The sequence below is a fragment of the Xiphophorus maculatus genome, chromosome 4 (genome assembly GCF_002775205.1).
Source record: "Xiphophorus maculatus strain JP 163 A chromosome 4, X_maculatus-5.0-male, whole genome shotgun sequence".
Lineage (NCBI taxonomy): Eukaryota > Metazoa > Chordata > Actinopteri > Cyprinodontiformes > Poeciliidae > Xiphophorus > Xiphophorus maculatus.
In genome coordinates this window covers 33,370,508-33,497,340 of record NC_036446.1, presented here as the reverse complement: position 1 = coordinate 33,497,340, position 126,833 = coordinate 33,370,508, and the positions used below count along the sequence as shown (strand labels likewise).

Here is a 126,833-nt window from a genome sequence, read left to right as displayed (position 1 = left end):
CTGCTGCTCAGCCAGAAAACACATTTTCATTCCAAATGTGGGACAGGCTTTCAAAGAAGTAACCCCCCAAACACAAGTTTTCTGACTTTTTGTGTGAAATGTAGTCACATAAAGGAATTAACTGTTTTGGTTTTTTTTACATCTGAGACATTTGTGTTAATTGTAAAAGATTGAATAACTTTTGCTTGGAAAAACTTCATGTTGTGCTTAGTCTGTTTGTGTCCTTCATACATCTAAGGAGTCATCCAGGTTCCAAGTAGCCTTGATCCCAAGACTGGCTTCAACAAAGATGCTGGATGTGGTCCTTTTGATTGTCACTCCGAAGGCAACAAGTGGCAGAGACACCCTGCAGCAAACACATATGATCCGGGATGAGCCACAGAGCAGAGGCTAAAAACTGAGGAAACATTCTGAGGCAAAATAATTCAACATTAGGCATAAGCAACATCAGTCAGCAAACATGTTCAGTAAACTCTTCAATTTTGACTTCAAGATCTTTTAATTGGAGAACTGTTACTGTGCAGGTGCAGCAGACAGAAAGTGAGCATCTGAAAACAACTCTGTTACTTTCTCCATCTTTGTTTCAAAGGGATCCTGCATTTTTAACTGGCTGAGAATTTTTTCACCTTCTAAACTTAAAAACAAAAATCAAATTAACAACAGTAATGCCATCGGTAGATCAGAGGTGTTGGTATGAGGCGTATGTGAGCAGTGAGGCTGTAGGACAGAAGCAAACATAGAGGCAATGTGCAAAGAGCTGGCTTAGAGAAAAAAAATCTGGATTTCATGTCAGATATTCCAGCTCTAAGTTAACTCAGTTCTCTATTGGCTTAAACCAGAGGTGTCCAAACTGTTTGTGCTGTAGGCCAAAATCACCCAGTTGAAAGCATTTAGGGGCCATATTTTTTCAAAATTATTTTATTGTAAATATTTCATTTTGGGGATATAAACATAAAGTCGTTGAAATTTTCTCAAACATTTTCCTTACAAAAAAAGAAAGGAGTTTAGGTTTTTAGTCGAAGTTTGATGACTGAGTGTTTAGAGTCTGTTGAGTAAAGATGAGCTGGATGTTTGTGGCCTGAATTTAATGATATTAAAATTAAAATTACTTTGTGTTGTACCAAACATTTTCCATTCAAGAAAAAAACACCTCTGGCTTAAACTAAACCTTAAACTCGGATCTGAAAAGCTAAGCTGTTTAATAACTTTGACACACGTTTATGATTAAACTCTTAATATATATATCAAACAACGAGAACGATGAACAGCAATGAATGTAAATATGCAGTTGCAACTTAACCGTAGCTGTAACTATTCCTGCAGCGATTCAGCCTGTGGCAAACACCACATGAACCAGAGACCAGATCTGGGCTGAACTCACATCTGGCCGTTGAAGATGACGGAGCTGTTGGAGAGCTCCACCACTGAGCCATCCAGCTTCATGGCGATGCTGCTGATGCTGTCGACCAGACCCCGCCTCATCTGGATGATGAAGCTCTCATAGCTTCCCCCGCAGTGGGAGACCAGCACATGGTTACAGGTGGAGGCCAACTGGAAGAAATGCCCATCGAAGGTCTTGAAGTGATAGTTTCCCCAAGTTGTGCAGACTCGGTCAAGGTGAGACATGTTGGCTGTGGAATGAGAACGTTAGCAAGAAAAAAATGAACAAACAAGTTGATAAATACTGGTAGCAGTGGTTGAACCCCAAACTGTTGGTCATTGCATGGTTACCTGAAGTCAGATCCAGTGTTTGAAGAGAAGGGACGATCATTACTGTGGTGAAAACAAGAAATTATAACTGATTAGTTGAGCACATTATTATATATTTTGAATATCAGATATTTATGCTTCATCATCAGAGCTCAGTAAATGAAACCTGGGTATCTGTGAGGTCTCCAAATCAGTTTGACAAGACTTTAATTTCCATTTTTCAGTTTAAAATATTTTTCCTTTCTATAAAAACATGCAAATTAGACACAAAAGTACTAAAAGTAGAAGAAAATTCTCAGGATAAAACATTTAACTTCATACACCCAAAGCATTTTTCTGTAGAATTAATTGAGCTGTTAGTTAGTGAAGCTGTGAAATGTGTTACCAGTCTGAGACAGAGAGCCGACCAGCAGAGTCAGGAAGACGAGCCATGATGTCGGCTGCAGCCGTTGGGAGCCCATGTCGGTCCTACGGGTTGATTCAATGACAGAACTCAAAGGGAGAACAAGTCCTTTTATAATATTCCAGCAAAGGTGGAGCTGGACGCACACAAGATTACAAACTGTTTACTCAGGAAGCATGTTTCTGCTCCCAGCTCCTTCTACACCCTGAGTAACATCTGAGTAACAGCTGATGATCTTTACCTTTAATAAAAAATAAAATAAAATAAAAAGTTAAGAAACCAGAACTGATGCTGTCTGGGCCTGTTTTTGTTTGTTTGTTTTGTTTTGTTACCAAAATAAAATTCACCATATCTAAGCGCTTGGACAGTTAAATTTTCAAAAACAGGGAATGAAACAAAATCAAAGATACTGCACAGCTTCTGTCTTTTAGGTCTATGATCTGACATAAATTTGTTTTCCTCATAAGTGCGTAGAAATTAAGGAATAAATAGGATGCACAATATTTCAGCAGTAACATCAACATTGTCCATGTTGTCTGTGGTGGACTGCTGACGTGGACATGGTGTACCTTTCCTTCTGCTTATGTCATTAATCCATGTTCAACCATTGTGAGGGAACAACGATTATTTCTGTTTTGAAGCTATTCCTTGATTCAGAAACTATGGTGGGATGCAAGCCTTCATCAGTGTTTGCACTGCTCCATTGCTTGTTCTCTCTGATGGTCCTCTCTGGGTACTCTGGCTTCCAGTCCAGAGATATACCTGCAGAGTATGAGTGTGTGTCTGCATGGCTGACCTTCTGTGTTGTCCTAACCCCAACCCCTAACCTCTAACCTTTAACCTCTCCAGGGTGAACACTGACTCTTACCCGATGACCTCTGGAACCCTGCAGGTATAACCAGGTACAGATAATAGTTTTAAGTTATTTGCTAGAATTTCCCAGATATTGTATCATGGTCTACACTTGTCATGTTGGAAACTCAACTTGGCCTATGGGAGCCTGCATCAGTGAGTGACTCAGCTCCCTCAGTGCAGGATATTCATCCTGTGGCGCACATTTAATCACCTAGCCTTGTTAACCTGTAGGGATTACATGTATCAATATGTAATATTTGACTTATATTGTTTCTAACATTTTGACTTCTCTCTTTTAATGCATGGTGAAGTTGGACTTAGCCCTAGAAGTTCTCATTTAAGAGTAATTATTTGTGAATATGCTTTCTAGCTGATTTTACAAAGTACATTAGGTGCATTCAATGTGTCTGTGGCCGTTTCGATCCATTAGAAAGGTTCTGTACTCCTATCTGCATCATCAGTCTTGAATATATCATATCATGCGTTAAGCTGTCAGGTCACATCCTTTTCTCTCCTTTGGGGTTTCATATAAATGATATAAATAAAGCATCAACTTTAATGTTTTACAGCTGTACCTCATAACTTACTGTCTCCACACAGCAGTCATTCTTCTGCTGAGGGAAAAGCTCCAACATTAACTAATCTTTGAGACGAGCAGTTAGGAGATGGCTTTGGACTGTTTTAGAGTCTCTAATTCTCCTCATTTCAATAAATATTAATAATATAGGCACTTTATTAAGGACTTTTTCTCTTTCTATTTCTTTCTGAGAGACGTAGATCACAAAACTTTTCCTAACAATACAGACTGGATTAAATCTGAATTGTAAACATCCTTGTTTAACAGGGATTTCATGGATCCCTTTTCTCTCCACCCTTTAGTGATTATGAAAGATCTGACTTGGGGATGTTTGCTGTGTGGTACCGCCTTGCCCAAAGGTACTGTGTTCTGTTCAGCGCCATGTTGTGTTTGGTTTCTTAGCAGTGCCCTGCTGTTTCTTTGAGAGCTTTATCTCTAAAGTCTTGGGCAAATACTGAGGGTTAGGAGATCAACTGAGAGCAGGATGTGGCTGGAGCCACTGAGTAAAGACGCAGCAGGTGTCCAGGGGAAATGCTTGACTGATGGGATTCAGCTTGATGTCAAGAACCTCCTCAAACCAAGCTGAGAGAATCGGACACAGAAACAGACTCCTGTACAAAAGTCTCATACTTTGGATGGTTGGCATTTGAACAACATTCCCTTTACTAAAAGAAACTTGTTGGAGACACTTTGACAGTTTGCTTATGATTTTAATGTGATCTCACATTCTGGAAACAACATAAAATTCTGACAACCATTCTGTTCCACTGCTTGCGATTTTCAAATATCCAGAAAAAGGAGTTTTGATCAGATGGAGATTTAAAGAGGAACAGTAAAAGCAAATGAGGTGGATTAGCAGAGTTGCAAACAAATGACTGTGTCATCAGGACATGTTACTGTGGATGGTACAAGGGATTGAACTAGACTCTTTTGTTGTCTGTCATTTTAACCGATCATGATAATAATGACATATTCAATTGTGTAATTTTTGTTCAAACAAGCTTTGTGGACCAAAGTGAAACTTTTGGCTGAAAACACTTTACATCTCACTGATCATACTGAACATCCCCACTATCATGGTGGTGGCAGCATGGTGCTGCAGGGATGCTTTCCTTCAGCAGTGATGGAAGACTAGAAGAAGCACAAGATGAGATGATGAAGGCTCACCCTCCAGGAGGACCACAGCCCTGTACATTCAGCCTCAGGATGGGTCAGATCAGAGGAGATGGTCCAGTCAAAGTCCAGATGTAAATCCAGTTGAGCATCTCTAGTAGGACTTGAAGATTTCTGATTTCAGATACTTTTCGTCTAACCCGATTGAGTTTCAGTCATTATGATCTAAAGAGTGCGTAAAGCTGGTAAACAACTCAAAATACTTGGAGTACAAACACGTGGTTCTGAAGTACTGAGGAATAGAAATGGGTGCTAAACCATTCTGAAGCCAGAAGGTGGCATCTATCAGAGCCTCACATTCAGGGAACAGCCTAGCAGCATCAGAGGAAATGGAAGCTACAGAAACTCAAGCTTTGGTCGACAGTTAAGCAGTGAATCTCATTCCTGTCTTCCGCTGCTCATAGTGGAGGGTTTGTATCCGGTTTTTATAATGTTTCTGTTGATTTTCTGGTGTAAATCTTTTAATGTTTCTGCTCTTTATAAAACAACTGCATGTTCTGTCCTGTGAATTGTTTAGTGAGGTGTTTTGTTTTGTGTTTACTTGTCTTATTACATTGTTCTAATTCCTGCATATTTACACTGCCAAAAATTGTGACAAAGTTGATTAATGTGAACGATCCCAGTCAAATAAATTAAATGCAAAGAAATATACAAATAAATAAGCACAAACTTCAGTACTTTACTCCTGATTCCGAATGCCACTTCATACTGATCAATCGTGTACAAATCAAGCACAGCTTGTGGTGGTAAAGTGAAAAAGTTCATAGGTTTTGATTACTTTCACACTGTATTTCAGAAAAAAAAGAACAAAATATATAAAAACCAAGCCCTATGATCTATTCCTCCACTGTCTGAACCAACTGGAGCTCTGCCTGGTAGCCAAACCACTAAGCTGCTCTGCTTCAGCTTCTGAACCCTCCTGTCAGGAGGCTGGACCTCAACTACTTGAAAAGTTCTGATGTCGCAGAAATGCGACAGAATGCAGCAAAGGTTGCAGAAAAAAAACAAAGTGAGATTTTATTTGACAAAAGAATGTGATCACAGAGAGTAGAAGAAATCTCTTTAATGAGTCAATATACAAAATGAAAACAGCACACTGCAGTGCGACACCAGAAATCTGAGAAAGAAAAAAAAATAAATCTAGCAGGTTCAGGAGCCGTTTTCATGCGGCTCATCCTCCATGTCTTCGTCCTCTGCTTGGTCCCCGTTGTTTATGCCGTCTCCATAACCTTCCTCCATATGCGCCTCTGCACCATTATAGTCTTCCTCTTCTTCTTCCTCCTCCATCCCACTGGGATCTGGTTCAACAAATGAAGAGACATGAGTTTCTGTCTCATCATCACTAACAGACTTTATGTCAAACTGCTGTGATGTTGAGACCTCGTTGGGTTCATTGTGATGGAGAAATGTGAAACTTCAGGTCTTTAGTCCAGTGACAACAGAATGCAGCTCCACATTCTGTCATTGATGGGTTGTGTAAACAGCTGAGTTCTTTATATTATATCATATTTGGAATAATTTGGCAGTAAATGGAAACCTTAATGTAAAAAAAAAAACAGAAGAAAACCTTTCCTAGCAGGTTTACTCATCAGACCGTTAACTCCTTCTAAGACTTCAGCGGTGTGTTAAGCAACAAAACCTCATTTTGAAAAGAAAAAATAATTCCATGTTGTTTGAGGGAAAGAGTCCTGGAGACCAAAGCTACTAAACCAGGACAGACTTGGTTTGTTGTCTTTGGAAGCAGATTATTTGCTCAAATTGACCTTTCAGTCACAGTGCAGGGAACAATCCTGCCTCTCCAGAACCTCCACACATCCTCCTGACCCGACCTGTCAGTAGAAGCACACAGGACAGCAGCAGGTTGGAACCCACCTTGTCTGAGATCTCGTCCGGGGATCTGTCCGGCCTGCAGCATGCCTTTCAACCTCTCCACCTCTGCCAGCGACGTAGCGTTGGAGATGGCATTCTGAAACACACATTTACACAACCTCAGCACCATCCAACTGACAGTTCCTGGCAGAGTCAGTATTGCAGTATTTGCAAGTGGATCCAGGGCGATGATCAGCATGTTTTGGTTTGGCTCTTGGAATGCAGAGTAGGTTTAATTCAAATCATGTTATTGTCTTCATAGCAGATGAAGATCAGGACTGTAGTCTGGGCTTTTACTACTAAGTGGTTTGTTAACAGATTTTAAAACTCTATTCTGTGAGCAATAGGCAGAAAGTGTGAAGACCTCAAAACTGGACTGAAATGCTGATCCTTCTGTGCTGCAATTATTGAGTCTGCTAAAACCAAAAGTATGAACTCATTTTTCAGAGTCCTGTTGGAACACGAGTCATCTAATTTTGGAAATATGTTTTAGGTGGTCATACATCTAATTTCTGTCTTTTTCTGTCAAAGCTTTTTAAACCAACAGACAGAAGGAGGGGGCTGGTTTTTGGTCGATGCTTGTTTGGTTCAAAGACTAAAGCTTCAGATGAATCTTTTTTTAGCTGAAGAACATTTTGACACATTAAACTGTTTTAATCTGTTCACTTTATTTAGTGAGTATTTACACCAGACTTTAATGTGCTGGTGAAAGTCTAAAGTACAATTGTGTGTCATCACCATACTTGTGATACTCTGTCTTATTGTTGCACAGAATTTCAATGAAGCTTGTACATGTTGAAGAGGAGAGGATGAGGATGGATCCTTGGGAAACTCCACAGATAATTTCATTCACGTTGGAAGGTAGCTGAGCACTATGCCAGAAATACCAACCCAATTTTCTAATGAGGACATTAAACTGTCATGATCAATTGTGTCTGATGCTGCACTGGGATCTGATAAAACTACTGTTGAAATGTCATTACAATCTGGGCTGGAGTCGAGGCAGATTATTAACAACACATTGAAAGGAAGCCAAAGCACAACCTGTGTTCGTCTCAAATGAATCAGAATCTCATGCTGGCTGTACAGTTGCAGTATATTTTTAAAAAAGTGAACACAAACTATGACCCTGATTACAGATATGTCTGCAGTGCTCCAAATGGAGCCTACTATAGCTAGATAATGACCCACAGTCTGTCAGTCTAGATAGTCATTACTGATAGATAATGTAGTCCTTATCAGTCCATTTATAAAAGGATGAAGGGGAAAAGTGAGAAAAACATTATCTTTGTGTGACTGGAAGGGGTCAGAGATCCCACTTGACAAACTGACCTTGATGGCCTCCACATCAGCTTGAGACGGCCCCGTCCTTCTCTTCTCTGGCTGAACAACCCCAGGAGTAAACCTGGAAGGGACACGGCTCATTTAGACAACTTTCTCCTCATCTGTGAGACTGGAACGAAATCAACTGCTGTCCTCTTCACTACATGTATTTAAATGTATAATGGTAGTTCAGGTTTGCTGAAAGGAAGCAGCTCATCAGGGATCCTGAGACGTTGCTGTCGAAGCAGACTCACGTTTTTGTTCGCCTGCCCATGTCCTTGGCGAGCTGAACGCCTCGTTTGCCTCGGAACATTTTCTCTGCCTCCTGTCGTTCCTGGAACAACACAGTCAGAGGAACATGTTCATCTTTATTAACATACAAGTTATATTGTGGGTTTGCCAGACCTTACCTTGAGCTTCACTTTCTGAAAATCGAGCACACGGATCTGTGGGATTTTGTTGATGACGTAAAGCCTGTAGTGCTTCTTGTTTGTCACAGGATTCTTCAACAAGCTGCAAGCAGAGAGGACAGTGCTGCATGTCTGGAGGTGATGACCAAGAAGGGTCCAACACTCAGCCCCATTAGAGCTGAACATGTGTGTGAGAGCTTTACCTGAGGAGGGTTAACGTCTTCACCGTGGCCAGCGGATCCAAGTCTCCCTGAGACGAAAAGAGAGCAGAAAGAGATCTAAGTTCTGATAGAGATGAATATGGACAAGTTTTAACTTTACTTAAATTAGGCCCCAACTTGCCCAGATGTGTGAGCAGCATCAGATCAGACTTTTAACAGGCTGTACTTCTAAACAGTAAGGAGAAGGGTAAAGGCCGCTCTGACTTCAATCTCATACAGCTACCTGACCAGCTCTGAGTCCAAGTAGCATTTCCTAATAGCTGCCTGAATGTGGCCTTTGAAGGCAGGATGGAAACAAAATAAGCATCGACTTTTTAACTTGACGCTTCCATAATGCTGGAAGAAAAGAAACCAGAACAATCAGACAACGACAATGTATTAATGAGCTCAAACTGTGATGTTCCTGAATGATCTTTCAGGAACGTTACAACTCAGGAGATCAGACCTGAAGGTTCAGTAACTGATTAGAATTGAAGGGCTCGGTTTAAATCAGTCCTGGACCACTGAGCAGCAGTTCAGTTCTGAAAATAACAAAGGCTTGAAATATTTCACTTTGTATGTTATGATTATGTATAATATGAGTTTCATTTTCTGGAATGACGGATAGGAAAATACTGTATTTTTTCAGGATGTTTTAATTTCCTGAGTACAGAATCCAAAGTGATCCTTGGATCCAAGGATCTGTCCTCTGCTCCCTCCCAGCTGAACTCCCTACGCTGCAAATGACCCAAACAGCAACGACCTTTGATCCTCCAATTTAGCCTGATAAGCTGCTGATCTACTGAGGTCTCATCTGTCTGTTCTGATGCACCAGTAAATAGGCCTTGATATCCTTTCCTAATTTTGGGAGATCGGTGATCGGCTGACACTTACATGTGAAGCTGATCTTGTCCACTGATTTTATCTTTCTCAGCAAAGTTCTAAAAATCAGCCACTGTCCTCTATTGTTCTGCTGTGAGAGGTTTGACTGACCCTCCAGGTCATGTCTGCAATGTTTGCAATTAACAATAGTGATCCCACTGTTGCTAACTCAGAAACATTTCAGACAAAGAAGAAAAAAAAACAGTCGGTATCAGCTAGAAATGGAACCAGCAGATTAGGCCTTTAAAGATCATAATCTGTGATCGGCTAGAAACTGCAGCTCTAGTTCTGGTCATAATATTCATTCAACAGTCTCTCGTGTTTGCTCTGATTTTATACGCTTCATGTATTCAAAACAGCAGGAACTGGGGCTCCATGGTAACGTTACTCACCAGCTCCTGGATGTTGTTGTTGGTGAGCACCAGCTCTCTGAGATCTGGCAGAGACTGCTCCAGGTTCTCCCCGATCCGACTGGAGGAACAGCAGCAACATGAGAGACAACAGCCACATTAACACCTCACATGATGGAGGCCTGTCACAATAGCAACTTACACTGGACAGCAAGTTGTCTCACTAATTATTATGATGACAATAATGTTTTTTGAGACTATTTTCAAGTAATTCATAGATGATGACATAATAATGCACCCTGTCAAAAAACAGGAAACTTTAACTTTGTAAAGAACATTTATCACTGGAACTGGAAGACGTTTTAAATATCCAGAATTAAAACACAACAATAAATAAAACCCATCTAGTCATATGAGATTTGAACTTTTTTTTGGTCAGGATTTTCATTGCGTTTTGGCTGGAAACCTTGACCACAGCCTCGGATCACTGGCACCACCTGTCGGGTCTAACACTGACCAGGCAGGATCCAGTTTCTTCCAATCAGCATCTGATCACTTCAATCTGAGATCTTACCAGATTCTGTTGTTGTTCATCAGCAACGTTTTAAGTCTTTTGAGCAAAGGGAAGCCGTCCAGTTTCCTCACTTCATTATCAGAGAAATCAATGGTATCAAACTGGTCCAGAGTCGCTCCCAGGTTCTCCAGAACCGGGATCTTATAACCTTTAGGGTAAAATACAGGAAAGGTTCAAGTTAAGTATTTGAATAGTTTCTATGCAAACACGCCGGGTCCTCAGCTGCTTTTTCAATTAGCATTCAGAGCCGTTTAGGAAACTCCAGAAAGTCTCCAGCTTGTAGCTTGACTCTAACTTCCTACCATGCTAGCAGTTAGCAGCCTAGCTTCTCCGGGTCAGCCAGCAGAATTAAAAAGGAAACAAGTGAAGCAGCTGTTCTGAACGCCTTACAAAGCCTGGTACTGCAGTCCGCAGACACAGCTACTTCCTACCCTGGTGTTCTCCGACTGAATGAAGTCAAAAGCAACGAGGCCTGATGCCGCCGTGAGGGAGGCGCTCAGACTTACCTCGTAGGTCCAACTCTCGGTCTCTCACCGGGTTGGTGTACTGAGCAGCCTGCTCTATGAGCTCCGCAGATAACTTCACCATGTCGACAACAGAACCAGGCTTTAGGCGGAACGACTTTTCTTCACCAAACTAATCAAAACGTGTCACACACTGCCGCCAGAACAAAGATTTCTTCTTCGTGTTTTTATTGTCTTCTTCGGAGGTAAGTAAGTGGGGGTTGGCAAACAGTCCTAAAGCGCTATTACCGCCACCTACTGGTCTGAGGTGTGTCTATATTCAGGGGCGGAGCTAGAGAGGGTCAGTGGAGCTCTGCTTAAGATGGTGTCTGGGCTTATATTCACGGGGCTCGGCCGGGCTCAGCTCAAAGAGGAAACATGGGTCCCCTTCCCATGGGCTCTCCACTTGGAGGAGGGGCCAAAAGTGTCGGGTGCCAAAGTCAGAAGCTCTGTCATCTGGGAGGGAGTCAAAGTAGAGCTGCTGCTCCTCCACATTAGTAGCAGGTGTCAGCTGAAGTGACTCTGGCATTTTGTTAGGATGGAGAGAAGAAAAATATAAACAGCATTCATACATCAACAGAAATGTGCAGCTGAGTGAGTTATTAAAAATGTGCAGAATTTGCATTTTGCACGTGTACATAAAAAACAACTGACTATTTAGAAGAAATTAAAAAAGGTAAATAACATCTGTACTCTGAAGATCTAGAGAACAGAGCAGATAGTGAAAAATCACAGAAGCTCTGCTCCAGAGGTTCCTTCTTTTGAAAGAAAATCTGACTATAGATTATATCCAACCTTTCTCTCACATAAAACATTTTAAAGCATATGTATTAATTTTACATATGAGTCATATTCTATGAATAATAGAGTTAAAGACTGATTTAGCCTCCATCTTACTGAAATATATACTTGGAGTGTTTGCTTGGCCTGACAGCATCAGCTGGAGTTATCATGTAAAACAGATTATACTATACAACTATAAGCAAACTTGACATGAACTGAACCTGTTAAAATCTATTCCTGCACGCTAGAGTTTGCACTACTGCCATCTTGTGGAGCAACTCAACACCTACACTGTCCAATCAGTCAGATTGTGTTGAGCAGGCAGGTTCTATGAAGCCAGATCACGGGAAACCTTCCACTTCCATTTTGTAATTTCAGCTCAACAGCATTTGTTCCTTCTGACAAAATAGGATTAAAAATTGTCCACTTTGATTTTAAAAATCATATTTCTTTGCTAAATTGAAACTGGTTTGTGGTATCATTTGAAGAGTTTGATAAACTTATAAAGACAAATAAAGAAAATCTACCAGAACTGGGTTTCATTGTATCTGATTCTTAGAACATTACAGAAACTGGCTATTTTTGTAATAGTATGAATTATATCAGGGGGATCTGTGAAGTTGCTAGTGGATATAATAAATATTGATTAAATCAAGATATATTTGTGTTTGTATCAAAAATACAAGTGTGAATCTTGTTCTGTGCATTTGTAACTATTGCTTTGTGCACAAACAAAGTATCCTGTGCAGGTGTGAATCGTTATGTGTATTTATAAATCGCGTCCAGTGCATTTGTGAATAATGAGACTGTTTTAGCTCCATACCAAGCAGTCTCTGTTTTCAATTTAAACCAAGCGTCATCATTGAGCCTCCGCGCCAGGAGGCGGCGCCGGTACAGAAGTAACTCTCCAAATGAAGAAGAGATTGCTGCGAAGATAAACACGTCATCGTGAATGTCCTGGATTAAGAGTAGCTAGTTTTTGGTTTTGTGTCAGTTAGTTAGGATTCCGCTAAAATGGAGCTGATATAAGGAAGTTTGCGCCGCAGCAGCAGGAAGCTTAAAACAGACTCGCTGTGTGATTTGTGCCTTTAAGAACACGGTGGGGGTGCGTGTGTGTGTGTGTGTGTGTGTGTGTGTGTACCGGTGGGTAAAATGGATGATGATGTGGAAATATTAGACGTCGACGATGACAACTCTCCCCGTCAGGTTCCTCTGAAGAACCAGGATCTGAGTCAGCTGAGCTTCACAGGTAACTAGCAACAACACTTCCGGTCTCGACTTCATGACGTGTAAAGTATGAAAGCGGCTAAGAAGGGCTGTTTAACAGTGTTGAGTTTTTCTACTTGAAACACACGTCAGGAAATCAGACACTAATAAGTTGAGTGGATTGTTGTTGGGAAGCACACGGCATAGTTGAAGCACTTCCTCCATGTTCCCCCGGCAGTAGGGGAGTTCCTGTCCCTGTACGGGTGGTACCTGCTGGCTGTCACCGTCACAGTGCTGCTGCTCATCCAGCATCTGAGGAAGAGGAGGACCGGCCAGAGCCGTCAGGACTCCGTCCCACACAACCTGCAAGGTCAGCATCAGCACCGTAACAACGTTCAAGTGGAGCCACTTTTCTAACAGCATTTCTTCTTCCAATTTCTTAGAATTTAACAACAAAAAATAATAATAACGGAGCCATTCTGGCTGTAAGTCACGGTGATCAACCTCAGTAATTACTATGTAATTATGTCACTAATTGCTATGTTTTTGTTTGCTAATATAGAAACAAAGGGGTATTTGAAAATTCACACCTGCACAGGATACTTTGTTTGTGCACAAAGCAATAGTTACAAATGCACAGAACAAGATTCACACTTGTATTTTTGATACAAACACAAATATATCTTGATTTAATCAATCCCATCCAAAGTGGGATTGCTACTCCCATCCCACTTTGGATGGGAGTAGCTTATCAACAAATAAGTTATTTTCCCATGGATAAATAAAGTACATTCTAATTCTTAACATTTTCACAATAAAACCGCATTTTATATTAATATTGCGAAGAACTCTAACAGATATTAGCTCATTTAGCATGTATCCATGCTCTGTATGCTAAATATTTGGTGATATTTTGGTTCCATGCAGCATAAATGTTGAGGGAGGACCAGCATGTTATTGTCAGATGCTGTCCTGATTTTGTTGAGATGGAAATGAGGAGTTTCATTTTCTTCCTGTAGCTGATGTAATTGGACCTGTAGAACGGCAGCATGTGGGAACAATTCTGTATAGTTGCTTTGGTTTTAATGCACAAAGACAGAAACTATGTCTGTTTAATGTCAGCCATAGTTTCCTTTAAGCAGCTGTTGTACAAGATATTCCTCCCTTAGCTGTTTTGCTCTTTATGGAATTATGAAAGTATAAAAAGCTAATGTTAGCTGCTACTCCTTTGAATTTCACTAAAGGTTACTTCAATTTCTCTCTACTAAAAATACTTTTTAAAGCTAAATTTGGCCAACTTTCAGCCAGCTGGCCATCAGTGCACAGCAACAGGTGGAGGGGCTGGGGGAAGTACAACATTGCTGTGATTCCAGCTCTTTATCTGGCTTGTCAGTGAAAAATATAAAGTGAATTTGTCGCAAACATAATTTTCCTTTTTTTATTCCTGAAGATGTATCTCTAGTAACAAAGAGACAGGAGGCCATGGAGGCAGCTCGGCGGAGGATGCAGGCGGAGCTGGACGCCAAAGCTGCTGCCTTTAAGGAGAAGCAGAGAGAGGTGTAGTGGGGGCTGCATGGTGGGCCACCTGAACCGGGGTAGACTTTTACTCACAGTTTTTTATCAACAGCAAGAAGAAGAGAAGAGAAGACAGAAGATCGAGGAATGGGAGAGCATGAAGCAGGGGAAGAGCTCCAAAGGACACAAGCTATCTGAGGTGAGCTGACCTTGTCTCCTCTCAGGACAGAATATTAGGCTAACGATTGAGGTCAGGAACCCTGCTTTCTGCTGTGAGAGAACAAGTGAGCAGTAAATGCTGGAATAGAACCAGCTGCATTCATGTCGCTGTGGTTTCACTGTGTGTCTGATTCCTGCAGAACACAGAGGAGGCGAGTGCAGCAGCAGCTGGGGTCAAACCAAAGACGGATAAGAAGCCGCTGCGCTCCAACGGTAAGAACCTCACCGCCTGCAGGATTCACCATCAGGCTGTGTGTGCTGCAACAACAGCACAGCATGGATTATTAGGTTTAGAATATGTAAGCAAATGATGTTTAAACTGCCAAGGATTGCATTGCTACAGTATTTTGTGTTTGTGTGTGTATTTGTATGTGTGAGCCAGTTTCTTCCCAAGCAGGAAGGAAAATGATCCATGGTAATAAAATTAATTAACAAATCATAGTTTAAAAGTGCGCCCCCTTTACTCAAATACCCTCAAAACAAGTTAGCTCAATTAAATGCAGTCAGAAGGCAGCTAATAGTAAACCATTAAATTTAATCTCAGTATGAATCCAGATGTTTTGGTTCTCTGACCTCAGAGGTTCCTTAGAGAACAGCCATCGCCATGGAGACCAAGGAGCCCAGCAGCAGGTCAGGGAGGAGGTTCTGGTTCGGTTTAAAGCTGGGTTAGGTTCTACAGAAATATCCTAACAATACAATAACAATCTTTATTGTCATTATAGAACCATGCAATAATGACAATAAAGATTGTTATTGTTAACAACAATAATAATAAGCTTTAACGTCTCCCAGAGCTCAGACATATTAAGACGTGACGGTCCATCTGAACCCAGTCCAGAATCCACGCCTGAACCCGATTGAGTAGCTAGACTTTGGTGCCGAGTCTCTAGAAGCACTAAGTGTGTAGAGACAGAAGCTGCAGCTGAAGTGCAGTGAACGTTGGTTCTACTTGATAGATAAAAATACACATTTCACTCTTCTGTATCTGTAAAATAAACTCAGAATAATTTTTTTTTGTCTCTGTGTTTCAGACTACAATCCCCTGATGGGACAAGGAGGCTCCTGCACCTGGAGGCCAGGGAGGAGGGGGCCCTCAGCGGGTGGATGAGGTTAAAGGGTGGAGGTGCTCTGACCGCCTCCAGACTAACCTGCACCCTGAGTGCTGGGACCAAGCTGGCAATGAAACAGAGCTCCTGCTTTCAGATCACTGCTTAAACATCAGTACTGGAGAAGTTGGTACACCCATTTAGAAAATCACACTAGAGACTGTTGAGAAACATAACCATCAACATGATTTCACTGCACGATCAAAAATACAAATAATATTTTTGTCTTGCAGTAAAAATGTTCCAATTATCACAATTCCTTCTTCCTTTGGGTCCAAATTTTTAACATAGTACATAAGCTTTACAGCTGCAGTATATAACTTTTATAAAAAATATGTTTTTACAAATTTGCTAAAACTATCTTAGTGTTGTGTAGTTTGTGACAGATTGTGTAAAGCTTGATCTCCTTCATCTCCTCCCTGAGCTATTATTACCATCTGAAGAAATGCATCACTCCAAACTAAAGACAACCAAGGAGGGTCTCAGTGCTGTCAGTCATCCTTCATGTTCTTGCTGCTAAATGTTCTTTTGGCGGAGAAACGACTTAACTGTTACAGGAAAACCCTTTATCTGCCGTCATCTGTGACCATGCTAACTAGCATGAGCATTTACAACATGCTATGCTAGCTGCAGCATAACAGAAAGCAAGGAGGGGAAAAGGAGGGTGGGTAGTTCCACACAAAATTGTGATTGACAGCACGAATATTGTTCCTGGCTCTGATTGGTTGTTTCTAGTTTGCACTGGGAGATCAGAATAGCTCCTTTTTTCATCTGTCTCATATCATACTGTCATGAAATAGTGACAGTTTCAAACATTTTTTTGTAAAAGTTACATACTGCAGCTTTAATTATTTCAGAAGGAACATTATAAAAGTGCATTTTAATGGGTGTACTAGACTTTTCCTTTCCTCAGTAGCTCTTTTGCTAAGATGACAGCAGATCATGGACTCAGCTCTTGGTGTCATTGGAAGCTTGACATGAAGCCGTTCCTTGAAATGGTCTCGAACCAGAAGGTCTGGCTGATCTGTCCCAGTCAGGGTGCTTTTTCATGGTTGTTGTGTATTTCTGGAAGATTTGAGAAAAAATCATAGCAGCAGTTGTATCTAGTAGATATTATTTACATTCTGTCTGACTGTGTGATTCTAAACAAATTAAAGTGTAAGAAATCTTTGTCCAACTCCATTGATTGAAGACAGTTGCTGGGAGAGCTGGGTTTGACCAGCCGGTAAACTGTTCATCTTTATCTTAACTAACATGGGGAATTGTATTTATTTTGAACTCTGATGTTAAGTTGTGTATTTGTATTCCTTTCCTTCTTTAGAATGGCCCAGTCAAAGTCATGTATAAAAGAATGCACCACTTTCCCCCTGCATGTTGGCAGTGACAAATTTGGTAAAATACAGCAACCCGCCCCCCCCCAAAAGAAAAATCAGATGCTTTTGAACTTTTTATTACAAAGAACTTTATTGACTAAAGGGGTTTAGTTTATGTAGAACAAAAACACTTTGTCTTTTTTTGACCCAGACTTCTTTTGTGTCACATCAGCACAGATGAAACTCTTAAACAAAAAATTACCCATTACTTTAACCAGAAGACCGATTATGATGAAATGGGCAAATGTGCTTGAAGTGTTTGTCTGTTTCATATTATGAATATAAAATATGGTTAAAATTTAATATTGAGGTTTGGAGCTGTGGCCCCAGTTTGAACCACATTTAAAACTTGTGGTGAGTTTTTAAGAAGCAGAAGGAAAATCAGAAGGAGGAATGGGTCACAGTCAGGATTTGATGCAAATGTTAGTTTCCACAAAAACCGGTAGAAGTTAAGAACTTAAATAAGAAGTTAAATAATGAAAAACATCTGAAATATTTACATTTTTATTCCGTGTCATCATTGAGACATGGACTATTATCTAAAAATACAGAAGACGCGAAACAAGATTGTTTCAGTTCCCTCAATGCAAAACCAAAGCGTGATTCACAAATTTAGCCGCTAGGTGGCGCACGAGATAAGCTATGCTACTCTTTATTCTTTTTAGTTTTATGTCCCGACTTAAACGACGACGTAAAAATAAAAATAGATATATAAATTTTAACCTACCAATCACATTTTAATAAAAGGGTTGGCACTAAATATTAAAGCGGTAGTTTTCGGTCTTAGTTGGAACCCGCAGCACATTAACCACAGATTTAAGCAATCCTGTGGGGTTCTGCTCACATTTTAATAATCATCGACACAGTTAAAACCCCACATTAGATGTACTGCACATAACTCCGGTGGTTAAGAAGGGATTTCCGGTAAAACGTGGTACGCTGCGTCGGAACATTTCTACGGAAACGCACTTGGGTCAAACCAGTGTTAAATCCTTCGCGATCAGCGATCTGGATTGTCAGACATTCCAGCTACCGTGCGGGGGACAAACCAGACAGGATCCGCTGCTCTGAGCTGCAATGCAAGCCGCTACCTGCGTCGCTCGGCGGTGATTCCCCTGCGGTGGACGGTGGAGGGCTGCTGGCTGGTCGGGGCGGGCAGGGCAGCGGCGGGGCTCGGAGCTTCAGGTAGCGGCTTCGAGGAGTCTGCTGCGATGCTACGTGGGCATCTGGAAGAAAAGCGCTTTTCTGCTCCTAGACTGTGTGTGTGAGCCACTGGAACCCCACCGAGCCGCTTTTAGCTGCCGTCTTTTACTGCCTGGGTTTTATTTCCTAGACATTTTTCTTCGAGAACCGCTGTTTTAGAACCAGACAGCATTTTCCGACGAGCTGGTTAAGTTTTTGGGGGAATGGCAGGTCGAAGCCGAAGAGCATGGTTTAGTGTTCTGCTAGGACTGGTGGTCGGCTTCACGCTGGCTTCCAGGCTCATCTTACCCAAGGCGACCGAGCTGAAAAGAGCCGGGCAGAAGCGCAAAGTCAATACCGCCGCCTGCGGGCTCCACGCGGGGCTCAGGAACGAACACGGAGGAGTCCTGTGGGCACCGCAGGCGGACGGCTCCCCCACGACCGTGAAGCCGGATTCCAGCTCCAAGAGTTTCCTATTCGTGGGTGTGATGACGGCTCAGAAGTACCTGAACAGCCGGGCCGTGGCAGCACACAGGTACAGAGAGGGCTGATGAGCCAGCACTCTGGCTGGCTGACAGGCTTAAACAGAGGATGACGATGGTTCACATGCTGGTCATTCTTATTCTTAAGCTTACATGGAATATTTACACTTTTTCCAAACAGGAGCGACCCTAGGTTGTAGGGACCCCAAACCATTAGACTTAGTGGACCCCCTCTGGTTAAACACACCACTTAAAGCACCATCATGTTCGCTATATTTTAGTTATTTATTTTGGTCATTTGTCATAAAAAAGAATAAATCCAAGCATTGAAATCAAACTCAAAAGTTGTTAAACCAGCAATTTCTCACCAGAATCTAAACACTTACAGAATAAAGAAAATCAAAATTATTATTATTTTTCTTTTTCCCAATTTGTAGAGCAGTGGTCTCACACTCCAGTCCTTCAGGGTCGGTATCTGGAGTTCTGTCTGCTCACACCTGGCTCCAATATCAGCTCATTAGCAGAGCTCTGTAGCTCCTGACATCGTGCTGGTGAGGCAGTTTTACCATTTAATTCCAGTGTGTTGAACAAGAGACAGTCTAAAAGTTGTATTCTGGTTCTCCAGGAAAGCAGTTTGAGATCACTCCACTGGTGGAGTCTCCATCTCTAGCGAGGTTCATGACTGCTGAGGCACTGACTCCTCCTGTCTGGAGTTGGACGTTCAAATGTGTAATCTAAAATAGATGCTTATATATTTTGATTTTAACCAAATTAAATAAGAACTCTGAATTATACTGAATTATGCTTTAATCAATTCTCAATATGGAACATTTTCTGTTGTTTAATTGGTCATCCAAGAAACTACTAATCCTGAAGCCTTCCAGCTGATTTCACGAGTTGTTACTGGAACACAATGCTCTGTTTTCTTAATCATTTTTATTCCTCTTTTTACATAAAGTAAATTAGATGGGATTGTTTTGTATCTGTTAACTCAAACTCCTGATTCTATGGAACATATTGAACTACAGGCATTTGACACAATGTGCAGAAGGAACTTATATTTCTGATGATTTCATGTCATATTGCAACATAAACTCAACAGCATTTTTGCTGTTGCATAATTTGCATATGGTTTCTTGTGCAATTTCAACTCAGTTATCAGCGGCTGATTGGCAGTTAGTGTTACTGGGTTGTACTAGAATAAAGCAGCTGATAAACTCCACAGCATCACTGTAGAAAAGAATGTGAAGGACTTGATGATCTCAGCTGACAGAATTCTCTGCAACATTCTCAAAAGCAAGTGGTGCTTTTTATTTGCTAAAAACTAGTTTTATTGTCGAGATGAAATATTTAGCTTTTTGAAACAGAGGTGCACAGATGGCTGAACAGAGGAGGGGATGATTAAATAAGATGGGTAATAATAAAATGGATCCACCATTTGCTGGCTTGCAGAACATTTCAAATCATTCATGGGTTATTAATAATGTTTGGTCCACTGTTATGCTTCCTTGAACAAGCTGGAATAGATCAGTGGACTGTAGAAAACATGTTCATTACATTTAATACACAGAATTATTCTCAGATATTGAGAATGCGCTGGTTTAGCACTACCTCACGATTATGCAAATGAGCTGCTGCTGGCCACGCCCTCCCAACTCATCGTTTACGTCATCGCCTCAGGCCCAAAAGCTCAAAAATTCAGCACAAAAAACTTTCTTTTTCCCACAATTACAACCTATATCAGTATACTTTTGCGAGGTTAGAGGACAAGCACTTCTCTCAACATTTGAAAAACAATGTTAGCTTATGCTAACTGACAAATAATGTTCATGCTGAACAACAATACAAAACACACAACACATCAATATATACTTCCATCACCAAGTCTTTTGGTAAATCCTGTCATGTTCTGTTGGTAGTTTTGATAAGACTCCTGCTAGGTAACAAATTGTGACACAACAGTCTAGAGGTTTTTGAAACTGGCTGTTTTGCAAACAACAGCAGGACATTTACTTATTCCCGTCTATGGGGTGTTTATTTAATTTTTATTTTTTTCTGCTCTTGGACTGTTTCTAGAAGCAGGAGATACCAAAATGGAAGTACAGAAACATGCAAAAAGTGATTTTTTTGCATAATAGTGGCCCCTTAAGACCTTAACTGTTTTTCCAATGTCTTCTTGCACAAAGCATTATGGCCCAGAACACATCGACTCACTCTCTCTACCAGCTCACATGCCGGGCTCCATTTAAACTCGAATGTTGGAATTTTTAAGATCTGAGTTGGAAATTCTTCCTAAAAATGGGATGATATTTATAGGAAGGCTGGGAGTTGACAAGAAAGCAACAATGAGCTTAGAACCAGGTCTGTAACTAAATGATATTAAATTATTCTGTTGATTTATCTGGTGATCAATCAATAAATCAGATTTTAAAAAATTGGCACATTCTGCAGCTTTTTCATTTAACCACTTAAGACTTTTCAATACACTGTTATAAATACATTAAAAGATGCAAATAGACAAATTTAGACCCTTTTTAAATGGAGCAAACCTTTTTTTTCCTAAAAAGCAGCAACAGCATTCCTTTAGTGAACATCTGATCATTTGTAGGGAGCATCTTCAGCTAAAAACATCCTTCTAACTTCAACATCAGGCCTTGCTGCTGGACTGAACATCAGTATAGTGTGGCTGATCTGCTGAGTGTTTTTTGGATTAACAGATTAATAATTGGATATCAAAATATGCTTTTTTTAGCAGAATGTGAACCAAGTGAAGCTTAAACTCCAACTTGAGGTGTTCTGCTCTGGGTGAAACATATTTTTCAACTTAAATACAAAAAGTATATTTTGTACAGTTTTGGATTAATTACTGCTGTTCTTTTAGCAAATGCCCCTTTATTGAGTCTGTGTGCACCAGTTGATGATTAATCGATTTACTAAATACTAAATTAGTTGATGATTTTTTTCAATAACTGACTTATCGAGATAAATTGTTTCAACCCTACTCAGGTCCAGAGATGAAGCTTTTACTTGAACTTCTAATGGTTTGTAGTGTGTGTAATGAAACATACAGCACTGTACATCTGTTATGACCATGTTTATTGTTTGTTACATGTGTTTATTAGAAGTGAACTGAATTCCCAGTCATTGTTCAGTTTGCATATTTAATGCAGTGAGGTTGTTGGAGGACCATGGAAGCCCTCATTGGTAAAATGTGAATGAGGATGAGTCGTCTTTGTTGGTCTCCTTTGTGTTGCTGGTGGGAGTTTGGTCTCTGCCATTCAGATGGATGTGAGTTTTCTTTGCTGCAGAGTCACCAGAACTAGACTGATCTACTGTTGTGGACAAACCAGAGTTATAGAAAGTGAAGAGTGTGAGCTACAGTTTGTCTCACAGGAACAAAAGCAGTTCCTGATTCCAGCTTCTGAACTCTATCTGATATGTGAATGCCTGCAGCACCTGGCTTCTTGATAAAAAATTAATAGGCTAATTAAAGTTTGATTAAAAAGGAGGACAGTCGGTCACCACATCTCAACTGAATGAACCTGCTGGTGAAATGTGGATAGCATGAGCCTGTAGATGAACTCTTTCTCTCCTGGAGAGGCAAGACTTTAGAATAGGGGTCTCCAGCTCTGGCCTTCAGAGGCTCGTCCTGCTCATTTTTGCCCACCCTTTGAAAAACCTCTGTTTATTCCATTCTAACTGAAACAGGAGGAGTTTGGAGTGATTGAACTTCAGATGGTGAGAAAAAAGGAGGATGTGTTTTTTCATGGAACTTATTATCTTTGGACATACAGAGGGACGATCCAGAGTCATCGCAGAGTAGAGTTCAACTAGTTTCCACAGTTGAAACTACTTTAAACTAGCTTGTAGTTGAAACTAGAGATCAGGCCTGAAATCTGACCTGAACATTTAGAGCCACATAAATATTGTTACAAAATCGGCCTTCTATCACCTGAAGAACATTTCTAGGATTAAAGGACTAATGTCCCAGCAAGCTCTAGAGAAACTCATCCATGTATTTATCTTTAGTCACATTGATTACTGAAACAATGTCTTCATATGTCTGTCTAAAAAAACACTAAAACCAGAAAGATGGAAAACATCACCCAGTTCTACAAGTCCTTCACTGAGAGAATAGATTTTAAAATACGGTTAGTTTATAAATCACAGAACGGTTTATCACCACAATACAATAAAGATCTGCTGTTGTATCAACCTTCCAGACCTTCCTGGTCTGGTCTTTTATGATGAAGACTTTATGATGTTTTTATGACGTAAAGGAATTTAAATTGCCTTGTTGCTGAAATGTGCTATGCAACTGAACTTGAAGGTTCTAGGTAACCATTGAAGTTTACATATAACCTTCATTTGTAATGTGTAAACTTCTAGTTTCAGCTGTAGACTCTGTCACCCCCACATGAAGCCAAACATCTTAATGTTAGCTCTTGCTCTCTGAGCTCTGTCTCACTTTGTGTCTGTGTTTGTCATTGTTTCCAGAACTTGGGCCCAGACCATCCCAGGTAGGGTGGAGTTCTTCTCCAGCGAGGGCTCTGACACTTCTATCCCCATCCCGATTGTGGCTTTGAGGAATGTGGACGATTCCTACCCACCTCAGAAGAAGTCCTTTATGATGCTAAAGTACATGCACGACCACTACCTGGACAAGTACGAGTGGTTCATGAGGGCCGACGACGACGTGTACATCAAGAGCGAGCGGCTGGAGAGCTTTCTGCGGAGCCTCAACAGCAGTGAGGCCATCTTTCTGGGCCAGACCGGGATGGGAGCCCGGGATGAGCTCGGAAAGCTGGCTCTAGAACCTGGAGAGAACTTCTGCATGGGAGGTCCAGGTGTCATCATGAGCCGTGAGGTTTTGAGGAGGATGGTGCCACACATCCGTGAATGCTTGCAGGAGATGTACACCACCCATGAGGATGTGGAGGTGGGCCGGTGTGTGAGGAGGTTCGCCAAAGTCCAGTGTGTTTGGTCCTATGAGGTAGGAATACTTTTACTTCCCTTACTTCCAGTAGGGTTTTTTTTTATAGAGCCTTTTCTCCTGTTACTCATCTTTTGCTTTTGGACGGTTCTTCTGTTAGTCCAGCTCAGCCCTACTCTGTACTGAAAGGTTTGAGCTTTTCACATGATGATGTTAGGATTGTGTAGCTGCAGATTCATCCTTTGCTACTAATGATCAAGTGTTCAACGAAAGGAATTCTTCACTGAGTTTCAGGCAAAAATGTTAATTTTGTTAGTTAAAAATGGGATTAAATTATTTGTTTATTTGCATCTTTTAATACATTTCTAATGTTGCAGAAATAGATGTAAGTGGTTAAATAAAAAATCTTCTGAATGTGTCCATATTTTATCTGAGTAATCATCAGAATAATGGATTATTAATATAATTGTTCATCTTTCTTATAGACCTTGGTTGGTTTGGAGACCTTTTTTTACTTGAATAAAATCATCATTTTAAGACGTAACCTGGCTTCTCTTTGTCTGAAATTAAAACTGAATTGATCTCAAACATTTAGGAGTGATGATAGAAAAAGTGAAGGAGGTGAATACTTCTTCCTAGGGCTGTAACTCTGTCCTGGAGGATCTGGAGGTTTTGTATCTCGGATGTTGGACCTTTTAACTCAACTGCTCATCCCTCACTGTTCACTCTCTCCATCCTTATCTTCTAAGCTAATATTTACAGTTGTTCATTTCCAGTGAAGTAGTTTAGTTTGCAAAAACTATTAATGGCCTGACACATGAGCTAATGACTGGGGAACAGAGCTGCAGTGTGTGAGTGATGACTGCTCTCCAGGAAAAACTCAGTTTCTGCCACGCTGCAGCACCACTGCTTAGCCCCCGCTGCTTTCACATCATTAACAGTATTTACCATTTTGTTTCCATGGAGATAATGCTGACATTACAACACAGGGTCTTGGAGCTCTGCCATAAGTACTCAGTTGAGGCTCAGCACACGTCATCTGCCTGACGTCAGAAATTGTTGTGGAAACTTGACTCCCTGCTGAACATCACCAGAGCATCCAGAGAGGAAGTTCACACCAGAGGCTGGGGACGCTCTGCTGGGAACCAATCAAAACCTTTCACTCACATTTCTGGGCTAAAGCTGCAGGAAGCCTCTTTTATACATAATATGTTTTAAAAATGTTTATTTTATTTTTTTACATATTTGTTAAAATATGTAAAAAATACATATTTTTGCTCTCATTTCATAAAACAAATAATTTATGATAAAAATCCACTTCCTCTGCCTTCTCCCAGTTCTCCTATTGCAGTCTGCAGAAATGCACCGCTCGCTCAGAAACAACTAATCAGAGGCAGGAGGTGGGGCTTAGCGCTCCTCACGTCCTCCACCTTTCTCTCTGATAAGCTGCAGCTGTTTTACAACAACACAGGCAGGCTAGTTAGCATAGCCACCGACATGGCGGACACACTGATGAGCGATGCCTCGACACGCTCTTATCTCTGGGTTCATCCTGCTGATGCCATCCCTTGCTCTCCTCGCCTCTGTCTCCGTGGGAGACCAAAGTCTCAGCTTTCATTTCTCATATTGATGATGAATTTTCTCATGAACTGAGTCTAAAAATCCTGACTAACTTTTTCTCCTTGGTTAAGCACCCAGGCACTTTGTAAATAATTACTGTCGTGTATCAGAGGAGTGGGCTGCAGATGAGACTGTTAGCTCTAGTTACCTCAAAAGAGAAATTAAATGTCACAATCCATATCATACATGTATCTTCAAAGGCTTCTGAATGGTGATGCTGTGGGGATGAGGTTCCAGTACCAGTCAGTGTAGCAGTGAATCTGAAGCCTATGCTGAAAAGTGTAGCTGTAGAGAGAGACTTTGCTGGCAGGAAGAGAGGAGCTCCTCTCATCTCTGTGGTTTTCACATGCTTGTCTAAGTGAGATTTTCTTAGGTTTGTTGTTACAAATATAATGAAGGGAAGATGCAGTTTAATTTCTATAGGTTTTTAGCATACACTACTAGGGCTGCAGCTAACGATCATTTTAGTAAACAATTATTCTGAAGATTAATTGGGTAAAAAAATGTAGCAGTTTCTGCAGATTCTGTATTATAGAGTGTTAGAAATACATTTAAAAATGCAAATAAATATTTACTTCCTAGAAGTCACTAACAGCATTTCTTTAGTGAACTCTTTATCATTTGTAGCAAAGCATCTGCAGCTGAACAATCCTTCTAACACCAACATGAAAAGCTCAGGCCTTTCTGCTGGACTGAACATCAGTACAGAGCAGGGATGATCTGGTGACTACCTTGGTATTCCATTTAATAATGGAATAAATAGCAATAGGTGCTCAGTAAAACTTTCTTTTACAGAATCTGAACCAGATGATACTAAAAAAGCCATTTGAATTCTGGGTAGAACATATTTACAGACATTGAAGATTCTTTTCATGTTAAATGCAAGATGTAAATATTTTTGTACAGTTTTGGCTTAATTGCCTTGATGTGTTGATCTTTCAGCAAATTACCTTTTTTTGAGTTAGCATACTGTAGTTGGCGATTAATAAATTAGTTGACAATTATTTCAACAATCAATCAATCAATCATAATTAATCAAATTAATTGACTAGAAGTTCCATGCTTGTTTTTTGTATGTGAATTATATCCTCACTCTGCTCTGCCTTCAGCACGTCATTTAGATGGTACCTATGATCAAATATCAGGATATGAGTTATTAAAGGTCTAAATTATTGAGATAGAAGGTTTTAGAGTTTAGCATCATTTCCTCCCATTGGTGTGGGAGGATCAGGGTTAGACCGACGTCTCTCTCCACATTCCTGCTGGGAGAGCTCATTCCTATCAGGAAATCTCCAGCTATGAAGCTTATTGTCTGGGAATCAGTGACTGAAGCGTCCGCAGCAGATCATCAGCACACCCTCCTCATCGTCTCCAGTGTTCATGTGTGGAAATGACTTCAGGGATTTCAGCAGGCAGTGCAGGAACTGTTTCCACCCAAGATGTTGAAGGCCGGTGTGTGTTTGCTCCCCTAAAATCCCAACTGGTGACAGTTTCTGCGATTGTCGGAGAACAGCTGTGCTACTTCGCTGCGGCTGGGAAAACATGCTGCCATGGCCGCTGAATCCACCCCAGACTTTCCAGGAAGACCAAAGCCTGAAGGTTGAGCAGCAGTGGAGGTTGTAGAGGCCTTTCAGAGAGCTCAGTATGTGGTCAGCCTCGGCTATTTTCAGACATCCTGTGGCAACCACGTCCAAAACCCGTGTCCTGTCACTTTACGGCTGTGAAACGGCTCGCCAATGAATGTTTCTGCTCACAGTTCAAGAATAAACAGAAAGTGGAGGCGAGAGTGGTGAATTAGTGGGAATTATAGCTCTGCAGCATGAAGAACAGACAGCTTGTGTCTCTGCTAGCAGGTCACTTGGATACAGAATGTGCAGAATGCTCATTTTTTCCTCCTTCTTGACTTGAACTGGAAAAGGAAATGTTGGTTTGCCTCCCGACTCTGTCTGGGATGATTCAGCAGAGAGACCTGAGGGCTTGGAGCAGCAACTGATACATGCACATCTCAATACTTTGGGATATCACTGAAAAAGTACCCATGTAGATGGCATCTACGATCAAATATCAAAATATGAGTTATTAAAGGTCTGAATTATTGAGATAGAAGGTTTTAGAATTTAGCATCATTTCCTCCCATTGGTGTGGGAGGATCAGGGTTAGATACAAACTTCATAAGTATACAAACTTATGAAGTTTGTATACTATACAGATCCAGGACACAGGGCTGTATATGTCAAGATTTTATTTCTGTTCATGTAGGGTGCCTTCACACCAGTCCTTCTGTATATGGTCCGCTTTAATCAAACGGTCTAGAAAGTCTGGTTTGGGGAGGAGTGAATGTGAGTCAAACTCTGATGCCGATCATAAAAGCTAACTCAGGTTCACCTACAAACTCCAGTCTGGGTTTGGTTGAAGTGAACTCTGGTTTGGTTCAAATGCAGTGTGAATGAAAGCAGACCAGACACTGCTCTAAAAGCAGAAATCAGATTTGAGTGCAGGGCATTCTGGGTAAATATAACCAAAAAGAAACACACAAGTGTAATGATAGCAGGAGAAATGGATCATGGTCTTTTACCAAAGATAAAAGCGAAATTCTACAACTGCTACGATCTGACGTCACTACAATTGGTTTTGTGAAGAAAGTTGTGTTCAGTGTCTTCTTCAGAGGTTGTTTCTTTCAGTGGTTCTTGTTGCAGCGCCACCACAGGCAAAAGGGGGAACAGGTTGCTCAAAAGGTTTGGTTGATTTGACTCTGTGCAATGTGAAAGAGAACCACAGCAGCTGGAAAATACTTTTACCCCAATCGAACCAAGTTTACCAAACTGTCAGGTGTTAAAACACCTTTAGATATAAATAGGATTTATAACAAGAAATGTTTTTTCCTACACAATGTTGGCTTACTGACGAGCTTTTCCATCTACTGTAGAGTATCTGAACTTGGTCTGGGATCCTTTGACAAAGCTTCTCTTTTAAAATGCTTGGATACACCAGTCTATAACCAGAACCATCTTGTTTTATCAGTGACCTCTATTGCTCATCCTCCTTGTTGAGGGTGTCAGTGATCGTTCACTGGAGAACTGTAGACCATCACAGTCAGCTGGCTTCCCCGTCAGTGGTATAGATCATAAATGAGTCAAACTTTATTCTATTACCTATCATTTTTATTGGCTCTCTATGATCATGGCACACATGACATTAACAGTGCTTTAATGTGGCCTCCACACTCTTTGCACTTTAATATCCAGAGGGGTGGAGGGTAAGGGAGGGTTAACAATAGCCTTTTATTTTAAGGATCACTGAAAGAGTGCCAGCTCCAATCTGCAGCTCTAACTCGGTTAATGGGAATCACAAGGCTGCATTGCTGAGTCAACATCCTAATCCTGAAGTCTCCTCAGTGGCGTGCAGAGTAGCTGGAGCAGCCAGAGCAGCCGGGCCTTTCAGAGCTCTCTAAGCTTTCCTGCGCCTGGCAACCGCTCTCTGCTTCATTTGCATTCTGTTTTAGGACCTCTGATTCTGAGCAGTCCACCACTGAGAAACTGCTTTTTGAATAATTCTGTTGAATGGTCTATTTTATTAGAAGTGTGATTCTGAATACTGGTTTGAAACGGACCAGTGTGCTGTGTGCTGCTCCATGTGGAACCTGCCACAAACCAGACTGCTTCAGAGCAGCTGTTTAACTCAGCTGGCTGGGGCGACACGGAGTGTTTCTGGATTCTTTTTACAGCTAAAAACGCTTTGACTTCACCATTTGATTTGCTGGAGGGTAACCACAGGTATAGCAGTGACTGGAAGTGTCGTTGGTTTCAGTTGATGTGCAATAAAGGGTCAGAGGAATGACTTGGTGTTCAGCAGACCGGACAGGGCCTCCTGGACCTGCTGCTAGCTTACATTTAGTAATAGTGGTAGGAAATGTGTTAGCAGCTATTAGCAGCTATGTAGTGTAAGGAGACACGAAGAGAACATTTGATGAACCATAACCTTTCAGGGTCTAACATGAAGAATTACGGTACCTGAGCCCAGTCTTTAGAAACCCGTCTGACCAAAGGATTACTCCTGCTAACCTGTCTCTGACGTCAGCAGTCAGGGTTTGTGCTGCTCAGGGGTGTCTGTGTGAGGCAGCAGCAGAAATAGGATGACTTGCATGTCAAACTTCTGCTGCCTCCAGTCTGCCTCCATGTTTGTTTGAATCTAGAAACAAACATGTGGACGACCCAGAGTGTACCATGTGGAGTCATGCTGAGCCTGTGTGTTTTCCCTGTCATTAACTCCCAGTAGGCCTGTTACAGTGGCTAATTTTACTGAGCAATAAATTATCCCAGAAGTTATTGCAATAAATTACAATATTTTCAACTAATATGATGGTAATAGTATAATAATGTAAGAACACAATCTCAAAGATCAAGAAACTTTAAATTCTAACCAACATTTAACACTGGAACTGGAAGTCATTTTAAATATCCAAAATAAATAAAACAGAAACAACAAATAAAATGAAAAATTAATCTCTGGGAACAATTATCCTGAAAAAAAAAGGCTAGATGAGACCAAAGCACCAGACTGAAGACTTTTGTCATCTGGTTTTGGTAGAAAGAGAGAGAGAAAAAGAGAAAATGAAATGTTGATAATTTCACTGAACTTCGATCCAGAAATGCACAGCATTCTGGGTCTGGATTGAATTGAGCCGTTTTCATAAAATGATGATTTATATATTGTATATGATTAAACTGAACTGAATCTTCTTGCCAAAGGTGTACAATGTGTTTCTATTCAGTAATGTAGTCATACCAGACTGTTTGTCCATGATTTGTATGTGGGATAAGAAAAGTAGTGAGGTCCTCAGGCAGCGCCATTTACTGTGCACTATAATGATGCTCATCACAATCAGTCACAGCACCGATTCTAAGCCTTCACTATCCAATTAAAGGAGATTAGTTTCTAAGAGTCTTACAATGACCATACAGGTTGCCACCATGTGTTTCCTCTTTATAGATGAAGCCCTGAGGAGCCGTCATTGATTTATTTGAACACTTCTTATGTCTGCTAAATAATTTGTTCATTCTGGTGGATTGAAACTCTGATATGGTGCAGAATTCAGTGGTTCAGTCCAGTTGAACATCTTAACCCAACTACTTTTATGTAAGACTACATGTTCTCATGTTGGAGGAATCCTCAGGCATTTGTTTCCCATCACATCTACAGCTGCTCTTATAAGGGAAATATCTAGTACACCTAACAGCAATCCTATTCAGGTGTACTTTATTGATCCTAAAGGAAAATTAAATGTCATAACTCACATCATCCAAATATGTTCAGAGTCATTGTGGATGGTGATGATGTAGTCAGGAAGGATCTCATGTCTAATGACTGTCATGCCATGATCATTATCTTGGCAGCAGAGATGATGTTCCACAATATTATGTCCTGGATATAATATTGTTGTTGGCGGCTCGGCTAATCCATGTCTTTTGCTTTTGCTGCTGCTCTGTAAATCTCTGTCTGATTGTATGGTTAGAAAGTGGGAGAGAGAGTCTGGGAAATTATCCTTGATCGTTCCGATAAATGGAAGAGGGTACAGGCTTTTCTGTATCCACAAAGCCCCCATTTGACCTCCTGGGATTTGGGGTCATAGTTCAGGTAAGATTTGAGCTGCTCCCGGTGGTAAAAACAATACCTTGTTGCCATGGTTATGTATCATAACAACTGGCCAAAAGTAAAAGAGTAACAGCAAAAGGTCCTAATAGCAATGATTCAAGCAAGAAATTCTGAATAAAAGTTTAGAAAAAAGAACCAATCAGAACCAACAAAACAGAGCCACTTCAACATGCTGTCACCAGGAGGGGCGCTGTTCTAAAATCATCATCATCATCATCCAGTGCCCTTATAATCTGGGATATGATGATCAGCAGAATCGGATGCAGTCAGTCACTTGCTGACGTTGCAACTCAACAACTTTACTTGTATTTAAAGCTCTGAATACATTAGGACATCCAGTCTGTATAAGAAACTAGACAGAGCTCTGCTCTATGCCTGTTTGGTTCTACAACCACAGCTTCATGTTCTGAAAGCTCACATAGCCAATGATCTCAGTGGATTCACTTGTATGATGTGACTCTGGTGCATAATGGGGGGTTTGTGGTTTATTTACTGTGGACACTTGACCTTTAAGAGGTTTGAGGCTGGTATCCAACCACACTCACCAGGACCTTCCACACTAAACTCATTGGTATTATTAGTGGCATGAAATGCAAAGAATGTTGTTATGGTTGTTTCATTACACACGTGTTGTAAATGTGGTTTACATCTAGAAAGTGAAGTGTAAAGGTTTCATACCATCAGAATCTCATAGCTGCCCTTGGCTAATAGAGATTACATAACTAGTTTCCTCACTTTGTGGGGCTTAATAACTGCACACAAAATCTAAGAAACTTTATTTTTTCATGGACAGAATTTCATATGCTGTAATGTTGGATTGAGGTTCCTGGAAGTAGACTAAAATAAAACCTACTTGGCTCCAGTCTTCCATAAAATGGAATCTATTTCAGCTGAAGCTCTTACACTTAAGAGACATGGATGCTGAGTGAGGGACTGTACATTATTCATATGCAGATAGAATAACATCTTAATACATTTAAACCTTTTCTCATTGTCATTCTGTTCTGGTAGTCAATTTTTGAAATCCCAATATAAAGACCTACTTCTCAGTCCAGCTCATTAGTCAGAAGGTGTGGAGCAGCACTTTGAACAGCTTTCATTCCTCTGAACTGAGGATTTATTGAGTTCAACATACAGAGTCCAGTAATCCAACCAAGATGCAGTTAAAACATGAGTTACTTTATAAAAGGCCTTTGGTGAAACAATCTGCTAAAAAAAACTTACGTGATGTTCACAAATGATCCCATTGTTTTGAATGGCTCTTTACCTTGAACAATATGGTCTGTTGGTGAGAACTGTTTGTTTTTTACAACTTTGCTTGCTAATAATGCACTGCAACAGACATTTTTATTAGATTCAAAAATATATTTAATTTGTGAATAAATGTAATACAAGAAAGGAGTGGAGGTAAAGGCACACAGAGTACATGCTCATTGCTCATAGTTTGTTTTCATCACGTGTCATGTGTGCAGCACAGTGTGTGACCTGGCTGCGACGCTGATACAGGCCTCATGCAGCAGGAGAAAGGAGAAGTCATGGTGTGGTTAATGTTTAGAGTTAAGTGTTGTTTAGTCCGTTGTATTAATTGTTATATTTAATGGTGCAGAAGAGGATTTTCCTGGTCAGTCACAAATGTTTTCATTTTTATCAAGACTCTGCACCGCCCTGTGTGTGTATTATTTCTAGGTAAAGGAAGTCTGTGTTGCAAAAGCCTGTCCAGTTGCTCTGTCACCATGACTGTTGGTAGAAAAAAACTCAACTGTCAGAAGCCCTAAACATGAAGCTGAGTCGTCTAAAAATGTGTCCCTGAATTTATGCACAGGCTTTAATCTTGTAGGACAATAAAAAGTAGCTCTTAAGTTGTTTTAAGCAGGTGGAGTTGATTAATAAGAATTGGTAGGAAAACTGATTCACTCCACTGGACTTAAAAAAAGCATTAAACAGTAGACTGGGGCAGTTGGTAACAAGGAAATGTTGGCTTAAGTAAGAAATTGATTTCGATGATTTTTATCCACTGGGACACAATAAAACATTCATATGCACTGGAGCTTCCTCTTGGTGCTAAAGTAAAGGGGTGTTTCAAGGTTCTAAATCTAAAATACCTTGAAGTATAAGATTGTATTGTTTACAGCATCTTTAAAATCCAGTTGGAATGGTGCATCATTTACACTCATGGTGGCAGCATCTTAGTGTGGCTCTGTTGTGTTGCTTCTTATTTCTAATTTTTGTAGACTTTTGAGCACAAAGAGCAAGTTCCAATCAACTCTTCCACCCATTATGATGATCAAGGATCATAGCTTCTACTCCAACATCTCTCTGCTCGGTCTTTTTACTATACAGACAGACAGAGGTTTATAGGACTCTAAATCTTTTGGTTGCTCTGCTAACCCAGAGAGACATTTGGTGTCACCCAGGACACCAACAGTGTGTCCTCAGGGATATCATCTCTGCTGCCCAGAAATTGATAAGTTAGCATGTTATGACCATCATAAGACTGTCATACAGGAAGAGGCTTCAGTCACAAGATTTATTACAAGACCGACTGCCAGTAGAAACCCTTCCTGCCCACAGCATCACCGTCCACAATAACTCTTTGAAGATGATCTGAATTAAAACATTTATTTATTTTATATTATTATTATGACCTAAATATCTTGAATCATCTTGTCTCATGACCTGAATATGTGTTGCTGCCCACTCTGTGCTTTTCTCTATGATAAACACACCAAGGAATGCAGAACGGGGAAACATGATTTTCTCTGGATCAGCCTCCTGACAAACAGTTCCTCTGTTTCCTCTTCCACACCTGAAGCTCCCTGCTTAGAAGGAAAGCAAGGACATTCTGATGGTTCATGTGGAGCTCGCTCTGAAACAGTTGCTCAAATGGCTAAATAAGCTTGAGATTTTGTTGATGGCCACCTACTGACATACTTCTACACAAAATCAGCTGCGAGAAAAATGCAAAACATACAAAGCCTTTATATTATCAATTTATAAAGAATACTGTTTTTTATCATTTACATCTGAATATTGTTCTGAAGCTAAATGTATAATATTCTTTATGTCTCACAAAAACTGCAGCAAATATTACAATTAGTTTGGGTTAATTTTTGATTCATTCAGTGTTTTCATCTTTAAGGGACAGTTATGAGGGGCTTCACAGCTGTCTTTGAGTTTTCTGTATAAATGCCCATAATAGAGTTGAGTGACAGAAGCATAATGATCCTGTATGTCCAGAAACACTCCTTGGTCTTTGTGTGTCCTCACTTCTTAAATATGAGCGAGAAGCTGAACGCGCAGGATGAACAGGATGAAGAAGGAATCCTTTGTGTGTGGTAGAGGGTTCTGAGTGTGGATTTGGGCTGTAGAAAGCAGCCTTTGTTAGAGAGCCTTAGCAGGTTCCACCGTCGTGTTGGGCTCATGTTGCTGAGCAGAGGCTAGAGGAGACATAGCAGTCACTAAGGTTTACTTTATACTTGCTGGTGATCACTGAATCACAAAAATGCAGACACCAAGTAAATTGTTTACAGTGTGAGATCTCTTCCTGTGAAGTCATCAGCCATAAGCTGAACTTCAAAAACATTCTGTACTCTGGAAAAAGTCAACGAGTCAGCCTCTGTGGAGGAAACGTGTCAATAACACTGAGGCACTTCCTCCTTCTCACGATCCAATCTGATTGGCTCAGGGGGAATTAGCCTGCAAGGCCAGGTCAGAACTGGAGACTCACCCTTCATATTGGCACAGAGTGGTATGCAAAATATATATAAAATATATTGGATATTCTCAATATCAAATCTATCGATCGACAGTAGATAGCCACTGGTGGGCCGATCACAGTAGGGTCGATTGATAGATAGATAGATAGATAGATAGATAGATAGATAGATAGATAGATAGTCCCTTAGGAAGATGACACTCCTATTCTGTGTTACAGTCGCAGCAAATACTGGACAACCATTACACACAATCCACATCCCTGATTGGTATGAAACATGTGAGTGAACCAGAACCAGAACCAAACATGGAGAAGCAGCATTCAGTTTCTATACACAACAAATCTGGGGCAAACTTCCAGAAAACTGCAAAACTACTGAAACACTGAGTTCCTTTAAATCAAGACTAAAACCCAGCTGTTTAGAGTTGCTTTTGATTCCATGTAACTGATCAACATATTTGATGTATATTGGTGATTTTAACAATGGCACTTGGTTTAAAGCCCCTGGATGGAAATTGTACGTTGCGGTTCAAGGAGGAGGCTTTCTGCTGAAAAGTGTGGCCTTAGCTCTGGAACCGTCTCATAAATGCAAAACTGAGGATGCAGGGAGGGAGAACCCCGGTGGGCAGTGGCGTGATGTGTACTGAGGTGGGAGGGATGCTCCATCCTATGAAAGGTGTGGGTGAATACAAATGTCTGGCAACCACATGACTGGGTCTTGACTGTTCAGCTTCCGATAAAGTATGTTGGAGCTCTGAGACTTTGCTGTTTGCTAGCATGGAGTCTGCTGTAAGATCCGTAGTGGCAGTAGAAAGAGTTTTGATTACCCTGAACATTAGAAGCACCTGCTGAGATTTAGGACCATGCAGGACTTGACTTGCTGCACCAGGATGGGTTGGGTTTATGTCGGGAAGCTTGTTGTAGCATTTCCTACAGATTCTGTCCAGAATCTGTCCAGCCTGCAGGCTGTGGGGGGCCTTATTGCTGTCTTTGTGCTGTTACTTAGCAAGTTTCACAGAGTGGCAGAGTACATTGTCCTGGTGAGAGAGACGACGGCTGTTGGAGAGTGTGGTTGCCATAGTGAGATGTGCTTTGTCTGCAGCAATGTTTAGGTGGGTGGTACATGTCGAGGTATTGTAGGATTCATGGCTTCCCAACAGAATTGGGCTCTTAACAAGGGAATCACTGTTTTTCACTTCAGATTGTGCAAACACTAACAGATCAAACTATATGTTGTCATTAGTAGGGTTATTAATGCTAATAATGATACTCAATAATAAATAGTTGCCAATAGTTGCCTGATTATTTCAGCTGAACTGTTGTCTGTTTGAGGTTCCTCCACTGTAATTTCATCAGACCTTACAGGAAATAGCCATGTTGCCAGTTGCTGGGAATTACACTGAAATATTTGGTGGTTTTTAAGTGTATTCATACTTATATGAATATAGATTTGCATCAGTAACTAATTGAAAACATATAGGCTTCCATCCAATCAGGAAAGGTTAAAGTTTTTTCAGTCAGCCTTTCTTGCTTTTAGTGTTAAACCTTGACCTCCATTAACTCTCAGCTCGTTGTTCCTCATCCACCTCCTTATTACATATAAAACGTTGTTGACCCACTACGGCTGCCTCACCAGGACAAACTTTGTTTAATGGGTGATTGAGTATTAGCTGCTGCTTTCTGAAGGTTCTGGGATGCAGTTTTGGAGAACTGTTTGCTCACTGAGGTTTAAATCAATTAACCCGTAATTTTTTCTGTTGGTTTGTGTTCTCTTTACCGAGAGAAAACTCCAAGCGAAACCAAAACCTCTCACTTTTTACAGACTCTCTCACCAATAAACAGACTGTGTGACAACGTTCAGTCTGTTTATTGGTCAGATATGTCCAGGGCAGGAGTACCAACTTCTGGGTTCTAAAGAAGTAGAAAACACAGTTTAATCAAATCATTAGTGGGATTCTGGGGCCTATTTCAAGCAAAAGAACAGAATACCAAAAGAATTTGAGAGTATGTTTTGAAAGTTTCTCTACTCTACCGCATCCCATAAAACAAACTTTTCTATAGGAAGAACTGTGGAGTGTTACTGAGAGCATTTGGAGGTGGTCTCTGTAGACTTTGGTCTCAGCTTGGTGTGATTTCTGTGTTCATATCTACACCATCCAGTAGAATCTGTTTTCTGCATTGTGTGTAAACTGTTGAAGTTCTGCTTGGCAATAAAAGGCAGGGAAGGTTTATTTGTGTAGCACAACAAGTCAATTCAAGTACTTTACATACACCACATAAAAGGTTATGGAAATGCCTTATTGACCTCAGGACAGCTTGTTTCTGAACAGGCTACTCCAGCTCCGTCTTACCTTTGAAACATTAGATTTGAGTAATCGGCCAGTCAGTCCCTCCAGGAGGTGATGATGTTTTTTGTGATAATTGCAGCTTTTTCAGAGCAATGTGGTCAAAGTCGCAAATTTTTTACATCTTTTTTTGTTGTTGTTGCTGCCATAGCATGATCTTACAAAAAAGTTGGAATTGCTGCACAGAACCTTCCCAATATAGACAGGATTTTAACATCGTTAGTATTTAAAATCCAAATAACATTTTAGTACCTTGTTGAAATGGCAGCCTCAATGCAAATAGAATCATGTCCAGAGGAGTTGTCAAAGTGCAAAGGAAGAATTCCATATTGGTCATTCAAGTTAACGTGAACTGTTTACACTGGGGGGAAAAAAGACAAATGGAAGAGTGTAGTGTCACAAGCTTTTATCTTTCATAAAACACAAAGTTAAATAAGAAGGAGCTTGTGACTGGTCAAAGTTCAGTGTTGAACGAATGAAATATATAAAGCATTCAGGTGATTAGTCAGAGTTGCAGAACAGTTGCGATGATTGGTGAAAATTGTAAGTCTATGCAAAATTTGCGAATTATGAGTGAATTTGCATGAGTAGTTGTGATTGCAGCATTGCAACTTCCTGGAAGGATTCATTTGTGTGCAAACAAGGATACTTTATAAAATCAAGAAGACTGCAGACGACCCTGAGCTTCTGCTTCCTCACACTGATACAACAGTGGCTTCAGTCAGTGGCTGCTTCAGATCTGCTGTAACTCAGACTGCTACTGGAGGTCCTTTCTGCTCACAGCCATCATCATCCACAACAACTCATTGAAGAACTTTGGATGATATGAGTTACAACAACGTTCAAATTCCCTTTGGATCAATAAAGTATTCTTGAATTGAATTGTTAGCCAGTGATCACATCCTGACTGTCTGAATGTGGTTTTCCATCACTAAGGTTGTTTGGTCCTGCTGGGTTTATTCTGGGCACAAACCATAACACAAAGTTTATAGACTGATGGAGAACAGAAGGAGTGTTGTTCACCCAGCAGTTCCAGCTGCATTAGACAGAGGGAAGCAGCTGACGTTTTCTGCGGTACCATGTGGGTTTGTGTGTGTGTAGGTATTGGACTCTCTTTCTGGACGGCGCCGTCAAGATAGTACAAAGCTGTGTAAATCCAGTTAGCACCCTCCGCCTCTCCCCCCACTCCAGCCTAGTTGAACTTCAGGACACCTGCTGCCCGTCACTAGGCCCTGACGTAAAGCTCCGCCCAGGGTTCCTTTAAAGCCTGTCAGAACCAGAAGACTCAGTAGATGGCTTTGGTTCTGGAGGAAGACTTCCAGAACTTTGCTGGATGGACCTTCAACTGGCATCATCTATCCCCTCCCCCAGTTTAGATGCTATCTGCTGTCCATCAACACCGTCCCCCTCCACCTAAACCAGCCATGACAGGAACAGTTTGATCAGATGAAGATGTTTGCAGAAGCAGCTGTGCTCCAGCTCTCCACCAAACAAGACGATGAGATCTTTCATCTTTTTGGGGTTAGAAGATATTTCTTTCCAATCGGTGGCTGTCACATGGCTGCTGGAAGGAGGCTGCAGATAATTCCCCAGGCCAGCTGCAGGTCACATCTGGAGCAGTAGCTTTAACCCCAGCACACAGCTGGAGCTGTACTAACCTGGGGCCTGGGTGGATGTGAGGTCGGTGGGATCAAACGGGGACAGGGTTGTAATTAGAGTCCCACACCCAACATGTCCTCTGGCAGGCTGCTGCTGCTGCTGCTGCTTTAGGCGTGGAACTGATTACTACATGCACCAGCTCTGAGGTTCAGCATTCAGTTTGCGTGCTGCACCAACAAAAAGCTGATAGCTGCAGAAATGGTTTGAGATTTAATAAATCAGAGGCACAAAACTTGTCAATGCCTCTTAGGCTTGTCGTGATAATACATTTTGCTAGATGATCAATTGTCCCAGAAATTATTGCAATAATATTGTCATTTTGAGACCATTTTCAGCTAACTTAATAATAATAATGCCATATTAATGTAAGTACACTATCTCAAAGATAAAAAAGCATTACCTTCTAAAGACCATTTAACAGAGACCAGAAAACAATTTAAATGTCCAAAATGTATAAACAAAACAACATTAATTAAAATGAATTATGAAGTCTCTGAAACCAAAATTGTGTTTAATAAAATATTCATCATTCAGCTTAGAAAGGTAAGGCAGGAGTTAATAATAATAATGAAACAAGTGTCTGTCTCATAACAAACTGTCTCAGCATGGTGGCAGTTTTAACAAATATGTAAAAAACTTTTTTTTAAATAAAAGTTACATGCTATGGCTTTAAAGGGGAGCATCTGTTTAACAAATGCTGTCCAAATGGAAATTGTCAACCTTATTTTAATTTATTATGCAATTATAAATTAATTGCATAATAAATGCAATTAAGCTTTAATTAAGCTACAGTAAGCTTTAATTAATTAAAGCTGGCAGGCTTACTGGGTGGTTAGTGGAAAACTAGCTTACATGGTGAAGTGGTCCACTTGTATTGCTATTATTAGCTGGTCTGATAAGCAAGAACAACACAGAGCAAACCTGCTGGTCTCATGGCCTTATAAAGCAAAGGCCTCGCTAAACACACCTCTCTGCATCCTTCAACACACTCACACACTGAACAGACGAGTCTCATCGGTGTGTCCTCCCTGACAGACAGGCAGATAAAATGTTGCTGTTGGATCAATACAATTATAGCAGGGATCATTTTCCTGAACTCGGCTCAAGCTGAGTGAAGAACAGGTTTACACCTACTGACCCTTTCTGAAGGAGTACTACAACATTCTTCTCAACCAGAGCAAAACACTAGACCACCCATCAATAAAACACATATTTTAAATAAAACCAGTTTGTTGAAGAGCGTGGAGGCCCCAGATCCACAGCAGAGGGCCGAGTGTGTACCAGAGCCTGGGGGCTACCACTGCAAAATCAAGCCCCTGATGGAGACATGTGGATGCCTGACTAACGTTTAATAAGAAAATCAGTTTTTCTCCAGTGGAACGCTACTGTTTGCTGTGTTTTGGAATAAAGAAGTGAGGGTGATAATGTTGTGAAATGTTCACAGTAAAATGTAAAAAGGGAAATTCAATGCCATATCATATCATCTAAGTATCTTAAAGAATCATTGCAGTCAGGGAGGGTCTCTGGTAGCAGTCAGTCTTGCAGATAATCTGAAGAAGCCTCTGACTGAAGTCTGTTGCTGTATGGCAGACATGACCTTCATGTCATGTTAACAGATCATCATCTGGACACCAGAAACCATGTTTCACAGAAACATGTTCTGGATGACATCAATTGTAGATTTTTGTCTGATATTTCTTAAGATCTGTTTTTATATTGAAACGTTTTATGAAGCCGACTTTTTGGCATTACAACAACAGCAGTCTGACAGAGGTGGGGCTGTCATGCACCAACCACCACCAGCAGGCAACATGGGTGGAGTGTCTTGCCCAAGGACACTATGTCAGAGGCGGACAGAGCGGGAATTGAACCAATTGATAAACCTCCACCGTCTCCACCATCGGCGGGTTCTGGAACAGTCGGATCGGTAACATCTGAACCAGGCTTCTACATACCAGTGAAGTTGTGAGGGCTGGAGGCTGTGTTTTACCTGCTTCACACACCCTGCACCTGTTTACACACACTCTGGCTCCAGCTCTGTAACTGCATGCTGAAATGAAAGAGTGGACCTCAGAAAGAGCTGATTTTTAATTATTTTTTTTGCAGTGGAGGGGTAATGCTGGGCGGGGCCTCGGCTCCAGATTGTAGGCTTTGACTCATTGATCTTTGTGTACATGTGTGGAAAGTGTTGTCACCAAATGTTGCTACACCATGTATTTACCTCCCTTGGCAACTCTCACTATCTGGTTGCTCTCTTGGCTGCAGCAGCTCCACAAACCTGGTGCAAACTGCTGCTGCAGCTGCTGTTGCTGCAGTTACGCAGCAGTTGCACCAGGCTTGACTAATTCACAAACTTGAGGTTTCCCCCCTTTTTTTTTTTGAACATTTTTCTGGAATATTTTAATTGGATAATGAAAGAACATGCTCTGACATGTTACTTCATTATTTTGGACGATATCACAATATAAGGGGTTTCATATCAGTCAATATCAATAAGAAGTTTTTTTTTTTTCTTTTAAATATCCAAAATTCTGCCAAACTTGTGACAGGGCATTTCCTGTTTCATCCTCAGCTTCCTCTCCAGCTGCTGTTTTCATTTTCTCCTTTCACTCCATGCTGTTCTTTTTTTTTTTTAAGCAATTTTGAGCCACAGCATCAAAACCTTTAACTGCTGCTGCACAAGTTATTCAACGGTAACAGTCAGGTTGTTGCTAGGTAACCAAAGAGAGAGTGAGTTAGTTGATGCCATCTACTCTTTTTGGCTAGCTGTGAGAGGCTGACCAGCTACAGTCTTTCCTCTGCCTACATCCCCCAAGAGGCTTTGTGGTTCTGGATTGGAGATCAGTAAAATTATTGAAAATTCTATCAGATTATGATGATGTCTGTTATTATTGATTTATTGCCCATCTCTATGCATGCTGCAGCAGTGAGGCCTCTGCTCTGTCCAGCCTGATCTCAGTCCTGCAGACTTTGCCAGAGTTTTGGGTGGTAACGTGAGAGAGGCTTTTATTCTTGCAGGCGTTGCTCTCTTTGGTTCTTGAGTCCATTAGTGGAGCTTATCTCCCATTTCTCCCTGGGAACATGAGCAGATAAAACCAGGTGGCTTTAAGGAACAAAGGCTCTTTTCTGCCATCAAGACTATTTTAATATTTACACAACACACAAACCCAAAGAGCCTGCTTTTATTAATCCTGGGGTAATAAGATATCCAGTGCAACACTGAGTAATAATGACATAAATCAAGATAATGAGCCTTGTATTGTGGGATGAAACAGATGAATGGAGAGCTTCTTCCTCTATGGTTTAGGTTTCAGCTATGATGGGAACTATGACAAACACGATTCTGTTACTTTACTGGTGTGTTTTTCTTTAAAAGGTTTTATTGGCTCTTGTAGCCTTTATTTGAAAGGGAATTGACAGGAAAATGAGAGAAGGGGGAAGACATGTGGCAAAGGTTGTCAGGTCGGGAATCGAACCTGCGACAGCAGTGTAGAGGACTAAGGCCTCCATATGTGGGTTGTGCTTAACCCCTGCGCCACCTCAGAAGCCCACTGTTGTGTTTTTCATTGAGTTGTTCAGATTTGTTTTGAATAAACTATGAACTAAGCAAAGCATTATGTTTGCTTAGTTCATAGCAAACTGAGCTATAATCTGTCTTTCCAGGACTGGTTTGTTGAGTTAGATGGTTCTGATCAGAGAACACGTTTCTAACTTCCTGTCTTCTTCTCTGTTCTACCTGGAGTTGGTCAAAATCTGAATCCCAGTAAATCATTAATGGGCCAAACCTGTCCTCCATTGGTCTCTGGTTTGTAAAGGTACCAGGCAGATCTCTCCTGCTGAACCCACTATAACAAGCTGTTTTCCCACAATAACACATTTTGCTGGATGATAAATTGTCCCAGAAGTTATTGCTATGAATGATAATATTGTCATTTTGAGACAATTTTCAAGTAATATAATGACAAAGACATAACAATGCAACAACGCATTCTCAAAGATCAATAAACTTTAAATTCTAATGAACATTTAACACTGGAACTGGAATATATGCTAAATATCATAAATACATAAACAAAGCAACAAATAAAATGAATTATGTAGTGAAGTCTCTGTTAACAAAATTGTCCTTTAACAAAAGAACTGATTGAGACCAAAGCACCAGACTGAAGACTTTTATCATCCAGTGTTTAGTAGAAAGAGAGAAAGAAACACAATAACTCATAAATAGAAATGATTGAGGTTGTTTAAATTTGTCGTGTGATGAATTGATTTATTGATTTATTGCTACATGCCTGACAGGAACATGTTGGGACCTGTGGAATATTTCTTCCTGAGGACGTGAAGCTTTGCTTCCTCAGTTTGTCCTTTGGGGAACATTCACCAACTGCTTTTTTACTTGTTTTTTTCAGCTTACTAAAAGTAAAATATAAGAAAATGTTCAAACACTTAATGCCTTTTCATTTCTGACCTCTTCACATGACACTGCTGATGCTGATCTCTGGCCTTGTGGCCAGATTGTCATGCTGATGTGAACCTGTGTGGCAGCCGTAGCTCCTCCACCTGCCACTGCAGCATCGCCTGGATTTAGTCTCATTCTTTCTATAAAAACATCTTTTATCATTTGAACTTGTTCAGCTTTTCTCTCTGAGCTGTTGACACCTGCAGCCTCTAAAAGCTGCAGATATGCACTTGGAATTGTATTGCGATATTTTGTGATGCTATTGCAATAATAAAAATTAGGATTAAAAAAATAATTTATTACTACATTTTCAGGTAACTGTCAGGCTGTGGCTGTATGGCACAGCATTCATGTCGCCACAAACACAAATTGTTCCCTGGAGAAGCGTTCCCGTTTGAAACAGGCTTCTTCAGGACGCCTCTTATTTAAAGATTTATATCACTAAACTGCATATAGAGACTTCATTTATTCATATTTTAAAGTTTATTGATATTTATTGGTGCTCTTGTGGAACAGTGGAAAAAATAGTAAAACCAACTTTTCCGAAAATACTGTTTAGTTTTTTTATTCAGTGTCATTAATCAAATTTTTATCACAATAAGAACTTTTTTTATAATAAATAATAAATTATATGAAAAATGCCCACCTGTGTTTTTTGCTGTGTTGACATAGTAACTGTTGATAGGTGGCAACTGTGGAAGCTGCCACCTAATGAGCTCAGTGGGAAAAGTTGTTTTTCAATCCAGGTTGGGGGTTTGAGTCCAGATCTCTCCTGCCACATGTCCATGTGCCCCTGGGCAAGGCACTTTACCCAGGTTGTCTACTGCTCTGTGTGTGTATGTGTGGTTCTGGTGTGAGGTGCTCAGAGTGGTCAGTATGCACATCTATTTCTCATCAGCAGACTTATCTACTTCCTGTTTTCTGTAGCTGTGGATGTAGATGAGCTGCTGCTTTTGTGGAATGAAATGATGCATCTATGTGTTATGAATCATTTGACCCTATAAGCCTTTTATAAGGCAATCAAAGATCCCATCTGTCCTGTTGGTCCGCTGGGTGTCACAGTCACAGGGTGTCTGTCTGAATTAGCTCTAGTCACATGCTGTCCTGCTGCCCGCCAAGCGGATCAATCCCAGTCCCACTGTGGAGCTGTCCTGCTGGGAGAAACTTTTCCTGGAGCGGAAAATGAATTTGGACACATCACCAGCGTTTACTAGACGGCCAGTCTCCAATTAGGTTTGGATGGTGGAGGGGTGTTTGGGGGGGGGGGGGGGGGGGGGGGTGCTTTTTGTCCTGCAGATTAAACCCCGCCATAGAGTGTGTGAGGCCTCTGACCCAGCTGGTGGAGCTGCAACCCCAGAGTTAGTTTATTTTTACTTTTAGCACCAAAATATTATTCAACTCACACCTAGAACACAGAATTGGCGTTTTCCCACAATATAGTGGACCCCTCAGTTAAACTGGGACCAAAGCTTCATCATTTCCAGCTGCTGTGGGGTTTTTTCGCAATAAAAGGGTTTGGTTGGTCAAAACCAACCAAACCCTTTGAACAAAATGTGCCACTCCTCACCTGTAGTGGTGCTACACCAAGAACTACTGAAGGAAACACTGAACACAACTTCCTTTTTCATGAGACGTAAACAGTGAAGTGGCGTCAGATTTTAGCGGTTGGAGGATTTCTTTTTTGTCTTTGATAAAAGTCCCAAAGCCACTTCTCCCACTAGTGCCAGACTTGTGTGTTTGTTTTGGTTGTATTTACCCAGAATGCCCTGCAGAATTGTCCACTTTCTACTTTTGGAGTGGTTTCGGTGTTGACATGTGCATTCAAACCGCACTAGATTTCACTTCTCTAGTGCACACCAAGGTGTCGAACCCACACCAAGGTTTGTTGGTGGACCAGAGTCACTTTTTTGGTCCACATCAGAGTTTGATTTCACATTCACATCTCCCCAAACCAACTAGAGTTGGATTAAAGCGGACCAAACAGGTCTGGTGTGAAGGCACCCTTAAATCTGATTAGGGTTCCATGACCCCAATCAGGAGGTTTGTGCTTGAAAACCCTCCAGTGCATCTGAATTAAACCAAAGCAGTGATGTAAAGAGCTTTCTCAGTCCGGGGAACCTGGGAGGAATTTTCATTTGGGGGGTGGGGACGTGTTAGCACCCGCTGCTCAGAAGCCTATTTCTCAACATTGGCCTAATAAACAGAAATCTTCAAACATTATAAACGACTCACACTGAATGACCTGAGGCTTTATTTCTGTTTCCTCACTGAAGTGTCTTTGTTTTTGCACTAGCCGTGTCTGCTTAGGTCGTGTTGAGTCTGCTGGCTTCTATATATATATATGTGTATATATATATAAGATATTTTCTACTATCATCTACTCCACACAAGCCCACATAAAATAAACAAGCTAAGCCTTTAAGGCATTCCTCTTTAATATCTGGAATAAAAAGTTCAACCTTCAGCTTCCTGGAACAGTTTTTCCTCAGATTAGGAAAGCTCGTTGGTAGGAAGAAATGACGGGAGATTAATGAGTGTGAAGAAATGAAACTAATGACTGCAGCAGTGAAGAGTCAGCCTTATGACTAAAGCTATGGGGGGTTGTGACCAGCTGGCTGCCAGCTGATGACCCTGCTGGGTGCCGTCTGGGCTTTCATCCAGCATCACTATCAACTCAGATTTATCAGGAAAAACATGGCATTGTAAAAATTTCATGCAAACATTGGCAACATGGAGCTTGTGCCTAGTCTGTGAGTCTACAGTGTTGTCCCTGGACAAGGTCACGGCTGTGACCTCAGCCTGGACCACAGCTGGAAGCTGCTTGGAGCTTTCATGCAACCATGGCAACATGTCTAGAGGAGAGCTTCTCTCTGCGGAGGCTGTGATTGGCCAATCTGCTGCTGTGGCCGTCTGTAACCATCCATCATCTCTGACTTGTTGTTGACGACGGCGTTTAGAGTGCAGCTTCTACTGTCACCTGCACATTTGTCAGCTCACTGCAAGAAACCACACAGAGCTGGAGCACCAATGGTCTGGTTTCAACATCAGATCCTTGCATTTTCTTCCACACAAATTAACAATTTTCAGTTTATTGCAAATTTTCCCCAAAAGTGGTCAGAAACATTGGGTTTGAGTGATGCGAACTCTCACCTGCAGTGTTTCTCACTTCTACTGCACTGCTGCATCGGCCTGTCTTGTTAAGTTACATTCTGTGATCAATTCGATAAATGTAACAAAGTCATACCAGCGCAAATATTACAAAATTCCTTTAAAATGTAGATTTTGGTTGCAAAAATTCACAAAAACAATCATGAAATCCTGGAGGAGTAATCAACATGAAAAGAAGAATTTATTTAATGAAGAGGCAGCTATTTAACGGTTGAATAGGTTTTGTTGATACATTTTGGATCTGGATTTGGTGCAAAATTCCAAAAGTATTGACACCCCTTATTTAAGCAGTTAAATCTGTTTTCAACACTTTAGTCCTTGCTGGTGTTGGGACTAAACACCAGCAGGTTCTCCTATTGAAGTGTATTTCCAGTGTGTGTTTGTACTTGCCCTGGTTTCCTTAGGTTCATTTTTCATGTTCCACTGCCAGCTGCATTATTCATGTCTGAATAATGCAGACATGAGTACTGGTCTGGAGACAGTAAGGAGAGAATTGGTTCTCTATCTCCTCATGTTCAGTCGTCTTATGTGGACAGATGGATGCAATGTGACCTGAATTTGAACCTGAAGTGTTCTGACAGCAAACTGTCTCCTGTCTTTACAGATGCAGCAACTCTTCTATGAGAACTATGAACCAAATAAGAAAGGCTACATACGAGATCTCCACAACAGCAAGATCCATCGAGCCATCACTCTGCACCCCAACAAGAACCCGCCCTACCAGTACCGCCTGCACAGCTACCTGCTCAGCCGCAAGATCGCAGACCTGCGCCACAGAACCATTCAATTGCACCGAGAGATTGTCCAGATGGGGCGCTATGGAGCAGCCGAGCCCAGCCGAGAGGACCTCCAGCTGGGCATTCCTCCATCCTTCATGCGCTTTCATCCCCATCAACGAGAGGAAGTCCTAGAATGGGAGTTCCTAACGGGAAAGTACCTGTTCTCCTCCTCGGACAGTCAGCCACCTCGCCGTGGGATGGACTCCTCTCAGAGGCAGGCTCTGGACGACATCATCATGCAGGTGATGGAGATGATCAATGCCAACGCCAAAACGCGAGGTCGGGTCATCGATTTCAAAGAAATCCAGTATGGCTACCGACGGGTCAACCCGCTGTACGGGGCGGAATATGTGCTGGATCTGCTTTTGCTGTACAAGAAGCACAAAGGGAAGACCATGACGGTTCCCGTGAGGAGACATGCTTACCTTCAGCAGACCTTCAGCCAGATCCAGTTCAGGGAAGAGGACGAGATGGATGCCAGGGCTCTCGCTAGCCACATCAACCAGGAGTCTGACTCCCTGTCCTTCCTGTCCAACTCTCTGAAAATGCTGGTGCCTTTCAAGCTCACTAGTTCAGGACAGGACCAGAGGGAGCCCAAAGAAAGCAAAGTTAACATCCTGGTGCCGTTGTCGGGCCGCTACGACATCTTTGTGCGCTTCATGGCTAACTTTGAGAAAGTTTGCTTGATCCCCAACCTGAATGTAAAGCTGCTGATTCTGCTGTTCAGCACGGACAATAACACCGAGCGGGTCAAGCAGGTGGAGCTGATGAGGGAGTACCACCTGAAGTACCCCAGAGCTGACATGGAGATAAAGCCCGTCGCTGGCTCCTTCTCCAGGGCTCTGGCTCTGGAAGTGGGCTCCCTGCATTTCTCCAACGATTCCTTGCTCTTCTACTGTGACGTAGATCTGCTCTTCTCCAGCGACTTCCTGAAGCGCTGCCGGACCAACACCGCCTTGGGGGAGCAGGCCTACTTTCCCATCATCTTCAGCCAGTATGACCCCAAAGTGGTGTACTCTGGGAAGGTCCCCAGTAACAACCACTACGTCTTCACCTCCAAGACGGGGCTATGGAGGACCTACGGCTTTGGGATCGTCTGCGTCTATAAGGGGGACTTGGTCCGAGCCGGGGGCTTCGACACCTCCATACAGGGGTGGGGGCTAGAGGACGTCGACCTTTATAATAAATTTGTCCAGTCGGGGATCAAGCTGTTCAGAAGTATGGACACGGGGATTGTGCACGTCCACCACCCGGTCATATGTGACCCCAACCTGGAGGCGAAGCAGTACAAGATGTGCCTGGGCTCCAAGGCCTCGTCGTACGGCTCCACCCAACAGCTGTCTGAACTCTGGCTGGAGAAGAACGACCACGGCTTCAGGAGGCTGGCCAGCAGCAACGCCTCGGTCAGGACAGCATGATGAAAACACACCATGGCCGTTCACTTCCGCTTTATAACTCACTTTTCATCTATTTATTTTTACTACAGTGAAAGACTTTCCGTCCGGCGTTGTTTGACTGTTTTTCACGTAGGCAGCCTGGACTCATGTTGTTGATCATAGGAGGAACGTTGGTGGGTGCTAACCAGAACCTGAGGCTCTTCTCCACTGACAGGTTCCATCAGTGCTGAGGACGCAGCAGTTGGTTGTGTGTACCTCAAGAAGTACACAGTCATACTTGTAACGCATTGTGTTTGTCTGGTGTGTGTACTTTACCAACCAAGAGTACTCGGAGCAGAATTCCCCTCCTGATTGGGAATGTTTACACAAGGCCGAGCCTGAACATGATCCCAGCCAAACGTCCAATCAGAGCTGTTCTGTTAGACTTCCAGTGTCTTTTTTACCTTGTTTTTTTTGGTTAGATGTTGTTACACTGTTACCATTTTTCCTTTTTTTATATAAATATTTCAGTTTTTTATGATTTTTTAAAACTCTACTGCTGGATTTGATATCTGCAATTCACTTTGTTTTCTAATTTATTGAATTTGCAGGCTCTATTTTCTACCTTCTGATTTTTGAACAATGTGTATTGAAAAGATTGTATAACCGCATCAGTAGTCATGACATAGCCCTTTGTTTCTTCTTTTTTTGCAAACCTATTTTTAAACTTCTCACCAAAGATAGATCTGCAGTCTGCTTTAGATGTTCCCCTTGTTCTGTGTGTGCGAGAGAGAGAAGAGTGTGTGTGTGTGTGGGTGTGGGTTGCGTTCTTCAGGTGTGTGATGGTGTAAAGGCGGTGTGTTTCAGGCCTTTCTAACAGACTGAAGCCGCTCAGGTCGTCGTAGCAGCGTAATAAAATGGGAGCAGCCCTCTTGTCGGCCATCTTAAGTCACATGTTGCTGTTCCTTTTTCTAAATGACTTTGTTGAATAAAGTGTTGTGGCTCGGTGATGTGGGTGTGTCTGCAGTTTTTCTAGTGTTGCAATCGGAAATAAGTCCTGTTTGATCTTGTCTCCCAGGTTTTCATGACTCTGTCATCAGACTCATTGCTCCATGAATGCCTAATGAAGCTGGTAGTGTGGGAAAACCATGCCCACAATGATCCAGCTGCAGTCCCTGCAGCTCCTGCTGAGGAATCCAGCCTTGGGGACATTCCTGGGCTCCTCCATCATTATTAGTCTGGAATTATTTCACAACAAGGTCTAGATGCAGATACTCCCAAGCATTTGTTTCCTTGTGCCCTTAATGAAAATGTAAATCATGTCTGGCCGTGGCTTAAGGGAGGGCTGGTCCAGAGCGACTTCTTTCCTCTACAGAAAGAGAGCAGCAATGTTGGGATTTCCACCAGCCTCATCCAGCCAGCCGGGGCTGGAAGGAGGGCGAGACGGAGCAGGACAACATCCAGCTCAGCTTTATACAGCACTGCTCAAAAAATCGATACAAACACTAGAGTGTCTCATGATTAATAGTTGGGTAAAGCCATTTATTGTAAATCATGACCCAAACTAAAACTGACATACTCGTGTTCTTAAATCATAGTATTGTCCCCTTCAACACCCTGAAGTCTTGTGTGGGTCAAGAATTTATTTCTCGATTCTGACGCTTCTAACTCTTCCTGACAAACAGCCTCCACTAGCTGAACGTTTTCACCTCGTCTGTCTGCTTCCGGCTCTGAGCTGTATGGTAACAGCACAGCGCCTCCCATCACTGGCCTAGTTGACCCTTAAAGTTTAATTTTGCTCTCACTAGGTTTCTGGCTTCTCTCTGCTGGTTAGTGTTGTCCAAGCAGGCGCCTTTCTTCTGCTGGCTCCAGCATCAACCTCACTTTTCTTCATGTTCCTCCTTACTGTACAGCTTTAAAAAAAACAACTGTTTTTCATGGAGTTCTGTATCAAGTGAAGATACTTGATTCTGATAGATGTGGTTGGAATTTTGGATCTTTATTTCTTCTTTGCGTCCAAATTCAGTGCTGTGTCCTTCAAAGAGCCTGTTGCCATGGGCCACGTCCTTTAATGACCTCTAAAAGGAAGCAACAAAAACCACTTCAAGCCTTTAATTTCCTTTCCATCACATTCCAATATAGTAATATTTAAAACTGTCTCCTCTCCCACTGTATCTCTGTGAAAGGTACACCAGACCCCTCCTTCGAATCCAGGGAAACGAAGGAAGTAGCTGTGAACCGCGTTTGGAGGAGCCTTGTAATTTAGAAAGCCTTCGTTGCATTGCAGTGATCAAAGGCAGCCTCCGAAGGATGCAGACCCTGAACTTGAACACGCCCTTGCTTTCAACAGGATCCCTAATTTCCCTCTTCTTGATTAAAGTCTGATGGATGGTTAGAGTTAGCAGACATTTTAACCCCATGTTGCAGCCTTTGTGTAAGTTATCAGGTAAAACTTATGTCAGATCATGTTCAATGTTATTGTTCAATTTTCTTTGAATATGCTAAAATGTTAGAAAGTCTCCCTGGCTTTGAAAACCTTTAAGCACAGCTGAAAATTATTTGGACAAGATGGCGTCAGCCTGAAGTAAGTTTAAATAAAGAAAACAGAAAGAGACGACTTCCTCTCAGCATAGAGGGGATTCCACCTTTAAACTGAAACTAAACTTTTCACACCTCTGTGACTGTGTGCTAACAATGTCTTTCAAAAGGTATTCAGTAGTTTTAGTAGCATTTCATATCATTAAATAAAGTAAATCGAATATAATTGTATTATGACTTGAATCACTTCACAAATGTTTTGCACAAGGTTCTATTGAGATATGGACTTGTAGCATTCATTCCTCCTGATCAGCAGGGGGTGACAGAGGAGAGGAAAAACGCCCCTTTAACAGGGAGAAACCTCCTGCAGAACCAGAACCTGGATCAGTACAAACCAGCAGTCCTCTGCCAAGACTGACTGGAGGGTTGAGAAGAAAGAGCAAAAACAGATGAACATGTGGGATTAGTTTCTGTATTTATGAAAGTAAAAAGTTGATAGCAAGAGAGAGAAAAATATTTAGCTGATGGCAGCATCCTCAGATAACTAGGATCAACTGAGATGACCTGTTGAGAATTGGTGCTATAAAAATAAACCGAATTTTATCGAAATTCACCTAGTTAATGTTTTTTACTGAGTGAATTAAGCTTGACAGCTTTTCCAATGTGGCTCCACCTTTAATGATGACAGTGTAGAATCTATATGACTTTAAAAACTTTATCAACTGAGTTATTCCTGGTCTGTGCAGTGATAACAAAAGGGGGAAATAAAAGTGGAGTGATGGGTAGTTTAACCTTGTCGCTGATGGTCTCAAAGACAAACTCAGGAACAGAAACTGACCACAGGATTCTTGTAGTTCTCTTTAAAAAAAAAGAGGAACAGGCAGCATGACAGCATTCAGCAGTCTGTCTGATGGCAGCTGAACGTAGCTGAGGCTCTTCAGGTAACAGGACCAACACACTGATGCTACCAACACAGCTGCTGCTAGGATTCAGACCAGCCTGATTAGAAATGTGCATTTAAATCAGCAGAACACCTTCAGTATGTAAATGTCTGTTCTGGTAGATTCACTGCTGCTTTTTAAAGCTCAGGCCCTGACACTGCAGAGAATTGCTTCCTGAATATGGAAGCCAAATGTACTAAAGAGATAAAGCAGTCCTCCTGTGACCCGTTACAGAAGAGCATAAATCAGGTGGCTGGATGCGTAACATCCACACAGCTGAAGGAGAAAAGGCCGGCGGAGCTTCAAGCTGAGGCAGAGAGACATTGTTCCTCACCAGCAGGGATCAGAGAGGTTTTCTGCTCTGCAGGAACTCCACTTCTGTGACCCTCAAACAGGGACACAGAGATCATGTGGTTGTTTTACTGGCAGTAGGTTCCGGCTGAATACATCTGCATTATATTGTTGTAGAACCACATTCAGCTGCTGAACAGCCGATTTGCAGAGCTGAACTTCGTCTGGGGGTTCAGTTACCATCAGGTCAGGTTCTTCATGCTGAGTCTCACAAGTCTTCAATTCACTCAGACTGTATCAGTGATCCTCTCCAGGCAATCTGAGTGAATTTATCAGCTTATTTGAAAACTGATATTCGGTTGTGCATCTCTGTGGTCTGCAGAACAGATGCAGAGCCTGCTGAGCATGATGGCGTCCAAAGAGAAGAACACTGAGAGGCTCTGATGTTCAAAAAAATCATGAATAAACCCACATGTTTTTTAAAGTAGCCATTAATACAGTATTATTCTCTTATCTGAGAAAATCCTAAGATTTGCTACAGCTGTTAAACCGCACAAGGAACAACTTTGTCCAACAGTGATGTTGGTCAGCAGACGAGGTGATGAGAATGTGGAAGTGAATGTGAAGTATGGGGGTGGTAGTGTCATGCTGTGGGATTGTTTTGCTGCATGAGGAACTGCTCCACTTTATTAAATATATGGCGTCATGAGGAAAGAACATTATGTGTAAAATATTGAAGCAACATCTAAAGACGTCAACCAGACAGTTCAAACTACAGGTCAACAGGTCAACGTTCTGGTATGGCCATCACAAAGCCGTGATCTCTGTCCTACAGAGAAATTGTGTGTGTGTGTGTGGGGGGGGGGGACGGACGACTGGTGACCTGTCCCAGGTATTTCCCTCTAACCCAGTGATAATAGCTGGAGAATGTTATGGACATCAGATGGAGGTTCTATTCTGCTAAAAGATGATTCATCCATGAAAGATGTGGATTAATGAAATGCGTCGTTGTTGAAATGACCAAATGTTGGTTTGAAGCTTTCAGCTAAAAAGAGTTCAGGTACATTTGGACTGGAACATTTTGTCTTCCTGGAACTCATCTTCCCAGAATATTAACTGGACATGTTTCCACTGTGAACCCAGAGGACTGAGGGGCGGCAGAGACAGAAACTCTCTTTATTAGAAGTCAGGAACATCAGACCGTACCTCTGTTCCCACTGATCCCAGTTATTAATCCTCCAAGTTCAGATTATTAATCAAATTAGTTTAAAAAGTTTTCTATAGTCATTGACTTGCAGCCTCCACTCCTAAATGAGCATAAAGTGACAATTGCTTACATTGTCGTTGACTGTACAGCAATGTCTCATTCAGAGTGTGCATGTAGCAACAGTGGAGAGGAAAAACTCCCCTTTAACAGGAAGAGACCTCCAGCAGAACCAGAACCTGGATCAGTACCAGCGGTAGGTTAGAGAAGACAGAGCAGAAACAAACAAACAAGCAAAAAAAAAAAACTAAACACAACAGCAGTGATCCAGAGGAGTGAAGAAGTATCAGCTGCAGTCGCTTCTTTTGTGGCTTCATGTAGGAAACAACAAAGCAGAAGCTCAGAGTTAGTTTTCATGAACTCAGGATAAATCAGAGCATTTACATTAGTAGCTAAACCTCAGTCAGGGGCCTTTTATTTTGCCAGGTAGATCATCTCTACCATCTCATCTCTAAATTTAGATTTAGAGGAAGTTATTAACACTGACAAATATTTCATAAAGTCTGAGAGCCTTAACATGAGCAGGATCAGCTATGTGTTTCTTAATCTTAACAATAATGATCCACATAGATTGTAACTGTTTTGTGGCAAAGAAAAGAAAAACAAATATACTAATTTAAAGATTTGCTCCCTCCTTTGTTTTGTTTTGTCCCTCTGCAAAACCCTCTTTAAAAGTTCCAGCTGAAATTTCAGGTAAATGAAAAGTTGCAACGTTTTTATCGGGGTGCAGCAGTGCAGCAGAGTTCACCTTCTTTATATGAAAGAAACAGTTTCATATAAAGTTTCATATTTGGCCATAATTCAATTATTTTTTATATTAGTTTTGAAAAGACCGCAAAAATAAATCATCCAAATAAACTTTGGACTGAATCTCAGCAAAACTGTTCAATGTGAGGCTGATGGCAGCTTAGAGATAAAATATCATTTGGTGCCATAATATTTTTATATAAATCAGAGCTGATTAAAGTGGTAGAAATCTGACTCTCCTGATCCAAAAGTTAGAGACAACAACTCACCCATCTCATCAGTTCTAGCTATTCTAAAAGTTTTACCTCCCAGGAAACAAAGCAAACAGGAAGTAAATAGATATGATGTCACACACCTCTTACTTCCTCTTATCTTAAAATGCCTTTAATAAGAAGTCAAACACAGGAGCAGTGTCCCTGAGCAGAAAACACCAACACTTCTTCACTGATGTTCAGTGGAAAATATATTCACACATTCTGACAACCTGGAAAAGACTTCTATGACACAGAGCAGCTGAAACCAGAAGCTTACACACACACACACACACACACCCACACACACACACCCACACACGCACACACACACACACACACACACACACCCACACACACGCACACACACACACCCACACACACACACCCACACACGCACACACACACACACACACACACACACACACACACACACACACACACACACACACACACACACACACACACACACACACACACACACACACACAGGAGCAATTTTAGGGGCCAATTAATAGCCATATGAAGAAAGTCCATAGGCCAGGATGTGAACTAATTACCTTTTTGTTGCTTAGCAACCGTGCTAACCAATGGGATGGAGTATGTTTTAGGAACTAAAACAAAGTAAAAGTCACAGACATAATGTGACCCTGATGTTATTCCGTCTAGCAGTGAGTTCTACATGGAGTCACTTCAACACACTGCAGTCTCCTGCTTCAGAAAGTGATGCATCACAAAACTGAATGAAATCCATGAATATTAGTTCTGACTTTTCTAAGACAGAAATCCATTTTAAACAAATTCAAGAGAAGCCTGAACCGTCCCTTTAAGAACTTCTTGCTCTTTTTAGTTTTATTGGCACTAGTGGCCTTTATTTATTAGTAGCTGGACGAGAGGAAAGGCAGAGAGAGAACCCCGACTGGAGTCTGTATGTGGCGCCCCCTATAGGAACATGTTTGCAAAGAAAAATCTATTGCAGAATCACATTAGGAGCAGCGTTATCTAGAAACAGGAAGTAATCTATCAAATAAAAATAATCAATACAGGTCGGCGTGAAGTAGTTCTTATTAAAGCTGTATCTCTACTGCCCTCTAGTGTTTGATGAGAGACTGACTAAAAACAAGCTTCAACTGCATCCACCTGTCGGGGGTCATGTGACCCCTGGGCTCCACTCCAGACACACCCATCCACCCTGCGCTTCAGGCAGCGAGGTCAGAATGTTCTGACCTGAACAGCTCAGTCAGCGGTAGAATTTACTCACATCAGTCACATACAGAGAACATCAGAACTATCTGAAAGTGACAAGAGCATCACTGATGAAGTCTGCAGGGCCCTGCAGCTTGCAGCCTGCTTAGTTCCCATCTGGAGTCCATGGAGGACTTCATGGAGACACGCTGGCTCGTTTTTACACAGGAAAACAAAATACCGCCATTATTTATTACAACAGATTGTTTACTGGGCAGCTGGGAATCCCAGACATTCCTAACACGGCTCTATGGATCATCTCTGCTTCTGCCATATTAAAATGACACTTGAAGCCTTCAGGATAAGAAACAACATAAAGTCATCTTACTCCTTCACTCAAAGCTGAAAGTGCTGATTCTACAATCCGTCCATCTGTCTGTCCGTCTCCAAACGGTGCAGTGTTCTTCTTCCTCAGCTGCTGTGTTCGGTGCATTAAGGTCCTTTAAAAAATTATTAAAGTTTGTGACGCAACAAAATATAAAAAAGATCACTGTGAGTGAATGTCGTTCTAAGGTTCCTGTCTCACCAAGTGATTAAAACCAAGTCTGAGAAAAACACTGAACCTTTATTTACAAAAAATGTATTGAACATAATTTCATACAATAACAGTGTTGAGCATCTGCATATTTTACATTATACAGTTTTAGTAAATGAATAACTGGCTCCTTTGGTGAATAATTCAGCTGTATGAGTGTCAGGATGTTTGGAGATGCTGCAGCGTCTCACAGCTTGTTTTTCTGTTGCTGCATCTCGTTGTTTATTTCTGCGTAATATCTGGGAGTGAGCTGCAGTCGGCCTCCAGATGTGTTTACAGAGCAGCAGCTGGACGGGGAGTAGCTCCTGTCCTTGGCCCCAGGTCCAGATGAGTCTGCATCTGGCAGCGCTCAGGTCCAAAGAGGATCCTGGATCCTGTTCCCAGCGTCAGAGGGATCCACCCACCAGCAGGACAGAGCTCAGTCTGTGTTTGAACCGGAATGTTCCTGTGAAGCTCCACCGTCTCAGTTTGGACAGATTCTAGTGGACAGAAATATGTGAGGAGTAAACAGAGGGAGCTGAGCAGCTGGAGGCGGACCGGGGGCCGGGGTCTGCTCCAGGGCCTCTAATGTGCTTTGGGTCAGGTCACATACACACATTAAAACACACACACGTTTTTATTCTGCACCGTCAGATATGGAATCAGATGAAACATTTCTTGTTTACCAAACATATCTACATTTGCTAAATGTCAAAATAATGAGATTTTCTTGAGCTGTCAGAGTGTCGGGTAGGATGTGCCTCAGGTCTGGATCAGTTCGCCTCGCTGTCACATCAGGCTGCATGACACTCACTGAAACATGGCAGCTGCTCCGATGAGGGACCAGAGGACGCTGTCCCACAATGTCCACCAGTCCCTCCTGCAGAAAATCACCCACACAGCATGATGCTGCCATGTATCACAGTCAGGAGGGTGTTCAGGTATCGTCCCTTTCATTTTGCTGATCCATGGTTGTATTTTAGTGTCGTCAGGGCAGACCTCCAGACGTTCAGGTCTCTGTTCCTGTGTGAATGTGCAGACTGTAATCTGCCTTTACTGTCTCTTTAAGAGTCATGGCTTCTTCCTCCCTGAGTGACCTTTAACTCCATGTCTGGACAGAACATGTTTCACTGGGAAAGTTAGACTTCACACAGTCAGCAGGTCTTTTGCTTTGGTTCTGATTCAGTGACGGTGAGACAGAGAGCACCAGTAGGCCGATGGGCTAACGGCAGATTTGGAGATGGATGGCAAAATTACAGTATATTAATAAATAATTTCATATATCAGTGGGTACAAACTGATGCATGGTGGGTTTAATATGTTCCCCAGCCAGGAGCTCCATGTTGTTCCCAAAGAAATCTACTAGAACCTCAGAATTTTAAGATAATTAAATATTATATACTATATATAATGGAGTGTTATATAAAATATAATGTTTGTTAAACATGCATTTGTTAAAGAAAAGTAGAAAAGAAATATTTTTGGCCCTGAGCTGCTGCCCCTGTCAGTCCGTTCTAAAGTCTGGCCCAGACCACAGCCTCACCAATAGGGGGCAGTGTGGAGCCCCACAGACAGAGGGCAACAGCTGTCTTCTTCTGCACATTGAAAAGAAAATAAATCAGGAATAAATATAATAACTTAGTGGGAATAGTACTGGTCGTCATCTCTGTTAAAGCTGTCAGATTTTTAGAAATGAAGAAAAACATTTTACAGCAGAGTTACAGATGTTTGTGGAGGTTATGCAAACTGATGATTAGATCATATATGTGTCATGTTCTGTGTTTTCTGTGTGTTTATTTAGAGTTTTCTGTGTCTCCGTGTTGTCCTGTTCTCCCCTCGATTACTCCCAGGTGTTTCTCGTTCCTTGATTACCCCCTGTGTATTTAACTCCACCTGTGTGTCTGTTCCATGTCGGGTCCATGTCGTTCCTTGCCGCCCTTGGCGTTTGTCGTTCCGTCCCTGTGTGCCCAGTCTATTTTTCGTCCCTCGTTTACCGGTTCCTACCGGCGTCGAGCCCTGGCTTCAGCTCGGCCGTGCTGCCCGGCTTTGGGACTGTTTTGGACTGTGTTGTTTCTGGATTTACTTTATTAAAACACCATTTCTCATCATATCCTGAGTCTGTTGCATCTGCCTCACCACCTCTACACCCGCATTTCATGACAATATGATCTTCAATTTTAATTAAAAAAAAAAGCCAAAGATTTAAATCTTAAATAAATCTAATTTGACCTCATATGAAATTACTTTGTACTTTTCTTGCTATGGTACTGTAGAATTATATGGACTTGATTAAAACAGAATTAAAAATTTTAATCAGTTAAGGTCAAAACTGAAAATTAGCTTCTTTATTGGAGCTCAGATTCATTCATGTGACTCTGGAGGAGTCGGTGCCTCACCATGAACTTCAGAGCGCTGGGCTGAGACCGCAGGGCCTACTGCCTGTCTGCTGTCATGGTGGACGTTCCCTCCATTCCCTTCACGACTCCGTCAGGAATCAGGAAGGCTCACCACGTCTTCCTGGATCTTGGCTCATGTTTTCTGATTCTCCCATGATGCCTCACATTGGAGGCAGAGAGTTCGACTTTATAATAATCCACATCAGATATGAACAGGAAGTTTCTGAAGCCATCAAGATGAGGGCTTTCCCAAATTGTTAAAGGAGTAGTGATGATGCTGTATGTAACCATCTGAATGCAACAAATGATATTTCTCATTATTCTGACATTTAGCAAAAAGAAATCATTTTAGTAATTCATCTGACTAGCTTAAAATAACAAAACGATAACTGTTCTGTAATGACAGACAGAAATGTTCGAAGTCTTTTTTCAGTTATATGGAGGGAGGGGGGTACGGTGTCCGTCCCGCTCAGCACCCCATGCTGAGCAGCTACCTCCTCCTCCTGCTGCTGCTCTCAGAGCGGTACAGCTCCTCCCAGGACTGGTAGAAAACGTCCAGTTCCTGGTGGTCCCAGGCCCTCCAGACTACCAGGCACCACTCCATGTTTTCCTTCTGCTGGAAGCCACACACAACCGTGTCCTTAGCCACCAGCGCTGCCTCCTCCAGGGTCCTGGGGTGGGGGCAGAAGGGAGAGGGGTGAGGAGCCAGTGGAACGTGTCTGTTTGTCATTTGCCTTTCCTAGAAATTCACAAGCAGCTCATTTAAAAGCCATCAGTGCACTAGATTTACAGCGTGTGGTAGCCAAGTGCTTGTACAGGATGAAGATCTTGTGCTTCTCTGGGTTTAAAGGCACTAAAAGATGAGCAGAGAAGAATATCAGGACTGATCTGTCTTCTGAAACTCAACTGAGCAAAGTGCAACCTGAGGAAGAGAGAAGGCAGTCTGGATTAGCTCCTTCCAGACTGAGGAGCATCATTAACCTGCTCCTCTGAGGGATTCACTTCAATGAACTTCTGATCCTTCTTCACTGTAAAGACTCAGAGCTTTACTACAGCAGAACCAGGCTAGCCTGGGCCACTGAACACAACCTCTGTTCTGTATGAAGACGAGCAGAACTAGACCTTTACTACAGTCCTGGTCTCTGTCATGTCAGACAGTAAAGTCCAGGCTGCCTGTGGTTACAAACAGGTCAGAGTGCTGTCAGAGGGAATCATTCATCATTCCAGTTATCTGGCTTTGGTGTCAGACCCGATGTAACAGCGTTCTAGATAAGAAATCGCAGTTCAACATGACGACGCAAATAAACAATGTCTGTAGCAGCTCTTATGAACATCATTTTAATCTAAACTTTACATCAGGAAACACTGCTTTTAATTTCAGAGTAGTGTTGCAGGCGCTACATGAAACATTGGTTTTAGGCAGATTCTTATATCTGAAGAATATAAGATATAAGGTGGAAAAAATAAATGTTTCCACCTCAGCTTATATAAGTGTGATGATGTGCAAATGGCAAAAAAAAAAGAAATCATTATGATGGTGGAAAACTGTTTATCCGCCATCATTGGTGGCTAAGCTAACTAGCCTGAGGTCTGCTGTGGGGAACTAGCGGAGAGCAAGGGGCAGGGTGTGAGCAGCACATTCATAAGCATGACTGACACCATTTAGCCCCTCCTCCTGGCTCTTATTGGTTGTACTGCAGATGACAGTAGGACCACAGTAAGGAGGTAGAGGAGTTTGATTTTTTCACAGATTATCTGCCATGATATATAGTGACAGTTTAAACAAATACATAGAAAACATATTGTTCAAAAAGTTACATACTACAGCTTTAATACAGAAAAGTTCCTTTCTGCTTTTTTATGTGTATTGTTGAGCCAAAGAGAAGCCCAACAGATTTACAACATAGAACAGCCATGCAACTGATTAACACCAGATGTATTTAGTGGCAACCACAGCTCAGCATAGAGTGCATCTGTAAACACCTGTGTGTGTGTGTGTGTGTGTGTGTGTGTGTGTGTGTGTGTGTGTGTGTGTGTGTGTGTGTGTGTGTGTGTGTGTGTGTGTGTGTGTGTGTGTGTGTGTGTGTGTGTGTGCGTGCGTGGGTTGGTACCAGCACTGAAGGAACATGTTGAAATCTCTGAATGTTTGACTTTTCCTAGAAATTTATTTTCACTTTTTTTTCTTTGTTATTTCAGGATAATCTCCGCTCCTTCTTTTTGCAGCTCCAGTTAGTTTAGGAGCAGATCTGCATTTTGAATCACATAGCATCAAAAAATGAATTTAATTACATGTTTAGAAACTATAAGAATTTCCATAATAGAGCTGAAATTACACCCATTAGAACTGAAGCTCAGTTCATTTCAGAACTTTTAGTCCCATGCAGCATGTTGTGTGAACTTTTGAAAGTTTTTTTTGCTGCAGCCTGCTGCCCCCCCCAGTCCCCCTCCTCTGCAGTGATCCTCCCTGGGGTTCCCATGGTCTGAGGGTGTGGGGGTTAGGAGGAGGGGGGGTTGGATGTCTCACAGCCGCTATTGAACATTCATATTAAGAAACCTTCTATTAACTAACACACACACGCACGCACACACACACCACCCTGCAGGTCCAGAGGACTCTGAGGTGCTGGCCGTTCACCAGGCCTGGTTACTGCTGACGAGTTTGAGTCCACAGTGATGGAACTGACCCACCAGAACACCCTGATACCTGCAGGAAGGGACAATAGCTGAATAACTTACCCCAGAGAGGACAGTCCTGGTGGACTGAGGACAGCAGAGACACGTCCCCTGAGTTGATTTCCACAGGACTGGATTTCAATGATTATCAAATCACCTCCACGCCTGTCAAACACACACAATCAGCATCAGTTTCTACAAAGATTGCAGAACAATTCAGTTTCTTTCCAAAGTTGAATGTTGAAATTTTCTGCTTCTTTCATTGAAGCACCAACTGTCTCCCTGCAGCAGACAGTCACTAGGAAGAAACCAAAGACAATTTTTTCTCTATTTTGAAGAACTACTTGTTCCATTGGCAAATTATTATTAAAATTATTATTATACTTATAACACCTTATTATAAGTGAATTAATCTGCCAATGGAACTAGTACTTTTTCATAAATTATTTACTTAAAACAAGCCTCTATATCTTGCTGAAAAGTTACTCGTAAGTTAGTTTGTCTTATTTGAAGTTTACTAAGATATTTGCACTAGAAACTAGAACAAAAATAATTGGCAAGGTTTCGTTTTTTTTGCAGTGTAATTAATAGTGGAAAGATCCATGCTATGCGTTGTTTAATTTTGTATTTAACGTTTAGAAAAGTGAAGGCCATAGAAACAGTTTTCCTCTCAGCTGGATCAGACGCATCACAAGGCCTCCAGGTGGGTGAACCGTTCTTACCTGGGGATCCACACTGTCCCATTCACTGGCAGCAGATTAAAGGCCTGCAGTTCAGGGACTGCAGGGTTTATTTCCTCAGCAGAGTCCAGGTTAGTAGTTCTGGGTTCCTGTTGGGCCTGCAGATTCAGGGCCAACGGCGAACAGCTTCTACTCCTCAGTGAGCTGCAGTCTGTGGCGCTCAGACAGTTTGACTGTGGTGGTTCCAGAGAGCAGGGAGACGACAGGGAGCAGTAGTCTGTCACAGAATCCTGGTGCTGGATGATTTGTGTGCCCGCCTCCTCACTAAAAATCAGCGTCACATCTCCGGTACTCCATTCAAGCTTCCCGTTCTGGTCCGTAGTGTTGATGTCATCACCTGCCGCCGCGGCCATCCCAGCAGGACGCTGCACGGCGAACACGTCCCGTAAAGGGTTTCTGTCCCCACAGCTCAAATTGGGGGAAAAAAAAAAAGCTATCAAAACAAAACTCTATTATGTTTCAACATACAGGTGAGTGCTACATTCCTGATCAATAATTCCCCTGCTAAACCTGAGGCTCCACACTTCCACTGGAGAATAAATCTGACAGTGGAACATGTTTCCACTGTCATTTCCTGTATAATTCAGCAGACAGTTTTTAACTTTAAACATGTTAACTGTCTTTAAATGGATTTTTTAATCCAAAGGAGAGCAGAACTTTGTTACATTCATAACTTCAACTAATCAGTAGTTCCACAGAGAATTACCACAACGAAGACAAACATTTTTAACAGTTTTACTTTTCTGGTAAATGTCAATTCAAGAAGCGGACAATGATACTCATTTTCAATAGTAGCAGGCGTTCCATGATATATCGACACCAACATCAGTATTAGTCTGAAATTAGTCATTTTTTAACTTATCATTATCAATCTGATAAAAATGGGCCAATATTAACAACCGATATTTATTTCCATCTTGTTGCTGTTGGTTTCTGGAGGAGGTTGGTCATGTAACGTTTGGTCATGTGACAATGATGCAGCACAGGATTGTGGGAGTTTAACTGAAGAAGGGAAGTGGTGGTGAAGTCAGCGGTGTGGTCGTTTTTCCTTTGAAGATGTTGAAATGGTAGTGTAATATCTATCATGTCTATAATATTAATAAATATTGGTTATCAGCATTATTAATGTTGCATATCGAAATGGACCCAGATTTTCATATGGACACAGCTCTAGCATGTAGTTTCTGGGCTTATCTGGCAGTAAATGTATCAGCACAGAATCCTGTGATTTATTGACATGTGAGCCATTCCAACCTTAACTCATTTAAAATTACTTAGAATTTCTGAAGAGGTTATTTTATGTAATTATATTTCATTTTAGCACAATTTCAGATGATTACGGATGAGCTGCATGCTTACAATATTTCTCTTTCAGTGGCAACCCATTATTGTAAATGAAAAATTTAAAACGCAACACAGTCTGATTTCACAAAAAACAGAACTCCAAAGTAAATTCCAATAGTCTATTTCAGCAAGAAATGACCATCAAAAGCTGACCGTCTGCTTAGATTAATGTAGCTTAAAAGGACATTTTGTTGGCCACTGGTTTCTGCCTCTGTATCGCAAATGGAACATGGGTTGACAAACACCTACCAGTAGGTGGCACACAGCTCATATGAGGCGGCGTAGTATAGCTTGAGCGTGTTGCTGTGGTCGTCCAGCGTCCACACGGCTTCCTCTCCACACAGACTGAAGCTGGTGGTCATGCTCACTACGGACGATGGAGCCTTGTACGGTTCCAGCCTCCGCACTGCCTGGAGACTGCTGGTGTCAATGACCAGCAGGCCCGGTCCGTTAGAGAACCAGAGCTGGAAAACACACACAACAAACTAACACTTTAACTCCAGGAGTGGAAAACACAAACTATATGATGAGCTCTGGGATCTGAAAATGTGGCTTCATGGTCACCTGAGAGCCGCTGCTGAGCAGCGCCATGCTCCGGACCGGGTAGGGCCTCTGCCTCGGGTCAGAGTCCTTCAGGCCAAACACGGTCTTGTTTAAGGTGTGTGAACACAGGTACATCTCTCCGTCCAGAGGAAGGTCGTCCACCAAGGTGTAGACAGCCACCAAACCATCAGACATCCCAGCAAACACCTTGGCCAGGCTCTGGGTAGAGAAGGAAAACATCTCTGTTGACCATCTTAGGGAATGTATTCATGCACATTGTCTAGTACCTTTAGGGAAGTATGTCATTTTTAAATTTGTTATTCCTTTGTTATCTTCTTGTTTTGTTTTTGACCGTCTTGTTGAAATAAGTCAGTCAACTTAAAGGTGTAGATATTTATGGAATCACATAGTGTATGTTAAATATTTTGATTTAATTCTCATTATTTTGCAGAAATCAGCTTCTTTCCTTCCCTTTTCTTTATTTATTTAACCAGTAAGACACAACAACCTGGTTACACAAAAGTAAGATAAACTTAAAACAAATGCATGAGTTTGAAACAAATTGCAAAACAGTTTAAAAGCAATGACACTAATTAATAGAATCACGTTGAGCGTTTTTAAGAACCGTCAAAAAAATTCCAATGGAATAAGATCCAACACTTCTAGTTCAGACTGGAGCTGGTTCCATACTGTAGGAGTCACAGAACTGAATGATTGCTTCCCTTTTTCTGTATGAACACGTGGAACATGCAAGGGAAAAATGTTGCTGAGCGTAAACAACGGGCAGAAATCGATTGTTGTTGGAGAGAATTTAAGTAAGTCCCAGCAAAACCAAGTAGAGTTAAATCTGGATCATCAAGTTTCTATTTAACATTAAAGGTTTGCTGGTTTTTTACGGCAACAAAAGGGTAAAACATCCAAGGAGGTGAATACTGCTCTGCATAGCCAGCACACATTCAGGATAATTAGGCAGACCGCCATATTAGAGTTTGGAAGAGTGCAGGTTGCTTTGGTGAATATTTAGCAATGGGAAAAAGCAGATCTGTTTGCAATTTTAAAGCTATACGTTTCTTATTCTTACGTCATAATAAGGTTTTAAAAGTCTCATTGAATAGTCTAAAAAAGTAAATCGGGATCAGGAACTTTGCTGTTTGGTTTCACATCTGTTGTGTCAGATGAATGAGCCTGGGCCAAACCAGAATCCAAACCCATAAAGGCATGAGAAGGAGGTGGTGGTGTGTGTGTGTGTGTGGGTGTGTGACATTACTCTGACCGTTTAAGGAAGGTGGGGGGGGCTGAGGTATTCTGATCAGTTGGGTATTTAGAGCATTCACTTCAATCTCCAGTAGAAATATTTATTTTTTTATGTCAGACAGGAACATATAGCATAGTGCACACAACATTCAACCTCAAGCACTCATGATGAACAACAGATTGTTTCACTTTGGTTACATTCTGATCCAAAGTCAGCAGTAAAGTGTAACCAACTCATTGTTCATAAATAGCGGGTTTATGTTAACCCACTATTAAGGGGTAAGGCATTCAGGGGTAAACGTTTGGCAGCAAAGCTCTCCTTCCTGTCCTTTGGAGCTCTAACTCATTAATGTCAGAAAGAAAGAAAAACATAATTTTTGTATATTTGTTTTTTTTTTTTTGCAAAAGTAGGATAGATATATTTTCTTCCATGGTATTTTGATATTTGTGGAGAAAAAACCTCGTCTGTTTCCAAAAACAAGAAAACTTGTTCTTAGAAAGATTTCCAGGAAAACCAAATGCAACTGAAGAACTACTTAAACTGTCATTTTTTTTATATCTATATATAAAATATGTCAGAAACTGGTTCTTTATCATTTTTAGCCAAGGTCATCTGAGTCCAAAGACCCACTTGTGGCTCCAGGGTTGCTTATTATGGGCCATTTGGCCAACGTGTTGGTTTGAGCCAGCTAAGAGGAACACAGATGATCTGTGTATTTGCATGTGTTTGTGTCTATTTGCATGTTTGTGTGTGTTTGTGTCTGCTGCCATTGGAACTGACCTGCTCTGCAGCTGGAATGTGGAACAGACAGGTGACCACAGCTGGACAGGACAGGCGTTTCTGAGGCTGACTGAGGGGACACATGTCCTTCAGGCTGTAGACAAACACCTCCTGCTCCTTTCAGATAATCACAGAAAGAGTGATTATCTGAAACCCTTCACTGATTATACTCCAAAAATAAATATTAGTGTTATTATTGTTCATACCTCAGTAGATATCCATAGAGAATTTGGCATTTTCATCTGGCAGCTGATCCTGTTGCCAGGACAACACATCCTCTTTACTTCCACCTGGCCCTTCTCTACATTCACCACACTGTAGTTTCTGCACAATGCATGGGAAACCATCAAGAATGGAAGACTAAACAATCAGAAGCACCAAATATAATCCAGAGTTTGGTCCATTCTATACGTTGGGACCAGCTGTGTGTTTTGGTGCACACACACTCCTAGAGCTAGCCAAACAGTGCAGCTTATTGAGAGACCGAAGGGGCGTGCTGTGGTGGTGCAGGGGGTTAGCACGCCCCACGTTTGGAGGCCTTAGTCCTCAATGCAGACGTCGCGGGTTCAACTCCTGGTCCCGACGACCTTTACCGCATGTCTTCCCCCCTCTCCTCACCCTCCTTCCTGTCTGCCTACTGTAGAAAAAATACGAGCCACTAGCGCCGCAAAAACTCTTCGCAGAAAAAAAAAAAAAAAAAAGAGAGACCGAAAAAGTTTTCTGCCCCAAAATAAAGACTTGCCAAGTCCCATCGAGTCTGTAGTGATGAACCACTGATCACTCTGTGGAGGTCACAGATAGTAGACAACAATCTAGTTTTTACTCCTTTCTTTATCCAGGATGATGATAGTGATGGGACAATGGACGACGATGAGAGTCCAAGAAAGAGCCAGGATACAGAAGCAGACATGAGTTGATTGGGCAGCAAATGGTGATACAACTTTTACAAAATTACAGGAGTGGGAGGGGTGAGAGGGAGAGGTTAAAGCAGAGAAACCCTGCAGGAGTCCATACTTATAATTAACACCACCTGCATGTGGGCATAAAGCTGCTTTCATTGAACATTTTAAATTCTCAATAGCAGCCAAGAAAAAAAAAATTTCCACAAAGAATATCATCAGTCAGGATTTGAATTATAGAGACAACAAAAAAGTTCTGATGAAAAACAGTCATTATGGGAAATGTTCCCTCTGTACAGGAATTTTATGTATGTTGAGCTTTTTGAATGTTCTTCAGTGTAAATTGTATTAAAAATCTTCTGGCTTGCCAAACTTTAAAAGCCTGACCTGCAGATGTTGTCAAACCTGAGCAACACCTGTGAAACAATACAAACTCATTTAACTATGTGTGAGGTGGTGCTCTCTAACATAAAGAAACGTTTAGGACATTGCTCTCCAATAACACAGAAAGACGTTGTTAGATTTGCTGCTAGTTGCTATTTTGAAAATAAAAAAGTTGCTAGAGAGGTCTGAAAAGTTGCTAATAAAAAAGCAACAAAATTGCTAAATTAACAATTGAGAGGACTTTTGTTAGCCACATACGTTCAGACATGACCTGGAGGGCGTTTCTGTCAGGCGGCCCTGTATAAGGCAGAGCAGGAGGGGACAGCGGCTGACTGTCAGAGCTTTTTGGAGGAAGATAAGATCGGTTTCTCATCGAAGTATCAGCTGATCTCTGATCTCCCAAAACTACAGAAATGTGCCGATCAATCTGTGAACCCCTACTAGAAGCCAAAAAAGTTTATTCTGCAACCAAAACCTTTGAACACATATGTACATGGACACACTTTTCATTGTAGTCGATAGAAAGATGAATTTCTTGGTAAATCTCATCATGTTGCTGCCTCTACCTGTTAAATGAGGGAATAAAATGTAATGAGTGTGTTTGGCTTCAGCTATGACATGCTCACTGTTGGGTCGGTATTTAAAATCTAAGGATTAAATTAAAATAACAGTCATTTCATGATAACATTGTTGTCAGGTTAGCAGTCTCAGTACAATGCCAATATTTTTGAGAGTTTGGCATCACGATGCTTTCCTTTAACGATTTAATGCCTTGCCTGATTAAAAGCACAGACTGAACATTTGATTTCCAGAGCAGTGAAGAGAAGACATCTAAACAGAGACAAACCTGTCCTCGTTGTCTCCGTGCCAGAAGACAGCGCTGCATCCCTGCAGCTGGGACAGGAAGAGCTGCGACTGGCTGTCACAGGACAACAGATACTTGAGGCAGGGGAAACTGGGCTCCTCCATCTGTCTCACACACCACAGTGCCACTGGCCTCTAAACACACACATGCAATATGGTTGAACATATTAATTTATGCATTTTATCTGTTGGTCCTTTCAGAACACCCATGAATGCTTTACAAAATAAATTAGAAATATGAGATATTTCCAGGAACCTCTGTTTTCAAAATAGTTTGCACAATTACTGTACATCCCTGATACAGTCCACACATGGACCAAACGGTTTTGTTTTACATCCAAGCTCATTCATGCATTCTCACAGCTACAGTAGACGAAAGAAACAATGACAACGTTAAGCTGTTTGAAATCCTTTGATATGTTCAAGAAAAATGATTCTCAAATACTGGACTTCTAGGAACTGTCCTAAAGTAGAGGGTTGGTACACTGAAGTTCTCAAGATGCTCCCCTAGGAAAAACTGACTACATATATACAGTATGTGGCTCTATGCTTACTAAAAATTACAGTTCTCATGATTAATAACTTTTATAGTTTTTCAGTTAAAAATAAAAGCAGCTCCTAATTAGCAGGGAGTGACATTAAGTGTTAGTTCCTCAGAAGTATTGCACATTTTGGAGCTCTTCATGCTTTACTTCCTCATTTTTGCATGCACCACATGTATATATTTTAGTTTACATAATTACACCGCAGTTTAGTGCTGGAGAGTAAATGCCTTAATAGCGACATCTTATATTTTGAAGAAAAACGGTAAATAAAGTTCTTCAGGACGGCCGGTCCTGATCATGGTCAGCTCCTCTCTAGTCTCTTGATCCGACAGACAACCAGAGGGGTCCCACTCTGTTATGGTCTACCGAGTCTGCTGTGGGCTAGAGTTGGAATTTGTGTTTCAGGGTAAGTGGGGCTGAGAGTTCAACACATAAAACTGAAGCGACAAAGAGTGAGAAGAAAATCTGTAACAGAGAGTCTGCTTTGTATGATGCAAAAGTCAAATGCCAGAAAATGGGGATAAAAATAAAAGTGATACTTTAAAATTAACCAATAAAACATTGCATGCTCCTTAAAGCTGCAATAGGTAACTTTTCTGAATATATATATATATATATATATATATATATATATTTTACATGTTTAAACATGTAAAATTTGCTAAAAATGTCACTATGTTGTCACAATGTGAGATAGATCATCTGTGAATAAATGAGGCTCCTCTGCTTTCTCCCTGTGGTCCTGCTGCCAGATGCTCAGTCCAAAGCAACCAATCAGAGCCAGGAGGAGGGGCTTAGTGTTGTCAATCAACCCCATGTACTTGCTGCTCAATGTGCTAATGGCAGAGAAACAATTTACCATTCCAGGAAAACCGCTTATCTGCCATCATCACTGACCATGCTAACTAGCCTTAGCATCTGTGGGAAGCTCCAGTTGTGGAGAACCAAGGGGGAGGATGTGAGCAGTGTGTATATGAGGAAGATTGACAGCGCTAAGACCCGCCTCCTGGCTCTGATTGGTTGTTTCTGACTGAGCGGTGTATTTCTGCAGATGGCAGTAGGAGCTAAATTTGCTTGATTTTTTAAAATAGATTTTCTCATATCAAACCACCACACCATAGTGACAGTTTTAACAAATATGTATAAAACACATTATTTTTTAATCAAAGTTACAAACTGCAGCATTACATAACAAATTCAGAAACTGTTAAGATATGAAACCCAACCTTGGTATTATTATATAAACAGCCTGTTGTGTCCATGAAATGACATGTCAGTAATATGATGTGACATCACAGGATCCATGAAGACAACAAGACAAAAAGCTTCAGCATTTTGCTGATGGACTCACCTTCTCAGGCTTGGTGTCCCAGCACTCGGTCATCAGGGTGTGGAGGCTGTAGAACTGGACCTGCTCCAGGCCGCCCAGCACTGGCCGGACGCCTCTGGAGAGCTTCTTGGCTATCTGGAGCTGGTGGTTCCCCAGAGCCGGCCTCCGCCCAGACAGCAGCTCATACAGAACCATTCCATAGGAGAACATGTCCACCTGGATGGAGGAGGAGGGCAGAAAGCATTCAGCAGCGTTACAGTGGGCCCTAAGCTGGAAATGTCCAAACACAGGAACAACTGCAGCTGCTCTAGGAACATAATATCACAACTCCACCCAAAAATGATCCAAACTTCTGGCAGATTCAGATTTAAAATAACCATTCCATTCAACCAAAAAGAAGAATACATATTTTACCCTTGTTCATTTACTTTTATTAAACAATACAATGCAGATTTATCAATAATCAGCAGATAAAATATTATTGGTTTATCCAAATTCATTCATTAATCTTTGATGATGAGCTCCAGGTTGAAATGCCTCCTTACCATCACCCTAATGTTTAGCTCCCTCCACAGATTCTGCATGAGCTTTAAGTCTAGGCTCCAAAACAATAATCAGAAGAAACATTTTGCTAAACGTTCATACCTGCCACAGGTATGAAAAATATGTGAATATCATTATGTGTTGTTCAGGGATTTCTTGTGATAGACCAACATAATGTTTTCCATATCTGTGAAATAATGCTTGATTCCATCTTTTAAAATTATTTTCATGCAAATAAAAATCTGAACCGTGTGTGGTGCATGTCCCCCCCCCCCCTGTCTATAATTCATGTTTAATAAAGCATCTTTAACAGAATTTCATTGCAGTTTGTTTCTACAGGCTATAGAGACTGAAAGTCTCAACGATTTGCTCATTCAAGCACTACAGAACAACAAGACCAGCACCTTGGCATAACTACATTATGAGCTGTAAAGATCAAAACCACAGTATTTGCAGAGTGAAGTAATAAAGAGAAGCTCGATACCTTCTCGTCGTACACAATGCCCGGTCGGACCTCGGGAGCCTGGTATCCTGGGGTTCCCTCCACTCCCAGCGCCCCCTCATGGAAGGATTGCCGAGAGATTCCATAATCGGACAGCTTAACGTTGATGTGATCCTGAACCTGGAGCAGCACAGTTTAATGAGCAGCAGCCCTCAGGCCTCCAGATGGTGCAGGAAGCCGCATACACACCTCCAGGGACCACACCAGGATGTTGTCCGACTTCAGGTCACAGAAGATGATGTTCTTTCTGTGGAGGTAGGCCAGTCCTGCTGCAACCTGATACGCTACCTTAAAGGTTAGCATGTGACCAAGAGGCATGTACTCTGAGCCTAGGCAAGAGACACAAAGTGTTCAAGTGAGAAAATGTTGGAGGCATTCGGAGGAAATGAGCAGACAGACGGTTGTAGGAGTGTTTGCCTTTGTGCCTCTCCTCCAGCACCGTGTTGAGGCTGCCCAGAGGCGCTAGCTGCAGCGCGAAGCACAGGGGATGAATGCTGATGCCCACCAGAGCCACGATGCAGGGATGCTGCAGAGAATGCAACATGCTGGCCTCCTGACGGAACTCAGAGAAGCTGCGACATGCGTTGACAAACTGCAGGTGCTTCACCATGGTGTCTGAGAGCCAAACAAGAGCTTATTACAGTCATGGTTTTAATAAACTACGGAATATTATAAAAGATAGCAGCAGCAGCTAACACGTTTTATCCATATTTCCACTATATAAAAAAGTGAAAACTATAATAGTTAACTCTCATTGTTAGACTCAACTTAGACTTCCTTTACCCACATCTTTGCAGAAATATATTTCAGCAGTTAGCATGTCATGACAGGTTGTCATACACCAACAGCCTTCAGTCAGAGGCATCTTCAGATTCAACTGACTGCTACTGCAGACCCTTTCTGCTCACAGCGTCATCATCACCAGCTACTTGGAAGATTTGATTTATGACAACATTTAGTTTTTCTTTGGGATAAAAAAAGTACTTTTTGAATTTAACTGAATAAACTCTGACCTAAACTAAGGCCACTGAGGCCTCATTCAGACAAAATATTTCAGAAAAGTTATCTTGATACTGGCAGAAGTTGCTGAAGCAATTGTGCTTGAGTGATCTGTGCAAATGGATTTTCCTCCCTCGGGGCACAAAGGGAGCAGAACACATACTGTTCAATGAGGAGACTCCAATCATTCTGGGTGCCTCTCAAAGCTAGAGTGGATACATAAATCAAATCTAACCAGACACTTTGAGGCTCTGATACCGGGGGGCGATCTGAAGAATCCTGTGTGTTAATCCATGCTAGATCCAAACATTTTGACTTAACTTGCAACTTTGGCATAACTAAACTTGGATTATAAAATTGGTGTGAGAAAAAAAAAAGGCAGATTTACAAAACTGATTACAATAAAATCATAACTTTGCTTAGTAGTTCCACAGCAAATGTGGTGATGTTATAAACAGGAAAAACATTATAGTGAATAGAGGAAAATGAACAACCTGAAAACTATAACCCAAAACGAGTATAAAAATATCCATGCAGCACCAGGAGAACAGTCAAAGTACACAAAAAATGTATTTAAGGGCTGAAAAGGTGGACTTTGCATGATATGTCGTTTAAAAAATGAATTGTTTGATGTTGTAAATCTCTGATATAAAAATTTGTTGGATAATCTAAACATTATGTTTGATGAAAACAGCAGGAACAGAAAAAATCTGAAAAGAAAAATACTTTAAGTGCTTTGTGTATATAATTGGATTCTGTATTGACTGTTATTTCTACTCATTCATGTGAAGGAGGTCAAAGGTCAATACATTACTGTATTAAAATAAAACAACATATTTGTAACTGAACATTTGTTGGGTTTTATATGAAGATTTGGAACATCTCTAAAGTAATCAACACGAATAAACCTGGGGCTGCTCTACTAGCTCTACTAGCTCTACTAGCTCTACTAGCTCTACTAGCTCTACGGCCTCTACAGCTAAGTTTACATTAACCCGTTTAATCCCAAATTTTTTCCTGCAAAATAAGTGCATGCATTTCAATCCTTGGACCTCCCTAACACATGATATTTATGAATTATTACATTTTCTGTTGGTGATGTTAGTGAAAATGTAGGTTTTATACTCAGCAACAATTGCTGCATAGTCTGAATTACACAAATCTGGCCTATTTAAGCATATAAAAAATAAGAAAAATCATAACATGCATAACTTATAACAAAAAATGGTTACAAGAGTGTTCAGAAATATTTTAGACACATAAAGATTCAGTGCTACATGCTGCAGATGTCATTGTCTCTATGTGCCGAGTGACGTTCTACCAGACCAAGAACTACGCCTTGACCCTGTCTTAAACCAGATTCAGGTGTGGCGTCATCTTGTAGTGGTCATTCAGTGCATAGGCCACATGTTGTGGATAGGATCACCTTTTGGAATAGGGGAGGGATTCAACTGTGGGAATGACAGTGATGTAGAAGGCATCACTTTGAGGTTCCTTCAGGTCTGGAAGACCTAAAATATCTGATGGTTTTAAGCTGTGTGGGAACAGCAGGGCATTTAGAATAAACAACAAAGCTATGGACACCTAGCATAGTGCTGTCTATGTATTATGCTAGCGGCAACAATTGTTGCCATGCCTACATTCACTCTTCTCATGATCAAAATATGGATGAAGGGATACAATTTTCTTCATGTATCAGTAGAAGATATTTGAAAGAACATATGTTCAAAATATTTTATTTATATTTGTTTATTAAAGTATTTTACTGACTTTCTCTTGTAGAGGTTTGTGACTGACATTTACCTCCAGCGTCACAGGCAGGAAGTAAAGAGGTCTGGTCATGTGACCTTTCACACTAGATACATGAAATTGATATTGCTTAGAGAGACACAATATTATTTTATTTTAAAACTACAATTAGCTGCCAAAAGTCAAAACAATTATTTTAGAGCTTCTAGAAGTTAGAAAAAATGTCTGGCAACAATTGTTGCCGGTGGGATTAAATCATGGGTTAATCATGTAAATTTGCCATTTTCATGTAAAATTATTCTCCAAACGGATTCTCCAGATGGTTTCTTTCATAAACAACACATATATAGAAAGCTATTGCACCTCTATCGCTGGTGGCTGACAGCTGTCGACATCTCTTAAAGTGGAAGAGCTTCACAGCAACCGGCTGGTCTCTGTATCTGGCTCTGTAGATGATGGTCCCACTGCCACCCTGACCGAGGATGTTCTGTTCCACCTCACACAGCTCCAGCTGAGCCTTCTCCAGAAACAGCCTAACACACACACACATGCACACACACACACACACACATAAGTATGCCAGTTATTAAGCTTCATGCCTAAGCTGTAGACATCGCTTGGGAAATTCCTTTTCAGTGTTTAGTTCTGTATTATAATATTACGCATAATGTGCAAGTGACCACCTGTTGCACAAATAGAACCAGAAACCCTCCTTTACACACAACTGTTATGTCCATAGTACATATCCATCTGGGCAGATTACAGGACTCTGCATTAGGGGTGATATGATTAATCGGATTAATCATGATGGATCAATTATTGAAATAATTATCAATCAATTTAATAATTGATTAACTGCTAAGACTTAAAGCAATTGTTACTGAAAGAATCACACACACAGGTCAGTAATTAAGCCAAATTTTACAAAAAACCCCACATGTTTTTTATTTTAAAAAAACAACTTTGTAAATATGATCTAACTAGAATTTTTCAAGTGTCAATTTTGGCTTAAAAAAATCCTTTATAGCACCTTTTGTGGTCCAGTTAATAACTGGTGGATCCAAGAACTACTCAACATGTCAGCCCTGCTCTGTACTGATGTTCAGTCCAGAAACACCTATGGTTGATTTTAGAAGGATGTTTAAGCAGCAGACGCTTCCTGGGCTACAAAGTGTTTACTAAAGAAATGCTGTCATTATATTTTAGGCAATAAAACATTTATTTTTTTATGTAAGAAAGAAATTGAAGTATTTGTTTATTAGCATTTTATGTATGCAATGTATTTTTTAATTTTTTTTAATCCAACTTATTGATTGTCAGAATCATGACTTACTAAGTAATGCTTAGCTGCAGACCTGATGTGCATGCTTTCACAACATGCTGCAGTGACTGCAGAACCAGACATTTCCCTTTTTCCCATTAACACCTGGCTGAGCTGTGAGTCATGATGTTCATCAAGCCAACATTAATGGTACCTTTAGTTGCAACGAAACTTTGACATGATTCAGGTTGCGACAGTCAGGGATGATGTTTATGTTATGGATGAGGCCATAATTACTCAGTCAGTATTGTGCTGTTTAAAGTAAACAAATATCAAAAGTGTTAATCTACTACCAGCCTGTAAAAAGCATCAGGAGAACAGAAGGAATACAAGTTATTCCTGACAGCTTTTATAGATCATAGAACCTATCATTGCAACAACCTATCTTCCACTGAAAATCCATAAAATCATTTAATGTTCCTAATAACAGTGTTTATTTTTAACTCATTTAAAGTCCTGATTCTGAATTTAGTGACTTCCCTCTACGTGGGATCAACAGTCCACAAGTCTGCAGTGTAAGGCGTTGTTTAATGAGAGCGGTTTACCGTGCCGGAAAGTCAGTCATGAACAGTTCTGGGACCAGCTCCTGCAGAGGGATCGGCTGCTCTGGATGCTGAGGACAGATGATGTGTTCCTGTTCCACAGCCGCCAGCACACAGTCCTCTATGTTGAAGTAATGAACCTCTGCTTCTCCTCTTCTGCTGTCCTCTGCCTGCTCCTGCTGCTGGTCCCTCGGGGCACACAGGGAGCAGGGCACATACTGCTCAATGAGGAGACTCCCATCACTCTGGGTGCCTGTCAAAGCTAGAGCAGGGACAGGAAGACAAAGTGATATTTTCTTGTTTTAATGGATGCAAAAGCAACACTAAGCTAAATAACCAGGAGCAGCGCCCCTCCTGGTGGCAGCATGTTGGAGCAGTTCTGTTACGTTGTTTCTGATTGGTTCCTGTTTGGTCAGTTATTGCCTTTGGTTATGGATGCTGAGCAGCTGGGAGGATGTTTGCTCTTACTTTTTTCCCTTCAGAGAGTCGCTATATTGCGTAACTGTGGCAACAAGGTAAGGCTTTTACTAATGGAAGGAGCTGATTAGCATCAAGAAAGCTAAAAAAATATGTAAAAACAGAACAAGGTCTTGCATGTAATGGATTGCTGCCAGGCAGTCCTTCACACCAGGTTTGGGTGAATCCTACTAGTCAGTGGCATCTGGACACCTGCAGCACTGGCTGGAGTACACACAGGCTGGGATCAACACTACAGTTCAGTGAAGATCAACATAGAGGGGAGACCAGAGAGTGAGCCAATCACTGGACATTTCACTCATGGCTCTCAGACAGAAGCAGAACGGTTCAGTGTGAGAAGCATTAAATCTGAGAGCAAGAAGTGTTTCATTACGAAACATCACATGTGTAAGCAGCATTAATTTTCTTTCTGTGTAAATTTTAAATAAGAGCAGGACAGCATCCTAAAGTGAAAAGAAGCTGTCCTCCTCTTCAACTACAAATATGAGAGGAAAGGAGCGCTGACCAGGAAACCACTGTTCCATCAGAGAGTTGACGTGGTCAGTGATGAAGGCCATGGCAGAGAAGTCTCTGATGTCTGACTGACAGAGGATCTTTATGCCTCCACTCTTCATCTTCTTCCAGTTAACATCCGATGACTCCACACTGCAAACATGAACACATGGCCTCTGTCAGAAAAAGTCTTAGAAATTCAATCAGTCTTTTTAATACATTTTCAATAAGCTCCAGCAGAGTAGCTGAAAGTGCCGTTTTTTGGTGTGGGTTTTTTTAAATTTTATTTATATTAGTCCAATAGAATATGCTGAAAAATAAGAACACCTTATTTTATATTTAGTCCTCTAACAAATAATATTAACATGTCAATGACTAAGCTTGTTATTTACAGCTGGAATAAGAAAGTGGTTTAAATTAAGCATAAATATTACTTTGCTTTACTCAAACAAACAAACATAATCTGTATTCTAACATATAAAAAGTTAGGACACCCTGTCCTCTTGTAAATAGCAGAAAGACTCTGATATTCTCTGAGGAAAGTTTGCCCCACTCGTCACTTTCAGCTGTGAGCTGTTTGCAGTTTTCCAGTTAGTCCACAGAATCCCACTGAGAACAACATCTGGGACTGGACTCCAAATATACCAAATACATGGCTGTATTTTTTTGTTTGTGCATTTTATGATATTCTTTTCTGCTGTATGAGATCCTGTCTCATGTTTTGATGTTTCCAGAGCAGGTTATTTTTGTTGAAAATGAGAATTGGTTCCATACCAAATACCAAATCAATAAAAACACGACAGACAGCTCTAGCAGTCTGCCTTCAGTCCAACAGACAGGAGCACAGCAGGCTAAATGGTTCTAAACAGGACAAACCTCTTTCACAGTGCTGGCTAATGTTCTCATCAGACACTTGTGGATCGTTTTTCAGTGGAAATAAATGTGTGACTCAGGTAATATATTCTATAAGATGCTGTTTTACATTAAGTGTGAAACGGTTTAAGTTTAAATAAAGTCTTATTACTTGAATCTCAGTTTTGTTGAATTATTATTAAATATCCATATATCCACATGCTTTCATCCAGTGTTGTAAGTTTTCGACTTGACTGTAAACAGCTGATGTTTGACAGCTGATGCTCTCATGATGCGCACATCTTTAAGAAGTTCTAGGTTTTGGCTGAGGATGAGGTTAAAGGTCGCCACGTGGATTGAGGAAACAGTTGTTTAATGAGATTAGTGAAAAATTTCTTCTTTTGCCACAAAATTCTTTTGACAAATGTTAACATCTCTTTCTGAATTCTGATGAACAACTTTGTCCTTCTGCCCAGCTGTGCTCTCTCATTCCTCAGTAAATGTCAGCGTTCATGCATCCCCCATTCTGACCTGAGGTAACCTCCATCAAAAGTGACCAGAAGCCCCTCCTTCCAGTAGATAGTCTGGCTGCGTCGGACCCTGAAGGTGCTGCAACGGTTCCTCTGCTGGCTGCCAGCGAAGCTGTAGATCAGGGAACTCCTGCGGTTCAGGCTCCTGTTTTTGGCTGAATCAAATGACTGTAGGAACAGCACAATATATGTCAATCATGAAGAAGTCTCCACAGTGACATGGTGGTTACTGAGCATTCACCTGAAGGTCCATCTCTGTGAGGCTGATGAGCATCCTGGCAATGAAGCGCTCCCAGAAGCCAACGGGAACGAAGCTCATCTTAAAGAGACGCTGCAGCGTGTTGTTGGTGTGCCGGTGGAAGCTGTGGATGTCCATGGCTGGCTTTGGAGGAAGGAGATGTGGCAGCAAATATCTAGAGGAGGAGACACAACAAGAATAAAGATGAACAGGAAAACTTAGATTTATTCACTTCATTATCAGGTGCCGCTCTTCTTCCAGATGATTCAGTTTATAATGGTAAGAATATTGGATGCTGACTCCAACTTTTAAACTATTGTTATTGTTTGGTTCAGTCGAGGCAGATGGATCAGACTGATGTTTACTTCCTGTTTAAATTGAGCTGTTCCTCTCTGCTGCTCAGGATGGAGGACTGGAATACGCAGATTACAGAATTTACTGACTGAACCTGAAAATACAACATAACTGCATCAAACTGAACTATATGTAACTACCGGTAAACTTTAGTCTGATTGCTGTGGCTGCATTGAATTAATGTGAACTGATTAAGATGACATGTAAGTGGAAATGAATCCTCTTGGATAAAGTGTGTAGCTGCTGAGCTGTTGATGGTAACTGTTTACATGAAGGACAGTCAGGGGGAAAAATTAGGACACCCTACAGCAGCCTGTGTTATTCACATACATTTGGATATATGACTATCAAACAGCGAATTTAACTATATGGATATAAAATAAAAACATTTTTAATTAGGTTTGGAACTTTAATGCGTTAATTTCAAGAAATTCATTACATAAATTTTAATGAGGACAACTGGAGCACCACTCCCGACCCAATGGGATAAGGGTGTAAATAAATGGATGGATGAATTTTAATGCATTAAATGGTTTTTTAACACTATTAATCTGAATTGTCCCAAGCCAGAACCTTTGTGTTGTGCTTCTGATACCCAAGTAATTCTATTCTATTCTATTCTAAATCTGATGCTCAAGTGACATCAGCAAATAACATTGATGGACGACGAGGCCGTTTCTCTGGGAACACTTGGCAGGCATTAATTTTTTGCTTAAAAAAACAATTTGATGAAACGTTGGACAAAACCTGTTGTGTGCAAGTTGCGCTAAAAGTAGTTAGCCTATCAGCAAAGTTATTCAAGCTTAAATATTATCTTAATGCTAAACATGTAGTAGCACAGACTTCACCGGTGGTAATGTCAGCATCTACAGCTCACATTTCTACAGACGTTCCATGAACAATCAGGGGTTCCTGAAACTCTGGAAAGATGAATGGGTAGAAAAAAACTTTTTCATAACCTGATGGTTGAAGAACCTGAATAACATATTAAACTATAAATATCTGTTGTTGACTTCATGTATCTGTTTATTAAATAATTTAGCAGCAAAAAGGAATTGAAAATGTTGCTTATTTTGGTTATTTTTATGTGATACACCATAAAGTGGGAGAATTTAATTATCACTTGGTGATAGTCCAGAAAATCTGTTTAAGAAAATATACGCCACCACACAGAAATTAATAGTATTGCAACTAATTACATATATGGGTTTTAAAAAAAAAAGAAAAAAAAAAAAAAGGGGTAACGAAGGTTCGGGCAACGTCTCACCAGGAGACCGGAATTGAGGAGCCCCGCCCCTCGCTCTTCAGACAGAGTTTGGGGAAGAAGACGGCGGTTGTCCTTTCTTTCTCTCACTGACTGTTCGTCATTACAGGTTAGTAGTGTGAAGCTGGTGAGGGCTGCCCCCCCTTTAAAAATGTGGAGTAACAATGTATATTTGGATATGATTTGTAATTTGATTGATAGATGTGCTGAAACATTGAAAATAAATAAAGAAAAAAAGGATTTGTTAGGATCGCAGTTAGCTACATTTTAGCTACAACGGTCCCATAACGGCCGTTCTGAAGATCGCTACGTGTATCTTTTTTTAGCTCCGTTCCACTCCCCGATTAAACATTGGTACCCTGAGATACATTGTGTTGTTTATCTGGTAAAAAGGAGTTATTATTATTATTATTATTATTGTTATTATTATTATTATTATTACTATAGACTTTACTTTTTCTCCCTTGCTATGTAATCAATTAAACTGTAGTTTATTCAGTCGGACAGTAGTTATTGAAAACACATTAGAGCGAGCTTAAGGTTTTGTCCATTACTACATCTCCCTCTTGCAGTATTCAACATAATTAATCCTCTTATTTGAGAAATGGTTTTTTTTAATGTATATCGCTGCACTCTGGATTGATTGGTGAGAGTTGATACCTTTTTACACAGGTGAAGGCTGTGTGTGGTTTTTTGTAGCAGAAGAAAGGACACAGGAATGTGATTGTTCTAGGAAATGTTAATAATTTCATAATTTCAATAATTTGTAATAAAGACAGAGTTTGGGGAAGAAGACGGCGGTTGTCCTTTCTTTCTCTCACTGACTGTTCGTCATTACAGGCTATTAAAAAAGAGGATCAATTAAATGCTAGCTTTGGACAAAACGTTTGGCTCTTTTCCTCTTTAATCTTCCGAGTCCTTGGCGAGTGACGCTCTCCGTGCAGCGACGTGTAGCGACCGCGTGCGGCTAAAACGAAACAACAACAAAGCGTGTTGACGTCACAGATCACAGAGTTTAATCTCATACAAAGCAATGAACAACAAAGCTGCAGAGGTACAGAGATATGCATTTTATCACAAAATGAGACACACAAGGGAAGACACACGAACACAAAGACAGACAAAAGGGCGCCCAACGTGGAGAAAAGATGGAAAAAAACTCAGAGACTCTCCGGTGCTGACCTGGAATTTTAACTAAAGAGGCGTTTCCCTATTTAATATATGCAGTCAAGGCGTTCCGTTCTTTGACCTATTAGAAACTCAGTAGGGACTCAGAAAACTTGGACAGTCCCCTCATTATGGCAAAGGTGTCTGTTTTTTTATCTAAGTAAGAGGGCGGACCACTTCGTGCCCATCGCTGCCTGATACGGAAGATCCCTGGCGCCAAACGTCCTAAGATGAGATTTCACAGACACCTCCGTAGTCCCCACTCCCATTGGAATGCAAATTTATTGCTCTGGTGTGGGGGAGGCAAAGGGCCCTGCTTTGTCTGCTTACCGCATCTCAAACGAGACCTGTTCCAAATAAGAGTATTGTATATAACTGTTACACATGTCGTAGATTAACTGTATTAAGCACCAAATAATAATCATTTTTCTTAACAAGGCTCTCCAAGAACAAGGGAAAGCAGAAAGTCTTCAGAAGAAGAAAAAAAACCCGGAAAAACAAAACAAAACATCATTTGTTATATTTGTCACTATAAGTAGAGACGAGTAACATTTAGTTTTTGATTAAAATGTGATGGAAAAAATTACAAACTCTGGAATAAAAGTCCCATTACTACTTTTTATATTGTCATGTAAAATATATGATCAAAATTATTTTTCCAATAAATTTGCTCAGTTTTACCTGTCATTGGCAACAGGCAGAGCTATCTCAAACTTTGCCAGAAACTGGAAGTACTGCTCCTCTGTCTCCTGGGTGAATCCTGTTCCAGCCAGCAGCTTCTGCACAGCACAGATCACAGCAGGAGAGTCTGCAGAAGCTTCAAATCACCATTAAACACAACAGCGGACACTGAAGGCTCACCCTGAGGTCTTCCACTTTGATCACTCCATTCCTGGGGACAGGACGACAAGAGTTCAGATGTACAATCCTCTCTAAGCAGTCTGACAGCCACACAGGACACAGGAAGTACAGAGTACACAGGCCATGGCTGGTGTCAGGGAAGTGCAGCAAGGTTCCAGTTTCAATCAGGAAACTGATGGCTAGATGAAGTCCAAAGAAGAGAAAGGCAGAGAGTCATAGCCAGGTCTTTTCCCTGTAAATTGGGATAAATACTCTGGTCTCCTGAAAACATTTATGAGTTGAGCCATTATTAAAGTGTTAGAATATGAAATGGGTTTCCAATCCAGTCTGTGTACCAGTTTGCAGGTCCTCATAATCTCTGATGTCACTCTCTGGGTTCTGTTCAATGATGCTGAGTAACTGAGCTTCAGTCAGGTACTGGACCTCTCCTTCAGCATGTCTCCTCTTCTTCTCTGCTATCACTGCCTCCTGTAGGATCAAATAGCTCCTGGGAATCTGACAGACAACATACAGAAAAACAAAAGTAAAAAATGCAGCACTTTTCCATTTCACATAAACACCATGATCTTTGGTTATTTGGTGAGCCAAAAATACAGTTGAAACCACAGGTTTACATACACATACGTAGCAAACATCATCAGAAGAACATGGGACACAGTTTAAAGCAAAGTTAGGATGAGCAAGAGCCTAAAAAATCTCCAGAGGAGCAGCAGAAGTGGGACCAATCAGAGAACATGACTTTGATTTTCAGATTATCAAGCAAAACATCCACACGCACACAGAACGTGTTTGTGTGGGAGAGGCGATCATAAGGAATAAACCCAGTAAACGGGGAGTCCACATATTAGATGATCAGATCAGAGTAGAACTCACCAGTCTGGCCAGCAGCTTGCTCCCACAGCCTGAGCTGCTGCTGCTGCTGCTGCTGTCCTTCATAGAGAGAGCCACATGGTAGAGCAGCATCTTCAGTCCATCGAAACCCTCCAGAGTCTTACACGACACCTCACTGAGCGCCAGGAGAAACACAAACAGATGAGTGCAGCAGGTTTCATTCATGTTCTGAAACACTTTGGATGTCTGACGAATCACAAATTCCTCTGGTAGATTACAGAGAAACTCGCTTCTGGCAGCTGGGAAATAATGCCAAGCCAAAATAAAATATTCTGTACTGTAGGTATATTTATGATGTAGACAAAGAACAGCAACATAGTCATTCAAACATCTGGCATATTTACAAGTTACAGTCATCTTTTAATTTGATCAAAATTGTCTGGGAGGCAATGCAAGAAAAAAGAAAACAGAAACTTCTGTGTCCAAAAACACAGTTCTGTTGTTTACTTATGAAACCTGTCAATAAGGAAGTCAAAACGTGTTTTTATTCATCCTAACTTCTCAAAGTACTTTCAGACTTCTTGTCACTTTCCCCCATCCACACTCTCAGGCTACAACATCCATTCACCACCAGACATGATTGGTAGACAACAACTACATGTTCAAGGTCTAGTCAAAGGACACATAAACACATGTAAACACCTGATGAACAGGGAGACGGTGTGTGCTTGGTTGTGTTTGGGTGTCAAAAGGTTTTCATGTAAGAACTGCTACAACTTTTATCAGGAAGCATTTCTTAACTTGTAGGCACTGGACAGAACTAATGGCATCCCTCTGTTACTGACCAAAAAGCCCACAATTCTCACTGACATAACATAAAACTGATTAAAGTAAAAATGAATAAAAATTTCTTAGAAATTAACCAATGAAAATCAGACTTTCCTTTTGAAATGTGACTCAACAGTGTTGTGCCCCAAGGATTTCATCAATGTTAGGCTTATGCAGCTATTAATAATGGTGATTACAGACAAACTGCATCTTACTGCAGCTGTTTGACGGTGACATCGGGGTAACCAGCGGCCCGCGATCCAGACGGCGATCGGCACAGTGCAAGAACATAAGCTCGCAGTGTTGCCAGCCTCTCTGTGCGGAACTTAGTATCAATGAGGTCCAAATGGGTTCCTACAACTACCACAGAAGAGTTGGGCGCTCGTGCCTAGAGGACACAAAACACTGGAAGTTATTATACATGTAGAAGAAAGTTAAGACATAGAAACGCTGTGTTAGAGACATTTTTTTACAGTGCAGTTCTAATGCAGGGGAAGCCCTTTTTAAGGTTAAGGTTAGATTTGGAGGGATGGTGTGATTTAAGTTTTGGTTAAGGTTAGGATTATGAGTATAATGGTAATGAGTAACGTAAGAGTTTGGGGCTTGCATAAATGCTGTTGCTAATATCAACAGAAGTTAATACAAAGTGCAAATGTGGGTAAAATTACAAACTTTTGTGTGTGTATATGTGTGTGTCCTTGTATTAAATTGTAAAGCACATTTTTGCAACAAATACAATGTTGTGGAGACTGGCTGCACCTTATAGGGCTCAAAGTCTGGGTCACATAGGAAGAGGTGCTGTTTTAGGGTTATGGGTCAGGTTTAGGACTAAAGTGTGAGTGGAGTTTATGTTAGGTTTAGGATTAGGTATATACTGGTAATGTTTAGGGTTAGGGTAAAGGTCAAGGTTACACTATAGTAATTGAATGAAAAATGAATGAAAGGCAATATAGGGAGGGGCCAATAAAAGGGCCAATATAGGGAGAAATAACGTGTGTGTGCCTGTGTGTGCATATATAAAAGTGTGAAAAAGAAAAGTCACCTCTATGTTGAGAAGCCATGTCTGCAGGTTGGCCACAGCCTCCTCTCCCAGAGCCAAGTTCCAGATAACCACGTACAGGGACTTATCAGTGAAGAAACACTGGTTGACTGTGGTCATGCTGGCCGGACCACCAATATCCCACACATGGAACACGACTGACTCCTTCTGTGATGGACGCATGGAGAAATGTTCCAGCTTTGAGTCTGTGTGCATGCTGAGTTGACAGTAAGCACATGTTATGGGTTCTCTGCATTTTCCTCACATTATTTTTGCCTGCATTGGGTTTTTCCAGCTCCCAGCTGAAGGTGGAGATACTGCATTCTGAGGGGGTGAAGGGAGACGCCTTGCCCGTCAGTAGAGCCTCCACCAGAGCCGACTTCCCCTGCCTGGGCGGACCGACCACCAGCATCTTCAGCAGTCTACAGGGCTCTGCTTTTCGAAGCTGCGCCCGGAGGAACGCCAGGACAGAGTTGGTGCCTGTTTCCCAACACACCACACATATTTTATTCCTGAATCTGTAGCACAAGTGCTTACCATGTTTTATTGGATTCATCAGAACTTTATGATATTGTTCACAGGATCACATTGCCACTGTGTGTACTGTGTCTAAAATGACCCAATATCAAGAGCTAAATAGAGTCATTAGTGCATACATTAGGAGGAGATTGTCAACAACAGCTGGAAAAAAATGATAGAACCAGCAATCTAAGAGGATGCACAGCTGACCACTCAAGACTGAGCTGGCAGTAAGATATTCTGTTTTTATAAAACATTCCTTAAAAATGGAAGTTATAGTTTTTCAGTCACACAACTACACAGTCAGACAATCAGTTAAAACCTGATCAGTTAGATCTATCTGTGAGAAGAATCAGAGTGTTTTTGTGGTGAAGTAGTACCTTCATCTTTTACTGCCTGTGGAATATTGTTGATGTTGAGGTTTTCAATGTCCAGCTGCCACAGGTTGGAAAGTTGTCCCAGTTCTGCTGGTAGTTCTCGGATTCCAGGGTTACTATCAGCAGGAAACGTAACATCAATCAGAGAGTCACAGCAAGGGGAATTCACAGCTATCACACTGTCTGGATGTCCAAGCTTGGATGAGTGTCTTCTTTTTAGAAGAATATATTAAATAAGACCAATCTTAGTTAAAGGGTGGGTATTACACACAATCAATTTTTTTTTAGCTTTATCTGATCTTATAATGTTATTCTCTCACAAAAAACATACCTGGTGTGTTACTATGATTCTTCCAAGCAAGTTTGAGGAATCTTTGAATCTCCCGTGGCAACCATTCATGGGTGTCAAATGCGTGTTCATACAAAGCGATGCCTATTAACCCAAAGCTCTACCTTGGAGCTGCAGTTTCCAAAGTGAGATTCTGCCTCACAGAGCAGAATGTCTGCTCCACTCAGCTCCTTCAGACTAGCAGCAGCAACAATTAGTAAGCACCTGGTGGGCCTGTGCTTCTGCTGAGCTCATAATACAAACTATAATGCTCATAAGAGCAGTTAAAACACAACATAACTATAAACCAATGTTGTGATGACGTGCTGAAGGCAGAGTGTTGGAAAGGATAGGAGCTTATTGAAGAGCTGGAAGCCTATTTTAAGGCGTCAGATGAAGCTATGACGTGAAGTCAAATTCACATATTCATATATATTATATTTGATATATACATCCTTTTTATAACTGAAGGTGACATAGTTACTTGATTGTGCTATAAGATTTCACTATGTGCCTGGAAAATACATAATACCGATCCTTTACTAAGGGAAATTACTGCATTTATTTTTAATTCTAAATATGACTTTCACTGTGACAGATGCACAAGACACACAGAGAGACTCACTTAGAGAGATACAGCTCAGTAAGGTTGTGTAGAGCACACAGTGACTGGGGAACACACTCCAGTTGGTTATCATTCAGGATCAACACTTCCAGGGAATCTCGCAGAACACTGGGGAACTCAATGGGACACACTGTGGAACAGAGAACACAAAAAGTTAAAGCTCACAGCTCAGACACACTGGACAATACACATCTCTGCTGCATATGAATGGATAAATATGTTGGAGTGAAACATTTTATAATGAGACTGTAAGTGTTTACAGCACAGAGTGGCATTCAAAAGCTTTTGAGTAAATTATCTTTACAGACACAAAAAATGGACAATAGCAGGTGTGTGATCACAGATGCCTGAAGAGAAGATTGAGTAACTTCATAATAGACAAATTTGACCTTAAATTTTAATAACACCTCCTTTCAGGCTGCTTTCCTAAATAAAGAAAAATACCTCACACATAAATTTGTATGTTTATTTCAAAGGGATGTTTACAACATATGCAGATTACATTGTAATTTGAGAGGCAAATTATGATAAACTAAATAAAAATGTACATGAAAATTGAAAGGAAACATCTGGGGGATATTTTGGCACCTTTTGCTTGGACAAAAGAAATGCACACCAAACATATTTTGTGTGTCTATTTCATTTTCAAAACTTTTTCGAGGGCAGTTTTGCTATAAAATGTTGCTGCCAAGAAAATCTTTCTCTAGTTCTGCAATTTTAGTAACTATACAGACATTTAAGACCAAATCCAGCCATATTTACATAGATTAAAACCAGGATAAAATGCTTAAAATGATTCTCAAAGACCAGTGCTGTTTGTAACACACAGTGACTTTAAGATATTTGCAGACTTATGAAATTGACTAACTGACTGAGCGACCGTTACCTGGGTCTGGATCTCTTCTGTTCCATGTTGTCAGGAAAGCTAGTCTCCTGGATTTGGGCCCCTCTTCGGTTCTAAAAGACAGAATTTGCAATGAAGTCAGAAGTACACTTCAACTTCAGCAGCATTGCATACAGTTAGGAACATCCTAATTATTCACACTACGCATGTCTCTTAACTCAAAATATCAGCTCAGCTGACTCATAAGATGACAGATTTTTCACCCAATGTAACAAGGTAAATGATAATCAGCAAAAAAAAAAAAAGACAGACATTTTCACATTTAACAATAATGTCAAATAGCATGTATAAGTCAGAAATTAGGTTGAGGAATATTTTTAAAAGTCAGTAATGTTCCAGAGTGGCACCCACATTGTGGCAGCAGGTTGGAGCAGCTCTGTTACGTTGCTTCTGATTGGTTTTCCAGACTTTTGTTTGTCATGTTTCTGGTTAAATCATTGCATATTTGGAAAATTATTCCCTCTGGTTCTGGATGCTGAGCAGCTGGAAGGATTTTTGCTCTTACTTTTGGACAGTTGTTATGGTGCATAACTGTGGCAACAAGGTGCTATTTTTACAACTGGTAGCAGCTCAGTAGCATTTCGAAAGCTGAGATTATATCTGAACTATGACTCCAAACTCCAGAGGAGTGGAAACAAGACTTTATGGATCCAGAGCAAAACCAGAGAGCAAAGAGAAAGAGTCATCTATTGTAATAGGAAAGAATCATATCCAGACTAATGCTCTCTAACCATACGGCCAGACAGGAACTAAAAGAGGAGCAACAAAAGCAAAACTGATGGATTAGAAAAGCTGACAACAACTGATGGTATCAGCCAGGAGATGATACTGTGGAATATCATCTGCTGTCTGGATGTTGAGCTGTTAGCATAGCATGAAGGTCATGAGACTAAGGTACAGCAACAGCCTTCAGTGAGAGGTCTCTTCAGATTAGTTGCAAGACTGACTGCTATTGGACATCCTTCCTAACACCAGTCTATTCATCCACAACCATACTTTGATATTTGCCTCATAAGATTTACAACATTTAATTTCCATTCAGATAAATAAAATAGTTTTGAATTAAATTTTATTTTTTTCCCCAGAGGAAATTTTTAGCATTCAATTGCCTTTATTTTATAAAGAACTGCAATTATAGTTATTCTGGACATCATATAACATTTTTTAATGGATAATATTTTTGTAAAAATAATGATTTTGAGCTTTATCTCAGACATTTAGCATGTTAAATATTATGTTATGTCAATGTTATAGTAGATTTTATTTACATCTCACATCTTTTGATGATAGTACAGTTAGAATGAAGACTGAATAAAAATAACATAAAATATAAAATCACAAGTTTGCCTAGATGAGCACAATTGCTTGTAAACAAAACCACACAGAACCTTTAGAACAATCACTGTCGGCACTGAGTTAACCAAGAACTCCATGGAATGGAAAATGACATGGTGCAAAGAAGAAGTGATCACTCTTGTTCCATATAAAAGTGGAACTTGTCTGTTTTTAGGTGTTATAATGACCCGTTGCAGAAATTCAATAACTCATAGTAACATTTGATGTGAACCACTGAATCACTGAAAAGCTTCCGAGGCCTTTCAATGGTTATAGAAGAGGCTGCGAAACAGCCCAGGTTACCAGGAAATGGTGGCTACAAAGTGTCTGGGGAGGAAAAAAAGAGAAAGAAATACAAGAAAACAGCTCTATTTTGTCAATTAAAAAAATAATAATGTAGATGTGGTGTTGTGTGGCGTGGTGACAGAGCGGGCGGAGGCGGAAGTTCAGATTTCAGGTCTCGTCCTCAGTTCCTTTGCCACATGTCCCCCCTTCTTCTCGAAGCTGCACAATAAACCTAGCAGCTGGATTGGGCTTGTGTACGTACTAAAAGGATGGCTTTTAGTACGTACTAAAGTACGTACTTTTTTAAAAGTGTCATTATTATAATTAAACCCATCACAATATAAAATTTGATATAGCCTTACTATCCAGATGGAGCAAAACAAAACCACAGAGGCATTGCGTTTTGGTTTCACATCAGCTGACATCCATAGTTATTCCCGCCAGACTAATTTTAGCTGCCTGCCTGTGAACCAGGAAGTGTTTCCGGGTGAGCGTGTGGACCGACCTGCCGAGCTGGTTCCTGGACAGATCCAGAGTCTTGAGCTTCGAGCACTTCCATTTATTAGCAGAAGGGAGCATTTCAATCAGATTCCCACACAGCTTTAATGAGATGATGGCCTGAAGGGAAGAGCAGATGGAGGCAGGAGGCATTAGGACAGGGGTGCCCAAAGTGGGTCCTCAAGGGCCGGCATCTTGCATGTTTTAATTCTCTCCCTGGTTTAACGCACCTGGATCCAATGATGGCTCATCAGAAGGCCTAAGAAGAACATTGACAAGCTGAAAAGGTTGTTGCTACCAGGGAGAGAACTGAAATATGCAGGATGCCGGCCCTCCAGGACCCACTTTGGGCACCCCTGCATTAGAACATTGATGCTGACAGAGTTCCTGCTACACATAAAGTTTCTGAATGCAAACAAACTGAAACCACCTCATGTTCTGTAGTGTATTTAAGGTAAAGGAAGCAACAACAAACTAAGATTTTATATAGCATATAAAAGTTGAAGATCCACCTATCTGGTAGAAAGGTCAGTAAGTCAACCCAAAACATCGGACTCAAAAGAGTTTATTTGTTGTTTTATTTAACATTTTTTTCATTCCTTTTTGTTAAATAAAGAATAATGTGTAAAGTAAGGTGGATAAAAGAAAGGAAGCAGTCTGACGGTGTGACAGGACAAGCCCCCTTCCTCCCTGCACCTCCACGGTTCCCCTGCCATCTGACCGTTCCATGAGCCATAACAAGCTATAAAATTATTGGTTGTAGCCGATTTATGATTTGAGTCATTTTTAAATCATTTCTAGGTGAATGTGGATCTGAATAGGAATGTACAGACAGTAAGAGGCAGGTCAGAATACTAGCCCATACAGTCTCATCTGATATCAAAACAAGTATCAAGAAAATTTGTCACAATTCAGTGATATTTAAATAAAATAAAGGAATTGCCTAGTTCCTAATTTTTCAATAATTAACAGGAACACACTGTACCACAATCAGATTGTGCTTCAGGTCACATGAGGATCAGTTTCTCTCATGAAGTTGCTTCTTACAGACATTCAGCATAAACCAGGGAAATAAAATTCATGAAGAACATTACAGAGAACCAGTAACATCCTCTTCATCAGACTGTCACATAGCAACTGAAGACTTTCTGTCAGAACCTTCTCCTGTTCCGCTGTGATACAGACTGCTACGTGAGATCCTCCTGGTCCACTCTCATCAGCATCCACAGCAACTCTTTGAAGTCACTTGGAAAATATGATTTACAACATTTCATGTCCTTTTAGGATTAATATTGGATTAATAGAACTGAAATGATAAAGTCTCATTTTAATGTGGGTAGATAGACGCTCTGGTTGTTCAGGTTGCAGTAGTCATGACTCAGATGACTGAGAATATACGCAGTCATGTTTGTCATAGAAAATTCGCTTTAGATTTGTAATTAATCTTAAAAGCACAGAAATGTCTAGTAACAATCCACATGATGGTCCATACCTCCAGTTCAAAGATGTAGGAAGGAAGCTCTTTGAGGCAGTTGTCAGAGAAGTCCACCTCCTGCAGCTGAGTCCTCCAGAAGATGGATATGGTGTTTGGAAGATTCTCAATCCGATTGGACGAAGCTTTGCATTGATTCTACATGAAAGGGTCAGATAAGTGGACAGGCTGTTACTATTACCATAACAGAAAAACTGTGTATTGTAGTTTTTCTGTCTGTGACTGTACTTCGATTACAGCGTGAGTGATGGAAACCAAAGTCAAATGAATTGTTTCAATCCATAAAATTTACAATTATAAGTTGATATTGATTTTACCAATGATTCTGATAATTAATTATTATCGAATAAAAACTTGGCACATTCTGCACATCAAGGGTGCTGTAGTGGCACAGGGGTTAAGCACAACCCTCATATGGAGGCCTTAGTCCTCCACACGGCTGTCGCAGGTTCGATTCCATTCCTGGTGACCTTTGCTGCATGGCTTCCTACTTCTCTCATTACCCACTTTCTTGTCAATTCACTATCAAATAAAAGCCACTAAAACCAATAAAACCTTAAAAAAATAATATTTTATTGCTTAAAACCTGTCAAGTGGGACAGTTTCATTTTCACTTGGTTCAGATTCTGTAGTAAAAAAAACACCTATTCAGCACCTTTTGCTGTTAATGTTAGAAGAACTGCAGAACCATACATTGCTACAAATGATCTTGCATTCACTAAAGGAATGCTGTCATTGCATTTCAGGCTATAAAATGTTTATTTTTAAAAAAGGAATTTATTCACATATTTGTATGTATATCTAATACTGTAGAGGCGTAAGTGTTGAAATGAAAAATCTGCAGAATGAAATTTTTAAAATCCGATTTATTGTCAGAATAATGGATAGAATAACTAATTGCTAAAATGATCATTAGTTGCAGCCCTACACAATATTGGCATGCCTAATTATAAAAACTGCACACATACTCTTCAAAATGTAATAATAATAATAATGTTAACAGTCAGTCTCCTAAAATGGAATTAAATGTCATCTGGTTAACTGAAAGTTTAAGCACTAAACCTTCAGCAACGTGGATAAAGATTTAAGCTTATAATAGATGCTCCAAGAGTCAGACCCTTTGACATTTTCCTTTTAGTCATGATAATATATCACGAAAAACCACAACCAGTAATAATTAATGTTTATCCAAACTCTTAATAGAATGAATCAGACAGTTGTTCTTAAGCAGCATGACTTCTTACCAGTGGGCAGGCCCAGGGGTCAGGGAAAGCACTCAGTTTGTTTCTGCTCACATCAAGGCAGCGCAGGGACTTTAAACAGTGCATGACTGAAGTGAGCAGGCTGGTTAGACAGTTACCAGACACATCCAGTCCCTCCAGCTTACGCAGACCGATCCAGTTCACAGCTGGAAGAGCAAAAACAAGATTTAATCAAATAGGGGAAGAAAACTAAACTAAATTAAAGAGTAATATTATTTGTAAATTGTAATGTATTGCTGACATACAGTATAGCTGAATGATACTTGACTAATTTACTGAATGGTGTTATGGTTGGCGAGTTTGGGTTGTGATTTCTGTAGTTCACTAGTTGAAAGCAGATCAAAATTGTCAAAACAAAATGAAGCAGTTTGTTTTTCTTCAAAAATATTAAAAGCTGGGGGGAAACATTATGTGGCCAGTAGAATATGAATTGCTTCATGATAAATGCAAAGTATTTGGATAAACTTGATCTTTCTTGTTATTTCCTTTAAATTCTCTATGCCTGTAAGCCCAGGTTCTAGTAAAGCTGCTCTCAGAAAATATTAACATGACATTTTAATTTAAAAAACAAACATACCAGTTTTTCAGCAAAATATAGGATCTTGTTTTATGCCAATAATTTCTTAATATTGATGAAAACATACTGGTTCCACTGGGAGATTATTTCACTTCTAACATTGGAAAAATGTATCGTTTGTTATGACAAAATTTGGTTTTATTTCAATCAACCAAGCAATCAATGAATTTTCTCTATAAAGCATCCTTCATGTTGGAGGCAGCTTCCTGGAAACATAATAAATGGTATTTCTGACCTGGGTTTGAAGCATCCAGTCTGCAGGTCCAAATACCAGAGTTGTGAAGCAAACTGAACCTGGTGGGATGCTCCCTTTTTCTCCCCTCTGTGTATTAGGGCTGGTGGACATTAAAAGTCTTCTCTTCCCTGGACTAGTCAGGGGAGTCATTGCTCATATTCTTTGCTTAATATCTCAATAAAATAATAATCAAAATGCATTTTGATTAATTCTTGATTGATTGACTCAGTGTTTCACCTCATGTAAGACTTATTTATTTCTTTAACATGTTGTAACTGAAATAATATGCCAATGGAAATAGTAGTTTTTATCAATATTAAATATGTAAGGAGACAGAGGAACTTGTTTTTCCACTGATTATTTGTCTCCTTTTATGCCATCATGACATAGTGACAGTATAAAGAAACATGTAAAAAACATATTGATTATAAAAGTTACCTACTGCAGTTTTAGACATGGCAACATTCATAATATGCATTGAGCCATCAAAGTGTGCCACATAATCAGATATGGAACATACTGTCAGGGATGTCAAACAGTGTGCTGAGCTGGTTATCAGCAACACAAAGTTTCTGCAGGTGGACCAGATGGAGAAGTCCAGTTGGTAAACTCTTCAGCTGGTTCTGAGAAATATTCACCATCTGTAATCTGAACCATAGAAAAAAATAAGTTTGAGATATTGCTATAAAATATTTATCCTGTTGAATTTAAAAACTGTTTTGATACTTTCAGTTCTATAGAAAAGTAGCTTCTAATCTTTGCGTTACGGCAAAACCAAATATCAACAATCTCGTGAGAAATGTTCTTATTTGCTCAAATAAAACAACTTGATGTCTGGTCTACTAATTAACTAAATAACAGAAAGACAAAGGTAAACCTTTAAACTACACATTTCTGTCTGTCTTGACGTATCTGGTCCCATACCTGGAGCAGATGACATCCTGGGAGTTCTGAGCAAACGGCAGCTCTTTAAGAGCGTTGTTAGACAGATCCAGAGTTCTGAGATGGATGAGGCCCCAGGGGACCACCGAGGGCAGAGCACCCAGGCTGTTGGAGGACAGGTCCAGGTGGGTGATTTGGGAGCAGACGTCCATGAACCAGTCCAGATCCAAATATGGTAACTGCAGGCCGCTCCAGTACACACGGACACTCTGCAGACACCAACAGACAGACATACTCATCCCCACAAAGAATGATTTCAGAGATATGGCCAATAATAAGACATCTTAGAACTGCTTGCCATAAAAAATGTCCTGCTAACATTAAACTGATGTTGGTGCATTCTAAATGAGAATGTACAATATAAAGTTGTGTTCTTCTACTTAATATAGTCTAAATAGAGGAGTACATAGTTTACCCTGATGATGCAAGAAAGAAATAAGGTATAGACATTTAATACTCTAACAAGTGCACAACTAATGTATATGTGACTCAGAACTGCTCTGCTCCTATCAATCACACATCACAGGTGATTTCCACTTGATACCTCCAGCTAGAAGCGCCATAATGGAGCTGGAAGGTGTTAAACAAAAGCTAATAACACAAAAAATTCCACTGCTAACCCTGCAGAGGGCAAAGTCAAAGATCTGGAAGTATTTTAAACTGGTAGTTGACAACACCTGCGTTGGCTTCATGGACTGCAGCAAACATGCTGCATTTCTCTTTGATATCAGGGTTACTTTGGGCTCAAGCCTCTAACTAGAATTAATGAGTCGTTCTGAATCAGGCTGGACACAGTGTCAATGGGATCAGGCCCGGTTGGGATTTTTTAGGCCCGATCTGAACTCTAGTTACTGTGAAACAGAGTCTCTGCTGCCTGGATACTGAACTGTTAGCATGTCATGACAGACATGAGACTGTTCTACAGCAACAGTCTTCAGTCAGAGGCTCTTCAGATTCACTTGCAAGACTGACTGCTACAGGTGATCCTCTCTGCCCACAGCATCACCATCCACAACAACTCTTTGAAGATACTTGGATGAGATGAGTTATGACATTTCATTTGTCATGAAATGACAAATGAAATGTCATTTTCATGTATTTATTCATACTTTTGAATAAATTCAAAAGTATTTTTGAATTTAATTGGAATTTGCAAGATTGTAATGGAAGCTTTGGGCCGATAAATAAAGCTGTGATGATTTTCTTAGGTACAAAATGAAATCAGAAGTGTTTTCAGAATATTTGAATGATGCTAACCCATAATCTAAATATGCATTAAAATGACTTTAGGTGAATCTACTCTTTACATGGACACCCTTTATTTATTAGCCATTCATTTATTCTGAAACACTGCCTATGGGAAGGTGTGATTATCTAAAAACCTAGATTATACATTTAAACTAACGTTATTTTCACATGTACTAGTTAAGACTCAGACCTCCACTCCATTTGCACCAGATGTTTTGTCAAGTTTCTGTCTCAGGAGGAGTTTGCTGAAATCTGGATAGTCCATCAGAGTGTAGGATGAAAATTCAGCACCATTTTCAAGCAGGAAGTGAGCGATCTCCTCATTACCTAAAACACAAAACATTCAGTTTATCCTATCTACAAGAAAAGCCAGAGCTAAACTTTTCAGGGAAAACTTCAGGGAATCTTTTCCCTGAACTCTTTTGAAACATTTGTACAGACATACCTTATGCCTCATTGTGGTTCTGAATGTTCACAGTTCCGCAGGCTATGAAGCTGGTGTAAACTGCGCCATAGTCTGTAGTGACTAAGTTGTTACCATTGGTTTTTCTCTTACATTGCAGGTCTGGTAAATTAAATTATTTGAAAAGTGAGCTGAAGGGTAAACGTTAAAGGGATTTGAAGCTAAAATAAATATTAATTTTACTCTTAGCTAATGTTAAAGTATCAAACTATCTGTAAAATGACTATTCAAATCCCAGCTGTTCAAACTGGCCTAGGCCCCACAATAACAATCTCAATTTGAAGCTGTTCATATTGTCTGTTTTCCTTTCCTTGTAAAGCATCTTTGAGTCTCCTAAAAAGTTTGCTGTATTATTATCATTATTATTAACTCTCCAGTTTTTCTTACATACTATTTTCAGAAAGCATATAGATAAAGCACAACCAGAGACAGCTGGAAAAATGAACATCTGTTGGTGTCTTAATGCCATAGCTGAAGCAGTAGGATGCTTTTTGAACTGAGTGGGATGTCAAATGTAAACAAAGCAGGAACTGAAAATCACTCTCTTCATGTTTTGCTATCAGAGCAGAATGTGTCCTGGAATAGTTCTGTCTTCTTACTGGCTTGTGCAGCTGCATACAGCGGCAGTCCACAGAGGACGGCGAACTCATTGCTGTGGATCGCAAAGTCCTTCACATCTGCATCGTAGCTGTGGACCAGCAGACGCACCACATCCAGATGACCCTGCTGACAGGCTGTGGCCAGCAGGCAGTTCACCAGATCTCTCTTCAGACTCACACCTAATTGGTGGACAACAAGAAATATTATAGCTACTAATCACTTATATACATATTTAAAAAAACAACATAACTGTTAACTCAGTTATGTCGGCAACACAGCAAATTTTCATCCAACCAAAACTCATTCAGTTCTGTTTCTAGGCAGAAAAAGAGCTACATTAGCTCAGAGATTGGTATGCCTTGTGGGGTTTTACAGCAGGCCCTGTAATGTAAACGCTTCAGGAGATTTAGTCAAGAATGACAGTAAAGCTGACCAATCATATCTGTTCTCTACGTTGGGCTTTGTAATCACAATCTGAACCAAGAAGCTGCCAGCTGGTGTGGAGGTTTCAGCTCATCATTCTAATATTAACTTTAAGCATAAAGTTGGACTACACAGCTCAAATACGATCCACCACACAGCTGAATTTAGAGCAGAGAAAACAGGCCTTTCCAGGCTTTATACACCTGCTGGAGGAATAAAGGTGTAAAATTTGCACTAAAACTTTCATTTAGGGGTGTTATACTTTTTGGTACAGATTAGTTCTCTGCAGGCGATTTACTGGTTTAAAATGTTTCTTCAAATCAGAACATGCTCATCAAAATTCCTGCAGTTACACATATCCTGGTACTTTTAGAGAGCAGTCTGTGTTATCGCTTTAAACCACACTGTCCTACAAAATGAAAGTAGACATCATGCTTCAGAGCAGGAATGGGCAATATGGACTTAGCGTTAAATCACTATATTTAGTGGTAAAAATGACAATAAGAACTATTTTATAACTTCTTTTTTAAGTAACTGTCATGTCATGGCTAAGTAACTGAACTGGCTGTGACTGCATGACACACCAGTCTTTACCACACCAGTCACATAACAAAGTGTGATTTGTATCACTAAACTACACAATAACTGTATCTAATCAGATTTTAAAATTTGTTGGTAGTCAATGAACATTGAACAAATATTAGAGCAAATGAGAAAACTAACAATCTTGACAAAGCTTTTTTGGGGGGCATTTTTTTTACACCATTAACTTGAACTTATAATGACAATGATAAATCAAACCTCTTATGATAGAAAATTTATAGTGTAAAATGATAATTAACACAATAAGTCCCCACTTCTAATCCAAAGTAGCATACTTGTCCTTGTGCTATAGAATACTGTACTCTACACCTTGCATTTCAATACACATGTACTACACAAAGGCATAGGAGGATAGTGACTAGTTACATTTACTAGAGTATCTTTTTGGAAACAAAACCATACTTTTAGGAGTAGTTCCACTGCACTGTACTTTTTACTTTTATATGAGTAACATTATTATAAAGTATGTCTACTGTTACTTTAGTAAAGTTAAGATGAGATGAGAAAAGATGAGATCATTTATTTGTCTCCCATGGCAGAAATTTGTCTTAGAAGAGTGGATGAGGTTCCAGCAATACAGAACAATACGTCAAACAAAGTCAGTAACAATAAATACATAAAAATATCACAAATAATTATATTAACATACAATTATTTTTGTGCAAAGAAGCACAGCTATACACAATGTTAATGTGAATACCAAACGTGGACCTCAGATGGGCTTTACAGCTACATAAACATACAAGTAGCTGGATACTAGAGTGGATACTGAATGAAGAACAAACATGTTTCGTATCGGACACAGACACACACCAGCAGTTTATGTCAGAGTGAGACCTCTTGTTTATACACAAGCTTTGTTGTTCTAATGTTATTTTCTATCCATTAAGTCTGTTGCGCCATTTGGTGGTCAGATGAATATGCAATAAACACCATGCATCATCAAAAACATTCCTATTTGTCAGGTTATGTTAATATATGGAGCTGCAGATGGTAATAAATTAAGAACTGCTTGGGAGCCAAAATTTCCATCAATAATGTACATTATCTACTGTTTGTCCGTCTAATGACATTATTGTAAAATATTATTATAATCAGTTACTCAGTACTTAAGTAGTGTTTTCACAGAATACTTTCTCACTTGAGTAATTCTTGGATAGCTACATTTTTGAAGTAATTACTCTTACTTGAGTATATTTTTTGGTACTGTCCTCAGTCCTGTACAAATGGCAGCAAATCACAACAGATCGATCAAACGCATGAGAGGACTTCATGGTCAAATCCATTTCATTTGCTTACACCCATGCAGTTTTGGATACACCAACATATGTATAACATTAGCTGAATTTTGCCATTCAAAATGAGAGGAGTAAAATATAAAATATGTGATGATTGTTGAACTGTTTCTTCTCCGTACCAGGTATTGAATCCAGCAGTTCCTTGAGCAGGTTGGTGTAGCCGCCATGTGCTGCCAGGACGGCTGGATTGGACAGCGACAGCTCCTGGGGCACAGTGATACGGGCTTCCTCCAGAAGGTAACACACACTCACTAGATCACAGTGCTGAGTGGCCACAGACAGGAGGCGGACCTGAAAGACAGCCAACAGGAACACCCTGACAATGCAGAAACTTCTCACCTTTGAGTTCTGCATATCCCATACAACATCCCAGTTTGCCCAATAGGTATTTATAGAAATATTTTACAGTTTCAATAACATCACTAATAAAATTCAGAAAATTTCCCATTTCACACCAAAGTAGGTAATTTTTAATATTCTTATTTATTTATTCATTGTGCTAAAGTACAGTACATTGAAATATGAGCACTTTATTAATTAAATATATGTTTTGATATAGAATCATAACATAAACATATTAAACGTCTGATTTGGTCCATGTAATGTTTGGGTAGGGGGCTTCACTTGAACTTTTTAAAAAGTGGAAAAACTGTCTACATCAAACAATAATAATGACAAGCAGATTTTCAGTGGTGTCTTTATATAAAGAAGCTAGACTGCTAGGCTGGGAAACACCTCCACTAGGTCAGGTTCACTGAATCATAATATTGAAACTTTAGAAAAAAGTTATCTGGTTCAGCAGAAGGTAAACCTTTATTACTATGAAGTAAATGGCCTGAGCTGAATTTCCTTATCAACAACTGTATAATAACTGTAAAAAAAACAGTGTAATGTGTGTTGCAGCAGTAGAATGTGAGTTCCTCATATAGAGATATTAACAAGGTGTCCACACAACCTTAAAAAGTCTTAAATTCACGCATCTAAAATTAAGGCCTTAAAATGTCTTAAAATCACTTGAAAAATGTAAGTTGGCTTTAAATATGTTAATTACTGCTCTTAAATTTTGTTTAATCATGTGAGACTTTTCTATCAGGCAAAGGTTTGAGTGGTGTGCATCATCAGATCATCAGTTCATGATCTTTCAATTGTAGATCATGTTGTGTCTGCTTCCTGCCAACAACTGAGCTGAGTAGTGTTACCCTCAACTACCAAAATAACAGATATTAGCATTTCCACTGTAACAGAGACACCTCTTTACACCAACACGCCCACCATTACAGCGTCTGCTGCCAAGAAGCCCTGCACTTCCTCGTTCTCTGCTCTGCACACTGACTGCATGCTCCAGATCAGTGTTTCCCAACCCTGGTCCTCAAGGCACACTGCCCTGCATGTTTTAGGTATTTCCTTGCTTCAGTCTAGCTGATTTCAATTGATGACTGATTAACAGGTGTTTGTTGAAATGCAATCAGTTGAATCAGGTAGAGGGAAACCTCTAAACATGTTGGACAGTGTGCCTTGAGGACCAGGGTTGGGAAACACTGTTCTAGATTTAAAACCAAATTCAGAGTCATTGCGAAGTGATTGTGTTGAAGTTTTTATATTCACTATTTGTCTTTGTTAGCACTTCTATCTTGCTTGTCAATCATTTGATTTTCTCAGTCACAAGTAAGGAAGAAAAGCTCACTTGTGTGAGAGCTTCCTGCTCTCTGTTGGGCTCGCCGTGGAAGGTGTTAGCAGCACCATAAGCAAGACCTCTTAGACATTTTCCATTAAAGGGCAAACCTGACAAGAACTTAAATTTTTTCTGAGTACATTTATGCCTGCAGTCACTACCAACTCTATCTACTTTTTCACCTTTCAGATGTGATAGGCTTGAAATGATCAGATACATCTAAAGGGCAAAAAATGGGAAAATCAATATTCTTTCCTATTGTTTCCAGATTTCTTATTACCTGTGAAAAAGAGAAACAAAACAAACAAACAAAAAACAATCCCCAAGACATGGAACAACAAATTTGTTTAAGCACACCATGCTATCAATGCTATTTAGATCATAGAAGAGTTAGGATTTCAACAACAATGTTTTATATGAAGCCCTCCACACACTCTTAACTTTGTAATGGTAATGACTCACTCCATCAGGATGGATCCCCCCGGAACACTCCACACAACAGGCCTGCTGAATCAGCTCCCTGGCAGTCTCCTTATCCCCACCTTCATATGCTGCCTTGATGTTCTCCAGGGTTGAAGGAGGAGCCGTCCTGGAGTTGGGACCAGTGGCCTCCACCAGAGAAGCCTTGGCTCCCATTTCCTCCTCCCTGCCTGAAAAAACAAAACAAAACAAAGAGGAGTTAAAAACTAGATCAAATAATCTATAAACCTGGAACTGTATGATGTTGGTCTTACACTCAGTAGAAACTACACATTAAAGTATTGTTCACATTCAGAACTAAACGAAATCAAACAATATATGAAATGCATAATCTCAAAAAGGCTTCATTGCATTTTCTGGAAGGTACAGAACTCTTCCTCTGCTGATGTGGCTGTGAGATGACAAAGGTCTCTTCAGCTCTGACCAATCTCCAGACCTCAGCTCAGAAACAGTTTACTGGAATGTGTAAAGAGGATTAGGATCACCGAAAACAATGTTCACTCAGAAAACCTTTTCAGTCTAAAGGTTTTTACCAAATGATTTCCAAAGTAAAGCCACTGTGTATGGGACAACAAAGGAGGTTGGGGTTTGTCCTGTAACCAGTGGGTTGCTGGTGCAAACCCCGCTCTGAGTCAATTCGCCGTTGGGTCCTTGAGCGCTTCACCAGCTTTGCCTACTAGTGGTGCCAAAAGGGTGACACCAATAGAACAGCACCCTCACTTCTATCAGACTGCCTCAGGGCAGCCTTGGCTATAATGTGCCTCACCACCATCAGTGTGTGAATATGTGTTATATATTAGTGAATGACTGAATGAGAGTAAGATGCTTTGAAGTCCTCAGACTTGATGAGATACTACACAAATGCCATTTACCATTTTACATGACCGTGATTGAGACAAAATGGGTTTTTTTCTCCCCAAACATTTTACAGAGAAGGGTTTTTTTTTCAAAAGTTTTGATGTTAACTTCAATTCAATTCAGTTTATTTATATAGAGCCAATTCACAACAAATGTCTCAATGTCTTAGATAAGGAACAGGGATTTCTTTGTTTCAGTAGGTAACTTCTCATCAACACGGACAGAAGTCACATGTGGGGTACCCCAAGGTTCACTTCTGGAATATCTATAAGCTCCCACTAGCTCAGGAAGTGAAGATTAGCTTTCATAACTACACAGATGACACACAGTTCTACAGTACAATGTCACCAGGTGACTCCAAAACATCCAATCACTGAACGGATGTAGATATATGTGTAGATGTGCCATAACTTTCTCCAGCTGAAAAGAAACAAAACTGAAGCAATTCTTTCACCCAAAGAATCGGTACACAGCTTCAGTTATTACATCTAGAAACTGTACAGCTAGAAATGTAATGCATGCAATCAGGTACAAACCCTGGGTGTGGTGATGGACTTTGACCTGAACCTTCAGTGCCAGTTACAAAGTTGGCCCCCTGTCAACTGAAGAACATTTCCAGGATTAAAGGACTAATGTCCCAGCAAGATCTATAGAAACTCATCCATGTGTTTATCTTTAGTCGCATTGATCACTGTAACAGTGTCTTCACTGTTACAGTGATCACTGGATCCAGCATTTTTCCAGAATGCTGGATACAGAACACTTCAAAACAGTTGAACACTGAGTTCCTTTTAATCAAGATTTAAACCCCAGCTAATTAGAGTTGCTTTTGAACCATAACAAATAAAACACTGACCAACTTATTTGATGTGTAACAATAATTTTGATGTTGGCATTTATCAAAATCTAAAGCTTGTTACTGGTTTTCTCAATTGCTGACTGTATGGTGTTTTTTATGACTTTGTATTTTTCTGTTTTTATTATGTAATGAACTTTCAACTGCCTTGTTGCTGAAATGTGAATTGAAATAAACTTGACTGAATGACCAAGGAACATTAAAAAAAAAATCATTTCAATCACACACACATTCCAATCGATAGTTACTGCCTGCGATGGACTGGTGACCAGAGTGACCTCGCCTCTCGCCTGCTGACTACTGGACATAGGCACCAGGAGCCCTGGTGACCCCATAGGGATAAGCGTATCTGAATTACTCCTGAATTACTTGCACTTTTTTTCTTTTGAGAACCACACAGATAAAGTGTTTTGATAAAATGCTAGAAACTGAGTTGAAAACTTAAACTTGGAAAGTGTTTTAAGATTTAGAACAATAAAATAAACTACAACAACTTATGATTAGTTGTCACAGCTCATTCTATCATCTGTTTTGATAACCAGCTGATTGAGAACAGAAGAGGAGGGCTTTTTGTAGAAGAATATGATGTGAATGTGTGAAGCATGTGGGGGTATCATGCATGAGCCCGATACCCCCAACAAATACATTATTATTGGTGAAATAAAGACAAGGAAGATGCAGCACTTTGTCTTGTAGTTCACATTCTTCAATACTGGATTGCTTAAATGAAACAAAATTTGTACAAATGAGTTTGCTGAGTGTGTTGGAAGTCCTTAGAGCACATCTGTATATTCTTTTATTTCTATTGGCTCTATTTGAGCAAGTGGATCAAATTTAACAACAGTGGCTCTTAAATGACTAATACAGAAAGATGTGAAGTCAAACTGCTGTGCTGATGCTATTTGAGAAACCCTGAGGGAGTGAAACCATTTGACTCACATTAGAGGCTCACACTTCCAATGTGGCATCGTTCTTCTCTTCATGGGAAAGCTGGAAGAGACGTTGATGCTAAAGATTAAAATGCTCCCCTCCCCCCACTCCACTCAACTTCTCTGATCAACCCACTACTGCTAATAGATCTGTGGGAGTGTCCAACTTGACAACACAACATTGATGGTAAAATGGTGTCTGTATGTGAGAACTCCACCACAGGTTTACAAAGGAAATAAATACAAAGGTTATGGTGGACCAGATGCATTCAAGCTTTCATAAGCGACTCAGAACCAGAAAGCAATGCAACCCACTCACAACGACCTCCAGGGTCATACAACCTACACACACAGATGAGGTCATATTGTGTGTGTTGTTTTAGCTGACAGTGCAGCGATTACTTGAGCACAATTAGACTTTATTAACTTCAAAGTTTTTGATGTCTGAAAACAATCCAAGTAGACATCTACAATAGCCATTTTGATAGAAAATATACCTTAGGTATATTAGGTGTAGGTAAAAATATTGATTCATCAATGCAAAAAACAAACCTAAATCAGCTGATCACAAACAAAATCAGCTGTTCAGACGCATAGATGTTTCCCCCAAAGCACTCTAAGTAATAACACCATTAGAGAGTAATAACACTCGTCTCTGAAACAGAAACCTCAGTGATCTGTATTTGTTGTTGCCATTTTTAATTGCTGTTGAGTTGATTGGACTTGAACTACTCGTTCACTACACAGGCTTACTGCTCTTGTTTGTTTGAAACTAAAATGGCCGCAGTGTGCTGTTCCAAATTTGGTAGTTTGACATAATTTGTGATCAGTGAAATCAAGTTGTTGCCCTCAGGTATCCTGCAACCTGTTAGCATACAAGCCAGAAGAGCCTTAGTTGCTATATGAGAGGGTGTATAATGAAGGGTTTATACAGAGATGCAGGTTGTGTCTTTAAGACCACACCTTAAGAGATGAACGTCAGCAGAGAAGAATAGAAAGGACTACAAAGGCCTGAACATACTCTGCAAGAACTGAGAAGTTTGTTCTTTAATTCAAGGTGGCAAGAGCAAAAAATAATTATTTCTGGTTGACTCATTTCATAATGACAAGAATTCAGGTGCAGAAGGGGTTAGATTTCCGTTTTGCAGGTATGGCACAGAAAAGAAAATTCTCTGTTCTTGCAGAATATTTGTTGGGATTGAGTTAATGTCTCTAAAGCAGCAAATCCTGAGGAAAGTCAAAGTAACATGTTGTCTTTCTCCATTAGCTATAGCTCCATTTATTCTCCTTTAAACAGCAAGTTAAAGAGGTCAAAAATCAGCACTGTGATCATTCTACTTTTGGCCCCATTTAGAAGCTTCCGGCTTCATTTTGTTTTTTTATCACAGAAATTGTCTTGTAGATACTTAAAGTATGCTAGAACTTTGATGTAGTATCGTAAAATTGGTATCTTATCCTTAAATTGTTTTTTATTTGTTGTATTCTTGTATTCTATTTTTCTCTATTCTCAAGACACTATAATAATGTTATTTGTGTGTTTTGTTTTATGGGACTGCGGATAGAAGTGAGAATTTTGATAAATTGTGTGTTCCTTAATATGAATTGTCCCATTCTAGTAAAATAAACTCAAATTTAAACTTTTCCAATTAAAATCAGATTTATTGCCTGTTTACACAACCAATGGATTTGTCCTGGTCACCTGGTGCACCAAGGTTAGGATGACAACATTACTATAATGCACATTTTAATAATTACTTAAAGAGTTGTAACTTATATGCAAATACTTGAAACGGCCTGATCTCCGATCAGTTAGAACCAGAGGGTCTGTCAGAGCTCAGTGAGTGCAGTGTAAGCCATGAAACAGGCACTCTGCAACAGTTCAGGATTCTCACTCTGATGGTTTCACTTCTGTTTATGCTAAATTTGAGCAGCTCTACAGTCGCTCCACACACAGACACGTTTCAGTTTAGAGGTCCTTGTTTTCTCGCTGTCCCTCATTAATCTGGTGCCGCGGTATTAAAGGTAGGTCTATGGTTTTCATCCTGTAGCCAAGTGTAAGAACTTTGTGAGAATAATGAAAAGATGGAAAATGACTCACTGTTTCTTTGCTCCATGTTGCTGGGAGGCCCTCCAGTTTCTCGGGAAACGCCAACAGACCAGTAGGACATTCCTACTGGAGTCAGTGGTAAAGCTAACCACAATTAGAGCTCAGGACCTTCAGAGACCTGCATGAAGAAAGCAGCATGAAGAGACAGACTGATGCAGAGCAAAAGACAACAGATGTCAACAGAAAGAGGGTTAGGCCAAACCCTATTTACATCATGGGAGAGGAAAAGGAGGTTGTTGAGAATAATATTAGAGTTTATCTGGAGAACTGACTGGACTGGAGACTCAATAGTGATGCTGTCTACAAGTTAGGACAGAACAGACTGTGCTACTTGAGAAAGCTAAGACCCTTCAAGGTTTGCAGCAAGATGCTGCAGATCTTCTATCAGTCTGTTGTAGAGAGTTTTGTCTATTCTGCTGTCATCTGTTGGAGCAGCAGAATCAGAACCAGAGACATAAAAAGGCTTAACAACCTGATAGAGAAGACTAGTTCTGTTCTGGTTCTGTTCTGGTGTGTGTTGGTGTGATGTGTGTTGTGTTGACGTTCAGATCAGTCGTTCAGATCAGAACGACTGGGGACGACTTTGTAGATGATGATGCAAAGAAGGATTTTAGATAAAAATCAACATATATATGGACAACCCTGACCACCCTCTACATGAGACTGTCTTAGAAAACCTGAATGTCTTCAGTCAGAGGCTTCTTGAGATTTGCTGTAATACTGACAACTACAGGTGATGCCTCCAGTGTCTCTTTGAAGAAACTTATATAAGTTACAACAACGTCTAATTTCCCTCTGTGATTAATATAGATTTTTGAATTTAATTTAATTGAATGAGGGAGGCGTACCTGGACACAAGTACTTTACAAAGACAACCTGAAGGTGAGGAAAATTTCATATTGATATTTATGAAACACGTTTTCATTGTTGAAAGTGAAGTTACATGAATGTGGAGATGAGCTCAACTGTCTCTTGTTTTAATATAAACAATCTTTATATTTTTTAATTTATTTATAAGTACTTGATAGTTCCTGACATGCAACAGTCAACAGGAACAAACTTTAGCAGCTTCTGCTTAAGATGCAAACAGTTGCTCTGAAAAAAAAAAAAAAACTTTTCACATTTTGTCATGTTGCAACCACAACCATCTGTGTACAGTATATTCTTAGTATTTCATGTCAAAGCCCAACACAAAGCAGTGCACAACCGCCATGTGGTTGAAAGAGGACATATGGGTTTCACTTTTTTAAGAACATAATCTAAAAGCTATAGTGTGTATTTGTATTCAGCCTTTCTGAATCAGAACATTGTAGAAAAACATTTCATTGCAGTTACACCTGCTGGTCTCTGGGGTAAGACTCTACCAGTTCCTGGTAGTACAAGTCTCTGGACCAGACTTCAGCTGAAGTTCTGATCTGTAAAACATTTATTTATAATCAGAAACACATAGCAAGCAATTTAAGTTCAGTAATAATAAATAATGTTCAAACTGTATAATAATGGACTGAGAGTGTTTGGTAACTGTGTAGTAACTGCAGGGTGGCAACCATTCTGATAGATAGAGCTTTGGAGCAGAATAGTGACACAGCAAACACAGCGGTTGATCTACATCAAATTGACTGAAAAACAGAAGAATGTGGCCTAGTTAAAGCCAAAATTGCAACCTGACTGAAATAATTGGTTTAGAAACGGATACCAGCAGAGTTCAACAAACTCAAGCAAATGTGTGAATGGTGGTCAGCTTGGAGAACAGCTATAAACTGATTCTTACCAGGATGTGAGAGACTTTTAAAGACAATTGACGACTTTAAAAATATTTCTGCTACAGCTTCTACAAAGTTCTTCATCAAAGAGTGTACAGAGGACCCCCGCCTATTCGCAGATCAGCATCTGCAGATTTAACAATAAAAATATTTTTCTGCGAAATGCCACTTCAAATTATTCGCCAAAACTGTATCTAGTTGCAGATATTTTTGTAGAACATATAAAAAATATTCAAAACAAAATGCATCTTGGGAAGTTCAACCTGACATGCTACTGGCTGCTGTTTGCAACGCAGCCAATCCAGGAGCCCTATTAGCTGATTGGTTGTACTGCCAAGAGCAGAAATAAGGAAGACTGTAGATTCACAGTCTGTCAGCTTCTGCACTAGTGATTAAGTGTCTTAATGCATATTGAGGCACATTTAGTGTTGTGAACTATTAAAGCTGGTGGCTATCAAAGCATTTCCTCTGTAATTCCACTCAATTCTCATCTCCCATGTGTGCTCCGTCTGGGATTTCTCCAGCTGAATTCCAACTGGGCCAATGAGCAAACAGAAGGAAAAGTTATGAATGACGTCAGTTTTCTGGGCTGTTTTAGAGCATAAGAGGCAACAGGCAAAGCTGTTGTGGCTCTACTTCCCACTGGGTTGTTTACAATACACACAATTTCCGGTAAGCTTCATTGAGATGGTGCATTATTTATGTTTCGGCTAAACATTAGCGACTGGGTAAAATCAGATCTAATCGTTCAAAACTTCAACAGAGTCTACGCCTCCAGCAAGCACTAGTTTCTTAATAGCCGAGGGTGAGCAGCATGATTAACAGCGCTAAGAGCCTCCTCTTAGCTCTGATTGATGGTTTCTGACCCGGAGCTATTTCTGCAGGTGGCAATAGGAACACTGGGAGAAGAAAGGTACATTTTTCCACAGAGTATCTGTCTCATATACCATTCTGTCAGGACATAGTGACAGGTTTAACAAATATGTAGAGAACATATTTTTTTAATAAAAGTTACGCACTGCAGCTTTAAGAGTTTAATAAAAAATGTTTCATTGGGAAGATATTGTCAGTAGACTACTATGTTACAGCTCACTCGTGTATGTTCCACCTGACCCGGACTACGGGGTTAATTGTACCTTTTCGTTCTGTATTGAGACCAGACTATTACTACAGCACAGTAAATATCGGCACCAATTAATAGCAGAGTCACGTAAATACTTTGCATCACATTTTGAATGTTTAAAAAGAGCTCCAAACTACAAACAGACAGAGAGTAATTCCACTGCTCCGTTACTACAGGTTTAAAAAGATTTTTCCACTTCACTGATGTATTTACAGGAGTGGGTGTCTGCCCGACGCGTTCGTGTTGATGCGCAAATTAACTGCGACACTTTCCAGCTCTACAAATGGTTACTGCGCCATCTTATCAAGATAGTTGTCTCGAATACTGAAGGAAATCGGAATAATTAAGTTTCTGGGTCAGTAATTCCGGAAGTTTGGATCTGTTATTTGCTTCTATTTTGTATAAATCTTTAAGTATTTCCATGACGCGTCAACTAAATCCAGCCTCAGAGTCTGGAACTCTCGGCGAAGACCCAGCAGCCACCTCTTCTTGGCTGCTGTCCCAGACCACAGCGCATTTCCTCAGTCAGAAACACCCGGCTTACCTCCAGGCTGACACGTCCAGCTTTCCTCCCGACAGGACAGCATTATCCCCGCAGTGCTGCGCAGCGTCAGGCGGTAACCTGGACCTTTCCTGGCCCGGCTCTGAACTTCCAGTCCACTTCCTAAATCTCAGATCCGAACTCTCCAACCCGGACACACGCCGCTGTTACACATGCGTACGGAGGAGCAGTTGGGCTTCAAAACAACATGTAGTTCCGCTATTCATTCCTAAAATAACACCACGCCCACAGTTACAACCAGCAGACCCGGAGACATCTTCAAAATGAGACATAATAATAATAAACCAGCACTTTTAATCAATAAATGTCTTGTTAAATAAATAGATAAACCCTATTTCATTGTTTACAGTGATTATCACAAAAAAGTTTAGTGAGTTATAACAAATAGTGAATTATTTCATCCTGGTCAGTTTACATTGAAACACAGCTTATTTCATTAACAGCTGAAATCAGCTGTGACTGCTGGATAATCCCGTTTCTGCTGATCCTGGCATTCACACACACACTGGAAGAAAAGAGACCAGAGACCAGTTTCTGAGTAACTGGTGTCAGAAATCTAACTTCCATACTTTTCTTACACTCAACATTAATTACATTAATTAATAATTTCTTATTAACGTATCTTTATCTTAGTGAATGCCAACTGTTTTTTTTTTTGCACTTCGTGTCCCTGTGCACAGATGCGCTGTCACATTTACTCACTTCAAGAGTTTACAATAAATAGAGTTTCACTCTCTCAATAGCATTTCCCCAGCAAAGCCTGGCGGTGGCAGCATGCTGCAGTCATGTAGAAAATTGATCCACAATAGTAAAATGTTCTGAAAAACTTTCAGGAAATTCAGGAGATAAACATAATATCTCCTGTACACACTTTATTTAATCTTCAGCTTTAAAATTCTCATTGTGAATAAATCATTTTTGCCATTGTCTACAAACATGTTAATATATGTTAATTAAATTATACAAAGTGTAAAAATGTGAAAAAATGCTAAAAGAGATTAATGCTTTCTGAAGGCATAGAATTTCCAACCCAAATATTTTCTATTAGTGTTCACAACCTGGAGATTTAACTATCTAAATCAAGCATTTTGATGTTCTATAGTTTTAAAACAGGATGGCATAAGGATCAGGACAGTGCAGGGGGGCATGGACCTTCCCAGCTCCGTTCACATGGAGTCATTCATCTTGAAGGTTACAGTTTTTACCTCAGAGTACTCTGCAAGGGCGTATTCCCCTCTGGAGAGGTCAGACAGAACAGAGAAAGATGTTCAGGCGGCGCGGGACAAAGGAAATAAACATGATGAAAGGCTGATGTTTCTTACAGCTCTCTTCCATTTCCTGACATCTTGTATCCTCCAAACGGGGTCTGGACATGCATGGCGTTATAGCAGTTTATCCTTGAGACAGACAGAGAAGGATAAGCCTCAATGATTTTATAATAATAATAATAATTGATATTATTATTATTATTAGTAGTAGTAGTATTTCAATATTTCGTTGTGTTACACAATAGCTGCAACAGACCAGAGAACTGAAATTTACAGAATGGAAAATAAAAGCAGAAATAAATACATGGCCCAATAAATAAAATTCACCAATTAATTTAAAAAGGATACCTGAGGATAACTTTTTAAAGTTTATTGAACTTCGAATTTTTCAGTTAAGTTCCAACTAATTATATATTTAACCACATAATATAAATTTACTGTTTAAAAACAAAATTTTCCTTTTTTTATTGACCCTTTGCACATGGCGTCATAATCTTCAGATAGTGTTTGACTCAAAACAGGCATCACTTCCTGTAAAGCTTATCGAAAACCATACAGTTGGTAACCTAACAATGCTTTTAATAAGTGGATTTCACTGTAAAAATGGTCACATGGTGCTGTGTGGTCAGCTGGACAAACAGACAAGGATGCAAACTAAACTTATTTTATTGTAAACCTTTTAATGAGATGGAGATGGATAGTAGCTGTCAATACTAAGGAATAGCTGAAGGGCAATTCTCTGTGTATTCGTGGATTTGCAGAAAATACTTTTTTTACAAAGTAAGATTAAAGTTCACTGAAACACACATTCTGCCACATCATGCATTTGGTTGCATTAGTAAGATGCAACCAAATGTTGCATTATGGAGAAGGTGCGCAACAAATCATTAGCAACCATGGAGAAGATGCCCCACCATCATGTAGCCTACAACGTATGAAAAAACTAGTAGGTTTCTAGACTTTTGTATGCAGTGTAACAGGAAACACATAACTACATAGCAAATCATGCAAAGAATCATGTGAATTCAGGCAAAGTCAGCGATCTGATGAAATCAACAAAGAAGAAGGTATGGGTCAGTCTCTAAGTTAGATGTTTCCAACTTTTGTAAATGCCACCGTTTAAGAGACCAGCTAGGTGTGCTACTATCACAGACAAATTCAATCAATCTGAACAAGTAGAAGCCATGGCTGTACTGGCAAAGACAACATGGAAAATCAATCTGAGATTCCTTTCAATACTTCCTTTGTTCACTTCTGATGTCTGACATGGCGCATCGCATGAATAGTGACATGGTTGCAAAGAGTCAATAGTCTCTTTAATTTCCCCTTTCATTTTTTTTCACAAGTAATTTCACTACCATGTGGTATTTTTAAATTTTTCTGTCCCCTATTTTTACTTCACCAAAATAATCCCTCTCTTCTTATGCAAATGAGGAGTATCTCCACTCTTTAACTTCTGCCTATTATTTGGTTCACATTACACTGCATACTTCAAATCTACAAGCCACTGGCCATAACAAAGATAGCGACCTACAATCAGTTTATCAGTGAGCTGAAGATTAGCAACTTTATTTAAAAAAAAAACAAAAAAACATTGTAACTCCTGACTTAATTATTTTTTGAGAGGGTGATGTGACAGAACGTGTTTTTCAGTTTGCAGCTCTCATGGAAGCAGATGTTGATTGTCTGGTTTTTCATAACTTGGTGAAGTTTCCTCCAGAACTGAAAAAGACTCCTGGATAGGTGTTGAAACATCTTCAGGGAAAACTGAGTGAATATCTAACTGCATTCAATGAAACCTTTTGAGTCTTTTGTTCAAAAATGTGCTTCAGTTAATACATAGAAATTCAGAAGCTTGTAATTGTCCACTAGAAGAAAAGGTTACCAGACAGTTCCAGTCTCCAGGGCTCCAGACACAGACAGAGCTCTGTCCATACTTGTTGTGAACACAGCAGACACCAGGCCATACTGAGAGTTGTTGGCCCTCTCTATGACTTCCTGTTTGCTCTTAAAGCTGAATATACAGAGCACAGGCCCAAAGATCTGAAAGCACAAATATATAAATGAAGCTTTATAAATGAAGAGAAAAAAAAACTGCATTGTACAATGCTAAATGGGATTTTTTTATAAGGTCGACATTTTGACAATTAATTTTTCGGGTACCACTAGACCTGGGATGGCTGACACTCTGTCACTCAAATGTTTGTGTCTTAGGTAGTTTGGCTTGTTTCACTGCAAACTATCAGATAATCAACCTGCTTTTCTCTTCTGGGTGTTTTATTACAGCATGTCTCATGTGGCTTTTTCTTTTCCCATTTTCCTCCATAACACAGTGCATCGTGCTGTTACCTCTTCCTTGGCAATTCTCATGCTGTCTTTGACCTCGGAGAAGATGGTGGGTTGAATAAAGAGACTTTTTTCTCCCACAGCTCCTCCTCCGTATTCCAGTTTGGCTCCTTCTTTTTTCCCACTTTCTATCAGGTCAATTATTTTTTCAAACTGTTGTTGGTCTATCTAGTAATAGGGAAGGTAAACAAACAATGAATGAATAAAAATGTTTTTTATTTTGTATTTGCAAGTGATTACACAAAATTCCCGATTTAATAATATACATATATTTAAGAATATAAAAATAAATATGTAGGACTGACCAGGTGGAGAGTTTAAAAGATGAACAAAAAGGTAGAAATGAATGGATGGATGGATGGATGGATGGATGGATGGATGGATGGATGGATGGATGGATGGATGGATGGATTCTCATTCAATCTTAGTTATCACGCGGTGAAAGTCAGTCATGTATTTTACAGTTCCAATTCATAAATGTGTTTTCATAATTTTTTTAATGATACTTTAAAATCTGAAGCTCTGACACCTGTGGCCCGTGTGTCGTCTGGGGGTCCAGTGGGTCTCCTATGACAATCTTCTTGGCATTTTCTATGCTACGGCGCACAAACTCCTCATAAATCCTGTCCTGCACAAAGACACGTGATGCAGCTGTGCAGCACTGGCCTTGGTTGTAAAAAGCTCCTTTTTGAATTTCCTCCACAGCCAGCTGCACTGCACACACACACCCCCACACACACGCACACCACACACACACACACACACACACAGACGCAGACAGAAACAAATGCAAATTTAAGAAGAAATGGCACCATCTCTAGGTCAGAGTTCAGTCGTTCAGTGATCTGCATGGTTCTACAAAAACAAAAACTCTTCCACAAATCAAAATATGTTCATCTCAGAGCTGTCAGGCAGTTATTTCATAAAGTCTAAGACCCCTCTGCTAATTTGAAGTCAAAGACAAAAGTTTAAATTAGACAAAGATGTTCTGAGAAAATACAAGTGTAATTTTAAAATGATTATTTCATTTAAAACGAAAAAAAAATATACAAATCATCTTGGCTATATGTGAAAAAGTAATTACCCACTGAAGCTAATAACCTGGTGGCAACAACGTCCAACAAGGAAGGGCCAGCGATCTTCAGAAGGTTAGTAACTATGCCAGAAATGATCCCTAATGGTTTAAGTATACACACACACATGCATAAGCCCACACACACACGCCTGCACACCCCCACGAGCACACACACATACCCACACACCCCCCCCCACACACGCATGCATACCTTAGGGCATGACAAGCAGCATAAAAAGCAAGGATCATTTTACTTACAGTCACAGTCAGCAAACACAATACAAGGGTTCTTCCCTCCCAGCTCCAAAGTGACTCTCTTCAGATTACTTTTGGCTGCAGCCTCTTTGATCAGTTGGCCCACCTGGAAGAAAATGGTAAAACTGCCTTCAGATTATAAACACATATATAGGTAGAAATATGTGAATCCATGTGCAAGAACCAGTTTTTATATAATAAAGATGAAAAAACAACATTCAATTACCGTAGAATGTTTCATATCAACTGATGCAGATCACTGCAATGCAAAAGTATTCATACCTCTTGTAGTTCTAAGTAGTTCTTTGGTAATTGGCTGTAAAGTCAAAGTAATGCATAACTGTATGGATTGGAGGAAAATTATAGATGTTTTATCGATAAAACACTTTAAAAGGTGTGGTGTGCATACTGTATGTCCCCCCTAGATTTGGAAACAGCTAAATAGTATCCAGTGTAGTCAGTTGTATTCAAAAGATGTTCAAATCTGGTTATCCATAAGTGGCAAAGAAAACCATAAAAGAAGAAAAGTAGTCTGTCTTCATTTTACCACAAGCCTGGACACAGTGGTCATATGAAAGAAGACCCTGGAGTCAGGTGAGACCAAAACCTATTAGCATACACAGGCAACCACCATGATGCTGCTATTGGCGGTGGCAGCATCATGTTGTGGGGATGCTTTCCTTCAGCAGAACAAAGAAGCAGGTAAAAGTGCGTGGAAAAATGGATGATGCTTAATTGAGGAACAATTGTGGAAAAAATCTGTTAGAGGCAATAAAAGACTGAGGTGGCGGTTCAACTTCCAGAAGAACAACAACCCTAAACACAGATTGGTTCTGTGTTTAGGGTTGTTGAACTAAATATAAGTGAAAATCTGTGACGAATTGAAAATGTATTTTAATAGAGACTGCCCAGGCAAGTTCACTAAACGTGAACTTTTGTGCAGAGTAATTGGCTAAATTTCAAGTCTTTAAATGAGTAAAGCTGGTGGAGACTTGCCTGTAGCTGTGAGCTCTGGGTCTATAAAGTTCTAATACAAGGGAGATTAGTACAAAGGGACGTCCCATTTTTCAGTTTTGATCAGTTCATTAAATTCACAAAAGCGTAATAACTGTGTGCAGTAGAAACATTTTGCCATGCAGTCACAGACCTCTGTGGAGCCGGTGAAGGCCACTTTATCAATGCCTTCATGGCTGGCAATCGCTGCTCCGGCTGTGGATCCAAACCCTGGAACAATGTTCACCACTCCAGCAGGGAAGCCTGCCTGAAATGGAGATCCAGAGAGCATGCTAATGTAATGTAAGACACCAGAACCCATCTGCCCAAACCAGACACACTACTAAAAGATTTTAATCTTCATCTCACATTCAGAATATTCAAGCCAGATGAGGTAAAAATGGTCTTGGACCAGAAAGCAAACAATGGCTAATTGTGGTTGATGCGAAAAGGATTTTCCTTTAAAAACTGAGTTTCTGTATGTGCAAGATTACAAAGTATATTCTATTCTATTCTATTGTGGTTAAAAAGGTTTTTATGGATTCAATCTGTGTGCATGGCTCAGAAGGATTCAACGGGGCTCGACTGGGATTTGAACCCAGGCAGTAGGAGGAGCTCTTAGACTAGTAGGCTAGATGAAAGTTTGTCCTATTCCCACACACTTATACAGTTACTCTCACACCCTAGACCAATGACAGGGAGGCTCATTGGTCTATGGGTATGATTCTCTCTTAGGGTGTGAGAGGTCTTGGGTTCAAATCTCAGAAGAGCCCGACTAAGAAGTTTAAAGTAAAACTCACTCCCAAATCAACTTTTTTTTGCCGATAAGCTGTCTGATCAAGTTAATTAGGGTTCTATCTTTATTTTCTGTTTAATGTATTTTCACAATATTTCCAGTGAAAGAGACTCAACTTCTAATTAATGTCTGACCGTCCTGAAGGAACCAATATCATATTCTGCTTAAGGCCCCAGACAACCTTGGGCCAGGTTTGTTTCTGTCCATGTCTGTACGTAAATGTCTGACCAGAACAATATGTTAGGAATAAAAGATTTTTAAAATTCTGTTTAAGAAGTCATTCAGTAAATATGGTCTTGTCTTAATGTTTCAAGCACATCAATAATTTCAGGTCAAGAACACTTAGGAATTCCACAGGACCTCTCCAGAAGCCGTGAGGTGAGAGCAAGGTGCTCTCTTTGGCTATGAAAGAAACCTAGTAAAGCATTTTCCATGAGAATCTGGGCACCAACTATTATTTTCCTTAAACATTTTTGTTCAAACAGAAGATAATATTCTCTCAGTTTTGGAATCAGACCTCTTTTTTTTTTTTGTACCCCTCCAGGGGGTCTTTTGTGGGCTCTAGTGTCCCTTATATGACAGTGGGCTGACAGGAAATGGGGGAGGAGAAGGGGGAAGACATGCGGCAAATATTGTCGGGTCCGGGAGTCGAACCCGCGACGGCCGCGTCGAGGACTGAAGGCCTCCATATACGGGTCACGCTAACCACTACGCCACCACGGCACGCCCGGAATCAGACCTCTTTGATCAGTGATCCAATGTGCAGCGCAGTGAGTGGGGTCTGCTCTGCCGGTTTGATGACCACAGTGTTTCCACAACTCAGGGCCGGTGCTAACTTCCACATGAGCATCAGCAGAGGGAAGTTCCACTAGTGGAGACCAAAAAACAAAATAAAAGACAGTGAGAGAATTTACAGCAGTGAAAATACTATGTAGCAGACATGTCAACGTGTAAACTCAATGTTCTCTGTGTTTAATGCACTTATGGACATGAAATTCTTACCAGATGCTGTAATAACTGAAGTGATTCACAAACCCAAAATCATGAACATAAGTTAAATTAATCCATAAATTGAGCCATGTATAAGAAAATGGAACATGTGTTGAACTCTGAAATACATTTGTTGTTTTGACTGGTAATGACAATTTTTTAAAAAACATTTTCTAAATGAATCCATTTGTCATGTTTATTGCTCCGTGGTGATTTTGATTCATTTTTTCACCACCTTCAATGTTCTGTCTATTCTGATCTTCATTCCATCCATAATTTTCTAGCTGGTTGGTTGTAAAGTGATCTTCTGCACTATCCTAGTAGCTGCATTTCATTCTCTGATGGTTTAGAGGCCCTTCAACCACAAAGACTTGGACTCATCACCAAAGTTAAAAAGATCAAAATACCATTGGAGACATGGAAATCACAAGTTTAGAATGTAGTACTGCCAATTAAGATCTTTCAATTAATTATTGAAAATGGCACAAATTATTTTCAATATGTTCATTTTTTGGGAAAAAAATAAAATAAAACTGAATAAAACTAGAATATTTTATTTTTATATAACCTTATACTCCTATATCTTTATCTAGAAATGGACTGTGTATAATTTCTCATTAAAACAAACTTGTTGGTCGAATGGAATTAGTTTTAAAATTAAATCTGCCAGTGTGAATAACTTTGGATGAACCTATTTCTTCTGTGTTGGTAATATCATCCCAAACATGTTCCTAAATTTTGAGGTTCCATAACATAAAACTCTCTATGAATTGTCCATCAAACTGTTAGGATCTGGGGTTGTTTGGTTTTTGTTGTTTTTTCATGTTCCTTCTTTTTTTCTACTATTTCTGCCTTGTTTCCATTTCCACTTTCTAAATGACTCACTAGTTTAGAAATAAACTAGTGAGTCTAGTTTATTTCTTGTTTTCAGTTATTCTTTGTCTCTGTAGTTTCTTTAGTTTAGTTATTCTTTTATATTGGATTCATTTCCTAGTCCCCTGTGAATTCTATTGTTTTTGATTTCTTTGGTGTACTCTTTCTTTATTTTTTCTTCATTAATTCTACAACTGAACTTAATGTCTCTCGTCTGCCGTGATCGGGTTCACTTTAAAACACACCATGACTCTTTGTTTCTGACATCTAATGACTATGTTCTGACCTTTTTCTTCAAATACTTACTGGGATAATGGCTCCACAAATGCCAATAGGTTCATGTCTGGTTAAACACACAAAGGTTTCATCTGTAAAATAAAAAAAAAGTTATTGACATTTCATGAATACCTCTGCTCTTGTGCTTGACCAAAATCATATTTCACATTTAAGCTGTAGTGGTTGTCATCAGCATGCTGTGATCTATAGTTCTCTACATATAGAAGTCAGATATCGTCGTCCATAAAGTCTCTGAAACCAAGTCAGTGTTACAAATGTTTTAAGCATTTGTTGTACAAATGTTAAAGCTGTTTACCCGGCAGTAAGTTGGGTAAACATTTGTAGTACACAAATGTTTACTTATAGTACATTTACTTACAGTTTTTCTGCTACTATGGTATTAAGTTTCACAGCCACATGCAGGCTTTCTACTTTGACTCATTCTTGAATTGGGTTATCTAAAGTGATCAATTAGATTTCTGGTTACTGTGTTAGTTCTCATTAAGCCATTCATCCCATTTGTTTTCCTCAGCTGTGTTGGACTGCATGTCCCATCATCTACAGTGATGGAAGGCTTACTTAGACTATAAAGAATAATGCATTGACTGAGCTTACATTATATTGTGGGTTTCTATTCATTTTGACCTCTCTAAGCACCCAAATACATTCATACACAGACTGGTAGGGAACAAGGCACTGACTTGGCAGGGAGGGAAACTGGAATCAAACCCATCGATTTACCAATTGCAGGAAGATTATCCTCCCTACTTATCCACTGCTGCCCTGTGTGGGGATTTGTTTGTACAGTTTGTTTGTTTGGACAAATTGATATTGTTTTTTTCTTTAAAGCTTTGGAACTACAAGCTGACAACTAGAGGAAAGATTCCACACACACTCACCCACAGGCAAACTTTTGCCATGAATCTTATCAGCCCAGCCTCCGTAGTAATGCAGCGTTTTGATGCTACCTTCCAGATCAGTGAAGAAAGCTTGGAGAAATGGCTTCCCTGTGTCCAGTGACTCCAAGGTCTGAGGAATGAAGAAAAGATGCAGTTGCACTTATTACATTTAATTTTATTGTAAGATTTTTCTAAACAGTAATCACTACTTTATAGTGCTTTTTAAATCCCATGTTCTGACAGGCAGTGTGATACTCAGAACTGTCATCTGGTTGCAAAGGAGAAGCCCAACAGATTTATTTTCACAAGTGGAGCATTATATATATACAGTATATATACTATATCTATATACTATATATATATATATATATATCCTCCTCAATCCCATTCCACAATTCAGTATGTACTGATGAATTGTTGACATGAGTTTCATAGGGAGAGATTGAGGAAAATAGTAAGAACAGGAGTTTTGAAGGAGGATACATATACTGTACATTAGTATCATCCTAGTACATTAGTACATTCATTGTACTGTAATGAAAGTACTGAAACCACCACTCCTGAAATGGTAGCTTGCTAAGGTTTACTTAAACAAGATGTTTACAGGGCTTACATTAAAAGATCATGCATGCCCCACATATTTTTGTCTACTGTCACATGTATCTTTGTGATGGTGTTTTACCGCCAGCAGTTTACGGTCCCTCTCCACCAGGTCCGCTAGTTTGTGCAGCAACCTCCCCCTGCGGGGGGGCTCCATCTTCCGCCAAGCAGAGTCCAGCTGCATGGCCGCTTTGGCTGCTGCAACCGCCTTATCAACATCCTCCTGCACCCGAGAGGGCCGGGAGGAATACCACATCAGTCAGGATCCACTTAGGTTGCAAGCTGTTCCTCAGTTTTTCAGAAGGTTTTAGTATCAGAGTTGTGACTTTAACCATAGATGCTTATAATCTAACCAACTAAAATTCACTTCACACTTTAGTTCTAAACATAACCTGTAACCCAAAAACAGCACCTCTTCTTTTGGGCCCCATAAGTAACAGTCAGTACACACAATGTAGCATGTGTTTTTAAAATGGTCCTGACGCTAAAACAAATACAAGCACCTCCCCCCCTGCCCCCCCTCCTCTAATCTGAAACAAACTTTCAGAAAATTGCAAAACAACTGAAACAAATCACTGCTTTAAATCAGTGCTTTAGAGTTGCTTTTGATTTGTAGAAAGTGAAACATTGATCAACATATTTGATGGATATTTGATTATTTTTGTGATTGCATTTTACAAAGCATGTTTATTGCTTGTTTCACAATTGGTTACTGTATGACATTTTTATAATACAAAGCACTTTAAACTACCTTGTTTCTGAAATGTGCTATACAAATAAACTTCACTTGACTTTAGATGGTTTTATAATCTTTTCAGTGATGTCTGTCTCATTTTCTATGATAAACAAACTTCCTGATTGAATTAAAACAATTTTAAATCTAAATCTGCCAGGGGTGTTTTTGAATTTGAATTGGATAATTTTATGCTTCTCAGTGATTCTTCAGAGTTCTTACTTTGTCTGCTTCTTGGACCTCACAGATTGTATCCCCAGTTGCCGGGTTCAGAGTTGGGAACGTCCTTCCACTAACGGACATGTGCCACTCATTGTTGATGAAAATCTGTGGAGAAGCCACATGTGCTTGAGACGCTTTCTTTCCAGGCTTAAATGTGTGTGTGTGCAGCTGCGTACCTTGGTGTAAATGACTCGCTGGATTTTGGCAGGCTGAGGTAGATCTGAAGCTGGGATCTTGTCTGCCACTCCGTTCCTTGTTGTCCCCCTCTGTGCCATGCTTAGGTCCCAGTGCGGTGCAGGCTGGAGTCTGGCTGCTCGTTCTCCAGTTCACTGCCTTTAAAGTGTCCCCCCTCCTCACAGACGAGCTCCTGGCAGCTCAACTCCGCCCCTGCAAATCAAGCAGGAACCTTGTTCCTGCAAAGTCTGGGGTAGAGCCAGGCCTCTTCTGTTATTTTTGTTCATAACTCAAATAAAACCTGAACTACAACAATACTGGTTAAATTATGGACTTACATACAGTAGTGTGAAAAAGCAGAACAAACTCCTTACCATCACCACTGTTGCCCCAGTTTTGCAATGTTTTCCTTAAATATCTACGTTCTGATGCATCGGTATGAACCAGGGATCCTTCAGTCCAGGCCTTTTGGGTTGGAGTCCTGCAGGTTTTAAATGTGTCTCTGCTTCAACGCACCTCAGTTAAAACACTTGTGTCATGAGCAGAACTCTGGAGAATTGGACTGCTCACTGAGGAGGAAAATCAGCCATTTGATTCAGCTGTGTTGGACCAGGAAGGGACACACCTAAAGGTTGTAGGACACTGGCCCTCTAGCCCTTGAGGCTTAGAGTTGAGGGCCCCTGGTCTAAACCATATGAAGAAATGAAGACAATCTAAACCGAAACACAGCAGCTCTTCCCAGTTACTCTGATACTTCTCTACACTGACAACAAGTAGGCAGAGTTATATATGGTCACTTCAAACAATAAGGTAAAACATTATTTTTGGAATCTATTTTTGTCTTTTTGATCTGAGAGTGAAACTGCGATGGTGGGCCTTCATTTCTGATTCAGAAGCCTAGATCAAGAAATTCACTGCTGACTGTTTCCTTGTCAAATCAGAGAATACTGAGAGAAAAGTCCATTATGGTTTAAAATGTGAAATTAACTCGATCTGCAGTAATTAACAACAAAGCAAAAGTAGCAGTGTTTTCCAGAACTCTGCTTCATTTTGCACCTGGCTCTGCAGGAACCCATCAGGGTGAACAAAGGCTAACAAATACTTGCACTCACATACAGTCGGCCATTGTTTCCTCTTCATCGCCTTTCCTTTTTGTCGGTGTTTAATTAGAACAACAAGGTTTTGAAAGCCCATTTTTCACCTCAGCAACTCCATAATGATGCACACAAATGGACTTAACTGATTGGACAAGCTAAAAAAAAAAAAGACAGGGGAGAAAGGACAGAGAAATAAATTCAGGTTTGTGTGTGAGAATATGGGTGAGCAAAACCTTAGACTTATGTATGGAGGAGCGAATGAAATAATTATATCCAAACGATTAATGGCAAAAAGAAAGAATGCCCTCTAGTAGTTTTCTTTTTTTAAAGCGATGAAACCAATGCATTATGCTCGCTAAACACAAAAGCAAGTAAAATTGCTTAATTATTTTTATTATTATGATACTTGAAATAATTAATACATGCTAAATTTGCATTAAAAAAATATGTATTTTAGTCTCTGAAATGAAATTTTTAAGCAATTTAGATCATATGTTTTCCTTTTATTCAGTTTGAGAAGTCATACAAACTGATGAGACATTATGAATTTGTGGAATAATATTGCTAAATAAAAATAATATAGTTAAGAAATTGTAGTCCTTACAATTTCTTTGCACTTCAGCCTCATCTGTGCCGTGTGAGCGAGCTGTGTCAAAACTTAATTTCAAAACATTGAAAAAACATAACTTTTTAAAATAAAAATTTATAAAAGAATAAAAAATAAGTTTAGTCCACAAGCATCCTCATTCACATCCGGTTCACCCGTGATGTGTATCATATCACGTTATGATACATGTTCACATTATTTATTGACTGTATCCAAAAATATTTTACATTTAAATGAAGACATGAAATGATACAATATAAAATACAATGACTTAAATTGTAAGTGTATAGAGTAAGTCATCAAATCAGTGTCAGTTGATAGTGTCAACTATATTGCTTGTAGGGATTTTTAAGGTCCAGCAGATGTCAGTATTCAGTGACACAGCATCAACACAGTATCAGTTCAGCAATGTGTTGAAACGCTTCATAACGCCCCATCAATCCATCAATCCATCAATCCATCAACCCTTCAATCCATCTACATTTGTGGTGCATCTGGAACAAACTTCCAAGAAAAAAGAAAAAAACTGCCAAACAGCTGAAACACTGAGTTTCTGTAAAGGCTAAAATCCTGTTTGGAGTCGCCTTTGATTAGTAGTAAATGGAAGATTGATTGACATATTTGATGTGCATTTATTATTTGGATGATTGCATTTGACAAAATGTAATGTTTCTTGCTTGTTTCACAATTGCTTACTGTGTGATGTTTTTATGATGTAAAGCATACATCATGTTTTGCATAGCAAATTTCAGCAAATGTGTCATTCAAATAAACTTGACTTGACTTTAAGTCAAGTCAATAAAGTCAAGTCAAGACAGCTCAAATCACATGAGCTGTCTCAGAACCGCCATATTCAGCTAGCCTGTGTTGACCTTTTGCACGTGACCTCATGCTGTTCAGAGCTCCGCCCACTCCGCCACGATGGACATCAAAACAACCAAAACCAAAAGATACAGTGGCAATGGATAGCAGTCGACAGTCATAATGACTGTCAGCCCTCGGTGTAATTGCAATTTGTAATTACAATTTGTAATTTGTAAACTTTTTACAAGGCAAGATTAATGTTTATATAGGTAAAACGATTAAGGTTCATGTACTTTATAAGTAAATATGACTAGAAAGATGATTTCAAATATTGCATTATGGAGAAGGTCCATCTAACCATCAGTAACCATGGAGAAATGCCTTCACCATCATGGCTGAATTTATGGAAAACACTGGTTCCCATCTGGTCTTCAAAGGATTAGTAGGAAACCAGTTTGTAATGCTGCTCTTTCCCATTGAAGGGGAAACACTGTTTATGACAGTGATATAAAAAATGTTTCGTGATTCAGGCAAAGTCGGCAATTTGATCCACACAGCCAGAGGGAGGAAGTGGGTCGGTTTTTAAGCTAGCTATTTACAACTTTTGTAAATACTATTGTCCATGGTTTTCTCTGAAAGGTAAAACTCAGAAAAAAGTGAAATATATTAAATATGTTTAGTGTGGCACTGAGTGGCACCATGTGCTCAGGCTGTGGTTCTCAACCCGGGGTCCGTTCTCAGTCTCTGGCCTTCGCTGCTCCTCCTGTTTCCTGTCCATGTACTGTTCTATAAAGGCCATGAGAACCTACAAAAGTGTCATTCATTTACTCAACTGCGATGAAGTAAAGCAGGAAGTATAGAACCAGTTAAGCACCATAGGAATCATAGAGTTGTACATTAAAGTGCTTGTTTGCAGTTAAAGGTTAGGGAGATCTGCATGGGGTGGAGGGAGTGGTTCAGATTGAAAAAGATGGACAGACTGAGGCAGTGAGAGAGGAGCAGAGGGAGGGAACCACTAAGATAAACCTGTCCAGGTGTTCAGAGGGAGACAAAGCCTCCTTTCAGGTCCTGATGTGAACACGTTTCTCCTCCACTTGTTACAGAATGAACCCCAATGAACAAAACAACAAAGTCAGGCAGAATATTGGATCCTGCTGTTTAGCAAAAATATGGTTCAGAGAAAAACAAACAGAATAGAAGGAAACTATGAACAATGTGTTTCAAAATTTTAAGCAACATTAAAGTAACTGATCATTTCTTCTGGACATGCACCATGCAGTTTGCGGTAAGTATCTTACAAAAGTATTCATTTGCCCAGATTTTTTTAACCTTCTTTTGTCACATTATAACCTCAATTCCTACCCTAGGCCTAACGTTAACCAGATTAACTCACTCCATACCTCTAATTCTAACTAGTAGAGCATAGGTAAAGAGCAAAAACAGTGAGGACCAGGAGGCCAGCCCCACTCGCTCCACAAATAACCTCCCTTGGTTAAAATGGGGAAAGTGGTCCTCTATATGTAACAGAAACAAATACACACGCACACACACCAAGCCGATACTCTGAAGCGTCACTTTTGACAGCAGTTACAGGTTCATGTCTTTGATGGCATGACTCAAAAACTCAGACTCAGTCCGACTGGATAGAGTTTGAGTCAACATGAAGTTCTGCCTCAGATTCTCAGTTAGATTTGGGTCTGAGTCTTGACTGGCCAACATGTGAACATTCTTTCATCTTTATCACAACAGCCTGACATTGTGACTGTCAGGCTGTTTGTTGTCTTCGTTTCTCCAGGATGTGACTGGCAGAGGGAGCTTCAAAAGGAGAGGACTCCAGCAGTGATGCCAGATGGTTAGTTCTTCCTCCAGTTGTCTCCTTGGAGCTCACACTGCTCCGTTTCCTCCTTCCTGGTTGCTTCTCCTAGGAGCTGCTCACCCACCTGTCCACCCTCCAAGTGATCAACCTTTCACCATTTATCATTTAAAAACAGAAAAGAACATCCTTCCATAAACTGAAACATCTGATAATCACAGCTGAGTTGTGATTCTTACCTCCTCCAGGATACTGACCTGCCTCAGCAACCGTAAGACCATAACAACTTCCTAACTTTGTCCACTATATTGATCACCATTCCTCTGACAGTCTCCCTTCTTCTCCTCCCACAGAAAACCACAAGAACAATAAATAAATAAACTTACTGGGACTAAACTATTGCACCATGAGAAGCAAAATGTCTTCATTTTGTTTCCTTCAAATCAAAATGAATGCATTTCCATTGGCTAAAGTTGCAGAAATGAGAACTGTTGTTCTATGTCTTAGCCTCAACAACTCAGTTACAGAAATAAAACATTTCTCTTACGTGAATTCCATCAGAAAAGCCTGAGTGGTCTCTTCATGACAAAACCATTTAATCTGACTGGTGATAACAGCAATTACATTTCAGTAAAAGAGAGGAAGAAATAGAGCAACAAGAACTCTCAATGCGAACAAAGACGAGAACGGAAAAGGAAACTAAAGTGTCTGTCTTTCTAACTGGATCCACATTTGGGACATTGCTGCTTCACATGACCTTTAAATAGCTGCTTACTTGGCCCATTTGAATCTGAAAGCCCAGGAGGACTTGAGGATTAGCCACTTGAAATTGTCTTGGTGTTTCTGTACGTGTGTGTGTGTGCGCATGTGTGTGTGTTTTCTTTCCTTTCAGAAGAAAGTTTGTCTTCTCTTCATATCCAATTCAAAAACAAAAAAAACTAATCACTTTATTTTCCCTTTTGGTAGTCAATTGAAAATGGACAGGACGAATGATGATTAAGTGCAAAATCATTTATTGTGAGCAAGAGATCAGGTCACAAAGCTGCTTCTCTCTGTTATCGATTTATTCATCTTTTCGTTTAAACCAGGTCGCTCTCTGTGACATGACACTCAGCCAGATGATTACAGTGAAAACAAGTTCAGTGACATGGAAACAAATTATTGGTTGGATTACATGGTGAGGTTTCTCTGTCCCACATCTCCACTCCAGATAGTTCTTGATGCCTTTGGATTATCTATTACAATAATTTGGCCACTTTTCTCAGAAATGTACCAAGAGAAGAAATACTTGTGCTCTGTGTGCGTGAGCGTGTCCGTCCAAGAGTGGCTCTGATGATCTTTTTCTCACCAGCATTATCAGACTGACTCTGTTAGTTTGGTCTTGTTATACGAGGCCTGTGCTCCACTGCTAATAGCACTACTCTAACACACTTGTCTTGCTAATTGTTGCTTAACAAGCTTGTTAACCTTATTAAAGACTGTCTGGCAGGAAACAAAAAACAAGAAGTTGAGATGTTTTCAAGGCTTATTAAACAAAGCTGAAGGACATTAATGATCTTCAGCAGAGCAGGTTGTTTACCTCAGTGGGGAGAAGAGGACAGGTTTGTTGGTTTTGGAAAAAAAAAAGTTTATGATTGGTATTGGAATGATTTCTCTTCACCATCTGAGTTGCCATAAATATTAGTTCAGTTTGAAGAATGCGGCCACATTAAAGTAAAGTAAACTGCTGCACTGAAAATACAGAGAAAACACATAGCCACTCCAAGAATTAGGACTTTTTTCAGAACTTTTCTAATAATAATTCTTCATATTTTCCTTTAACTTTGTGTTGATGGGTGACATAATATTCCATAATATTCACCTTAGTCATATTGTTGCTCATCTCCAGGCTCACCATGGTTACTGTGCTGTACTTCACTTCTCAGGCCTGTATATTATTAATTTGAGTTAAATGAAACACGTTTGTCCTCCAGGAAATGAGATGGCATTCCAGGGAAGCTGCTGGCTCGTTTCCATTCGCCTTTCTCAAGGGACTCTTTATGTTTTCACTGAGACCAGGAGACATTGACCAGGGTCAGCGGTGTGACATTCAGCTGCCTTGAGTTGAATTTTGA

The 126,833-nt window shown here is 40.3% G+C and overlaps 5 protein-coding genes across 5 annotated transcripts; 2 read left to right on the top strand and 3 right to left on the bottom strand.

Moving 5' to 3' along the window:
- Positions 1–5,766: 5,766 nt before the first annotated feature.
- Positions 5,767–11,380, bottom strand: snrpa1 (small nuclear ribonucleoprotein polypeptide A'). Its single transcript, XM_005802663.3, has 9 exons — positions 10,833–11,380; positions 10,327–10,474; positions 9,795–9,873; positions 8,524–8,570; positions 8,321–8,423; positions 8,165–8,244; positions 7,920–7,992; positions 6,591–6,684; positions 5,767–6,016 (listed from the first exon to the last, which is right to left on the bottom strand). The coding sequence occupies exons 1-9, from the start codon at positions 10,912–10,914 to the stop codon at positions 5,868–5,870; spliced, it is 855 nt and encodes a 284-aa protein (XP_005802720.1). The 5' UTR covers positions 10,915–11,380; the 3' UTR covers positions 5,767–5,867.
- A 1,106-nt stretch (positions 11,381–12,486) lies between these two features.
- Positions 12,487–16,829, top strand: selenos (selenoprotein S). Its single transcript, XM_005802662.2, has 6 exons — positions 12,487–12,861; positions 13,057–13,188; positions 14,269–14,375; positions 14,446–14,532; positions 14,693–14,765; positions 15,584–16,829. Exons 1-6 carry the CDS (start codon positions 12,765–12,767, stop codon positions 15,658–15,660), a joined length of 573 nt encoding a protein of 190 aa, XP_005802719.1. The 5' UTR covers positions 12,487–12,764; the 3' UTR covers positions 15,661–16,829.
- A 504-nt stretch (positions 16,830–17,333) lies between these two features.
- On the top strand, positions 17,334–49,411 carry chsy1 (chondroitin sulfate synthase 1). Its single transcript, XM_005802661.2, has 3 exons — positions 17,334–18,748; positions 23,193–23,688; positions 46,851–49,411. Exons 1-3 carry the CDS (start codon positions 18,438–18,440, stop codon positions 48,441–48,443), a joined length of 2,400 nt encoding a protein of 799 aa, XP_005802718.1. The 5' UTR covers positions 17,334–18,437; the 3' UTR covers positions 48,444–49,411.
- Positions 49,412–58,522: 9,111 nt separating this feature from the next.
- On the bottom strand, positions 58,523–109,076 carry lrrk1 (leucine rich repeat kinase 1). Its single transcript, XM_023331874.1, has 38 exons — positions 108,881–109,076; positions 105,442–105,568; positions 100,683–100,870; positions 98,668–98,839; positions 96,224–96,403; positions 95,352–95,488; positions 93,896–94,122; positions 93,492–93,619; positions 92,142–92,305; positions 90,898–91,035; positions 89,413–89,525; positions 87,270–87,340; positions 86,384–86,513; positions 85,434–85,546; positions 84,800–85,014; positions 84,538–84,702; positions 83,711–83,883; positions 82,710–82,842; positions 82,172–82,331; positions 81,837–82,015; positions 81,657–81,754; positions 78,194–78,365; positions 77,954–78,120; positions 76,584–76,723; positions 75,605–75,863; positions 74,102–74,271; positions 71,408–71,605; positions 71,180–71,319; positions 70,973–71,110; positions 69,967–70,161; positions 68,054–68,205; positions 66,130–66,247; positions 65,924–66,040; positions 63,910–64,107; positions 63,595–63,809; positions 61,984–62,409; positions 61,325–61,426; positions 58,523–59,259 (listed from the first exon to the last, which is right to left on the bottom strand). Exons 2-38 carry the CDS (start codon positions 105,509–105,511, stop codon positions 59,079–59,081), a joined length of 6,042 nt encoding a protein of 2,013 aa, XP_023187642.1. The 5' UTR covers positions 105,512–105,568; positions 108,881–109,076; the 3' UTR covers positions 58,523–59,078.
- Positions 109,077–109,809: 733 nt separating this feature from the next.
- On the bottom strand, positions 109,810–120,510 carry aldh1a3 (aldehyde dehydrogenase 1 family member A3). Its single transcript, XM_005802660.3, has 13 exons — positions 120,401–120,510; positions 120,225–120,329; positions 119,352–119,492; positions 118,670–118,799; positions 117,801–117,862; positions 116,371–116,499; positions 114,990–115,103; positions 113,846–113,948; positions 113,042–113,226; positions 112,516–112,680; positions 112,052–112,209; positions 110,221–110,295; positions 109,810–110,134 (listed from the first exon to the last, which is right to left on the bottom strand). The coding sequence occupies exons 1-13, from the start codon at positions 120,497–120,499 to the stop codon at positions 110,065–110,067; spliced, it is 1,536 nt and encodes a 511-aa protein (XP_005802717.2). The 5' UTR covers positions 120,500–120,510; the 3' UTR covers positions 109,810–110,064.
- Between the last annotated feature and the right edge of the window lie 6,323 nt (positions 120,511–126,833).

Excerpts from the sequence above, each read along its gene's own strand:
- selenos (XM_005802662.2), top strand. The coding sequence starts at position 12,765 with ATGGATGATGATGTGGAAATATTAGACGTCGACGATGACAACTCTCCC. Across the intron at positions 12,862-13,056 it reads GAGTCAGCTGAGCTTCACAG|TAGGGGAGTTCCTGTCCCTG; the intron begins GTAACTAGCAAC and ends TTCCCCCGGCAG. Across the intron at positions 13,189-14,268 it reads CGTCCCACACAACCTGCAAG|ATGTATCTCTAGTAACAAAG; the intron begins GTCAGCATCAGC and ends TTATTCCTGAAG.
- chsy1 (XM_005802661.2), top strand. The coding sequence starts at position 18,438 with ATGGCAGGTCGAAGCCGAAGAGCATGGTTTAGTGTTCTGCTAGGACTG. Across the intron at positions 18,749-23,192 it reads CGGGCCGTGGCAGCACACAG|AACTTGGGCCCAGACCATCC; the intron begins GTACAGAGAGGG and ends CATTGTTTCCAG. Across the intron at positions 23,689-46,850 it reads AGTGTGTTTGGTCCTATGAG|ATGCAGCAACTCTTCTATGA; the intron begins GTAGGAATACTT and ends CTGTCTTTACAG.
- lrrk1 (XM_023331874.1), bottom strand. The coding sequence starts at position 105,511 with ATGTCCTACTGGTCTGTTGGCGTTTCCCGAGAAACTGGAGGGCCTCCC. Across the intron at positions 85,015-85,433 it reads ACAGGCAGTAAAAGATGAAG|GCACCAACTCTGTCCTGGCG; the intron begins GTACTACTTCAC and ends GTTGGGAAACAG. Across the intron at positions 66,248-68,053 it reads CACGGAGACAACGAGGACAG|AAACTACAGTGTGGTGAATG; the intron begins GTTTGTCTCTGT and ends TGCATTGTGCAG.
- snrpa1 (XM_005802663.3), bottom strand. The coding sequence starts at position 10,914 with ATGGTGAAGTTATCTGCGGAGCTCATAGAGCAGGCTGCTCAGTACACC. Across the intron at positions 8,424-8,523 it reads AAGACGTTAACCCTCCTCAG|CTTGTTGAAGAATCCTGTGA; the intron begins GTAAAGCTCTCA and ends CTCTGCTTGCAG. Across the intron at positions 6,017-6,590 it reads CGGACGAGATCTCAGACAAG|ATCCCAGTGGGATGGAGGAG; the intron begins GTGGGTTCCAAC and ends TTGTTGAACCAG.
- aldh1a3 (XM_005802660.3), bottom strand. The coding sequence starts at position 120,499 with ATGGCACAGAGGGGGACAACAAGGAACGGAGTGGCAGACAAGATCCCA. Across the intron at positions 119,493-120,224 it reads AGGTCCAAGAAGCAGACAAA|GAGGATGTTGATAAGGCGGT; the intron begins GTAAGAACTCTG and ends TCTCGGGTGCAG. Across the intron at positions 110,135-110,220 it reads TCAGGAAATGGAAGAGAGCT|AGGGGAATACGCCCTTGCAG; the intron begins GTAAGAAACATC and ends TGACCTCTCCAG.